Below are 144179 nucleotides of genomic sequence, written 5' to 3' on the forward strand. Positions count from 1 at the left end.
CTCTTATTTATGACCACAATCTGGCTGATAAAATGGACACTATATGGAATTTTGTTAATAAAGAAATCAGATTGATGATACATTGTTTTTTTTAAGTTATCAAGGCCATACCAAAAAGTTTGACTAAAGGTACAGATAAGTTATAGTTTCACCTGTGTTCTGACTTAAGGAGCAAAGGAACATTTAACATTTGTTTTACATTAACTGAATTTAAAGGAGAGGGGATCATGAAGTCTCAACAAAACAAAACAATTACACACAGTCAAGACCAGAATAATCTGGACATTTAAACATCTTTTGTTCAGGCTCTGTGCTTCAGCACATTCAATGTGAAATAAAATGATGAATAGGCCCCACTACATTAAAGTGCCAAGTCTCAGCTTTAATTTGAGTAAGTCAATATTGAAAGAACTGTGTGGGAGATATATTCCTTTTAATACATAGTGTCCAAATTGCAATCTTGGCAGCTGTGTTGTGCTTCAGCATTAGTTCATGCAGAGAAAAGCTCAGATGTGGCTCTGAGTTGACTAAGAGTCAGGATCAGGTTAAAAAAAATCGATCAGAGACATATCAGAGTTGTTTGGTTTGCTAAAATCAACAGTTGGGTACTTTCTGAAAAAGCAGGTGTTCACAGGAACACTAGAAAATGTCAAACAAGCTGGTAGAACGAGGAGCTTATCTTGTGGATAAGCAAAAAAGCATTTGCATGGTGAAGAAAAAAACCCCTTTATGATTGCACAAGTCAAGACTGCTGTCCAGGATGTAGGCGCACACGTTTCCTTGTCAGCGATTAAGGACGCCTGGTAAGACCCAAAAATACAAAGGTCAGGTTACAGTTCACAAAAACACACAAAGAGAAACTTTCTAAGTTCTATGGACTGATGAAACAAAAATCTACTTCAATCAAAATGATAGAAAGAGCAAAGTGTGGAGGAAAACGGGAATAGCTCATAACGCAACCCCGCCCACTCAGGTCTGGAACATGGTTCTGCTGTGGCTCAGGCATAGTGGAATTATTTTATTGATGAGAGCTGAGGGTGTCTGCAGTGAAGGCCTGGGAGAGCAGTCACAGACTTCAGGCAGTCATTGACTACAAAGGATTTTATAGTAGGCTAAATATTAATTATGATCATTGTGTTTGACTTCATGTATATCACCTCGTGTCCAATTACTTTTGAACTACTTTTGAAGTAATACTTTTTACTTTTGAACAGTCTTTCTATGTTGATGCAAACCTAGTCCAATTTAAACTGAGATTCGGGGATATATGTTGTATCCATTATTTTATTTCAGAATAAATGTGCTGATTTTTTTTTTCTCAAAAACTGACAATGTCGAACTTCCGGTATAAAAATGAAACCAAAAAAATACCGATAACATGATAAGATAACGGGGGGGGGGGGTCGAAACAGAATTAACAAAATCATGTCACATAATAAAAAAAATAACAAAAAAACATAATATAAGCAAATACATAAATTAAAATAAATAATACGTGACGTAACCCATATTACGTCATGGTCAGCTGTTCGACGAGGAAGTAAACAAACCTCAAGTGAATGGACGACACGGCGGAGAAAGGTATAAAACACTGCTGTAGTGGGATAAAGGTAACATTACAAGTAGATTTCCCTTTGTTTACCGCGGGAGTTTTCTTGCTGGACTGTTTCGCCGCAGTTTGTTTCCGCGCTGGTGAATAATATTCGACACAACAGCATGAAGCAGAAAGCTGCCTCTCGGCTCTGATGCACTTAGCTACAGGATCTCCAGCCACAGGATCCCTGTGGCGTTATAGCTGTTTGTCTGCTGCTTTTCTAAGTCTGTTAGTGAGGAGATGTGACAGCTCAGCAAATGTTTTTTTTCTTTCCAGATTAAAAAAAAAAAAATCCATAGGATAGAAAAACAAGTAAAACTACATGGATTTTCCTCCTTTTTGTTCTGCTTTTTAACATGAATGAGTTATTTATTAACTTTGAACGGCTGTTCAGATTCTTAGACACAGGCCTACTCTAAACTGCTTTTGTCTTCAGGGCTGCAACTGATTATTTTCATTATCTTTTAATCTACAGGTTATTTTCTTGATTAATCAATTATTAATTTTTTGCCTATTGTGAAAAATGCCCGTTGCACTAATCTGACAGCCCAGTGTAACGTCAATTATCTGGTTTTGTCCAAAGCTTAAAGCAAATGTTTTGGCATTTTGCTTAATAAATTGCAAAACGATTAATCAATTATCAAAACAGTTGCAAATTGATTTTGTGTTGATCGACTAATCATTGCAGCTGTAACTGTAGAGACCTCAATATTGAGGTCTGAAGATTTGACAAATGAAAGCAAAAAGATTTAAGTTTATCAACATTTAACATGGTAAAATCCCTGAAGATGTAAAACAGACAGACCTAACTTAGTTTCTAATGTTTTAGTACTAGGCCTGTGCATTCCATGTAGTCACCATTTAGTCATTTAAAATGCCAGACATTAGTGAAAAGTGATCATCACTGTTTTCAAAATCCCAAATTATTTTCAACCAACTGTCTTATGATGCAAGTGTTTGTAAAATAACTTAAAAATTCTATTGTATTGGAAAGTTTTTTACTGCTTTAATTTTATTTCATTGAACTAATCGATTAATCGACTAGTTGCTTCAGCTCTTCAGTTGTGTAAGGTTAATTGTGGCCTGATCCAACAAATATTGGTCATTTTGAACAAAACTGACGGTCAGGCCTGACTATTATTCAGTTTATCCTGTGCGATGTTTCATAGTGGAAAACAATTAATTCTCCATCTAGGATGCTTCACGAGGCCCAGGCAGAAAGACTAAGTAAGATTTGCATCTTAACTTGCAATTTGTCTTTCAGGACTTGGGATTTAATTTAAGATGTATTAACAGCTCTGGCTGAGACCAGAGTGTGAATTAATCAAGGATAAATGCAATACAATACAAGAGTTATTGAAGAGTGAATTGGCCATAAGAGAATATTGCTATATTATGTCTCAGTGAACGTGCTGCTGGGTTCAGCAGGTTTTGGGATTCAAGGGAATGACTTTTCCTGTGTATAATGATGTTAATTTTCTCATTCCCTTTATTTGAACTATAGGACCGGCTCTCCAAATGACGTCACTGCTTTGCACTTTACATGACCATCTAGATGATGTCAACTGGTGTGCCTTCTCCGCCAAACTGTTTGCCACCTGTTCTGGGGACAAAACCCTCAGGATATACAACACCAGTGACTTCTCAGAGCTGTCGTTCTCACCGCTGTCAGGACATGGCTACAGCGTCCACTGCTGCTGCTTCAGCCCCTGTGGGCAGTTTCTCGTTTCGTGTTCGACTGATGCAACCACGGTGGTCTGGTCCATGGTCACAGGTGAGATCGAGGCCGTCATGGAACATCCTGGTCGCAGCCCTGTGAGGATCTGTGCACTCTCTCCTGACTCTATTCACATGGTTTCTGGTGCATCTGATGGCACTTTGGCTCTGTGGGATTTCCCCTCCAAACAGCTGCGCAGGTAAATTTGAAAAATTGCGTTTCTATAGAGCTGGCATAATTAATTGGTTGGTTGCTCAACTGAAAATTTTGATTGTCAATTAATTGTTTCAAATGCTAAACATTCACTATTTGTTTCTCAAATCCGAGTAATTGTTGACTGAATGTGATGGGTATTTTCACTATTTTATAGACATTTTATAGAGAGAAAATCTGCAGGCCTACTATTTACACAGACATACAGTACAGTCGACAAAACGAGCTTGAAGCTAAATGCAAACATCTCTCCTCGCACCACTGTTTTGCATTTACACAACATAATATTTATCCAGTTCCATACATTATTGGACTTGAATGATGATAATGAAGCTGAATTGAATTGAAAACTGGGCTGTTAATGCAGCTGCTGTTGGTTGTGTTTGTGAAGGACCGGGGCAGTGAATGACACAACAATGGTAGCCTGCTCCTTTAGCCCCTGCAGTCAGGTCTTCATGACCGGCTCCACCTATGGAGACCTGCGTCTGTGGGACCTGAACATGAACCAGCTCCATGCAGAGAAGAATGCCCACGACCTGGGGGTCACCTGTTGCACCTTTGCTCCCAGCATCCTCAGTGGTGAGAACCATTGTGTGAGTGAGGGGATCAGAAGAGTGACATCTGAGAATATTAAAATCTTAAAACTTGGAATTAAGTACTTTTGGTAAAACTACCTCAAATCTCATTAATAAAAAGACATGCAAAGAGGCACAATGATGCAAGAAATATTCCAATCCTTTATTCAATTAAAAGTACCAGTTCACCAATGTGAAAACCCCCATTACAAATATGTTGCAATCATAATCCTACATAATTAAAAGTACAATAGATGTATTGTCAGCAAAATGTGCTCAAAGCATGGAAAGTCACTCCCTGTCAATGATATATTACTTTACATGTCATATTAGATTGTTAATACTGATGCATCAATTAAACATGCAGTGTTGTAGCTGCTCGAGGTGGAGACCCCCACAAGATAAATCTAAGGGGTCATGAGATGATTAATGAGAGCTAGAAAAAAAAGAAAAAACTTCTTTTTGTGAAACATTTTGATAATTTTGCCTCAAACAGTTCAAACATTTAAATGAAGCCATCTTAGACATTTAAAGGGGAAATCACTTTGGTGAAAGTGCTAAAAAAACTCATAGACATCTCAAGGGATCACAAGCCAAAACTAAGCATTGTATTTTGTTAGATTATTATATCTGAAGTCTTAATCTGAAAGGCAACTATATCTGCCTGTGAAATGTAGTGAGGTAAAATTATGAAGTGGCATAAAATGAAAAAAAAAAACTCAAGTGAAGTACAAGTACCTCAAAATTGCACATATGAACAGCACTTGAGTAAATGTACTTGTAATGTACATTGAAATGTATTCTCAAATATAAAGGCAACAGGAAATATAAGGTAATATAAGGTACATTAACAATAAATTGTCACCAATAACCTTCACTGAAAATTAAGTATGAATAACTATATGCATAAATGTAAATATTAAATTATGATAGAATAAAATAAGAGTGAACTATACAAGAAACTGCAGTGTGCAAAGTGCACAGTGTGTGCTGCAGTTCCCATTTGCATATCTGTCAGCATATTTACTGATAATACTCAACCCACTGGCGCGATCAGTTGGCTTTTACATAAAGCATGCTAGTCACCTAGTTATAGGACATACTGTCGAATTATTATTAAAACTAATGCTGCACACACATTAGCCCTTATAGAAGATGAAGATGGTTGTAGAGTTAAAATAATTAGACGGTTAATTGATTAATTGAACAACAGATGATTAATCGGTTTGACAAAATCACATCAGTGTCATCAGTGATGTTGCATGTGATTAACAGATACAGTAAGTGGAGCACAGCTGATCTGTTTGGTCTAATTTCACTGCAGGGAACAATAACGTCTAAATAATAGTTGCCATACATCAAGGCTAATTGTTGTTTGACAGAGCACAGTTTGTGCTTTGTTTGGTATCAAGCAATTTTTTTGTTTTTGTTTGTGTTTGTCCTTTAGGTGGTCAAGTCGTGCAGTTTCGTCTGGCATCCTGTGGCCAAGACAGTCTCCTGAAGATCTGGGCCATTAATAAGTTCAGCTCTGGAGGTACAGTGACATTACTGATCTTTACATGATGGAGGATTGTTCTCTCTGTTTCATATGATCCTCTCTGTCTTTATTACAACCTCCTGTGGATGTCAGCTGAGATTATAAACCTGTGTTATGTAGTTAGCAAGCGCTGTAGAAAGCAGAATATGACCATTATTTCATTATGTATGAGTTGTTGTTAGAGTCTGTTATAACTTCAGTTGTTTGTCTCTCTTGTAGCCTATAAGATGCAGCGCCTGCACACATTAACTGGCCAGTCGGCTCCAGTCCTCTCCTGTGCGTACTCCTCAGATGGGCAGCTGCTCGTGTCTGGGTAAGATTTGAAATTTAAGAAGGCGTACTAGGGGTTTCGCATTTTTTAGCCTCCATACAATTTGCCTGTCGAATTCTGTCATCTTCTTTCCAAACATTACCTAAAGCCTACAGCTTTTAGATTCAGTCTAAAATCTACATGTAGAGACTTGTTTGAAGTAGGTAAACCATCACAGTGAATTAAAGTCAGAGTCAATTACTTATCCTGGTGGTAATGTTGATTTGAAGAGTAAAGTTGTGACTGATGCAGTTGGACAAATGCACCACTCCCAGAGCTGACATTGTTTAATCAAAGTCCTGGTGGCTCTTCAGTAAATAGTGCAAAGGTTTTGCAGAGTTTTCAAAACCACTCAGAATTGAATTATCAAACAAATATGACAAATACAGGCAAAATGATGAACATCCCTTTATCTTTTTCAAGTAAGTTTAAAAAAAAATAAAATCTAAAAACTGCAGTAAGTAAATTATATACGAATTTTACTTGATTGGAGAAGAGAAAGAAGAAGAAGAAGAAGATCGAAACTCACCTGTATGTCCCTTTTAAGAGACACATTTAAAGGATTTCTAACCATCCTGATTCCCTCAAGGAAATTCACAAGACATTGCTATAGTTGCAAGCCATATGCCAGATATATATTTTACATCACTTTCTTGATATTAAATAGATCAGTATCCATCTCTTGATCTATTTAGGATCAAGAGATTGATGTAAAATATAGATTGTTTGCCTGGACATAGTAAGTAGGCCACCCTCAACACACATATAAGAGTGCAGTACTTCCCTGGAATCACTGGAGGGAGACATAGATTGCTTTATTCCTCACTGAGCGAATGTGGATATGTGTGAACATATTGTGCCATATACTTAGTTTATTAAAACATTGCTGACACAGCTGCAATTTTATCTTTTTATTTCCTTCAGCTCTGTGGACAAAACTGTTGCAGTCTATGATGCAGTACGTATCTCTCCTTTTTTGATTTACGTAGTAGATATAAGTTCTACCATAGACTTAAATTATATACTGCTCCATTCATAATGTTCATATTGTGTTTTGTCCGACACTTTGTCTATTTGCAGAAAAATGCAGTTTTGCTTTACACACTGAAACAGCATGAGAGGTAAATATTCACTTATATTTCTGTAGTTTTGTTTACTGGATTTTCTCATTGAATGTATGTATGAATTTATCCCAAAGTAAATATATACATTTTCCTACTCATCTTGCCAGACAGAGTATTGACTGTATTGTTAGTACTGTGCTATCATTTGTATCTTAACAAATTTCTTCACACTTACACTTCACATTTCTAAATATTGAGATATTGTAGTGTTCATGTCTAAAAGAAACAGATACATTTTAATAAAATCACAATGCGAGATCTTGAATATTTTAAAAACATATTCACTCAAAATTAGTTTTTCTGAAAAAACACTAAAAGGACATTTGAAATCAATTGGATGAGCAACAGTTTAAATGACCTCTATGTGATTTGAAAGCTAAGAAATATTATAACATTCTCTTAATGGGATAAATCTATTCAGATTCAGACAACTTTATTAATCCTAACAAGGGCAATTCCTTTGCAGCTCACCCAGTCCATATGCACAACTTCAAAGGATGAAAAAAAATTCTGTGATCATTCTGGCAATTTTAATTTTGTCCATTTTGCCTTGTTTACACTCCACCACTTGCACACTTAATGTTGTTTGTGCAGAATTCATAAAAGAGGCCTTTCATACAGTTTCTCTGGCATCTTCTGTTTAGAAACACACACAAGCTCAGTCTCTCTTTAATCATATTTTTTGGGGAAAATCCACTGCAGGATGCTTTGCAATGGTAATACTTAAAAAACTAAGGTATTGGTTGTATATTCTGCACCAGGATCTGGACCTATTTTGATTGGTATTTTTCTTAATTCCATAGATAACTGGACATGATTTGATGGAAATTCACATCGAGACATTTTGAGACTAGTTTTAGTAAGCCTCCACGCCAGAGACAGCCAGGGCCGGAGACATTGTGTTTTCAGGTTGTCAGTCCATCCGTCCATCCGCCTGGTTCTCGTGAACATGATATCTTAGTAACACCTTGAAGGGATTCCTTCAAATTTGGCACAAACATTCACTTGGACTCAAAGATGAAATGATTTGAATTTGGTGGCCAAAGGTCAAAGGTCAAAGGTCAAGATCACTGTGACCTCAAAAAACATGTTTTTGGCCATAACTCACCAATTCATACGTTAGTTACGACGCAATTTAACACAAATGTCTAGTAGGATAAAATGATGATGTGTTGACAATTTATATTCAAATGGTAAAAGGTAAACTTCACTGTGACATCATAATGTTCTGCAAAAACACTCTTGGCCATTATTCAGTGCTGTAACTCAAGAAGGAGAGATTGTGACCATATTTCCTGCAACTTGGCAGGTTGGGAGAGGCATACAACCACAAGGCGATAATTCAAGTTAGTTTTGATATAAAACATTATTACAGTATATAAAACATGCAGTAAACATAAATGAACTTTACATTTACAACAGGATATCAGTTGTAGAGAGGGCAGAGACACCGAGCACAGTTCTATCAATAGACTGTGATCCAGTGTGGTCACAAAACTTTCATTTAGCATCTTTAGAAAAAGTAAGGACTGCTCTAACTGCATCTCTTCCCCTACACATACACGTACACATAAGCCACAGCTGAACGATCACACTCACAAGCTATTTATACGTCCATCCAGCCACCTGTGATGGAAAGGCAATAAACTCACATCCTTTCAGCGGGGCAAATGAAAGTCATTTTGGAGAATCACGAACTGAAGTGGAAGTAGGCGAGGCAAGTTGGGAGAAAGTGGATAAATGCAGAAAAAGTGAATCAGAAGCACTTGACAAAATGCCTCTAGGAAACTCATTTGACTTGAGACAAGCTGATAATATAACGATATGAGAGAATCTTGAGGTTAGGTCAGCGCATGCCCTTCTGTCGGTTCCTATTGGAGGTTTTGGAAACATTGTTTGAAGCCAACTAGCTTTTGTGGATCAACATTTCTGAGCAATCCAGCTTAGGCTTTAGAGAGATGTCCTCATTAACGTTGCCTTGACTTTCTTGAATCCACTGAAAATTCGATTTTAATCCTTATTTAGATCTCAGTGCAGCCTTGTGCCATGGTAAGCCATCTGTGAATTGAACCTCTGATGGAGAGCATTTCCATCACTGCTTCATATTTAGGTCTGGTATCGAGCCGTAGTGCTCACCTTTTAACCCTGTAACAGCTGAACTGCGGCCTCACATCTTCATGCGGGGCTCTTTAAGCTGCTGTAAAGCTCAGGACTTAGACTTTGGGTCTGCATTTGGGGACCTGCATGCTCATGTTACTTCTTACAACTTACTTTTTCATTTTTTTATTTTATGTGGTGTTTTACATTTTTCTCCCCGTCAGCCCTCTTGCCTTTTTTGATTCATATATTTGTACTAAGCCATTTGCCTTTGATTGACACATCTCTTTTTAGTCTTGTACAGAAAAAGCTACACCCAATCATTAACAGAACCAACATTCAGGTTTTTACTGTCATCTGCTTTAGGTACGTGACAGCATGTTCCTTCTCTCCAACTTCACCGCTAATTGCTACAGGATCAATGGATAAGACTGTAAACATCTGGAGGCTGGAGGACGGATGCAGTGGCCATGGTGGGAAAAACAAAAACACGCACTCACACACGTCACTCAAATAGACTAACGTCTATACACTGACGATTAATTACTTCTGTTGTGTCGTGTAATCTGTTTTTGTGTCTGCCTCCTTTGCTGCACCTTGTGTCCAACGAAAAGGCGGGAAGTCAATGTCTGGTTAGTTTTCTTTTTAACTTAAAAACTGTTTTTTTGGCACTTGAATGAAAAGGAAAGAGTTGCTTTTACAACATCAGCAATCACACCAGGTTATATCTTCATTTCCAGGTGGCGTTCTGTTTGCCAACTCTGAAAATCTGCAAAAAATCTACACACACACACACACACATTTCTGTATACATACATGTATATATATAGATATATATTGATATATCTATATATATATATATATATATATATATATATATATATATATAAAAAACATATTCTGGTAAACATGGCTATTCTAAGACAGACCAATGTCATTTGCAGTCAGTTAAATCTTCAGCAGTCCTATTGAAAGAGTGACACCTCAGCTCAGTGCAAGTAGCTTTTATCTTGTGACATGCAAAATTTGTTTCATCTTGTGGCTAAGGACGCAGGTGTTGTGTACAAGAGTGCTCTCTTTTCCTTACTCACTTTCTATCCTCAAGTGCTGCAGGTTTGCTCAAAGATTGCATTGCATTGCTCATGTTACAGTTACTCCTTTTTTGTGTTTCAGGGGAGTCTGCTCTGACATCAGGTGAAGGTAGGAAAAAAGGAAATAGGCTGTACTGTGTAGTATAGTAAAAATCTGTAGATGAGACACCACTGCTCATACACTATCTGCACAAAAAATAATTTTGGCATAATTAGGAATGGCCATGTGATTTCAAGCAGGTGCCAAGTCCAAGTTTGGTCTTGCAAGAGCTGACCACCTCCCTTTTTAGTTTCATCTTGTGTCAATGAAAACGTCACTGAAATCTGCAGACATTTATTTATATCATTACACAAGCCATGCTTGCCCTAATCAATAATTAGTCAGCGGGACTGCACCTGTCAAGGACTGACCGTCTTTATTTGACTCAACCTCTCAGGGAGAAACTCAGCAGGCCGATTGAAGCTGCTGGTCACCGATTGGTCGGAGGAGGATGTGTCAGAGTGGCTGGTGGAGGAGGGCCTCGAGCGATTGGTTGACAAATTCAGGGCCAACAACATAGATGGGACAGAGCTGCTCAGTCTCACCAAGGAAACACTGGCGTCAGAGCTGCTCATAGGTGAGGAAGACAAGCATCACACACGGCTCAGCAAGTGCAATGCCACTTCTTCAGTCCCTCATTCTCTCATAGTCCTAATGCCTCCTCCTTTTGTCCAAAATGTAAGAATATAAAGTCAGTCTTATGGGTATTACACGGCTGCACTCTTGTGAGAATGAACATGGACGTGTGGATTAGGATTTTTCTACCTATTTACATGGATAAAACGTGGCCCATTAAATTAAAGTAAGTGTGAAGGAATATATGAATGGTGATGGGGGTTTTACTGAGCAAGATTACATAATATTAGGCTGCACTGGAAAAGCACTCAACTTTGGGGCTTCAGCAGTTCTGACTTAAATCTGGAGCACTTCATCAGTTACATAACCCAATCTCCAAAACATTTCTCATAAGGTATAAAGTGTATTTACACCTAATATCATTTGGCCTTCTTGGTTATTTCCAAGTCTTGTCGTAAATTTTTTTTTTTCCTGTTTTATCAGACTTGGATGTATTTCTGTCTTTTCTCCTGTAAGAAGTTCAACCACAAGGCTAAAGTAGGAGTGTTGTTGATATCAGTCTACCAGCCAGGCCGGCATTCGTCATGTAGTTTTCAGCAAATGTTAGTTGCAAGGTTTTTTTTTTTTTTTCTTTTTAAAGTATATTTTTTTGGGCTTTTTATGCCTTTCTTTGATAGTATAGTGGAGAGAGACAGGAAACAGGGAGGCAGAGAGGGGGAATGACATGCAGCGAAAGACCGTCCGATGCGGGATTCGAACCGGGGCCAACTGCAGCGAGGACTGTAGCCTCTACACATGGGGCGCCTGCTTAGGCCACTACACTACACGACGCCCCGTTTGTTGCAAGGTTTGGCCTGAAAATTGGTTGGGACACAACAACCCCGTCACCCCTCCAGAATGGTTGAAGTGCAATGGATAATGATTAAATTGTGAGGGCAAATAATGAGGGGCTTTAAGGGCAGCCTTGATGGGTAACTCTGTATAACACTATGACGTTTTTATGCTTCACTATAATGTGAATTTTTTTTTTTGTGTTACTATACTATGATGTTTTTATACCTTACTATACTATGACTTCTTTACCAGATTTTATGCCTTACTATACTATGATGTTTTTATGACATTTTATACCTTACTATTCTATGGCGTTTTTATAACTTACTATACTATCACATTTTTATGACATTTTATGCCTTACTATACTATGACGTTTTTATGACATTTTTGTAACTTATTATAATATGTCGTTCTTATGAGATTTCTTACCTTACTATACTATGACATTTTATTAATTATTACACTATTACGTTCTTATGACATTTTCTTGCCTTACTATACTATGACGTTCTTATGACATTTTATGTCTTACTATTCTATGACGTTTTTATGGCATTTTTTAACTTACTATACTATGACGTTTTAATGGCATTTTTTAACTTACTATACTATGACATTTTTATGACATTTCATGCCATACTATACTATGACGTTTTTATGACATTTTATGCCTTACTATACTATGATGTTCTTATGACATTTTATGCCTTACTATACTATGAGGTTTTTATGACATTTTATGCCTTACTAATCTATGACGTTTTTATGACATTTTATGCCTTACTAATCTATGACGTTTTTATATCTTATTATACTATGACGTTTTTATGACATTTTATGCCTTACTATACTATGATGTTCTTATGACATTTTATGCCTTACTATACTATGACGTTTTTATGACATTTTATGCCTTACTAATCTATTACATTTTTATATCTTATTATACTATGACGTTTTTATGACATTTTATGCCTTACTATACTATGATGTTTTTATGACATTTTATGCCTTACTATTCTATGACGTTTTTATATCTTATCATACTATGATGTTATTATGACATTTTATGCCTTACTTTACCATGACGTTTTTATGGCATTTTTTCACTTACTATACTATGACACTTTTATAACTTAAAATAGTATGACGTTCTTATGAGATTTCTTGCCTTACTATACAATGACATTTTATTACTTATGACAATATGATGTTCATATGACATTTTATGCCTCGCTATACTATGACGTTTTTATGGCATTTTTTAACTTACTATACTATGTCATTTTTATGACATTTCATGCCTTACTATTTTTTGAGGTTTTTACATCTTATTATACTATGACGTTTTTATGACATTTTATGCCTTACTATACTATGACGTTCTTATGACATTTTATGCCTTACTATACTATGACGTTTTTATGGCATTTCATGCCTTACTATTTTTTGACGTTTTTACATCTTATTATACTATGACATTTTCATGAAATTTTATGCCTTACTATACTATGACGTTCTTATGACATTTTATGCCTTACTATTTTATGACGTTTTAAATCTTATTATACTATGACATTTTAATGAAATTTATGCCTTACTATACTATGACGTTCTTATGACATTTTTTGCCTTAATATAGTATGACGTTTTTATGACATTTTATGCCTTACTATACTATGACGTTTTTATGGCATTTTTTCACTTACTATACTATGACATTTTTTAACATACAATAGTATGATGTTCTTATGAGATTTCTTGCCTTACTATACAATGACATTTTATTACTTATTACACTATGATGTTCTTATGACATTTTATGCCTTACTATACTATGACGTTTTCTTGCCTTACTATACTATGACATTTTTATGACATTTTATGCCTTAATATACCATGATGTTTTTATGACATTTTATGCCTTACTATACTATGACGTTTTTATGACATTTTTTGCCTTAATATAGTATGACGTTTTTATGACATTTTATGCCTTACTTTACCATGACGTTTTTATGGCATTTTTTCACTTACTATACTATGACACTTTTATCACTTAAAATAGTATGACGTTCTTATGAGATTTCTTGCCTTACTATACAATGACATTTTATTACTTATGACAATATGATGTTCTTATGACATTTTATGCCTTACTATACTATGACGTTTTTATGACATTTTATGCCTTACTAATCTATTACATTTTTATATCTTATTATACTATGACGTTTTTATGACATTTTATGCCTTACTATACTATGATGTTTTATGACATTTTATGCCTTACTATTCTATGACGTTTTTATATCTTATCATACTATGATGTTATTATGACATTTTATGCCTTACTTTACCATGACGTTTTTATGACATTTTATGCCTTACTATACTATGACACTTTTATAACTTAAAATAGTATGACGTTCTTATGAGATTTCTTGCCTTACTATACAATGACATTTTATTACTTATGACAATATGATGTTCATATGACATTTTATGCCTTACTATACTATGACGTTTTTATGGCATTTTTTAACTTACTATACTATGTCATTTTTATGACATTTCATGCCTTACTATTTTTTGAGGTTTTTACATCTTATTATACTATGACATTTTCATGAAATTTTATATCTTACTGTACTATGACATTCTTATGACATTTTATGCCTTACTATACTATGACGTTTTTATGGCATTTCATGCCTTACTATTTTTTGACGTTTTTACATCTTATTATACTATGACATTTTCATGAAATTTTATGCCTTACTATACTATGACGTTTTTATGACATTTTATGCCTTACTATTTTATGACGTTTTAAATCTTATTATACTATGACATTTTAATGAAATTTTATGCCTTACTATACTATGACGTTCTTATGACATTTTTTGCCTTAATATCGTATGACGTTTTTATGACATTTTATGCCTTATTATACTATGACGTTTTTATGGCATTTTTTCACTTACTATACTATGACATTTTTTAACATACAATAGTATGATGTTCTTATGAGATTTCTTGCCTTACTATACAATGACATTTTATTCCTATTTACACTATGATGTTCTTATGACATTTTATGCCTTACTATACTATGACGTTTTTATGACATTTTATACCTTACTATTTTTTGACGTTTTTACATCTTATTATACTATGACATTTTTATGACATTTTATGCCCTAATATACCATGATGTTTTTATGACATTTTATGCCTTACTATACTATGACGTTTTTATGACATTTTATACCTTACTATTTTTTGACGTTTTTACATCTTATTATACTATGACATTTTCATGAAATTTTATGCCTTACTATACTATGACGTTCTTATGACATTTTATGCCTGACTATACTATGACGTTTTTATGACATTTTATGCCTTACTAATCTATGACATTTTTATATCTTATTATACTATGACATTATTATGACATTTTATACCTTACTATACTATGACATTTTTATGACATTTCATGCCTTAATATTTTATAATATTTTTATATCTTATTTTACTATGACATTTTCATGAATTTTTATGCCTTACTATACTATGACGTTTTTATGACATTTCATGCATTACTATTTTATGATATTTTTATATCTTATTTAACTATGACATTTTCATGAAATTTTATGCCTTACTATACTATGACGTTTTTATGACATTTTATGCCTTACTATAATATGACGTTTTTATGGCATTTTTTCACTTACTATACTATGACATTTTTTAACATACAATAGTATGATGCTCTTATGAGATTTCTTGCCTTACTATACAATGACATTTTATTACTTATTACACTACGATGTTCTTATGACATTTTATGCCTTACTAATCTATGACGTTTTTATATCTTATTATACTATGACGTTTTTATGACATTTTATGCCTTACTATACTATGATGTTCTTATGACATTTTATGCCTTACTATACTATGACGTTTTTATGACATTTTATGCCTTACTAATCTATTACATTTTTATATCTTATTATACTATGACGTTTTTATGACATTTTATGCCTTACTATACTATGATGTTTTATGACATTTTATGCCTTACTATTCTATGACGTTTTTATATCTTATCATACTATGATGTTATTATGACATTTTATGCCTTACTTTACCATGACGTTTTTATGGCATTTTTTCACTTACTATACTATGACACTTTTATAACTTAAAATAGTATGACGTTCTTATGAGATTTCTTGCCTTACTATACAATGACATTTTATTACTTATGACAATATGATGTTCATATGACATTTTATGCCTTACTATACTATGACGTTTTTATGGCATTTTTTAACTTACTATACTATGTCATTTTTATGACATTTCATGCCTTACTATTTTTTGAGGTTTTTACATCTTATTATACTATGACATTTTCATGAAATTTTATGTCTTACTATACTATGACATTCTTATGACATTTTATGCCTTACTATACTATGACGTTTTTATGGCATTTCATGCCTTACTATTTTTTGACGTTTTTACATCTTATTATACTATGACATTTTCATGAAATTTTATGCCTTACTATACTATGACGTTTTTATGACATTTTATGCCTTACTATTTTATGACGTTTTAAATCTTATTATACTATGACATTTTAATGAAATTTTATGCCTTACTATACTATGACGTTCTTATGACATTTTTTGCCTTAATATCGTATGACGTTTTTATGACATTTTATGCCTTACTATACTATGACGTTTTTATGGCATTTTTTCACTTACTATACTATGACATTTTTTAACATACAATAGTATGATGTTCTTATGAGATTTCTTGCCTTACTGTACAATGACATTTTATTACTTATTACACTATGATGTTCTTATGACATTTTATGCCTTACTATACTATGACGTTTTCTTGCCTTACTATACTATGACATTTTTATGACATTTTATGCCTTAATATACCATGATGTTTTTATGACATTTTATGCCTTACTATACTATGACGTTTTTATGACATTTTATGCCTTACTATTTTTTGACGTTTTTACATCTTATTATACTATGACATTTTCATGAAATTTTATGCCTTACTATACTATGACGTTCTTATGACATTTTATGCCTGACTATACTATGACGTTTTTATGACATTTTATGCCTTACTAATCTATGACATTTTTATATCTTATTATACTATGACATTATTATGACATTTTATACCTTACTATACTATGACATTTTTATGACATTTCATGCCTTAATATTTTATGATATTTTTATATCCTATTTTACTGTGACATTTTCATGAATTTTTATGCCTTACTATACTATGACGTTTTTATGACATTTCATGCATTACTATTTTATGATATTTTTATATCTTATTTAACTATGACAGTTTCATGAAATTTTATGCCTTACTATACTATGACGTTTTTATGACATTTTATGCCTTACTATAATATGACGTTTTTATGGCATTTTTTCACTTACTATACTATGACATTTTTTAACATACAATAGTATGATGCTCTTATGAGATTTCTTACCTTACTATACAATGACATTTTATTACTTATTACACTATGATGTTCTTATGACATTTTATGCCATACTATACTATGACGTTTTTATGGCATTTTTTAACTTACTATACTATGACGTTTTTATGGCATTTTTTAACTTACTATACTATCTTATGATGTTTTACACCTTATATCTTATTATACTATGACATTTTCATGAAATGTTACGCCTTACTATACTATGATGTTCTTATGACGTTTTACGCCTTATTATTCTATGACATCCTTATAACTTACTTTTCATGATTTTTTTATGACATTTTATACCTTACTATACTATGACATTTTATGCCTTAGTATACTATGACATTATTATGACATTTTATACCTTACTATACTATGACATTTTTATGACATTTCATGCCTTAATATTTTAGGATATTTTTATATCTTATTTTACTATGACATTTTCATGAATTTTTATGCCTTACTATACTATGACGTTCTTATGACATTTTATGCCTTACTATACTATGACGTTTTTATGGCATTTTTTTAACTTACTATACTATGACGTTTTAATGGCATTTTTTAACTTACTGTACTATGACATTTTTATGACATTTCATGCCTTGCTATTTTTTGATATTTTTATATCTTATTTAACTATGACATTTTTATGACATTTTATGCCTTACTATACTATGACGCTTTTATGACATTTTTTGCCTTACTATAATATGCAGTTTTTATGGCATTTTTTCACTTACTATACTATGACATTTTTATAACTTACAATAGTATGATGCTCTTATGAGATTTCTTGCCTTACTATACAATGACATTTTATTACTTATTACACTATGATGTTCTTATGACATTTTATGCCTTACTATACTATGACGTTCTTATGACATTTTATGCCTTACTATACTATGACATTTTTATGACATTTTATGCCATACTATACTATGACGTTCTTATGACATTTTATGCCTTACTATACTATGATGTTTTTATGGCATTTTTTTAACTTACTATACTATGATGTTTTTATGACATTTTCTTGCCTTACTATACTATGACGTTTTTATGGCATTTTTCTTATGACGTTTTACGCCTTATTATTCTATGACATCCGTATAACTTTCTTTTCATGATTTTTTTATGACATTTTATACCTTACTATGCTATGACATTTTATGCCTTAGTATACTATGACATCATTATGACATTTTATACCTTACTATACTATGATGTTTTTATGACATTTTCTTGCCCTACTATAGTAGGCTATGACATTTTTATGACATTTTATGCATTACTGTACTATAACATTTTTATGACATTTTATGCCTTACTATACTATGACGTTTTTATATCTTATTATACTATGATGTTTTTACGACATTTTATGCCTTACTATACTATGACATTTTTATATCTTATTATACTATGACATTTTCATGAAATTTTATGCCTTACTATACTATGACTTTTTTATGAAATTTCATGCCATACTATTCTATGACGTTTTTATATCTTATCATACTATGATGTTATTATGACATTTTATGCCTTACTATACAATGACATTTTTATGGCATTTTTTAACTTACTATACTTTGACAGTTTTTTAACTTATTACATTATGACTTTCTTATGACATTTTAGGCCTTACTATACTATGACGTTTTCTTGCCTTACTGTCCTATGACATTTTTATGACATTTTATGCCTTACTATACTATGACGTTTTCTTGCCTTACTATACTATGACATTTGTATGACATTTTATGCCATACTATACTATGACGTTTTTATGGCATTTTTTAACTTACTATACTATGACGTTTTAATGGCATTTTTTAACTTACTTTACTATGACATTTTTATGACATTTCATGCCTTGCTATTTTTTGACATTTTTATATCTTATTATACTATGACGTTTTTATGAAATTTTATGCCTTACTATACTATGACATTTTATGGCATTTTTTTAAATTTACTATGACGTATTTATGATATTTCTTGCCTTACTATACTTTTACATTTTATTACTTATTACACTATGATGTTCTTATGACATTTTATGCCTTACTATTTTATGACATTTTATGCCTTACTATACTATGACATTACTATGACATTTAATGCCTTCCTATACTATGATGTTATTATGACATTTTATGCCTTACTATATACTATGACGTTTTTTATGACTTTTTATGTCTTACTATACTATGACCTTTCATACCTTACTATACTATAACTTTTTATTCCTTTCTATTATATGATGTTTTTAAAACTTACTTTTCATGAAGTTTTCATGACATTTTATACCTTACTATTTATTCTATGACATTTTGATAATTTACTATACTATGACCTATCATACCTTACTATGACATTTTATTACTTATTACACTATGACGTTCTTATGACATTTTTTCCTTACTATACTATAATTTTATAACTTATTATACTTTGACGTTCTTGTGGGATTTAATGCCTTACTATACTACGATGTTTTTGTCACATTTAATGCCTTACAATACTATGATGCTTTTATGAAATTTTATACCTTAGTATCCTATGACATTTTTAAACCTTACTATATGATGTTTTTATGGTATTTTATGCCTTACTATATACTATGACGTTCTTATGAGGTTTTATGCCTTTATTTTATATATTATTAGTTTGAAAAAAAATAACGATACTCTGCCAATGCCTAGAGCCAGCCTGCATCGTAGTGATCTAATATGATTTCACTCACTCAAATATTGGTGGGGACAATTCTGTCTTCCCAAAATATTGGTAGGGACATGTCCCTACTGTCCATATGCAAACCTACGCCCTTGGTTGGTTGCATTGCCATGTCGTCAATTCCATCCGACAACTGCTGTCAGTCACTCCTCAGTTTACACAGTTTCAGTGCTGTGAAGGATGGTGTCCACATTGTTCTGTTTTTTGTTATGTAGCATGATTACCACATTTTAAACAGAACTAACTTAGAAAACAGCATTTGAGTAGCAACATGTTTTATCTACTGCAATGAAAGACAGACAAACAGGCATATTTTTCTCAAAGGTAGGAATGAAATCAATAAATGTGCTTTCCTCCTAAAGAAGCAGCATAATAAAATGAAACAGAATGTATCAGTAAGATTATCAAGGGGGGTCTACAAAATGTTTTATGCTCAGCTGCAGTTTACTTTTATTCGTTTTGGTCAGTTATTTTTACATTTCAATAAATCCCACTAATTTCTCTGGCAGTCACTTTCTGCAAAACAGTGTTACAGTATTCAAACTAAATTGCAGTTCAGTGCCTGCTTAGTATTTAACTTTGAAATGGACAGACAGTCAGCAAACGGGCTGCTCCCCACCATGTTCACGCTCACCCACGCTCACATTTGCCATCCAAGAGTGAAAAGTGCTAAATGCAAGAATAACAAATGCTCAGAACCTTGATATTGATATTATTTATGTTGATGTTTAGCCTGTTCCGCTTGATACCCACTGGTTTTTTATTACAAAGTCTTAATTGGTCTATTTTTTTCTGTTCCGGCACATCTCCTTATTCTCTTGCTTTTTTGTATGTTTGTGTTTGTAGAGTCCGTAGGCCTGCGCAATAAACTCCTGAGGAAAGTGGAGGAGCTGAAGAGTGAGTCAGCCTGTTCAGGCATTCCTGATGAGTTCCTGTGTCCAATCACCAGAGAGCTGATGAAGGAACCAGTCATTGCTGCTGGTAAGTGAAGATCAGACCATTTCCACCCAGCACAATTTACATATAATGACATATTAGTTAGTGTCATTGAGTATACCGTGTACTTTTCCCAACAGATGGCTACTCATATGAAAGAGAGGCCATTGAGAGTTGGATCAACACCAAGAACCGATCCAGCCCTATGACCAACCTCCCTTTACTGACGACTCTACTCACCCCTAACCACACCCTGAAGATGGCTATTGGCCGCTGGAAAACTAGCCACTAGCCTCTGAAACACCTCTGACCTGGTGTGCCCCAAATGTTTCACCTAAATCAGACAGAAAGCTGAATACACTGCTCACAGGGATCCCACACCATTACAGGGACAGGTGTGTCTGATTGTTTTCCATATGAGACGTCTGCACGCTGTGGGGCTTTCTTTGGTGGCACTCATTTATAAAGCTGCATTAAGCAATTTTTGAAAGTGGGGTTACTAAGTGCTGATTTAGTAGGGTCCCAAAACCTATGCACATGCCATAGTTACTGTTCAACTTTTTACAGTTTTTTAAGTTCATTCTTTTATTATGTATGCCACTTTATTGACTGAATAACCAAAAAACCCATAGCCTGTGTCTGAAACCTACAGACTGTTCTGATCGGCAGTACTAACAACCCATTCACATTACCATGTGTAAGGTTAGAAACATTGCTTAATGCAGCTTTAATTGAAAATTAGCCTTGCTGGTTGTCTTAATGAACACTATTTGCACTGTCAGCAGTGTAACAAGTAAGCATTACATGTGTGTGTTCTTTAGATTGTCTCAACGTTACAGGACTTTGCTTATTACAATCCTAAAGGGAATAGTGCTTGGCCAAAGTAGTTTAGCGTTTACTTCCCTGTGCAAGCTGAACATCCAGCATTTCATGAGATTAATGACAGTGAAGGCATTTTCGCAATATTCAGAAATTGCAAACTTCATATTATTATACAAGCAGTTTATTTTGATGGCTTGGTTAAATGTCAGTTTTGATAAGTAAAGTTATAATGTCAAAGGACAAGACCTTTTATCCATCCATACACACTCTGAAGCTTAGGCAACATTTCATTGATTATACTGTGAAAGAAGTAGATGTAGAAATGTATTCTTCCATTCATGTTTTATTATACCACAATAATAATGTGGTAACATTCTGTAATCCATAGTATGACTCAAAAGGATATATGACAACTATGGACATACAGCAGTGTAAGAAGTCTCTTAAGTTTTTTTATCCTTGACTGTGTAAATGCTCTCTCTCTCTGTCCCAATAAACACTTCATATGAATATGTCCTCTGCTATGCAAAAATAAATAACATATACTGTGAATATTTAAGCAATCAAGTCAATATTAGATTATGACAAGAAGTTTCCAACAATGTCATTTACAGTGCTTTTTTTATCAAATGTACCAAGAAAAAGAATCTAAAGTACAGAAAGTATTTTTTGAAGCCTGTAATGCTGACAGATAACCACTTACAGGGAAATATATAATCTGCAAATATAGTGTACACCGTACAAATATAAATGTTTTTTAAAAGACACTTGACAATAGAAATGGTCATATCCTGCAACTAACAGCATGAGGTTTCGTATATTCGTGCACAAAGCTTTCTCTGACTTCTATGTTTGATATAATAAATTAAAACTTGAGACAATATACTACCTAATTTTTTTAAATCCCTACTTAAGGTATGTCTGGTTTTCTTGAATACACTAGTGTAGCTGTAGACATGTAAGCAAAAGCGTAGTAGCCTGAGTTGAACACTGGTTCTAGATTGTAAATGCAGTGCAGCAGCATAACTCTACAAAACAGGCTCAGGGAAGGGAGCTGTTCTCAAACCAGTCTCCCTTGCTACCTTATGTGGGACAGAGTTTGTTGAAAACGGCCTGTATCTGTGCTTTGATAAACTATATTCAGACGTTAGACTCTATAAACGAACGTTTGGGCTTGATGGGAGCCATATGCAGAGCTGGGTTGTCCCTCGTTAGGCTCGCCTGTCTGTGCCTCCCGTCAGGAAAGCGCAACTGGGAGGATGTGGTGCCTCTGGCCTCTCGCTGGTGAAGCCGCTCTCCAAACTCCCGGCAGTGCTGCTGGCTGTTGGCCTGACTTACAGAGAGCTGCTCCTGGAAGGAGGCACGCTTGAACTCATTGTTCAACCCTTGGAACTCCATGACTGACATACTGAAACTCTCCACCCCTCCTCCTCCTCCTCCTCCTCCTCCTCCTCCTCCCTGCCCCTGTCGGCCCAGGCCAGGGGTCTGCTGGCCCTGGACTCGCACTGCTTTGTCCATTACTCCCATGAAGGGCCGGGGCTTTAGCTCAGGTTTTGTTTTGAAGCTACCACTGCTCTTGATGGGGCACGGGGCATCCAGCACCTGCTGCCTGCCACCGTCCGACAGATTCCCACTGGAGGCTTGGCTGGAGCTAGAGCCCCTTGAGCCTGCTGTGCCCCCTCCTCCACTCTCCCTCCTAACCTCCATACTAGACCCCAGAGCAAGAGACAGGCCATCCAGAGCCACAGAGTGGGTGGAGAGTCTGTCAGATCCTCTGGAGAAGCTGGAGGAACGGGGCTGGTACATCTGAAGAGGTCCCGGTGGGGAGGAGCTGTTGGGGGACATGGGGTGATAGAGCTCAGTGGGGCTGTGTCCAGAGTGTTCGTTGGCTGATCCAGGGCCGATGTCAATACCCAGCACCGGTGCAGGCCTCAGTGAGGTGGAGATGTGTCTGCCTGGCAGAGGACTGGAAGGGCCGCACAGAGAAAGAGGCCTGCCCCCGACTCTGTTCCCTGACTGGAGGGAGTGGCAGTGGTGATGAGTCCTGCTGCCTTGGCTTTGGGTCTGCCTGTTGATAGCAGGAACAGGCTCAGGCATGTCCACAAACAGTTGGTTCTGTACATACTCCTCTTGAGGGAAACATGGCGCCTGATCTGGTAAACCAAAGGCCACGCCTCCAGGGAGAGTCCTGTTTGGAGCGTACGGATTCAGAGGCCAAAATTCTGGGCTTTTCCCACATTGCAGGCTCACCTCCTCACCTTCCTCCTTCTCTTCCTCCTTCTCTGCATCAGTCTGCTCCGTGGGGATTTGCCTCTCCAGACTTCCCTGTGAATAGACGTCTGTCTCCTCCTCTGTGCCGTGGTGGTGGTGGGCGTGAGGGTCCCTGTTGTAGCCCTGTGTTGAGTTGTTGCTTGATGCCTTCTGGTGATGTTTGCATTCCTCCTCTACCCGTGCAAGCAGGCGCCGTATCTCCCTGTTGGACGGAGAGAGTCGTGCTGCTTCGTGGAGGTCTGCCAGCGCTGCAGCAAACTGCCTGGGGAGCAGAGAGAAGATGAACAAAGGAACTTTAAAAATACTTCATTTACAGCGCCACGGAGACATTGCTGATTCTCGCAACAACAACTTTCCATTGAGCAAATTGATTCTGCTTTGAATTAATATACTCCATTTAATATTTTTGTACCTGCTGCTCCTCTTGGCCCGTGCTCTGGCATAATACGCTTCATAAGACCTGGGTTTGAGTTCCAGGGCTTTTGTTGCAAACTCCTCAGCTATGCCAAAATCCTGTTCAGATAGAAAAGTCTATTTAGCATTTAAGTTTCAATTTTCAGCATTAGACAGAGTACATAGTGTTAAAAGAAACAAAACAAGCCCTCCTTATTGCTGTGACTAGATTGGAAAATGTTTGCTTTGCAGAAATAATGCGAGGCCATTCCAATAAAAAATTGTGTTTGCGTCTTCATTATATGGATCTGAAGATAGAAGCTTGTATAATGAAAGAGAACTCATGCTGCAATCATTTTTATAGACCAGGAACAGAAAGAGAGGAAGAGAAACAGAGAGCTGCTTGTTTTCCTGCAGGTTTTCACTGCTCTCATCATCACACATCTCAGGTGAATATTTAATGACACAAACACATGGCGATTCTGTCCTTGAGAGTACGGTCAAAATGGCAGCCTCGAATGTGAGATTGTGAACATTGCCGTTGAATCTTTAATGATGGTATCATGTAGTCTCTCCGCTGGCCCTTACTGCCTGCGTTCTGATATAATATGTGGATTTAGCCAGCCCACTTGCACGTCCACTGTAAATAAGCCCCTGTAGAGACACAGAGAAAGTGAGTGCGCTTGGTCTGCCAGAGAGAGTGACCTTATCACATCACATTATCTGCTCCATTATTCATCAGCCACAGTGACCCTAAGGATGGCATTTTTACACAGTCTGTTAGGACGTCTGTCATCACCAGGGTGGGTTCCAAACCTGGCTGCAGGCCACACACATCTATCTCCACACTAACAGCACACAGTTATTCATTATGTCACCACCTGCTTCCAGGTCTTGCATGTACGTTCTGTTTACCAGGGAGACATGCAACTAGATCTGAAAAGCAGGGATATTTTTGCAGCGAGCTATATTGGTGCTCATGTCAGCTTTTTTATGTTGATTCAGATAAATTATATATCTACCATCTACCTCTCCTTGCCAGCCCTCTTGCCATCCCCTCGGCGTCTAATAAACCGGCCAGTGTTAAATAGTGCATGAGCAGTTTGATACTGCTGTGGACCTTACATTGGTTTTCCTGCGGCAGCGGGAAAGGTTTAGATAGAGGGAGACCCGCAGGTCTTTGAGCCCTTTCAGCTCCTCTCCTTGCCCCTCACGAGGCAGCTTCCTCAGGGCATACTGGTAACGCTGGCCTGCCTCTTTCATACGTCCCTTCTGAGAAACACACAAGAAGAAGGAGAGAAAGAAACGGACAGGAAGGGTAAGGGAAGACTAATCCATTAAAACATCTTGTTTGAAGTTTATTCAACTTAAAGGCTGCAAGGTTTGCCATGCCCTCACAACACACAGTGTACATCATCCACCGTAACATACCTTGTAAAGCATGTTCCCTTCCTCCATCAGCTTCTGCAGCAGGATGAGCAGAATGTCTGGTTTGGAGGAAGCCATAGCCCATGTAGCATGACCTGATGAGATGGTAAAAATATTTATCTTTCTATTATCTGCCTCGCCTTGTCTCTTTTACTTTGCGCCATACATAAATCATGTACCTGATCGATCATGCTGAGCCGTTCTGTAGCCTTTCGGTTGATGAAGGAGAAGGAGAGAGAGGCGAAGAGAGAGTTAGAGAGGTGGATGTAAAACTGCAGGTGTTGCAGAATAACAAGAGGTAAGTAACAAGATACTGTATGGAAGTAAACTAGGCAAGTGTAAAGTAATATTAATGCAGAGCGAGCAGGTGCAAAAGTGTGGCACATAATACAAATCAATGCAAGCGAGCTGAGTCTTCATTGATTGGTTTAAGTCAGATACAAATGTGATTACACTTAGTAGTGAATTTGGCCAGAGAGGTGTCGATTCAACTTAATGCTAATTTTAGAAGCCGTGCTGCAGTTTGTGGAGCTGTTACACTGTGTGGTAGGATGTTAAATGGTTTTTGTTTTGAATGTTAAACTCCTAGAGGTGTAATTGACTGCAGAGCTGTTATGGTTAGTGTTTATACCCGTCTTGGATCCTTTCTTCAGCAGCGACGCCACAAGTGCCGGGTTCTGGCAGCCTGTCGTCCGGTCTGAACTTCTGGTACTGTTGTTGTCGGCTCTCTCCAGCACCGCTCCATGTTCCACCAGGCAATGTACCTGGCCACACATCGAATAACAACAACATTATATACTTATAGTTAATATTGTGGCAATGAACAAGTTCTTAGATATTTAAATCATTAGTTGATTACACACTACATGCAAATTTATGATCATCAGATAATTTTAATTACCCTCCTGCTGATCAACAGATTACATTAGTGAGAGTCTAAAAATAATCAGGACATGTTTTTTTACTCCACATGAGCTGGGATTGCAAGTTGACGTCCAGTCTTGCAGGGAAAATTATTATCATCATTATCTCGGTAATTATGATTCATTTCATTTCATTTCTTAAACTGCCAAAAATGCATTGTTGTGAGACAGTTATTATATGTTGTACTTTGCTTATCATCTTTCAACAATTGTAATGTTTTACAACTTACTGTCACGTAGTGACTTAACTACATAAACTTCATCCCAACAAGGGAATGTAAGGAACATTTGCAGTATGTAAGTAAGAGTATTTTAAATAAACACAGGCATCTGGAGTCTTAATTTTCCATTGTCAATATTATCTAAATATCTAAACAGCAGCATGAAACCCACTGTGTCTGCATCCCCGTTAAGAGCAGCCAGATCAAGAGGAGTCCGTCCCTGTCTGTCTGGGTGGTTCAGGTCTGCGCTGGCCTCCACAAGAACCTGCACTGCACCTTTCTGGCCCTTCAGACAGGCCCAGCTAAGTGCAGTCAGCCCCTCCTGATCAGCAGAGGACAGAGAGGCACCTGGGACCACAAAACAATACAAATGTTGCTCTACAGTTCAGGTACATTCATCAAACATACTTGGGATATCACTGGGGAAGGTGGGGACTCTCACCCTTTGACAGCAGGAGTTCAACAGTACTGGTGTGGCCCTCGGACGCAGCCAGCATCAGTGCAGTGCGACCCTGCTTGTCGCTGACGTTGATGTCTGCGCCTTGCTTCAGCAGCAACTCTACAATCTGGGAAGTGGCGGAAAATTATCCAGAAAAAATGAAAACAAAACAAAAAACACAGAACCAGTAAAGTGAAGACAATCCTGTGCCATTGACTCAGAATAATATAATTTGGCATAAAAATGCCAAAAAACATCAAAGTATACTATGGCAGAAAAATGCCAAAAAACGTCATAGTATAGTATGGCATAAAATGTCAAAAAAAAATCATAGTATATTATGGTATGAAAGGTTGTATAAACATCATAGTAAGGCAAGGCATGAGACAGAATAATATAATTTGGCATAAAAATGCCAAAAAAACATCATAGTATAGTATGGCATAAAACATCAAAAAAACATGATAGTATATTAAGGCATTAAAGGTCATATAAACGTCATAGCATGGCAAGCCATGAGAAGAAATAATATTATTAGACATAAAAATGCCAATAAACGTCAAAGTATTCTATGACAGAAAAATGCCAGAAAACTCACCTGTGTGTGTCCGTGTTTGGTGGCACTAAGCAGCGGGACCATCCCTCTGCGGTTTGGTAATTCCAGCCCTGCCCCCCTCTCCAGGAGGAACACACACATCTCCATCCTGCCTCTCCCTGCTGCCGCGCTCAGCACTGACAGCGGGTCGGCATAGAGATGAGACCACGAGGCGGAGAAGAATATGTAATTGACATGTTTAAGAGAGAAGTAGAAGCAGGAGTGAGAAACTGAGAGAAAAACAAGACCGGCTATTTCCATAATCTATTTGATCTTAACACAGGTGGTGTAGCTCTTTATAGTATATCTGTGTTGAAATTTAACATTTTGCTGATGCAATGTTTTGATATTTACCATTTTAATACAAATCTAGATATCTGACAAGTACTACAGGTCATAGTTGCTAAAAAAAACACCTGCACTTCCTCCTTCTTCTTCATCCTCTACAACAACAAAATCAAACAAAATACAATTATTTACAACCATAACTCTACCCGCTAGATACATTGAACCCTCCCTAACCAGCCAGTGTTGTTTTGATAAACAATGGGCATTCGGTCCTTTTGTTAGTTTGCGAGTCCTTCAGCTAATGGGGCGGCTGAGGATGGCGGCAGGGTATTGATGCCGTTCTCTAACCTCTAAGTACCCTTGATAAATAACATCATGTTTCATGTGACCACATGTCTCAGCTAACAAATCCATTGTGTAATAATGCCTTTAAAGAGAAGTTATCAGCATATTTGAGACACAGAAAAAAACAAAAATACTGTCTAGTTGTCTTTGTTTAAGTCGACTTTTGTGCAGCTTCTGTCGTGCTCACACTTTTTCTATCTCAGCACTGAAGGGGGACTGTGTAATAGAATTACAGTCTAATGGTGCTGTAGGCAGAGATACAGGCTTCATCCGACATGCTTTCAGGAAATGGACCTAACAGAATTCTGCAAGCTGCACATCTGTGTCTGTGATAGAGGTAAAACTATTACAATTGAATAACAGATGCTTTTTAGATGCTACAAATGTGGCTGGACAAGATATTCTGTGTGATAAATGTGATGCTCCCTTTCTGCCAAAACCCCAAAAAAAACTTTACAATCGAATCAACTATTTGACATCAACCAGAGCACCCTAAAAATCATAATGTAAATGTGTCTCTGCTGCTCTGTACGCCTCTGAGCTCCTCATATGTTGTATCTATTGTAGCGTACTCCCATTCACTGAGGCTCCACATACAAGTAACTTGGCTGTTTAATGTTTATTCATTGTACGGAGCTAGAATGTGCCTGAGATACAACCCTGACGACCTTGAGCATGACTGTAGACCCACAGTGATGGACAGAAAGAGGTGAGAAAGCTAAATTTATCTGACTGATAGGAGAAATGCACCCGTTTCTCCCCAGAGAGAGTCGTGACCATCCATCTGCACTGCCAGCTGTTCATCTTTCAAGTCCAGCAAGCTCTTCACCACCTGCAGAAAAACACAATTTTACAGTCCTCTGTATTGTTGGCTTGCTGTGCAAAAAGAAAACCAAAGCACCCACGGACCTTGACCACAGCAGACAGCAAACTGCATTTAATAAATCCTCCACATCAAGCAAGGAAAGGCACTGTGCTCTACATTAAAAAATTCATTTCAGCAGAGTGTCAGGAACGTTTTTGTCATTAGGACCTTCATCTGATACGTACCTGTAAGTGTCCCACACTAGCTGCAGCTGTAACCGTCTGTTGTGCTGCCTGTGTTTTCCCAGTCACAGTCTCATTGCTGTGGTGCTGCTGTGGGTCAGCGGGGATCTCTGCTCCCCAGTCCTGGCCCAGCAAGATGTTGATGATCTCTGCATGGCCCTTCAGCCCGGCATGGACCAGCGCACACTGGCCATTCTTATCAGCATGGCCCACCTGGCACAGAGGGGTACACAGAAGGACTTACAACACTGCCTGTAATACTCTGGCCTAGATCGGGCCTGTTTATGTCATCTGTCTCCCAGAATAGACCCTGAAAGTGTGGTGAGTGTAAAACCAGGGTTGTTCAGGATATCATCCGGTGTAAAGGTACTGAGAGACACAGTGTTCTGCCATGGTAATTATGCTGGTCACGCCCTCCACACCCAAATTTGTCCCTCTTCCTCTTTGCACAGAAATGACACTGACCTTGGCCCCTTTCTTGCAGAGCAGACTGACGATGTCGGCATGTCCTGCAGCGGCGGCCAGACAGAGGGGCGTCATGCCGCTGTCGGTGGTCCCATCTACAGGAGCCCACATTTCAAGCAGCAGAGCGACCATCTCCACATGTCCCAGGTGGGCATGGACTGCCAGGATGGGGGCATGTCCTATCACCTCTGTGCACCAGGTCACACTAGCGCCGCCTAGCATCAACAGACGACTTACCTGCAGGATAAATATAATGAATAGTATATATATGTATATGTGTATATAAATGCATATAAGACCATATATTTGGGGGGTTTGTATGTTGTTTTTTTTTAATGTAGAGCATGTGTATGTCACCTTGATGTTAGGTGTATATAGGTTCCTCAGGGAAGCCAGCGCAGCGGACAGACTGTCTGTGCTGCAGTTCACCCACATGGCCTGAAGAACGCTGGAGGACACACCTGTCTTCTTACTCAGACCCTGTTAGTGTGTGTGTGAGAGAGAGAGAGAGAGAGAGAGAGGCACAGATGAATAGAGAGAGATTAAGGTTGCTCAGATGAGATCTGTGGTGCAGAATTTGAATTGTGTCCCAGGAGAAAAGCAGTACGTACAGATTCCGAGCCATGCATGCAAACAGTACAACATTCACTGTACCGTGGGCGTTTATGTTTATGAGTAGTGCTAATGTGTGTGGGTGATGATAGGAACAGGGGTTCACTATTATTTGTGTGTGTGTTTTTATGCAGTTATATTCAGTAAAGTGTAGGATCTTGTTTATGTGAAGCCTTTGGGAATCGAGGAGAATCAAAAGGGCTTAGGTACAACCAGTTCCAGTCATAAACCTACATAAGAAGTTATATACAGTACACAGTGTCACAGTTCATGTTACCTTGAATATGTGAGCCTTGAGGATGTGGTGTCCCAGTTCCATAGTTTGCTGCCGGTTCAGCTTGCCCTCCTGTCTGGAGAACATGAAGGCCAGGAGAGCGTGCCCACTCCTGTAGACATGCAGATAGTCATCAGAAATGGCATTCATGCATCAACCGAATTTCTAATCTTGACAAACCTCCTCGACAACAATTTACACACCATGTCTTATGTCACAACTGACTTAAAGTACACGCATCTTAACACTCTTCTGCTGTGTCACCTTTGACCTACAGTCTCACCTCGGGTCACAGAGAAAGTCTGTGCTCTCTCCATCTGCTCTCCAAACCAGCCACTCTCTGAAGGAGGGATGACACAGCATCCGTGTGCCATCCCGGCGTCTAACCTACAAACATAAAGGATGCAGATCATTTCTTAAATGTAAAGGTACAATTACTTCATGCGACCCCCCCCCCCCCCCCCGCTCATCTCCCACCCCCAGACAGCCTGTCCCTTATTGTCCATCTAGATACTGTAATTCTTTTAGATAAAAACTACTTCTAAATTTGTACATGTAAATTTATGAATTTACTTCATAGCAAAACAAACACGACATTCAAACAAAAGCTTGAGTCATTATGTACCCTTCCACACAGTCATATCAAGAGTCTTACCATGAATCCAGCCAGGCTGTCTAATCTCTGCTGGAAGTCCTTCCACTCCAGCTCCCCCCTCACACTGCCTGCATTCAGTGCCCTGAACATTTGTTCATCAGTCAGTGGGTGCAGAGACGCCAGCGCCACATTTAGCACCGGAAGTATCCGTTCAAAGACCTCTTTATCCGGAAAGCTCACACGGCACATCAGCAGGTACACCTAACAGATATTCATAAATTAGGTTAGTACATGTTGCTAATGATGTTGACTGTAATGGATCTACAACTTAACAGAAAAGATTATTTTTCTATAGTTAGTTAAAGTTTAATAAAATATGCAATTTTAATTTTAACTACATATAAATCATTTCTAAATAGTCTGTTTGTGACTGTGCGTACACACTTAACCTCTTTGCCGAATCTAAGTTTGTCAGTGATGTTTTGGGATGTATATCATTTCCTGTGGATGTGGCCAGCGTTGAGCTGGGTTGTGCAAATCAACTGCGGGTAATGCTGTATTTGGTTGGTCCTTATTGACTTTTAAATTATCACATGATCTGGTCCTACATATTAGATGTTTCTGTTTGGCTAGTCGTGGCTATAAAAATAGAAGCTAGCCAGCAGTGGCTTCCAATTTCCCACCATGATTTTAGTTGATAAGTCACATCTCGTAGACTTTAGGTATCATTGAACCTGGATCTTTACTGTGTTAACAACTTTGTTGGAAGTTCACCTGTAAGTCAAAACAATAGCAACAATAGGGGAAAAAAACAAAAGTATTATCTTTGAAAAGGTTAATCCTACTAAATGATACTTTCACACAAGTTCTCATTTCTAACTGCCACCGTCCACTTCTTGGGCCTCCACATTTTTAGCACACCTTTATGCCACATCCATTAAAACATTTTTAGATCATGACTGGCCAGATTGTTGATGTTGTTGATATCCTTAGAAAAAAGGTGGATGAAAATAAATGTTTGGTTGATGGTGAGAAACTTTTGATGAATGGTGCAAGTTCATGAATTGCATATCCATTTTTTTTTGCGAACATGTAGTTTTTAATATGCTACTAGATGGTAAACGTTAGTTGCTGTCCTTATAAAAATTATTTATTAGCAGTAATCCTAATTATAAGTAACGCGAATACTGGAAACAGCTATCAGCATGTTGTTTTAATGCTCTGAGCAATGAAATACTGCACATCTTCTTTGTAGCCTCCATGTTGTTTCCACTTTCTGACTTAAAAGCACATGAACACAGCTAACTCGGAAAATGGGACAATCCGAGCAGCACGTGAATGCAGCACAACACTTGCTCATCTGTTGTCCTATTTTACACTGATGATTATGTAACATTAAAATACATCTGTCATTTACTTTAGTCACTGTGGACTACTTTTGGCACTTTATATTAAAAGCCTTAGATCCTGACATTTTTTTCTATCTTTTATTGATGTGAGCAGGATGTGAGAACATCTTTTCCCTTTTTTGAGGAACAACATGCCTGAACAATGGCTGCCGCCTTTGTACCTTGTGGCGGGAGTTTATGGGCACTGATAGCTTCAGCCTTCAGTGAGATGCCATTTCACGGCAGACAGCTCACCAGGAAGACTGACAAGTGTTAAGTGTTAGACTGTGAACTTGACCAGATGATGAGGAGGAGGAGGAGGAGGAGGAGGAGGAGGAGGAGGATGGGTCCAAAAATACACTCAAGGTAAAATGTGTCCTTTAAGAGGGGATTTCACTATAGTTTACATAGTAAGTGAACTGATAAGTTAAAGAAAACACACATTACTCCACATTTGTGGTTCCCACACCTTTTTTGTCAGATTTATCCTAAAATGCTCGACTTATAGGGGCATTACATCTAGCTATTTCAACAGTTTGTCCATTACCTTTAACTATCATTTACCATCTCAACTATCAAACTATTTTGAAATAGCTTTGAAAAAGTGATGGATAATAATAATCATTCTTGATGGGCATCAAAGCCCTAAATGTCTGACCTCTGACAGGGAGACAGGCACCACCAGGTAGTTTCCTCCTTTCAGAGCCAGGTGACCTTTGTGGAACAAATCCAGGGTCAGCTGAAGGTAAAGGATGGAGCCGTGGCTCCGTGTTGACAGGTGGCTGCTGAACTTGCTGAGAAGCAATGGATCAGGGGCAGAGCCCGTCGGTGTGGTGACGTTAGTGGCGACCTGAGTGCTGCTGCTGACCCGGTGATGGATGTAGTCACTCAGGTCAGCTCCCAGATCACTGCTGTCTGGCAGGATGTCCAGAGAGATGCCAGAGAAGGGAAGGAGGGTGGTGATTTCCTGCAGAAAAAGAAAACAGATAAGCTATTAGTGAAATACTGTTAAAACGGTTACCACGCACAGGCACAAACACAAACACAAACACAAACACAAACACAAACACAAACACAAACACAGTATTTAAAGAATTGAAGGTAGCATGTCTTTGATGCATTAGCAAAGGACAAATTAAAAGCACCAAAATCAGGACCCGTTCCTCAGATGCTGTTGCCTCTGACTCACGCAGAGCCATGGGATACAGTACAGTAAATGGTGTGACAATGACTCAAGCTCCAACATTGCTCACAGGCATCTCTCAGATTCACATTTCATCTCCTCTCTTGCCATCCTCAACTGCTCAACACCGGCCAAAACCAGCTATGACTGATCAAAGAAAAAGAATCCATGTTGTTGCAGCTCAGTTCCTCTTTAACAAAGACTGACATTCTGGTTCAGCTGGTTTGTGGTCGTGAACTGTGCTCCACTTTGATGGTGCACCCTTTCACAACAGTTTGTGAAATATCCAGGTTGTTATATAAGAGTAAGCACCTGCTGTGACATGGGTGAAAGATGATCCAATCAGGAAGCGGGGATACTGAGAAGGTGGGATAATAAATGTACTCTTCATCTTTAAATTTTGGTGATTAATGTTTGCTGACTTAAAATGCATCATGAAGAAAAAATGACCCCAAATGTGTTTTGCGTATTCCCAAACACAAATCCAATTATGTAACTGGCTGGCTGGCTGTCAAGCGCCAGACTCCCAGTAGTATTACCATCCATTCAGTGCGTAATCCATGCAGCATTTGGAGACTTGGCTTTGGCATTGGACAGATGCGTCTGCTGTTTGGTGGGATTACCAACCAGATTGAGAAAATACATCAGACTAGAGAGCTCAACAGTGCCAAAAGCCACAATGTCTATACCATGGCAGCAAAAGCACAACATCAAACTACACAGCGAGCGCTGGGAGCAAAGACCAAAGATGCAACTGTTGAGAATAACTCTGTGATCTGGGTAATGAGAGGGAAGGTGAAACTTAAAAAGGTCAGTTCATCCAAATTACAAAATCTTTTTTTTTTTTTTTTTTTAACTCAACTACAGTGCTAGCTGGCCAAGTTTTGCCCAGGTTTTGGGATATCTGCCTACATCTAATTAAGTGTGCACTGCTCTTCTGGCATAAAAGTTTTGCTAGGCACTAGTGCAAAAAAGAAAGAAGAACTTCAGCACACAAGAGTCTACATCCCAATACAATTGAGATGAGAAGAATTTCATTTGAAGCACTAAAAGCATCTAAAAATCACATTTAAATAATTCAAAGGCAACATCTTTTTTAGAGACACAGCATCCTTGTTACTTCTAATAATCAAAGACCTCATTGTCAACAGCTTTCACAAACAGTCTTTTTTTTTTTTTTTCTTTTGGGTAGAATGTACTTCCAATAAAATTGTTCACAGTGAGATCTGTGGATTATCCACAGTAACTGGGCCATTATGTCTGGAAATGCACATCTGTCCATCCAAGCTATTATCTAAACTTACTTATTCTTTCAGGGTCACAGGAGTCTTGGACCTGTCCCAGCTTACACTGAGTGAGAGGTGGGGTACACCCATTTATATATTAATAAAGTCTGACACAGTGCCACCAGTCAGTCTTGCTGCCAGGGGTCAACTATGGTACCGCAGCAAAAAAAATCATTGTGCCCCCAAAAAGCATTCTCCCCATACATCACCATTATAAAAGAGATATCTCTAAAATAATTAACAGTACACCTCAATCTGCAAACAAGGTCAATTATTAGTCTTCCAGTAATTCATTTTTTAAACCAGGAAGGATTTACATCCGCATAATTTTATGGGACTGAAGAAAAGCTATTTTATGAGTATGACACACATCCCAACCTCCTTTACTCCAATTTGCTGGTTTGTCACAGGGCTAACATATATAGATAGGCAACCGTTCTCACACATACAGTCACACACAGTTTTGGAGTCACCAATTAACCTAACCTGCATAGGTCTGGACAGTGGGATGAGACCAATCAATAATGTGAGGACCACAAATGAAATTCCATTCACTTCCATTGTATTGGACTGGAGGCTAAATGTGTGGCTAGATACCCCCAGAGTAAATGAGAAAATGTGTTACTTAAATCTCACTCACCACCAGGCCTGTCCTAACTGTGACCACCAATTTAAGCCAAGGTGGGAATTTTGGGATTATCTTGGTGATGAAAGTGGCAATGGTGTCCCCATAGTCTGGTTTATGGAATTCTGCCTCATTAAGGCTGTCAACCAAAATGATGTAGTCTTCTTCAGGTAGTCTCCGCTCTGAGCAGATGAAAAGAGAGAGAAAACAGGATAGGAGGTTGAAGCATATCTAAACACCAGATATATTATATTAGCCATGCAATTAGCATGTATTAAGGAAAAACGTATCACAGTTTTATTGTGGCTTTCATGGCTGAATCTGGGATCATCTTTGATTTCCAGCACAGGATATGTTGAGAAAACAACCAACTGCTGATATTGATTATATTCTGCTGAAAGAGGCTAGAGGCCATTGCTGTTTATTAGCTGGAAACAGGACATATCCATCATGTTTCACATCATCTAAGCTGTCACTGCATCCCTGCAAGCTTGTGAGGTCTCATACACTCAGGCACAAGGGCTCTCCATTTTTTACTAACCTGCTTAATAGAGATGGAGTAGACAAAACACTCCTCTGCTCAGACTGTGGAGGGCCTGGCCATAATAACACATCAATCTGGCTGACTAACTGTATCATGAGAAACTGAGCTGGCTAATATGCCCATAACATTCGCAGCCTCTCCAGAGTATTTTGTGACCTTGAAATCCTGTGGGATGCTGATGATTCACCGGGGCAAAAATAACACTCATCATTTCCTATGTAAATGACCTAACATCTGTTTCACACTCTACAGTGTTTCAAATCGCTGACCTTAACTAGGGAAAATAATCTATGGGCCCATCACAGAGTCATTAATGCGCTATTTCACACAGGAGATGGCAGCAAGCTCCCTAATTGCAGTGTGAGGGAAGCAGACAGTTTTCCACCTTAAAACTGATACTATTTTAAACTTTAAAGGGTCTTTAAATTTGAATATCACATTATCACATTTATCTCTAAGTGTGTGTGTGTGTGTGTGTGTGTGTGTGTGTGTGTGTGAAAACTTCATTACCCTTGCGCAGGCTGGCTATAGGCTCTAAGACACCCTTTCTGAAGGCAGCGATGGGGTCTTGAACGCAGGATCGCAGGCTGAGTGTGTTTTGTAGATGAGGCTCTTGTACCAGTAGCTCCCTGTACGGGCCGAGTTGTGGAGCTCTGGCCAGCAGGGCGGCAACGCTGTGCACAAATTCCGGTACAAGGCAGGTGTAGGTGTTGTCGGCCTGACAGAAATGGTATGCTACCACCTGGTAGGAGAAAGAGGCGGGTGAAAAACGAAAGAAAATAGGGACACAATGTAAAGCTGCTATCTGTATCTGTTCATTTCACAAAAATGTAACAGTTAATGGTCAGGGTGGAAATGCATTGAAATAGACCAGCAAGTTTTAGCAGTGGAAAAATACAAATCACAGTTGCTAAGGCCATAATGCATGAATTTTCTTTAAAAACTGGAGGTTGTGAATCTAATGGGAGGAACACCGGATGAATGTGAAATTGGTCTGAGGTGTCTATGAAAAAAAAAAGACTCAGCTATTTAGAAACATTTGAAAAGCTCTCTTCGCACTTTTGACACTTCAGGTCATCAGTTTCCATTGACTGTAGTCACACATGGTGCCACACAGACTTCAATATCAGTCATGTCATTCTTTCTGTTCCTGTTCACACTGAACAGACAACAACCACCTGAATTACTTTGATATTGAAGTCTGAAAAGTCTGAATCTGATGAATAGGAGCGACTGCTGAGGCTCTAAGGAGTGAAGTTTTTACAATGATTTCAAAATATTTTATGGACATTTATCCTCAATGGATATCTTGCCATCACTGTAAACAGTGAGGTCAGCTGATTGTAGCATTGTGTGTATGTTTGTGTGTTTCACTGTGTGTAATGTAGTGCTTGTGTAAATTGTGGAGGAATTCAGATGCTGTTTGTATCTGTTCAGAAGGCATTATCTTTTCATACCTCCAGACGACAGACATAAAAAAGGAGACAAACAATCTCGAAGACTAATATCACAGAATATAAAAACAATAATAATAATAATAATAAAAAAAACTGTAAACAAAGAAATCTTAGAGATAGCTGAAGCATAACTTTGTTTCCACTCATTCAACATATTACTATCTCTTAAATCTAATCTATTTATCTCTAAAACACATGCAGTAAATACATGTTGGTTTATTCAGGCAGCAAGCTGAAGAGAGAAAACATACCACTACTGATAAAGGGGATTTTTGCAACTAAGGAGCCAAACTGAACAACCGACTGTCTTGCTGGAAGATTAATAGTAGTTATCTGTAAACTGTAAGGACATTTTTGTAGATAAATGTACAAAAAAAACATAATGGTATTCATTCATGGGTTTATAGTGCTTAGATAGGTCCAAGTCTGAGCCATGAGTGGTCCACATATGCAGTAGCATTATCAATTATTTTACTTGGGCGAACATCCTCACCATCACAAGTATTCTGACTAGTTCCCATGGAAACTCTTATTGAGGCCAAGATAGTAAATTTAGAAGCTTCCATGTCATCTATGTGATGCAATCAGCAGCATGTTCTACATGTGCTCATAAAAGAGAGAAGAACAAAAACCTCATGTCACAAATGCGCAGCCCCCTATAAAAGTGAACAATGCTGAGGTGTGTTTATCACTTTGAACTGATCCCTCTTCAGTGTTTTGTGAAGACTTGTAACAGTCATAGCTCCCTACAGCACTGCTTGTGATGCTGCATTATATTACCGTACTTACAAATCTGGTGAGAGAATTGCAGGGAAACTAAATTCCAGGGCTATCAAAACAGACACAACAAATAACTAAATCTAGGGCCATTTCTCTAATGTAAGTAGAATTTCTTCCTTATGTCTGTTATAACTGCAGGTGAGTCAGCAGTCTGAATAACAAGAACTATACAGAATTTGGCTGTGTGGTTATGTGTGTGTGTGTGTGTGTGTGTGTGTGTGTGTGTGTGTTCTCTTATATCTTTATGAGAACCAATTCGATTATTATTTATTTATTTATATCTATTATATTTCAAAAGTGTGGATGTTTCTTTAAAGGTCTGTCTGGTGGCTAAGAGTTGATTTTGGGCTTCATATTAAAGTCAGATTGAGGTTTAAGAGTCAGGGGTCGGGTGAGGCTTGTAGTTCTGATGGTTAAAGGAATAGTGTCGCATTTTGTTAAATATGCTTCACATTCTTCATAGAGAGTTAAATGATGTCATCTATTCATTAAATATGAGGCGGCAGCCAGCACTTGGTTAACTTAGCTTAGCATAAAGACTGGAAACCTGGTGAAACCGCTAGCCTGTCTCTGTCTGAAGGTAACATGATCCGTCTATCAGCACCTTTAGAGCTCAGTAGCTCACTAACATGCTATGTCTCATATAAAGACCTGTCATATTTACACTTCGGTTTTTGTGCAGTATAGAAAGTATAGAAACACAAAAATGTGTGTTTTGAGGTACCTTGGCAGCGAGGCATCTGACAGCCTCCTTCCTCTGTGCTGTACTATTGCTTGTTCCTGCAGCAGCACTCTGGTTGGGCTGGGAGTCGGCTGGCTGTTTGGAGGCTGCTTTACCCTGCCTATCCCCACCTGCACAGCGCACAAAGCAACAACAACAAACCCAAAGCTGCCATTTACACTCGCTAGATGAAGTCTCTGGTGTAAGCACAGGGATGTCAGGAGTGAAGTCAATGAAGAAACACAATTAAACTGCTGCAATTAATTAGTACATCTGTAAGCAAGACTGGAAACTATGACATTAAGCGCAACCACATTAGACGGCAGCAAGAGTGTTTGTTTCAAAGAGTGCAGAGAGATGATTCTGGGTCCCTCACACCCCATGCTATACCCTCTGTTAAATTTAAATCAAAATGACAACACAGTACAGATATCAATGAATAATACAATGATGCTGAAAAATGAATGGCACTGTATTCTTTGCAAAAACTATAGTTTTGCTTTTTCTGTACTGCTTTGCCCTCAGAATGTAATCTTAAAAATACTGCAGTACTACAGTAGTACAATAGAACAGGAAAAGGCTGAATGGTGATATAACAATCTGCATTTGTGGCCATTTTTATTTTTATTCCTTCAGGTGTTTCATGTTTTATTACGAAAACAAAAATCACCAGTACGTCACAGCGGGCAACGTGCATTTACTGTGTAATGTGCTAAAACTGGTTGTATGAGAGATTGTTATCTCTCTTTTTTTTCCCGGACAAAAGAACAGTTCCAGTGCCACTCATGGAAAGAAAAAAACAACAATCTCAGTCCCCTTACACAACTGCAATCAGCAGAGAGACCTCAGGGGGGAACTTGAAAGGAGAGTGCGTGACCCAGTTACTAACTCCTTCCCAAAAAGTGGTATTTCTTCCACTATGTTACAATAATCTGACTTTACTGGAGCATACTGGAGAATGTATGAATTCTACTTCTGGCATTCAACTGTTTCCTTACGCTAATTATTTGAGATACACACAAAAACAAATTACACTGCTGAGAATAAAGGTAGGAGTCTTACATTTAGGGGAGGAGCTGGGGCTGTGAGGGATGCTGGGACCTCCCTGTGGTGTGCGCATGCCATGACAGCTGAGCGTCACCAGCCGCCAGATGATAGCGGTCTTGCCGGATCCTGCGTTACCCACAATGACAGCACCGCGTCCCTCACAGCTGCTCGTTTTCCTCAGGACCTCCTCCAGACGTGCAAAGAGCCAATCCCGGCCGACAAAGGGTGTTTCCGCAGTGATGCCGGGGACTTCGAACAGCAGCGGTTTTAGCATGATGTCAGCTTGTCTGAAAGCCACCAATCTCCCTGGATGAGAGGAGAGATTTAACGCTAAATACAAATGGATAACTATATGTTATTTAAGCAGTGACATTGGGGGAAGTGTTGTTTCTGCAGATGTCTCTGCATATTTAGACACTGATTTCCCCCACCCCGAGGTTAAGCCACAAAATACCTTTGGAGTCATCATTTGTGCGTCCAGCTGTGTTGTGTTTGCGGACGGAGCCCCTGTGTCCAGCAGCCCTTTGGTTGTCCAGATAACTCAAATCCTCCAGTCGAGTAGAGCTGGTTGCTGTAAAGAGAGAACGGATGGGGAATGGATCACAAGTGTGAGAGAGATGCAGGAAATGTGCAAAGATACACATGCATACCACACAAGTGTCAAATTCACTGCTCGAGTCAATTATTGTATCCATGGAGACGTGAGACATACACAGTTGTTGCACTGAATGATATACGCTCATTGACCTTGAGGGGAGAAGAGAGATGGAAAAAGAAAAGAAAACAATTCATCTCACGCCCGTAATCTCCATCTAACATGAGTGTGAAATGACCAAATGTTTCATACTGTCTCACACGTCTGGACACCAAATTTGTGATAATCAGCTCAAACACATCACCGGCAGTAATGCAAAAAATGTATCAGCTGTCAATAACACGACTGCACACCCTCTTGTAATAACCAAATACACTACATAAAAGCCAACACAATAAATAAAATAAAGAACATGTCGTACAGAAGAGCAAGAAACAACAGTAAAGAGTTTTTTTACTCCCACATTCGCCTATCTATCCACCCACTCACACTACAGAGTTTACAGGTCAGCCAGGCTTACTTTCTGCAGTTCTCAAGACATTTTGCAGAGTCTTTAGTCCAGGCTATTTTTAAAAATAAAGAAATAGGCTTTGGATAATCATTTGGTTCCTAAACGTGGTCTTCTGCAAAATTAATCATCTATTTCTGCTGTTACAGCATGACATTATGCAGCAAATCACAGACAAAAAATAGAAAGCCCTGTGCAATGAAACATAATCCAGGACAACAGTCCTGTAATAAGGACAATTTAATCTTTGTGAAACATTACAAATTTGTGATGTTGCTGACACTGTGTCAGAGACGTGTTGATTCGTTTTTGAGCCCGTGGTCTGGTGTTTTCGTGTTTGATTGTACTAATATTTAGTGGAAGAAATATTTTGTGAATATCTTTTGGACAAAATAAGCTGTAGTAAAAATTACAAAACATACATAACATTCTATATATTATAGTTAAATACTACATCACTACAACAAAGTCTAAAATCGGTCCACAGACAATTCAACACATAACAATTAAAGGAACTTTTTGCAGTAAGTGAGAATTTGCTTCAGGGTTATTCAATTGCATTGAATTACATCTTACTTGTATCGTTTTTTGTTGTTTGTTATTTTGGCAGTGTATGCCTTTATTTAATCATTGCCAGGATTTACCTGGGAGACAGAACAGGGATAGATAAAGTAGAGTATGATCCAAACCCCAGAAACTAACATGCCAGCATGACTTAGAAAGTTTTTTTTTCTGTACTATATGCATTTTAACTCAAAAGCATACCTCCTCAGATGGAGGCTGCTACAGTTAAAAGTCATTCTTGGTCAACTGCTCATCTGTCTTTGGAGCAGTTGGCAAGAAAAAAGGGTTGAGAACCTCTGTTCTAGTGTTTTACGACTCGAGGCATTTGGGAGAACCAACTAACTACATTACAGTCACTGCAACCGGAAGAGTCTGTGCTTACTGAGACTTCTAGGGTTGTAATGATAGAGGGTTTCTGAATATTTAGCTCTGCTCTGATTAATATTTTTGTGTTGGACGGATATATCTGCATTTAAGTGATGGAATAGTAAATGGCATTAGTATTAAAATATTTAGTATTACTACTAAAAAAAAAAAAAAAACTCAAACTGCATGGAAAAATTAGTCTGACAGGAAAACTATTAAGTTTGTTTTCACTGGCGAGTCACAGATCAGCCCATTTCATCCATTCAGTGCTTTAATATAAAAGAAATCCTCTGTAAAATCTGAAAATCTGGCATCACTGCCGCCTCTAATCCCTTCAGAGTGGGATAAAAAAAAAAAGGCCTGAGTCACATTGCACTCATAAAATATTGTAGATGGACCAGTAAAACAGACAGTAGACAAGGAAGTGCAGCCCCCTCAACAGATGATGACATCACACTACTATAATCATGTGCTGTACATGTTAAATGCAGTCCCTGGTAATCTCAGAGCATCTGAGGAAGCTGCAGTTCATCTCTGAGCCGTTATGGGATTAAAGCATTAAAGCAGCAATTATAGCCACAGCCTGAAGATGCTGGCCAGCAACGTCCTTAAGAATCCTTCGTCATGACAAATTATCAAATCACACTACAGTCAGATGTGCACCACACAACATGAAATGAGTAACTGACAATATGTTTACTATATAGTGTAATACTGCACCAGAACTCAGAACAACAAGGCTTTTTGAAAATACTATGGCACATAAAGTTCCACCACTCTTTCAGCACAGATCATAATCTGACATATTTTAGCATCTCTGCAGGCGTCCATCATCCTACGGCAGCAGAGTCACAGAGAGAGAGTGGGTGAAAACCATTGAGGCCATATGATAATTCACAGGCTGTTGAGAGCACATGAAACCTGCTCTATGAGGTAAACAGTGAGCAATGAGGGGCTCCCCAATGCAAAACAAATCGATTGCAGTGTGAAATACATAATTATGATTAGAAAAAAAATAGATTGGGGACAAGCAAATAAAACCCTGGAATATTGAAAACATGAAATCCCTTTCAACAGGTAGAAGAGGGCTGTTCGGTCGTAACAAGCAAGAGCTGAAGTGGAGAACTGAGGATTGAAAGAACCTCCACAGTGAGAGGATGGAGAACAGTCTGCAGCAAAACTGTGTGAAGGAGGTGTGGAGTGGGATGAGAAAGATTGCTGGATAAAGACAGCCAGGCCAAATGCATGAGTGGAGCAAACATACAGTGAAAGAGTTAAAACATGTTTTCAGATGGTTTGTCACAGGGACACCGGGACAGCTCATCCCTCCACCTTTGACGGTGCAGCCTGATGGGACCCTGTTCGCTACCACCTACCCCACACTCACGGCCTACCTTTATGTTCCTGGCTGATGACAGTGTGGTTGATTACCCCACAAGCCCTGTTGATTCTTCATCTCTTTAAAAGGTCAACTTTGCAGCCATGGCCCAAGCCTCCAGCATCCCTTACAGCGTCAGCCCCAGAACGATGAAATGATGAGAAACCTATCTAGCACCTTTTTCAACCTTAAAGGAACAGTTTGACATTTTGGAAAATACCCTTATTCACTCTCTGACTGAGAGTTAGATGAGAATCAATACCATTCTTATATTGGTCTGTTATATATAAGTGAGCTATAGAGATGGTGGAAAGTGGATTCTCTTAGCCTTAGACAGAGCCAGGATTGCTGTTCCCCCTGTTTCCAGTCTTTTTAAGTTAAGAAGTTAAGGTAGCCATCTGCTGACTGTGGCCGTACATTTAATGGACAGATGTAAGAGTGGTATTAGTGTTCTCATCTAACTCCCCTGGAAAGTCTTTACTTTAACTTGAAGACTTTAACTTGAATTTTAAATCCTCCATTGTGTGCTTGCAATGCCCCATTGTTGAAAATGGGATGCTCCAGTGCCCTTATAATCCAGTGGAACTGGCCTCTCACATAATAAAGTCCTTCTCCCTATAAGAGAAGTCTCCCTAAGAGGTTGCTACTGCATAGACCATAGACCATAGACCATAGTGAGAGACTCCTTGGACTATACTATAGTATAGTATATACCATAGAAAACATGAAACATCATATCTGTAGTTGATGCAGTTACTATGCAGCTTAAGCCTCTGATTTGTTCACAAAGAAAAAAACAATGTTTAAGTTGCTCTTTCTACTGACAGTCATCATACTGCACATTTGCTTCTTGCCAAAATGGCCCCAGTCTCAGCCCACTCAGGGGTTGATGAAACACAAAAGGTAGTCAACAGTTACCTGTCTAAACCTGCAATCGCCGCATTCTGAATTATCTCAGGGAACGTTGAGAACTACAGGCCACATTTTCATTATATCAATACATTTTCTAAGACAGCGATTGTGTTAAATTTTTTAGTACTGGAGCATATGTTTATAAAACCTCCAGTCATTATACTCTCATCTGTAATCTGTTTTTCTGTGTTGTAGCCTGACAATATTGCTGGTATAACAGTTTTCCATCTGGGAATAGTTAAAGTTTAATATTATCTCTTGTTGCCTAATGTATGCCATAATGTATATGTGTTTTGATCTTGCATTAATGTGGAGTAAAATTCTAACGGCTACAGTACTATGTGGCTCGCTTCATCTGTATTCTGAATTTCATCAAGAGTCTCTAAATGAAAGCACCAGATGACAGAAGAAACTGGCAGGCGTTACTGTGAATCCACTCCTTTGGGAATCTCTTCTTTTGCTCCCACCACAAATGAACTGACATCTAAGGGAAGAAAAAGAGCCTTGTGTACTAGCAAAGATCGTGACTGGAGGGGGGGTGGGGTATTTTTTATGACAACTGGAGTCCTCCCAGGACATTTAACTGGTGCTGCTCACTGTGTGTATCCAGCTTCAGTGGTAAGTAGAGCACCGGCACATGGTGCAATGAAGTGTAGTTAGCATTCTCTGCATCAGATGAATAGCTGGAAAATGTCAAGTCAATAATCAATTCAATCAATTTGTCATTCAGTCAATATTTATCAGTTTGTTAATTATTCACCCAGGTCACAGCTGTCACATTCATATGCTCATTAACCTGCTTCATCTACAGTATGATGGGAGCTCACTATATAGCTCACTAATTAACACATTAGGCCTCATTTGTATAATTCGAATGAAAATGGAAGTGTAAAAACGACACGTTGTGGTTTAAGGGGGGGGGGGGGTTATGCGTGGGACTATTTCTTGGTTGGGAGCAGTGACTTCCTGCTGGTTGACTCCAGGAAATATAAGATGTTAATTAGTGAGCTGTAGAAGTGCTGGTAGGTGGATTTTGTTCCATTTAGACAGAGCCAGATTAGCTGTTTCCCCTTGTTTCCAATCTTTATGCTATGCTAATGGGCTGCTGACCCCAGCTTCATATTAAATGGACAGTTATGAGAGTGGTTACAGTCTTTTCATAAAACTCTCTGCAAGAAAGAGATTATGCAAATAACTCAAAATCTAAAATGTCAAACTATTCCTTTAATCGCAGCATAACAAATGAACACATAAGAAAAGGTAAACGTACCTGCCACAGAATTTGGACGAGGCATCACAAGTGAAGAAGTGCTGTGAAGGTGGTGCGGTGGGAGGGGTCTCTTCGGTGCTGGTGGAGTCCTGGGCTCCATGATGTCAGTTCTAGGTAAGGCCTCATCTGGTTGGGCAGTCAGATTGTTCCTGCTTGGCCCAGTATGGCGGTCCTCGCTTACATGGCCCATTACAGCAGCACCGCCCCCCGAGCCTTCATCCTTAGTCAGAACCTCACTGGAGGCGCTGCGCTCCTCATTCTCAGAGGAACTTGTGATGGTTGCTGAGCCGCACAAAAAAAAATATGAGTTAGCTAATTCTGCTAAAAGAAGAAAACTAAATTGTACTTCTACAGAAGAACGTATGGCATGCAATGGCTTCCTTGGATTTTCTTCAAAGCATTGCTTTTCATTTGACTTTAATGAATCCCATTTACTCAATCAACAATATAATACACCTAGCTGTTTTATCAGCCACACACTCATCAAAGTCATCAATCAACGGGTTGTATTGTACTTGATATGCCCTTTGCCCTTTTGTATTTAACTATAAATACAAACTCTATTTAGGGAGAAAAAAGTGTCCTATTTTAGGAGAATCAGACCCATAAGCAACAAAGACAGCAGTGTCCCAGTTTTGACAGGAGGGAGCTGAAGCCTTGAGGCTGAAGTGGCACAGGCGATGTAGAGAAACTAGCTGTGGGGTAGGAGTACACATTTGACAAGGACTTAAAACTAAGCAACGCTGCATCTAACTTCACCATGCAGGAAGGTGTGGCACTTCAGAGACATCAGTCATATTTGGGATTTCTGATAAGGTAAGTGGTTCCACATTGAATTAAATAGGCCACTGATTTTTTTTTATTTTAGCTCAATTTTTTTTTAACCTCTAGTGATGCATGGCTAAGCTTTTCTATTGGACATGCTTCACCTAGTGTGTAATAACCAATGTGAACCCATACAATATGGATAGACCTCATTTGAAAACCACAGCCAGAAAATACACAGCAGCAACTCTCACCTATGATTCCACTGTCCTTGCTCTCCAGGGTGGAGGTGGGGCTTTGAGAAGGAGGCCCAGGGCTGCTCCCGGTGATGGGTCCAGGAGCAGGACCAGGGGCAGGGCTGGGTACAGGACAGGAGAGGGTTCCACTAGGGCTGGTGCTGGAGCTGCAGTGCGGTGAGGGTAAGGGTAAAGGCTGTGGCAAAGGCTGGCCTCCAGCACTGGTGCTCAGGGTGGAAGAGGGGCTCTCTGAACAGGGGGAGGCAGTGCTGCAGGTGAGAGTGGAGCTAGGACTCCCCCCCTGGGCAGAGGTGTCACACTGAAAAAGGGAGGGCAGTAAAATATGGATAAATGACCAAAGAGCATAAAGTGACGAGAAGTTAAGATGTATATATTATGACTGAAGAAAGGACTGATAAACTGTGCAATAGAAAGAGGAGAGGAATAAGAGAAATACAACTACAGTAAGTGGTATTCTTCTGTTTTAAATATGTAGCAAATTGACGTGTCATGTGTGACCCTTTCAAACAGCACTTTGCCTTTATGCGTACTAGTTTGTGTGATTGTGATCGTCTGAGTGTGCACAAAGATCGAGAAGAATAATAATTCCAGCTATTTTTATTTTGATTGTCTTTTTCCCAGTTTGGCATAATGATGGCTGGTTGTGTTGAAAACAAAATCCCTCGCAGTAGACATTTACATTTAACTGTAAAAGTCACTGTACACTCATTCTGCTGATTTCACAAAGACGAAACAAAAACACTTTCCACAGGTGTCAGGATGTATTTTTAAGTATAGAAAAATTGGATGAAAGTACCATCCGTCCGTGTGTTACTGTCTAAAGACATTAGCACTGTTTGTGTTTTGGATAGCAACTTGGAGCAACTGCGTGTAAAGCTCCACAGTAAAGCAAAATACAAAATGATGTTGAACACAATATGGTGGAAAAAACTACAAACAAAGGAGCGAGGTTGAAAAAATATGAGATTCTTTTTCAAGCTGTTATAATAACTCCATCTTAATAGTATCATATTTATTGATAAAGGGCTTTGTAATTCCACTTTTTAAGAATAGAGACATGGTCAATACAAGATACTGCAACGTACTACAGTAGCCCTGCAATCAATCATATTTTAGTTAGATTATTATATTAGACGTTCTCTTTGGTATCTGTAGTTTGTGTTTGTCTTGTTCTTAGAGAGGGATTTTAAACAATATTTGAAATTACTGCAGCCATTTGTAATTATCAATATCAAGATATGTAATTTTAACATTGAAAGGGAAAGAGATCAGAAGAGAAGAAATTATTGTTAATAAATATATATATCTTTTTTTTTTTTTTTTTAAACATTCCTTATCCTTGTAGTTTGATCACGTGCGTTTCAGGTCTCTTCATTACTGATGCAACATTTCTGCAACACAGAGACTGTAGGGAGACGAGGCAGCAGAGTCGAAACAGCTCACTGTTATTCCCTTTATACCAGAGCCTCATCTATCTTAGCCAGGACAACCCACATTCCTCATATGAACCTCGCTATCTCTGTGAAACTGACTGAATCTGGAGCTCAGGTGGTGGAATGAGGCTGAGAAAATGGGCCAAGGCTGAGCAATGCAAAGGCATAGAGATGGAGAGACATAAGCACATACAATCACTCTCATACAGAGGAGGTTCTAACAGGGCACTGAGTGTAGAAATGGAGCCCCGTGGAAGCATAGCAACACAATTAATAATGCTTAAAAATATATATCGATCCATTTTTCCAAAAGGGATTTGAGTGGCCAAATCATTTACACAGTATTTAATGCAATGTGTCCTTGCTCGCAGCTAAATTTTAAATAACAGTGAACAAATCTATGTTAAGTAGTATGGAAATGTTTAAAGAAGAAATCAATATCCTGGTGGCCATGAGGGCATAAAAAAATAAGGTTGTTTCATAAACCATCCATTGCCTTTTTATATGACATGACACCCAAGGTCCAGTAAATCAATGTGCTGCCCTACCTTCTTTTCCCTCCGGTCCTCCATAGGAGAGCTAGCAGTGCCAGGCGTTGCTTCTCCCAATAAGAAGCATAGTCTGGTCATCAGTTCCTGGGTTGAAAGGGAGGAGCCCAGCTGGGGCTCCACGTGGAGGTCTGGAAGACATACACATTCAGGGCACACGGATTAAGAAGCAAATGGAAACATGGCAGGCCATTATGAAATTGCCATCTAACCGATGCTCTCGTTTCAGTTCGAAAGGTTCCCACTAAGCAGCATCGCAAGTGGACTGTGAGAAATGTATGCATCCACAGGTCAGCGAAGCCCCAGCTGTTCTGTTTATGAATGCATAGACAGTGGCTTTCCAGTTCCTGGTTGAGGCAGCAGCAAGAGGTTGTGTGAGGTTGTGAGTTTGCCTATGTGCACACGCCTGCCAGGTGCTCTCGGTTAAGAGACGGGTTGTGAATTTCAATGAGCTTGGTGTCGACTCTGGAGCAAAAAGAAGGAGCGCCTTGGCTCTGCCTTAGCTGTTGCTCCTGGAGAGATTGGCTGACACAGGCCATGTGCTGCATTCATTTATCACTGTTTAAGGCTCCCTGATGCTTTGACCTCCAACCCCAGCTCCTCCAAGGTCCACGCCCACCTCTGCAGAGTAAGGCTTTAGCAGTTTTCAAATGTCTGTGCTTTAACCAGCTCAGCAATAGATTCCTCCATTCTCACGCCTCATCTATGTACTGTTATCAGCTGAGTAATATGCATATTGAGCAGGCATATAAACAGGATGACAGGACATCATGGATTACAGGAACAGCTCACTCCTCCTCACAAACATCTTTGCATTTCGACATCACTATCATTTCGCACTCTCTCTGCTGATTCCTTCTCAGTCTGTCTTCCTGGCTATATCTCTTTTCAAAAATAATACATCACATCGCTCTTGATTTCAACCCAGTTCTGTGGCAAATATGAGCCTTGCTTTGAGATGATCAAATGGTCAATTTGGAGGGGATAGCTTGGGCACTTTTGTTCCATAAGGTGCTTCAGTTATAGCCTTTGTCAATACTCTTTTCACTCCACAGCTTGAAAAGCTGCCGAAGACTTGGGTAGGAAGGGTGGGTGTGTGTGTGTTTTCAGAGAGGGGGAGGAGAGAAAACTTTGCATTTAGTCAGCAGAGCACTGAGATCCAATCTGGAGTAACATGAGGACACACTGAATGTCCAGTACTATTCATCAAACCACCTAGCAGTTGCCATTGGAAACGGGAAGCTGAGAGGTGCCTGGCAACCGCGATGGAAGATGCTTCATAAAATCTGTTTAGCCTAAGGATAACCCTCTGGTCAAAAAACACAAAGACGGCTGGCTGAGACGGGGCTATTTACATCATTATTGCTTTAATATAACCACAACTGGACACTAATATGCAGAGAAGTCAGGACAAAGACTCAAGAGAAACTATGATAAAACAAATCCACTCTCAGAAATACAAAGACATACACAGACAACACTGTCATGACATACATTTTACAAAAAAAAAACTTAATACAAAGCATTTTAGATGTAATTAAAATAAACACAAACAGTCACTTTCTCGTGTATCTCATCATTCATTCTCCTCTCACCTCAGCCTCATTCATTCTCAATTCAGCCTCCCTGATCAATACCTGGAAAAACAGATATGATGCTAAATACACGCCCACACACTCCTGTTCTCACCTCTGTGGTCTGTCTTGCCACGGCACGAGGCAAAGACAAGAGGTTCTCTCGCACTGGAAGAGCCATCCACATACTCCAGCTTCTTTACCCGTCCTTCGGCCACAGCAAAGAGGGAGAAGGGAGAGGGAGGGAGGGAGGGAGAGCAGGCAGGGTGGGAGGGAGGGAGGGAGGGATTGAGGGTGGAGAAAGGGAGGGATGTGAAAGAAAGTGTGTGAGAGAGAGAGAGAGAGAGAGAGAGAGAGAGAGAGAGAGAGAGAGAGAGAGAGAGAGAGAGAGAGATTAAGCCTCCCCAGATGAGATCTGTGGTGCAGAATTTGAATTGTGTCCCAGGAGTATAAAGCAGTATGTACAGAGTGCGAGGCATGCATGCAAACAGTACAATATTCACTGTACCGTGGGTGTTTATCTATAATGTATTAACACTGCTAATGTGTGTGTGTGTGTGTGTGTGTGTGTGTGAAGATGGCAGGGACAGCGGTTCACTCACATTGATGTGTGTGGGTGTGTCTCAATTTATGCAAGAACATCTGAGGGTTCTTGGAAGCGCAAATTCTTTAAGACTGGAGATCATTCACAAGGATGAGATGTTTGCGAACACTGTATTTTATAGTCAAGGTTATTCTGTGTTTGAACCATGCCTGTGGATAGGCTCGGAAACACTCTGTGCGACAGCTTAATGTTTATAATTTTACATGACCAACAATGAAATGAAATTCATGACACTTTTTGTTTTTACTTGCTGTAGTTTTCCTTGTAATGTTGCTTCAGTGTACTGGGGAAAAAACAAGGCAGTGCTGCATGCAGTGAAATGTAATAGCACCTTTTTTCTGAATGGCTGCAGGACACTGCCACCTAGTGCTTCTTTTAAGGTGAGGCACCTCAGGTAAACATGGAGTTTGTTTTCTTTTCTTTCACCAATTACAAGACTTTATGTGATTAAAAATATCACTAAACCTTAATAACACCTTTGTGATTTTTACTGTTTTAACTTGATGAATAATGAAATAGTAATCTGCACAGGGATATTTTAGGGTTATTTTAGTGAAATAATGAAATATTCATGAAGCAGTAAGTACGTCGAAGAAACATCTAAATTTGATCCTTTTTTTTTTTTTTTTTTTTTTTTTTTTTTTTTAAACGTAGTCCAAACAGATTTTAGGCTATTTAGGTCCCCCTCTTCTCAAAAACATGTTTTACTAATTGTTGCTTCATTTGGATTTTTAAGTGTATGTGCAGGGTTTGACACACAGAAGCCTGGTTTCACATTCATCTGCTGAAATTTGTGGTCCAGTATGAAACCTCCTGTGCACATACACTGAGAATGGACTTAAACTTTTGGAAAATATAAATGAAAACAATAAAATATCTATATATTATATATATATATATATATATATACATTTTGTGAAGCCCTTTTTTGTCATGATTATTCCACAGTTGACTTCAGAGATCATCATAGAAGTGGAAATGTCATGTGACACTGGCTTCCTGCAGGAATCAAATGAGGAATGCATGGCATACATTTCAGACTGTTGACGTCCCAATTCAAAGCTATTTGTGTAGGTAAAAGTAGCATAACGCTCTTAATTGGCTACATCTAATACCTAAAGTGCATGTGATGCTTATTAAAGCAGTTTATTTTAGCACAAATGGTTTGATCCCGACTTTATGGAATATTTTTATTTATTTTTTTACTAATATAACATCTCTAAATTGACCTACCTAATTGGGGTTCCTTGCCTTAAGGTATCATGTTCAATCATTTACTCTGACAATCTGTCACATGTTTTTGGGCCCTGAGGGCACAGTCTGTATGCTCTTGTATTTGCTGTCACATGTATGGAACAGCTGAACGCACAGAAGCTCTCTGCTAATCAAGGCAAACCCATGAAAGCATTTCTCCTATTTTTGCCGCTATTCCCTTATGCACAGCTTGTTATCGTTCTCAGCTGTTCACATTGAGACCATGCTCTGTTTGGTTTTTTTTGTTTGTTTTTTCAATCATTCTTACTATTTCAGGTTTAACCCACCTGGAAACTTGATGCACGACTGAGAAGGAACTATGTTGGCCTGGCGAGGGAGAAGAGGGGAGGATGGTAAAGAAATGGACACGCCCTTGGTCAGTCTCCTGAGTTTTTCAGTGTAGCTGCTGTCATGTTCCTTGAAGTGTCTGGCACGTCCACCGCCTCCTCTCTGCAAGGTGCTGTGAGTGTACACCTCACCACCTACATGGAAAAGATGGGTAGAGAAAAGTTAGAGAATGGGCAGGTGTTAGGATTAAAGAAGCATTATTTAGAAAGCTTCAGTGTAGTTAAAAAGGTAGAGTTGATTCAACAGAGCTGTGGCTGTGCAGCAGCTTTAACATATCACACAGAGAGAGCAGTATAAAATATGTCTCACATAAGGCTGCGACAGAGCGAACATATCTTGTCTTGGAGGCATATCGCTGAATGAGGTAATGGAAAGTTGGCAATGCTAGAACATCTATTTAAAGGAATGGGATCACACTCAATAATGAGGCTACACTTATAATTTTTCAATTCAATACTTCAATCATTTTCATGTCCAGACATTAAGCCTGATCTTGCGTCCTCAGATAAACATTATGCATGAGAACTCCCAAAGCCAGGTGGTTACAGAGACCTCACTGGCACCTACAGCATATTGGTTAAACCAGATTGCAGTAGTTTTCCCCGTGGTATAATTCAGTCATTCACTTTCTTCTGCCTAAACAGAGTCTGTTTTTGCTGTTACTACCATGAGCAAAACAAGGACTCAGAGGTCCACTGCATAATATTACAAATTCACATGATATGCTGTTGCATAATTCTTAAAGGATTGCTACTACCCCAAGTGTTACAGGAACCATGGGGGTATCGCCTCTGTTGGAGTGGTAGCACTTCTTTGCTTCAAAACTTTTAATGATCATCTTTCAAGAGGAAGTGATGTCTCTCTGCATATGATCAGAGCCATACCAATGTACTGTAAACATACCATACCATCTTAATGAGACTCACACAGTTATCTATCTTCCTCTATGTTCTTGCTACCCAGAGCAGCATATTATGAAATATTAATGAGCAACATGGTTGCTCTAATACTGAGCTCTGCTTATGTTCATCTATTTCCACTGCGCAATCTGAAATCTCCTCTATACTGCAGCAAGTTGACAAGTTCATCCTGTGAAAAATACAAACAACTGAATTTCAACAGGAAAATCTTCCAGGTGTTCAGTACAACTTTCAATTCACACTACAGTGACAGCACTACGAAACATTCAGATTGTTTACAGCAGATATCAAGTTCACAGATTAATCTCATTCAGTTATAAACCATTCACAAAATCTTCTGAAATTCAGTATGCTTTTAGTAGGTCGGCATGTTTGCCTAACCCACTCTAACTTCGCCTGACACACTTTAAATGCAAGCAGCGGGACACTGTGTGAAGGACAGAACACACTGATGAATTAGGCTAATTGAAATGGCTCTACTTATATCACCCAAGAGAAGAGAAGCTGAATGAAATAATGCAAGAGCTTGTGTGTACATCATAAGATAAAGCTGCTCCTATACATGTTTGTGATCAGGGACAAGAAAGTACATTCCATTATGATGATAAAAACAGTGATAAGATGTAATTAAGGCAACCAAGATACATGATACATGCCCAAGGGTGCAGTATTGACTTATTATTGAGCGGACATGCCACAGTTTTGTTACACAGGTAGTTTCAGTGGTGTTGTTCTTACCTGGATGCCTCTGGCTCTTCTTTTCTCCACGTTTTCCACCTCCCTCCTTCTTGTTTCCAAACACTGCTCTGAACATAGCTGGGCTGTTGCGTCACTGTCTACCGCCTGTGGAAGACTAAGCAAATTGTCAATTTAAATTAGGAACACATTATTTCAGGCACCATTACACCAACTGTTAGTTCTTAATTCAACTGTTGGAGAAGCAGTTTTAATTGGTGCTTTCTGAGACCATAATGACAAGTCAGTCTTTGTCGGTAATTTCTTTACACAATCATTAGTGCACATAAAGGTGTTCACACATAAAAATTATGTCATCTCAAAATTAAGCCCAGATTTACCTGTTCTTAAGTCTTCTTTGATGATCGCATTCCTTCACATAAATCCACGGGACGCCGATGGTGGACCATTTAAACTCGCGGAGTCCAATTAAGAAGTGCTGCGTCTCCTCAGTCAATTCACAGAGTGAGAGAGGGAGACGCGGTTGCGCGCGTCGTGCACATGCGCGTGTGTCTTATATTCCTCATTTGATGTAGGCCTATCCTGTATTAGCATATCATATTAATAATTACTAAAAATAGTGTATTTCATTTGGACGTAATGATGTTTTCTTATGTATGTCAGGCCTGTGTAACGTTTTACAAAGTCATACATTAGATAAAGGTAAGATTAATATTTTGCCCTTATATGGCATCTCGAGTGGAATTATGGGTATTTATGTAAACAAGATTATTTTACATAATGGATCATGAGGAAACTGGTCAGATAGAACTTATTACAGCGCACTTTGTAAATTAGGGTAAAAAGGAGTCCTCTCCATCTCCAACAGGGGGCGACAGTGTGAACTAAAATTTCCTCTTCGTCCTCAAGGGGGCGACCACGAGCCAAAGCTGATAACCTATTTAATCTGGAAACTCCAGCTTCATCGGTCCTTTCACTGACTGTCCACACCCGAAGTGGAAGAGCTAGAAATCCGTCTTCAATATATAATGCAAAACAACCTCAGTGGTTCAATCATGCCCACCGACATGATCTGTTGTAAGTATATTACGTCGCTATGTTAAGAGAAACAAGTTAACGTTAACGGTTAACGACGCAGAGTTTTAGTGTTAAACCTCAATCTGAACACGTGTACTAGGGCGTACTAGCTTGACTAGGGCCATTTTGTATCACTATCGGAATCCCTTTCAAATAACCAGCTTTGGGAATTGCCAGCTTCGCAATATTAATGATTAAGTTAGCTACATGGGTACCCACATAAAGGGTCGTAAAGTGGTGTTCGGTAGGACAAACACGGGGTACAAACTTTAGCATACCACCGGGTATGCTACATTGCTACCATGCCCTCCTCCAGCTAATGTTAATGCTGACTTGAATTTTGAAGCCAACAGTGAAGTTCCAATCTCTCCATTTCAGGAGGTGAACTGAAGTATTTCAGTGTTTGTTAGTAAATTATTTTATCAATGAATTGTTTGATTTAATCAGCAGATTAGTGGCTGATAGGAAATTATTGGGCCAGCCCATGGCAGATATGCTTATTAATTCTCCACTTTAAGATTCATACATAAGTCACTTTATCTTTCAGCTGTGGATAATTTAGATTTTAAATTATTCCCTGTTTTAACCCCTTATCCTCGATGTAATCTTATGTGATTTACTTGCTGTTGTGTTAGAAACAGCTTTACACCACTAGAAACCTACTTTGTGAAGTGCAGTGATGACAGATTGAGTTTGAGAAAGTATTTTCTCAATATAGGGAGTACTGAACAATAATCCCTCTTCTCCTGCATTTTTTTTTCCCTAGCGGATCATATGCCATTTGTCGGACACGTGGTGGAGCCAGATGGAGGATGATGATGGTTGTGGTGTTTGAACTTCTGCAGAATTTCTCAGTAAACACCACAGTCTGTGAGGACTGTAATTACTTGCGAAAAACTGGGTGTGAGAAAGCAGCTCCAACAAGAGGAGTTCTACCATCCACATCAAGTCTGTTGGAAAATGTATGTAAAGATATGTCTAATTTTGTGGTGATGTATGTTTTAGGTCTTACTGTTGGTCACAAGCTGCATCTTTGACAGCCTGGGCTCTCTGGTGTGAGAGATCCTGGGTTTTAATATTTCAGATGCAACATTAAATGTCCCTGCGCTTTCTGCCCGCCTATTTCTATGGTGTCTCGGATTGAAGAGGGGAGGATAAATTAAAAGAAATGTAACAAACTTATATTAAATTTAGCTGTGCACATACTACAGACATTATTCTGTAAAGAGCCTGAATGGTAATGGCTGCTTCTCCCTTTTCCAGTCTCGTGGTTTAAGATTGGGGATGTGAAACCAGAGAGAACATATCGCAGCAGCTACAACACACTGTAGAGCAGTCTTTGCAAGAATTCATACTTTACAGGTGAGTACATTACTTTTACTCATTTGGCAGGTGCTTTTATCCAAAGGTAGGAAACCTTAGTGTAATTACTAAGTATTACAGCTATTCAGTAAGTGAAAGGAGATGAGGTGAAGAAGTGTATAGTAAATGCTAGTTAGGTATGTTGGAGTGTTGTCTTCAGCTGGGGTAGAATTTGCATCCACTGATAGACCTGAAGCAAGCTACATTGGCTTCTGGGTTTGCATAGAGATGCTAAATTGAGCTTTCCTCGCGCTTTCTGACTGCTACATTCTACAGCAGAACAGATTGAATTGAGGAATACATGCAAGGTTATTGGACATGGTCCAGATTCACAGGTGAATTATATTTAGTGAGTATAGATTAGTGGATTGTTTTTTTTTTTTTTTTTTCCCCCCACTGAATCTTTGTTGATTCCAGCACACTGCTCTTGCTTTCAAGACAGACATACATGTACATCGTACAACATACAATGTTTTAGTCCCTGAAACTGTCTAGTGAAAACGTCTAGGTGCATCATGAATTCATTCAATGTGTTTATCAGGCAGCTTATAAAAGCATTTTACCGTTTTTTTTTTTTTTAATACTGTTTACCCAGTCATGTTAAGCTCTCGAGGCACAACTATTCAATGCAGTATGACTTTGAGACATTGATGCTTTTGATTTTGATTTTCTTATGGGACTGGTGTCTGCAAAAAGTGCTATATAAATAAACTTTACTTAGTTTACTGTGTTGGATGTTAATGTTCTTAATTTTCTTGCAGGTAACAAGCAAGACGCTGATGGAGAATGGAACAGTGGAACATTTTTCTCTTCCATCTGATGCCAAACTAAGTTAATAGTAAATGTTTTTCTATTTGTCATACTTTGTTTGCCATATCTGATCACTGGCAGGTCTTCATCTGCCAGGAGCACTGCCTGTCATGTAATAGACTGAAGGAGTATGAATCTGCATACATGTACATCTGATGTGTCAAACTGGCATCATTTTGTTTGTAATAAATGCTCTTGAACTCCCATCTCATTTAGCATTTGTGAATTTAAGTTTGAACTGGCTACATAGTTTTAAACTGTAATCACTGTATGGTAGTGTTAAAGTTACAATCAGTAGTTTTAGGGAACTATCAAGTTATCGACAGCTGTGGAAGCAAATTTCATTTTAAGCTACTCTACAGTCAGTATGGCTACTGCCATCAGACTTAAGAACCACAGACATAAATATTGTACAGATCAGTGTAACATTAAAAAGGTAAGCCATTTAAACATTATGTCAGTAGTAAAAGAATAAGCCAACAATGGGCTCAAACTCAGAATTAAGCCAAATGAAACAAAACAGATTAGCTGTAAGAAAGCTGTTATGGCTGTTTGGTGGTACTGCTTTGTCTGTGGAGTCATTAGGCTTGATGCCAGTCTACTACAAAGTCAAGATTTTTAAAAACGTACTATTGAAACATTTATTGCATAAGTCAATCAAATGTAAAACACTTTAAAATTAACAGTTAACATAACACACAACAGCACTGGTGTAGATTTTTAAATTTTGCCAATGCAAGTTCAGGCAGAATTTGTCTTTGCAAGTCATGGTGGGGAAACCAGTTAATTTGTATTTCTAAAAAACATTACACATGTAGAAAAAGAAACCTCAACACATCAGTTCAGTGGTGAGGGGCCATTACCAGTGTCACATCTTTCCTTTGTTAACATTTATCCATTAAACATTAAGCTCCTTCCCTCTGGATATACTTGTCAAAACATTAGAAAAATAATTCAATGCCAAGAACGAGAGTTCATAAACACATCTTTTGCTTCATTAAATACTACAACCTATGCCTCTGACAGACAAAACAACTAAGTCAAATACCAGTGGGCTTTTACCTTGAGGCCTTACAGGAGCTATGATGGTGTGCACTTGAGCATAAACCTCAAGTTGTTTCCCACTGTCCCTCCTTTTTGTCTCCTACAAAATAACAAGAAGATACAACAACCTCTCCTTGTAAAATTCAATCTTTGCTTGACCTCATCATCTGGTGTGTTTTGTGACCTGATTGTAAGGAAATCAGGAGTGAGCTCCAAGGCCCGACCTGGGGGTGACCTCTGTCAAATGAAGAGGTGGTGCATCGACCTTTCAAAGGGTCAGAAACTACTCGTCAGTCTTTTCCTCGCCTTGGTAATGTCGGTACTCTGGCTTGAGCTCCCAGGTATTTTTGTGTGTTCCCTTCACATTGTAGATGCCAATATCTCGCAAGATTTCCTTCAAGTAACTCTGGGAGAAGGAAAAGACCAAACATTAGAAAAGATTAATATAATTCACTCAGTGTATGGGGATCAGGGGTATAATAAGTTCATGCCCTGCATATAGTAAACATTCCTCAAAATAAGAGGCTTCAACACCTACTTCAGATACAAGATGTAACAAGCAGTATCAGTCACATTTTATGCACTTAAGTCACACTAAATCTCATATTCATCATGAATATAATTTCCAGGGCTAACAGTGTTGTTTGAAATCAGACAGTATTAATAGTGTTATAACCACAGCCCCCATGTTGCCCGCTAGTCTTACCACAGGCTGTTTCGTGATATCCACCAGGTCTTTGATGTTGTAGTACTGGTGCTTCTCAAAAGCAGAAAACAGCATGTCCAACACCTGCTGTTTGTCAGCTCTTGCTCTCTTGCCCTCCTCCTTCTTTTTCCGCTCATACTCAAGCTGCAGCAAAAAGTAACAAACAGTGGTCAGGTATTACATATCATGTTCTAAAGAAAGCATATGTCTTTCCTCCGATTAATTTCCATTTCTGTCCATATTGATAAGACTAGAAATTTGCTTGAGATAGAAAATTCATCATCCTTAGGGTCAGCAACAAACAATATGCTTAGCAGCAGTATAACATATTCATGATTTGTAGTAATTTGAAACAGTATTTCTATGGACGTTTAAATTTATGGTAAATACTTGCCCAAGCTCATCAACAAACAGTTTGATGAAAATAACTGAGCAGATTACTAAATCCTGTATCCTGTATTTATTTCTTACATTGTAAGCATGGTTGGCCACAGGTTTGTAGTTGCTGGTGACAGCTTTATCCAACTGTTGTGACAGCCTGGCTGGCTTAGAGGACTCTTCTATTTGTAACCTGTAAGACAATGAAAATTATTTTTAATTGGCAAGTACAATACATTACAAACTGTGTGCACCAAGTGACCTGAAATAAGAATAATAACAGGAACACTTCTATTATGTAATTAAATGTAATACAATAGCTCTGCAATTAGTACTAAATTAAAAAAGATTGTGCCTTTAAATCTTGAATTATTCAAATTATAAAAAGGGGTTATGCTGTATATTTAGATGTATACAAGTTACTCAGTTTACCTTTATTTATAGATGTAATTAAGATTTAACATGCAACAGAGATGAAACAATGACATTAAGATGTCTACATACAGTACAGTCTCGCTGATGAATTTTTTTATCCAGACTTATAGGTGTGACACAAATGTTGGACTATGAGGTAAACAAAACTGGGCTAAAAAGACTATAACATGGCAGACATTTATGGGAGTTAATGTAACTGGCTGGGCGCAATGCCCAAACTTTTGCATACTACTGTACATGATAATGTAGATGTAGCATAGTACATGATCTACATTCATGCAGCTAAAATAGCAAATGGGACGCAGGTTCAGTTTCTTAACCCTAGCTTGTGTTTGCACACCATTTTAAAAATACTCACCTCTTTAGTCTCATATAGCTTTCACTAACAGCAGGTCTGCACTCTGCTCTCTGTACCACCACTCCCTCCAAGGCTATTTTATCTGAAAAAGAGCACAGTTAATTAAAACCTCAATAATTACTTAAAGTCTCAATGAAGGAAAGGTGACTGGTTGCATGTGTGTAAGAAAGAAAGAAAGGATGAAAGCCGAAACTATTAGTTAACAATGGTGCAATGTGTAAAAAATAAAAATAAAAATAAAAAAACACCCCAGAAACAAGGGTTTACAAGTTTATGAATCTACACTGAACAAAATATAAACGCAACACTTTTGTTTTTGCTCCCATTTTTCATGAGATGAACTCAAAGATCTAAAACATTTTCTATATCCACAAAATAATAATTTCTCTCAAATATTGTTCACAAATCTGTCTAAATCTGTGATAGTGAGCACTTCTCCTTTGCAGAGATAATCCATCCCACCTCACAGGTGTGGCATATCAAGATGCTGATTAGACAGCATGATTATTGCACAGGTGTGCCTTAGGCTGGCCACAATAAAAGGCCACTCTAAAATGTTCAGTTTTATCACACAGCACAATGCCACAGATGTCGCAAGTTTTGAGGGAGGGTGCAATTGGCATGCTGACAGCAGGAATGTCCACCAGAGCTGTTGCACGTGAACTGAATGTTCATTTCTCTACCATAAGCCGTCTCCAAAGGCGTTTCAGAGAATTTGGCAGTACATCCAACCGGCCTCACAACCGCAGACCACGTGTAACCACACCAGCCCAGGACCTCCACATCCAGCATGTTCACCTCCAAGATCGTCTGAGACCAGCCACTCGGACAGCTGCTGTAACAATCGGTTTGCATAACCAAAGAATTTCTGCACAAACTGTCAGAAAATTGTCTCAGGGATGCTCATCTGCATGCTCGTCGTCCTCATCGGGGTCTCGACCTGACTCCAGTTCGTCGTCGTAACCGACTTGAGTGGGCAAATGCTCACATTCGATGGCGTCTCGCACGTTGGAGAGGTGTTCTCTTCACGGATGAATCCCGGTTTTCACTGTTCAGGGCATCGTGTGGGTGAGTGGTTTTTTGATGTCAATGTTGTGGATCGAGTGGCCCATGGTGGCGGTGGGGTTATGGTATGGGCAGGCGTATGGTATGGGCAGGCGTATGTTATGGTCAACGAACACAGGTGCATTTTATTGATGGCATTGTGAATGCACAGAGATACCGTGACGAGATCCTGAGGCCCATTGTTGTGCCATTCATCCACGACCATCAACTCATGTTGCAGCATGATAATGCACGGCCCCATGTTGCAAGGATCTGTACACAATTCCTGGAAGCTGAAAACATCCCAGTTCTTGCATGGCCAGCATACTCAACGGACATGTCACCCATTGAGCATGTTTGGGATGCTCTGGATCGGCGTATACGACAGCATGTTCCAGTTCCTGCCAATATCCAGCAACTTCGTACGGCCATTGAAGAGGAGTGGACCAACATTCCACAGGCCACAATCAACAACCTGATCAACTCTATGCGAAGGAGATGTGTTGCACTGCGTGAGGCAAATGGTCACACCAGATACTGACTGGTTTTCTGACTCCCCCAGATCCCCCTAATAAAGCAAAATTGCACGTTTCAGAGTGGCTTTTTATTGTGGCCAGCCTAAGGCACACCTGTGCAATAATCATGCTGTCTAATCAGCATCTTGATATGCCACACCTGTGAGGTGGGATGGATTATCTCTGCAAAGAAGTGCTCACTATCACAAATTTAGACAGATTTGTGAACAATATTTGAGATAAATGGTTATTTTGTGGATATAGAAAATGTTTTAGATCTTTGAGTTCATCTCATGAAAAATGGGAGCAAAAACAAAAGTGTTGCATTTATATTTTTGTTCAGTGTAGTTTGGTCCAGGCTCTGTCCTAAAGTTGAAAGAAATATGTCAGGGCAATCAAGGGTGTTTCTGTTACTCATCACAATCTGATTATAATAACACAAGTCAAATGTGAAAAGTTCATCTATTATTCAATGGTATTACTATTATTATGTCCACAGTTAATTATAATTCAGTCAGTGAATTTCTTTTTTCTACAAAAACAAAACAAACAACAACAACAACAACAAAAAGTCACACAACCACTTTTTCCAAGACAGTTTCCAAATCAGCCACAATGGCCGGCTACTGGCTCAGAATGGAGATCATAACTAACCTTAACTAAGCAACATTTTCAAAACTGATTACTGTGGTTTCTTTGATACTGCTTCTTTACATGCATGTTAATACACTACTGTTGATTTTCACACTTGCTTAGAGTGCAAATGAACTATTCAAAAGTCAGTAGTTGCTTTGGCCTTCTAAGGATAAGCAAGAGTCCGCTGGCTGTAGGAGTTGAGGACCTAGACAGTTTGTCTTAAATACAACAGCTTTACTAATTTTCACCAATCAAAAAGAAAATTAAGTGAATGAATGATTTAAATACACTGAGCAGGTAAAAGACAAAAAAGCCCAATTCTTTAACAACACATCACCGAAGATGCCACTTGATCACATCACAGAGTCTTAGCTTAGTTATATGTAGTTTTGAAGGACGTTTTGCTGATGCACATTGAGTAGATCTAAACTACCATTTATGAGAGTCAGATATCAATCTGCGAACACGTCATAAATCACATTACAGCCATTACACCGAGCAGGTAGCACTGTGCTCAAGCGCAGTCTTAACCCAGTCTGACCACATTTCAATCACTCCAGTCAAGACAGTGCAAACTAAGTGCAGACGCTTGATATGAATGGTACAATTTTGCTAATAAAGAGAAGAGGACACATGGCAAAAGTGGGCGCTACATGGTGTCAAGGTGTCTAGAGTTTTGGTACCAATACATGCATCTTCCAAAGCATGTATGTGGGTTACTACTGTGATACTACAAACGCCATTTATTAAAAAAAACAAACAAAAAAACAAACTGACACTGACAGTGCGTCTGATTCCCAATGGTGGAACTATGTCACTCGCTGGCAACGCGGAGGACTCACCTGGACCTGCCCCCGCCCCCGAACCTGAGCTGCTGCCATCAGATCTCTCTTCTGACTGGCCTACAGGGAGGGAGGGAGGGAGGGATGGTAAACATGAAAATACAGGGGATGGAAGACGGAGGGAGGAGGGGATCGAACAGTAAGAACCACACCCAGGGTTTAGTCGCACACGAAAACGTTTAATCACACAGAGTTCCTCTGTGTAATCTCTGATGAGTACACGCGCGTGCGCATGAGCAAAGCAAGCATGCCCTTACAAAAAGCGAGCACAGATACCCTGTCCCAGCAAAAATACACACCCATGACAGGGCTGCACAAATACTTATTATTTAATAAAATAACATATTTTACATAAAAAACACTTTGGTACCAAAGCATTTCTACAGTTTTAAGTTAAATAGTGAAGACTTTACTGGATTTCCATTCAGGTTTCCATTGGAAAAGAAAATTTCATATCAAGACATATCAGACTTCTGAAATGCCTGTGGCTAAAAAAAATAAACACTTTCAACTGTGCAGCCCTAACACACACACACACACACACACAAATTGGTGTCCCAAAATAAGCACAGTAGCACAAGCTCACCAGCACCCATAGCCACAAAATGCCTTCATTACATTCAGAGGGCAGACAAGGCTGGTGAAATTAAAACCAAACCAAAGAAACCCATGCACAAATTCAATCAACTCCAAATTCAGGAATGATTTGCGTCGATATTGATCTACTCTATGTTAAATTAATTCCAAATGGGGCCATTGTGCCTGATCATATACCCAATCTGCTGAGGTGATTGGTAGCAGACTGAAAAGGTCAAACCACGACAAATGAGTGACAGGTGATCACACGCTTAAGCTGAAATTCCCTTATAGAGACAGAAACACAGATCAGACTGGATGAAGACAAATTTTCAACAGACCAGCTCTCTTCTATTTTCCATTGAGTGTTTACTTGTCCATTATGTACAGTACATTTCTCATTTGTGCACTGTTAGAACTGTGGACAACTTCACACTCTAGGAAAAATGTGCTGAAAATTCACAAAACACGAGATGAGCAGGGACAGGCAAGGGAAGAACTGTGCATGACAACAGCAAGCTGTACAAAGAGTAGCATGGGATGGGCGCCTCCGCCACCTGACAGAACTTACCTCTGGGCTCTAGTACAAACAGATCATTTATATCACAGAAAACTAATAAAGCAGACACTTAGCATCCTCTTGCTAAGCTGAAAGATGAAAACAGAAACTCACCTGATGAACTTTCTGTGAAGACTGCCAACATCTGACCTCCCACTGACTGCATGGTGAACGGGTGGTCTCGGGGCGCAGACACCGTTTTGTCTTCTATACCCTGAATCACAGTCAGCTCTTCATTCAAAGTGAAACTGACCTGTAAAGAAGCGACATCATCGGTTATTAATAAAATTCAGAATGAAGAATGCATCTGCACTACACCATAATGATGGCAGTCATAAATTACTGCGTATGTATTACATGTGTACATCATCTCGAGAGAGAGCAAAGTCATAACAACCCCACAACGTGAGTACAAATTCAGATATTGCACTGTACATGGCATGGTCTGTGGGAGATGTGATGTCCATCACCAGGATGAATTGCACTTCTTTTAAACATCGCTTACCTCTGGTTTTCCTTGGTTCCCTTTCCTTGGAGATAAAAATAATGAACAAAATTAGGATAAATTGATTGGTAACAATAACAGGCCATTCAAATTCATCTGAAATGCATTGGTAAAACTATAACAACAAACCACTGCTTGTAGTTCACCACTAGTTTATCCTTCATCAGCACACACTGAATTTCAATTTTCTCTCTTCCCTTTCCAAATGTACAACATGTTGTGTACTGACTACATCCCTTGCCTTAAACAAAGAGACACTCATAAATAACTTAAACTTGGCAGGCTGACTACTACTATTTTACTGATGCTCAGTTGTTTCACATACTTGCAGATTCGGAGTTTCCCGACCTCTCCTCTGCCAGTTGCTTTTGCCCATTGCTGAGAGAGATATTTGGGCACCTGCATGGAGAAAGACGGGTATATTTTATGAGGGCTGTTTTCATAAAGGACATTAACAAAGGATAACTTTGACTGGGCTGATATCTTTAACATTATGAGCTGAATCACATTACTGACAGTATTTCCCTAAACTAAAAAAACACACAGTCGTCTCATATATTGTCATTTTCTGCATGAACAGATTTTGCACTAAAGAATCCTCCAGGCAGGTTTCATACAGTTTGGCCAACTTCAGTTTCTAGAAGCAAATGATCACTTCAGATAAGTCAGTCTAAGTCAGTGTTTGTTTACTGTTAAGCAGCTATGTTTGGTCAGGCGATTAAACTCAGTTGCCTTGCCATTCAGGCTAAAGGTTTTCCGAGGAAAGTCGTAAAATACTACCTCATCTATAAATATGTCACAATAAAGACTCTACTGTAATTGATACTAATATTTATATTGTAATTGATATTACAGTAGTGTCAATTTTTCCATTTAAGTACCATGACTAACTGCTTATGACCCTCACATACCAATTCATACTGACCTGTGGTGGTTCAATAACTGAAATTAAATCAAAAGACCTAAGTCTCCCACTTTTCCATGACAAAAACCTTTCGCTGTGGCATTATCGTAAATGTAGGAGCTATGTTTGCCATCTTCATGCAAACACATTACTTTACTTGTGTTAGCCTGTGTTATCGGTTCTCTACTAACAGTTGCAACACACTTTTCCATCGAAGGTGCAACTTTCTTCAGACCTCAGCTGCTGCCAAACGCTGTGCTCTAGATAAATCAAGTTACATAGCGTGTTGATAATTAAAACGTAATTGTATGTTGAGTAGTTGTGATGTGGCTAGCTAAGTTAGCCAGCGTTAGCTACAACGCATTCGCTCGTTCCGGGGGACGCTAAGCTACATGTCTCTTAGCCTTTGCTGCTGTTTAAAATGGTAACTAATTTAAATATCCCAATAAACTAGCGCTATTAAAAGGGCTATGTACGCACCTTTACAAGCCACACACCCGTGTTCTGCTTGGCACCAGTTAAATCAACTTCTCCTTTCTCTGACATGTTTTAAGACGATGCTTTTCAGAGGTACTCAATGCAACCGCCAAACGCATGCGCAAAACAAAGTATGGCAACCCTGAAGGCCCACAACAGTTTCACGTTCCTCGAGACGCACAAAATTAAATATGCTTTGATAAGAAAAGGCTTCTGCAGGGTTCATCTTTTATGAAACTGATTTTTTTAAAGACTTTTCAAAACCTTTAGATACTCGGAAAAAATAACACATGGGTTTAAAAAAAACAAAGTTTAATCATCTTGAGATAAAATAATTAGGAAGAGCAGTTTTCTGGACACTGGAAAGACTGCAAAGCTACAAGGGGTGTATGCAGCATAACAATGCATTTTACAGCAATCTGTACAAAAGGTTTTACATAAAGGCAAATAAAGGTTTAAGAAAAGGATTGTTTTACTCATACATAATATACTCACTCCTAGAAAAATGCTAGCGCCATTGGCTTCTGCTTTATAACAGCTTGAAATATTTGTTGTAGCAATTTAGTTTTTTTTTCTTCACAAAATTAAATTCTCCATTTGTGTAACACATCAGTATCTGTAGAAACAGTCCATGTCGTGAAAACGCTTTATGAAAATTTCACTAGCTGAACTGTAGCTGGAGGTCTGCACATTTGGACACATTATCTTTTGACAGTTTGTTAGAGGAACATTTTGTCCTTGCTGTGGGAGAACCGTGTGTTGAGTTCCTGAGATTTCTTCAGTAGCCGCTGCTTCTGTGCTTCATCAAAGCGATTCACCTGCAGATCTTCATCCCGATCAAACGGTCTCCTCTCCACTGGTTTGTCAGCCTTTTCCTTTGCTTTCTCCTTCATCTTCTTTGTGTGCAAACTAACCAGAGACTCCGCACGTTTAGACTCCTGATAACAGGGAGTGGGTAGAGAAATTTGAGTTTAATGTGAACTTTTAAAATGTGCATTACATCTGACATTAACTGTATCTGGGGACATTCAGGAAAAAAAGAATGATGAGGTAATATCACTTACATTATACTTAGACACTTTCTCTGCCATTTCCAAGTCCTTGTGGGAGACATGAGGGACACTGTCTTTCTCTGACTCACCCTTCTTCTTCCCCTCAAGGCGTTCCTATTAGTCAAGAATAGACCCATGAAATACAGGGGTGTAATATATAGGCAAGAAGATGAATAAGAATAAGAATAAAGATAAGTTGTTTTTCATTAACTACCCTGGCCTTGCGCTCCCTGTCTGCTGGTGTGTCTGTCCAAATGGAGCGGTCTTTGTTCTCTGGACCCGATCTCTTCTTGAAAGTTCGAGCCCCTAAGCCAATGTGCTGCAGTTCTGGTGGGAGCTCTGTCATCCATGTTTCTCTGGTCAGCTCCTCAGGAGTGTTCTGTTTACACATTAACACACACAGGATCGAATTCAGACAGCAGAGGAAGAAAACTTTAAAAGGCAAAAAAAAAAGAACAGGAGTAGGAGGAGAACTAGCCCCAAATATGTCACGTAAATATTGCTACTGTGCTTTTATGCTCATTTTATGCTTTTGTGTTGAGAGGTGAATCCATACATGTTTACCTGAAGAGTTTGTACAGAGACTATGCAGATACAACTGGGGGAAACAAATGAGGACTCACATCTCCTGTCAGCTTCTCTTTCATCTTTCGTGCTCTGCGCTCAAAGTCCTGAGCCACAGAGTCCTTTATAGGCCCCTTGGCTGGCATGGGTCCAATTGTATCCTCATCCTCTCCTTCACTGCTGGAGGGCTCAGGCTGGTACCCTGGAGGTAGGGCAGGCCCTGGGAAACCCTCTCCATCTTCACCATCATTATTATCATCATTATCGTATGCTGCTCTGCGAAACCCAGGAGGTAAAGCTGGTCCCAGCACAGGTGGCCTGCGGGAACACAAGGAAGTTACAGCTTCCATAATTGACTGTTTATCCACACTGTTATCCTCAACTAATTATATTCACTTCTTCTACTTCACTGGAATAAACTATAAAACGTAATTGCTCACCTTTCTGGTGAGCTCTGTTGTTTCTTAAATCCTGGTGGGAGAGCTGGTCCAAAGAAACCATCATCTTCTTCTTCTTGTTTCCTTGATTTCTCCACCCTGTTCAAAAGACATATGTTGCTAATTCATTAGCATTTTCTGAGAAGACATAATTTATAAAGTGGTTTTAAGTTGTAATTAATGGCATTATCAATGGCTAGTTTTTCACAACCTGGCAACCCAAAAGTTGTTATTATTAATGGTTTATAACAGATCTATAAAGCATTAGTTAATTATATAGTAATCATCAACAGATCGATTACAACTTGTAAAACCTTTTAAAAAAATGCCTTATCAGAAAGTGGTAATTTATAATTCACTAGTGAACCTACTCCGCAGGTCTGTCTCCAGGTGTGTGTTTTGTCTTGGCTCTTTTGACCGACACCTCCTGCTCACTCTCATCTGAGGAGCTCGGCGGTTCTCCCCGTTTATAGCCCGGAGGCAGAGCCGGGCCAGCGACTACAGAGTTCAGGAAGAAAAATAATAAACAACTAAAACTGTTGGTGATTAATACAACGTTGGATTTAATGTACGAATGTCTAAGGGTCTCTGGCAAAATATATTAGGTTTCATACTTACATCCTTCTTCATTGTCAGAGTCTTCGTCGCTCTCTTTTCTGAACATCGGGGGCAAGGCAGGTCCGACTGGTTTATCAGACGACATATTTGACACTGATGAAGTCTTTCCTCAGTCACGTAGTTTCAGTAATTTCTAATAAAGTTAGAAAGCTGCCCAATTCGCCAAAGGAATACAGTGTGCGAGGGAACTTCGCAGGGGGAATTTCACCTTTCACACAGGAAGTAAACACTGACGCTCCAGTAGCGTCTGTCAAGTTACCTGAGGTTAGTCACCCTAAAACAGAAACTCAGCAATTGTGCTGCAAGAATAAAAAACAGAATAAATTACATGTTTTATCTGATACATTATATTACCATGAATTTTTAAAAAGACAGGTCGTGTTATTTTCTTATTTTTTATTTTTTTCTTATTTTTTTAATGAACATATTTCATTCAGATTTTGGTTGGCAACTAAACCCTCTGTTTCCTTTCATTTCATTAAATTAATTGGTAACTACTCTGATTGTAGGAGCCATACATGTAAGTTTGCATATTCACAGGCGTGGTTTGTGTGGGCACACTGCATTGGCACTTTGGTGGAGGGTGTGTCACTGTGGGTTGTACTCCAAGATTATTTCTAACTCCACTCACCTGTTCACCTGCTCGTTTGGCTTAGGACCATGGTGTGGGGTGAATGTCGGAAGTGAAACTCTCTGTTGACCGCTTCGCTTTGAAACATTACATGATGAAATCTGTGTGCTTTGTTTTGTTATCTTTAATATTACGTCTGTAAGTTATCGGAGCTGCATCGCTATGATGAAGTAATAAATGTGACAGAGCCTCGGAAAACAAGAATGGATGTTTATTGTGCGCGTCAACAATTATCTTCCATATTTAGCCCACTGCGGCTCATTGAACTATTAAGTGATCGCCAGTTTAGCCGCAATACTGATAATTGTTTAAGTTATTTTTCATGTAAAAATGTTCAACTTCAGCTTCTCTCTCTGCTGCTATTCCTTTTAATAGTCTTAATTATTTTTTAATAATTTTGAGTTTTGGACTATTGGTAGGACAAAACAGGTATTGTGGAGGTGTCACTTTGGATTACTCTGAGTAACTGTGTAACAAATAATCAATTGATAAATTCAGAAAATAATCAATGAATTTTACTTGTAATGGATTATTTTTACAGTGTTGTATACGTTCTTTTACTCAAGTAAACTTAAGTCTGTTTTTCAAAGTACTTCTCAAATTAATCTTCCTCAATTGTCTTTTATTATGAAGGTTACCGGAAGTCATTTTCTGTAATACTTTAACTTGTTTAACAATAGTACTGGTTTCTCGTAACTAGAGCATCACGCACCTCAGTCCATCTTTGTAGACGTTCTGGAGGCCATATGGATGGTTATGAAGATAAATCTGACATGTTTTGAAAGAATTTGCTTATTTAAAAGTCTGTAAGATGGGTAAAAGGGATAAAGGAGACCGTGGTGAGTTGTTGATGTTGCGTTTTTAACCTACCAAGCTAGCCATTAGCTAACGTTAACTTCGTGGCCATTTGAAAGATGAAAATTCGAGTGCCTGGAGGAAAAGTTTTACTGAAACTCACAGATATGGGTGTAACTGATGAGATAGACACCACGTAAAATGGCAAAAATGATACTTCAAAGACTTTCTGGCCGCATTTTAACACACAAACACAGATGGACATGAACCTGTGTAATGTTAAAATGCCATACATAGTATCAAAAGGGAAAAATTGTTACTAAGCAGAGCAGTTGTAGTAAAGGGACGGATATACTGATTTATAAAGAGTCATTGATTTTATCAGTGGTGTTTAAATCCTAAAACAAGGGAATTTATACTAATATATTATTATCTTATTACTGAGAATGGTTTCCAACTCTTATGGTCGGCTACAGAGAAGAGGCCCAAAAAGCGTTTCTATGAGGAGGAAGATGATGAAGAAGAGGTGGTGGGAGGCGAGTCTCAGGAGGCCATACCTGCTGCTGCAGGGAAACAAGTGGATGAGTCCAGTACAAAACTGGATGAGTATGGAGCCAAAGACTACCGTGTTCAGATGTTGTTAAAGAATGATCACTCTTCACGGCCCCTCTGGGTGGTAAGACATGTTTGGACTCACTTGAGACAGTTTAAAAAATTAAAACAATATTCCAATGGATGTTTTCTTGTATTTTGTTGTCATGTTCTTTTCTTTTATTTCATTCTTCTCTCCTCCAGGCTCCAGATGGACACATTTTTCTGGAAGCCTTCTCACCAGTGTATAAGTACGCCCAGGATTTCTTGGTGGCCATTGCAGAGCCAGTGTGCAGGCCTAACCACATCCATGAGTACAAGCTGACGGCTTACTCCCTGTATGCAGCTGTCAGTGTGGGGCTGCAGACCTCTGATATTGTGGAGTACCTGCAGAAACTCAGCAAGACATCTGTACCTGATGGAATTGTGCAGTTCATTAAGGTCAGACTGAGCACTGAGGCAGGGAAGGGTTATTGGAAATGTCTTCCAAATGTATTATTTTTAATGTTGTGTGCACGGTTTGGTTGTTTCATCACTGCATTTAATCCCTCTCTATCTCTCAGCTCTGCACAGTGAGCTATGGCAAAGTCAAGCTGGTGCTCAAGCACAATAGGTAAAGTAATTTCATCAAGCATTCCTTCTATCTTTGCATCATTAATCATCACTTCAGTGCTCTTTTTTAAACTGTGCTGCCTGTCTACCCTTAGGTATTTTGTTGAGAGTGCCTTCCCTGATGTGATCCAGCGCCTTCTGCAGGACAACGTGATCCGTGAATGTCGTCTCCGTACTGCAGATGGAGCAGACACTGAGCTTATTACTGAAGTCATCCACAGCAAGTCAGCGGTATATCATGCAGCGTCTATTTTTACTCGCACACACACATATAAAATGATTTATTATCTGAGTGTAATGTGCTGTAGTTCACATGCTGGGGACAGATGATGCAGCTACTGCTAGGTAGCAGCACAACCAGGATTTTCAACCTGCGTATAGTCACTCTTAGATATAAGATTATTTACGTATTTTAACAAAACAAGACTGACGGCACAAGGGAAATTATAGAATTATACTACCATCTAATTGAATAGCAATAATGAGACAAAATAACTCTGAATTTCCTGCTGGCCATGCTGTCCCGGTCATTCATGCAACATATGTCCCTCTGTGTGTCTGTCTGACAGATCTCCAAGTCTGGTCAGGAAAAGGGAGGCACTTCCACCTCACAGCAGCCCAGCGAGGGACAAACCTCAACCCAGCAGGTCCCCGAGGACATTTTCAGCTACTATGAGCAAATGGATAAAGAAGAGGAGGAGGAGGAGGAGACTCAGACTGTGTCCTTTGAGATTCGCCAGGTACACTACTACATACTTAACAATACTGCTGACCATTTTTTTAATCAGACTTTAAACAGATTTTCTGTTTTAATTGAGATTTTTTTACAGGAGTATCATCATCAATCATCATTTAGTTCTGAACGTTATTGTCTTGGGCTGCAACTAACAGTTATTGTCATTATTGATTTATATTGTTTCTTATTTGTGATTGCTTAAATTGTCAGAATATATTGAAAAAATGGCAGTTGCATTTCATGGTGGTTCCTCATGCTGGTTTTTATATTGCACAGATAAACCTGGCTGCCTAATGCTTTATAAAATGGTCAACTGTAAAATGAGTGTGCGTGATTTGCAGTTAAACTAAACCATATGGTAAACCAGTGCAATAGACGGTATATTTTATAACTAGTGTCTTAAAGCCACAGTTTGTGTGTTCTTATTTTATTTTAAATGAAATACCTTGCTTAACAAATTCAGTCATATTTTTATTCACTATTCTTCTCTAATCTGGTGTAGGAGATGATTGAAGAACTACAGAAGCGCTGTATTCAGCTGGAGTACCCCCTCCTAGCAGAGTACGACTTTCGCAATGATACTGTCAACCCAGACATCAACATAGACCTGAAGCCCACTGCTGTGTTGCGGCCCTACCAGGAAAAGAGTCTGCGCAAGATGTTTGGGAATGGACGCGCTCGTTCCGGGGTCATCGTGCTGCCCTGCGGTGAGACAGCTGGTTTACTGCAGACAGAACACTGAGTGAAAAAACACAAAGGAAACCACGTGTTTGTAACATAAATCTCGTGTAGAAAGCTTGTATGTCTCAATTATTTTATTACCCCATTGCTTTTCTAGGAGCTGGCAAATCGCTGGTGGGCGTGACAGCGGCGTGCACGGTGCGTAAACGCTGCCTGGTGTTGGGTAACTCCTCTGTGTCAGTGGAGCAATGGAAGGCCCAATTCAAAATGTGGTCCACTATTGATGACTCTCTGATCTGCCGCTTCACCTCCGACGCCAAGGACAAACCCATCGGCTGCTCGGTGGCCATCAGCACCTATTCTATGCTGGGTCACACCACCAAGCGCTCCTGGGAGGCTGAGAGGGTCATGGAGTGGATGCGGAGCCAGGAGTGGGGACTCATTATCCTGGATGAGGTGCACACTATCCCTGGTGAGCTGTTGCACTATATTAGTTTTCCAGGAAATATTACCCTCCAGTGTTGCTACGAATATTTTTGATGTAATGATACAATGGGATATAGACACATATCTGGCAGATCAATCAACACGCTCACATAATGATTCTGTGTTTTCCCTGTAGCCAAGATGTTTCGTCGTGTTCTGACCATTGTCCAGGCTCACTGCAAACTGGGGCTCACTGCCACGCTGGTCAGGGAAGATGACAAGATTGTGGACCTCAACTTCCTAATTGGGCCTAAGCTGTTCGAGGCCAACTGGATGGAACTGCAGAACAATGGCTACATTGCCAAAGTCCAGTGCGCAGAGGTGAGTCTTGTAGTATTCTACTAGAAAATAAGGGACATAAACATCAGTTTTGATGCAAACCATGGCTTATTTATTTTGAGGGTGTTAAATGTCGAAGGTGATTAGTGTGCACTGTCTGAACCATGTATTGCCTGTGCTCCAGGTGTGGTGCCCGATGTCTCCCGAGTTTTACAGAGAATATGTGGCCATTAAGACGAAGAAGCGCATCCTTCTCTATACTATGAACCCCAATAAGTTCCGTGCTTGCCAGTTTCTCATTCGTTTTCATGAGCGGCGCAATGACAAGATCATTGTCTTTGCTGACAACGTGTTTGCCTTGAAGGAATACGCCATTCGCCTCAACAAGTAGGTTATCTACAGTGGGAACAACTGAATTGTTTCTGTAAATTGTCTTTTTACATTAGATTTCTTAATGTTTTCAATTTTCCTCTCTTTGTCGACTTTAGGCCTTACATCTATGGTCCAACCTCTCAGGGGGAACGTATGCAGATTTTACAGAACTTTAAACACAACCCCAAGATCAACACCATTTTCATCTCCAAGGTAAACCAGTCAATCTGTGGAGGATTTACTACATGTAAAGTGGACTGGGCTCCTTGAGCCACCATGTGCCCCCTGGTGGGCAGTAAGAGGGACACTAGTATTTGTAGACAACTAACATTTGCCTCCTCTCTGTAGAAGGGCTCTTTCTGTCTATCAGTGTGTTTACATGCACGGTTATAACTGGATAAAAATCAGATTCAGTCAATATTCATGTTATGGCACATGCAATTTTTTTAATGTTTTTTTTTTTTTGATCCTTTTAGTAATCTGCACAGACTGTGTGCTACTTATTTATTAGTTCAGTAGTCTGATTGACATTTTATTGCTTGATAAGAGTGAGATGAAAGATTAACCCCTATTTGCACATTGTCAAAGATTCTTGGTGTAAGAGAAAATCAGAAGCATGTAAATGCATGCTGTCCTGCACAGTAATACAGTGTTGTTATTTCATGACTGTGAATTTGTACTACATCTCTGCTACCAAACAGGTTGGAGACACCTCATTTGACTTGCCAGAAGCCAATGTTTTGATCCAGATCTCTTCCCACGGTGGATCACGCAGACAGGAGGCCCAGAGGCTTGGGAGAGTCTTACGAGCCAAGAAAGGTCCAAACAAAACAAAAAAAAAATTGGGATTGTTTGCTCATACATGACAAATGCTGACATTAATCTCTCTCCATCCATGGACAAATACAGTTATTCTCACCCCACCTGTCTGCCCGTTTAGGAATGGTAGCAGAGGAGTACAATGCGTACTTCTATTCACTGGTGTCCCAGGACACACAGGAGATGGCTTACTCCACCAAGAGGCAGAGGTTCCTGGTGGACCAAGGATACAGCTTTAAGGTGGTTTCTCTTACAAGTCACATTTAGACATATAACCTAAATGGGCTAAAAGTTCATTTCACTTAGGTTTGGGCAACCTGATTTAATTATGGTATCAATTTTGAAAAAGCTTAGTTTATTTAAATAAAGAAATAGGATTTTCCTTTTTCTTTTGCTGTTGTCAATACACTTCCCCCAGGCTAACCAGAACCTGATATTATGTATTCCGAAGTGTTTGGTTTCATCAGATCAAGTCTGGCTGAGATTATAGGGTGAAGTGATCCAAGATTCACAAACAGTGAAATCTGAGAGTGATTCTGGCAACAGCCAATAGGAAGGACAAAACTAAGAGTGAACCAGAAAAGTCACTGGTTTCAGAAAAAGCATCTTTCACTCACAGAGATATTTTACATCAGAAGAAGGCTCCACCTGTTCTTCTGTAGATAAAGATCTACGCAAATTTATTAGGTGTTCACATGGAATGACAAAGTGAAATAGGAAGTAATTTAAAAAAGTTTTAGCAACATTCAAAAATGCATTAATTGCATAATTGCAAACATAAATAAACAAATACTGTTTTTAAGTTGGCATGTTCCTCTTCTTTCTCAGGTCATCACAAAGTTGGCAGGTATGGAGGAAGAGGACTTAATGTTCTCCAGCAGAGATGATCAACAGCAGCTGCTTCAGAAGGTCCTTGCTGCTTCAGACCTGGATGCTGAGGAGGAAGTGGTGGCAGGGGAGGTGGGCACACGACCACAGGTGAGGACCATTGCCAAACTTAGAACACGTATGTGTAATTGCCTTTTGCATGCTTGCAACTGTGCTCTTGTATATTACAATATTCTCAGCTTTTTTTATTTTCATTTTATTTTTTATCCCTACCTGCTTCTTCATCAGTTCTCAAGGCGAGCAGGCACCATGAGCTCCATGTCAGGTGCAGATGACACTGTCTACATGGAATATCAAAGCCGAAGCAGCAGAGCCTCTGCGTTGGCCAAGAGCGTTCATCCACTGTTCAAGCGCTTCAGAAAGTAGATGCACTGACTCAGACCCTGACACCTAAAGACTTCTTCAGTTGCAATAGGGCAATAGGACGAAGTTGGGGCACAATAGTGTATACTGAGGCTAAGCATCAGACTACTAGCAGCAGGTTCAGGTAGTCCAGCTGGTCTGGAGAAGAAAGCAATGACCTGAAACTGAATATTTTCTTAAGTTAATGAAGATATACTGAATATTGCTTCCTCCTGGTAGCCGCTGGTGATGTTGGTTGAAATGACCTTTATAACTGGTATATCTGATAAGGATACAGGGAACGGTGCCCGTAGGTGCGGGATGAACCTCAAACGCCTACATGCACAACATTTGCAGGTGAAACATCTGACAAACATTGCAAATGCTGTCCAAGTGTCAACTACTGTTGGAAAAAAAAAAGTTTGCTTTTGTGTAATTTTTTATATCTGTGTTGCATTGCAGAGATGCAGCTCGCCAATCATGGCCTGCTCTGAAACAAAATTAGGCGTTGTTTATGATATTCAAGCTAAATTACACAACACTTAAGGGCTGTTTGCAGTAAATTTCAGCCACAGATGTCTGCATGTAAGATGAGAGTAAATGGCTACTGTAGTATGGATCAGATACAGGTACAGAAGCTAATACAAATTAGCGCTTGAAGTAACTAAAGATCAGCTCTCAGTCATTTAACAGTGAATGGAATAACCTGTGTTGTATCTGCTGCTGGTGGTTGATTCACTGAGAAAAATATTTGAGGAGGAAAATGATTTTTTAGTGGACTTCTGTCAGTACAGCTTTTGGTAAATGTGGCTACATTTTACACATTAAAACATCACAAATCTGTTAATGGTTCTCTGTGTTAGTGTTCACTAATAAGTTTTGGTCTGGAATTTTCTTCTCTATAATGTTGCAAAATGTGTTTTTGTAAAAAAAAATGTCTTTGGAATTTCCTTTTTTACATTTGAAATTGGTTAAACTTTGCAACAATCAAAAGGTGTCATACTAAGAAAATATAAAATTTCACAAGAAGAGATGATGAAAGAATGAAAGCTCTATGTTTTATACATGAGTAACTGCAGGAGGCTGAAATTGAACTGAACTGAAGATTATTAAAACCAGTCTTTTATCCACAGTGGTACAAAAGAATGTCAAACTCCTAAATAAACAAAATAACAGTTCCTGTCAGCAGTTAATAGTGGCAACAGTCAACACTGGCTACACATCACATCTTCTTTCCCAGTACACCAATTTATTTGAATTTGGCTGAGTAAAGAAAACATAGCATTATGCCTGAAGACTGAATGGAGGGAATACTTGGAGCCTTTTTTTTTTTTCTTGGACTTGGAATGAGTATAAGCTGGGGATAGAGAGGGGTGACGGTTTGGGGGGTCTACTTCCTCTGCTTGTTGATGACTTGAAGATATTCCAAAAAAAAAAAACCAAAAACACATCTAGAGCCTGGTGCCTTGTGCAAGCTGCCAAAATGGTGAGTGTGGGAAAATACCCACCTCTGCCCAGCCACCCTTCACCAGACCACAGGTCCTGATTCCCCCTGAATGGCCCTTTCTCTGGCCTGGTAGTCCAGTCTGTGTTTTGTGTCCTCTCAAGTGTTGAGCCTTAACCTTTTGGCTTGGAAGAAGCTACAAGAAAATAGGTAGATTCAAATTCTCGTGTTGGTTGAGATAAGGACGTGAAGTTTAAAGGATGGACAATGACTAAATGTTTCACAAGTTAAAATGTAAAAATGATTAATAAAAGGATATGAAGCACACAGATTCATATCCTTACGTGTTTTTTTTTTTTTTTTCAAAATATGATTGTATTTAATAACTAGATGGTAAAAATGGCTATCTTAGCTCAAGTACTTTAATTTCTCAGAATGGTAATAAAGTTCAAAAGTAGCGATGCATTTAGAGTTTAAAGGTCCATTGCAAGATATGGTCAAGTCAAGAGGGTCAACACCAAAAGTTAACCCAAGTTCTGAAACAGAGACATGAATACTGTGCAAATATTTTACATTTTCTGAACTATCATCTAGCACTGGCTGACCATTTATCTTTTGGAGAGGCTGAATTGCCTATCAGGTTCAAGAGAAATGTTACATAAGATATATCATGCCCATATGATCTCCAGGCCTACATAGCTTTTTTTTGTAATCCGCCTGCAAGGACTGTATACAGTCCACCAGGATTACTTTAAATGTGGCTGCTAAACATTAACAAAACACTGAGCCCTTACATATGAAGGTGTAAGCAGCTGATGATTTGTGTGCTTACATGAGCTGGACTGTGGGCTGGACTTTCGTTTAATGCAAACACGTGAAGGTAATCACGTTAATGTTCATTCAATGTGTGTATGTGTGTGTGTGTGCTTGTGTGTGTGTGCACGCAGGCTGATTAATTAGTGTGATATAACTGTGGCACTTGCACGTTGTAATGTACTCCTTTTCCGATGAAAGAATGAACCCAACAGCTTTTTTGGGGAAACGCCCACACCCGAATACAGAGTTATCCCTCCCTTCTGTTTCAGCGAACATCCAATCCTCTTCCACTTCTGAGGTTGTACAAGCATCCGTTTAAAAGCGTTCCTCAATAAAAACCCCATCCAACATTTCAGTATCACAGAAGGAGGACTGCGTTTACACGTGCAGGGAGCATGCATTTGTAATTTTTAACTCTGCGCTTTTAGAATTTTAAAAGACCCCACCATATATCGTTTGTTTTGTTGACGGAAACACTGAAAATTATCCAGATAATGGCATTCCTGAATCATTTTACGACTGCATACTTGAAAAGTTTTCAAGGCGACCGGCTAAATAAGCAGCTGTTCTTCATTTTACGCGCCTTACACAAGTCAGCATCCAGCGAAGCTTTGGGAATCTCCGCGGCTGGAGAAGAGGCCATACCTCAAAAACTGATCACACCGGCGGATGTCGGCGAGAAACCCAGTTTCAAGACCCTGAAGGAGATGCCCGGACCCAGCACTCTATCCAACTTGATCGAGTTCTTCTGGAGAGACGGGTTTAGCAGAATTCATGAAATTCAGGTAATGGTATCCATATGTGCTTCTCATTTTGTTTGACAGATGAAATATTGCTTTTTGTGTTTTCCACCACTGGCAAAGAGCCTGTGTATTCTCGGCGTCTGTCAAATTCGCCACCTATGCGTAAAATGGCACAGACCGTTGCGTAAAAGCGCACCAGAGGTTTGATCGCTGGTTAATTTTCCACTCCAAGGTATGTTATTTTAGTAATTGCCCTTAAGTGAGTTACAAAAAACACTGAAAGTGTTTTTTCCATTGCAAGATGCAGCGGATAATCTTGTTAGAAAGCGCTTTGGTCTCAATCTGTGGAAAATGTTTGAAGCTGAAAAGTGTGAAATGTGCTAATTAGTCAATCAAAGGTGTCAATCAATACGACAGAACAAGACTTGTGTCATTGATTTACTCGTGCGAAAGAGTGTTAAAGTTCCTGTTTTGTTACTTACCCTATGCAGTCTGCTCTTTTGTTTTATAAAAAAAAAAAAAAAAAAAAAAAAAAAGTCAGATGAATGTCATGTGTTTTATACTGTCCATGATGTGATCCATTAGTGTGGAAATTAGTCCTAGTGACAGAGATTGCGTAGTTGCTCATGAACACATTTTTATACTGTGTATCTAAAGATGCTTCACTTAAAACAGTATGTGAAAAGTCATGACTGAGGCAAAGAACAACAACAACAACAACTGAGAACATAAGTCAAACAAATAAAGGTAGTCGGGTAAATTAAGATATAAATAATGCCATTGTTACAGACCGGTTCTACTGGAGATACAATGTCACAGTTGGCGTTGGCTGGCATACAACAATATTCTGCTGAAATGCATTTCATTAACATAATTAGTCAGTCTACATTTGTCTGCTCAAATTGGATTATGTACTATCAGCAATTATTTGTAATTGCATTTCGAATTTAGAAAAGCGTTGGTGTCTTAAAGTGAAATTACTGCTGGATTTTCTCCATTTACCAGAAACCATTTCTATCAAAGTGACTTCAATCAAGAAAAATGTCCACTAAATAGTTGTCAATATTGCATTATAGATGGAGCATAGACAGAAGTATGGAAAAATCTTCAAGTCCCGCTTCGGCCCCCAGCTGGTGGTCTCGATCGCAGACCGTGACCTGGTGGCTCAGGTGCTGAGGGCCGAGCGCATGGCCCCTCAGAGAGCCAACATGGAGTCCTGGAAGGAGTACAGAGACATGAGAGGCCGTTCCACTGGCCTCATTTCAGCGTGAGTCCTCCTGCAACCTTTTGATCTTTGAGTCGGAATGCAATAAATGACTTTGAGGAAGACAGGATAATCACTCTAGCTTCCATAAGTGTGGAAAGGAACTGCACAAAACTTTTGTATCTGTAAACTCTGAGATATTGTACTTTCAGCACAACACTTTTACAACAGCTACTATCATTCTTCATCAAATCTAGGATATTATATTTATATGTCTACATCCACTTTGTCTCCTCTATCCTGTTTCGCAGTGAGGGAGAAGAGTGGCTGAAGATGCGGAGCGTGCTCAGACAGCTCGTCATGCGACCCCGTGATGTAGCCGTCTTCTCTGATGACGTGAACAAAGTGGTAGACGACTTGATCAAGAGAGTTTGTATTCTGCGCACCCAGGCGTCTGATGGTGCAACTGTCCTGAACATGAATGACCTCTTCTTCAAATATGCCATGGAAGGTTGGTAGAGATCCTGTGAACGTTTGGGTGTGAAGTGAGCTGAAAGTGGTGCATTGGATGGATTTGAAAATGATAGTGCAGTAGGAGATTGATCTAGGCCATCAGAGAGAATAGAGGGCAGGCAGGAAGAGGTAATAGCGAACAGAAAAGAGATAGAGAAACGACAATACACACCCCATGTTATTCAATGGCACATGGTGATGCTTGTCAAGTAGAAACAATCCATTGACAACTGCCGAAGTTCCCACTATACCAAAATGTACAAACCACTGATGTACAAGAAACAAATGATGAGTAAGGAATCATTGCTGTAGCTTTCCGACTTAAAATGTTACGGAAACTCCTTCTTCCTTTGTCCTTACAGGTGTGGCAGCCATTTTGTACGAGTGCCGACTTGGCTGTTTGGAAAATAATATTCCCCAGGAAACCCAAGACTACATCAGTGCGCTGCACCTCATGTTCAGCTCCTTCAAGACAACCATGTATGCCGGGGCGATCCCCAAGTGGCTCCGGCCTGTCATTCCCAAACCGTGGGAGGAATTCTGTCACTCCTGGGATGGCCTCTTCAAATTCAGTAAGTAGTGTATGGCTAGTAATTTTATCACCACAGGGCCCACATAAATAGTTTTTAGTATACTTGCATGTTGTCTTTCAGTATACTTTTGTGTTCAAGTGAACTGTGTGCCTGCAGTAACTACAGTAAGTTCATATCAAATAGGTGTTTCAGCACTTCAGCACCACACTTCCAAGTTGGGAGACTCACAAGAGATGGATTAAAAAAAGAAAACTAAAGCAGAGGAGGAAGAGTTATCTTTGCTTATAGTCCCTAATAAGGGTCAATCTCCAAAAACACTGGAAGCCACGGAGGCTTTGTAATGAATTTGTAGTTCCCAAGCCAAGATGTCCCTAAAGCCATCACCAGGAGTTTTTTTTTTTTTTCTCAGACTTGAAGTTTCTCCAGAGCCACAGAAGTCATTATGCAACTGTTTTCACAGACATAGTACTCTCAATGACAAATAAACTGACCTTCATGTGTAAATTTGGTGTAACACCCCTTTTAGATTTCCTGTCCTTTTTTTTTCTTTTTTTTTTTTTTTTTTTTCTTTTTTTTTCTCTGAGTGAGGAGAAAGGCCTTTCTTTCTTCTGTTTAAAACCATTATAATAGTTTTCAATGTAAACATGTTTGATCATGCTTTCTGTGTGGTAGTTCTGGTTAAGTATTTGCAAGCTTTTTATTTTTTATAAATAGCCTGGCATCAATAGAAAGGAATGTTGATTTGCATATAAATCTCTACTGCTGTACCATGGGACTGTGCGAGTATGGGGTCCCTCTGTTATATAACCTGTTCTCTCCTCTCTTTCCTTTCCTTCACTATCCTCCCTCACGTCCCCTTCCCTCCTCACTTGCCCCTAACCTCCTCCCCTCTCCATTCATCCCTCCCTCTTTGTCTCTGTCTGATCTCAGGCCTTATTCACGTTGATAAGAGGCTCGCAGAGATCAAGGCCCAGCTTGAGCAGGGAAAGGAGGTGAAGGGGGGGCTACTCACACACATGCTCATTACCAAGGAGATGAGTCTGGAGGAGATCTACGCCAACGTAACGGAGATGCTACTGGCCGGGGTCGACACGGTGTGTGTTTGTGTGTGTGGAGGTGCAGTGAATGCGGCTTTAGCAGGAGGTGGAGCAGTTGGGAGTCGTGTGTGTGTGTGTGTGTGTGTCTGAGTCAGTGTTGAGTTTCAAGGGTTGGGTTTCTGGCACCACATCCGTGCATGTGTAGCTGTGCCAGCGTCAGGTCAAGGCAGTGAATCGTGGGGTTACACAGTATCCCACTGACAAACTTGTTCTCACTCATATTTAGTTTCTCATCATTTGTCTCTGTCTGTTAGATCTACACAGGGGGGCTTTTGTCCTTTTTTTTTTTTTCCTCTACGAGACATCTGTGTTATGTGTTGGTATGTTTCCACATTAGAACTCAATTGGATAACACTTTGAAATAATTAAGACTGTTGGTTTAATGCCACTGAAGAACCATTTTTTGTGGAAGCTGTTTACCTTTTTTAATTGGCAGATTAAAGAATACAGAAATAAGAAACACTAGAAGGGAGCAGGAACATGACATGGCATACAACAAACATCCTGGATCAGATTTGGACCCAGGATGTTACTTTTTCATATTTGGTGCCTCAGCCCATTGGACCATCAGAGACATGCACACACAGCACAGTTCAACAAGAAAGAGGAAAATCAAAGAATATTTGCTCACCAAGAATGTTTTTTCCAACTGTTTCACATTTGGTATGTGCGTGTTTACACTTGCATCGGAGTCCTTACTGTGTGCACATGTGCGCAGTTACTGCCTAATTTGTTTGGGGTACTGTCAGATTAATAAGAATTATGATTGTAGAGTGTTTTGTGCTGAGCTAGGGGCTACGGGATAAAAGGGTGTGTGTTTTTTTGTTGAACGGCCACGTCCCGGTAGGGGGTCGGGCTTAGCTGAGCCATTACCTGACCCCTCAGTGCATTTGCCTTTACTCAGCGCACACAAGAGCTGTCAAGACACGTTAGCCACAGCCAGAGTTATAGCACAGACTGGGCAGAGGTGAGATGAGGGGGAGAGTAAGGGGGTGGGCCTGAGGTAGAGGGACGCTGTTCGGAAAAAAGCATGTCATGAGGAGGAGGACAAAAACAGTTGGGTGTACGATGGATGTTAGAAAAGACAAGATGTGGGGAGGCGGGGTTTGAGGGGAGAGGCCTAAGCACTTTAGAGCTGTGTTCGGATGGGCTTTTATCATATGATTCCTCTCTTGCTTTGTCTGAGGTGTTGCCAGCATCTGTGCCAGCTGGGGCTGATTAGGAGCAAGTCGGGTTACATGGGGAGAGGGTGATGACAGAGCGGGAGGGAGAATCTGAGGCAGGGTATGGGAAGAGGGAGGTGGAAGACACAAGTGAAAAGGATGGTGGGGCATATACAAGGGTAGATAATTCTTTTGATCATTAGTTAGTCCACTGGGATACACTGACATTAGACTGAGCTCTGGGGTCTTTTTTGTGATGCTAGCAAAAAATAAGGCTGCCCCTCTGATATCCATATATGTCATGACGTACGGGTAGAAAAGGATGCCAGGAAAAGAAGTAAGATGTGGGCTGGTGTAATGAGGCGTACAGTACAGCCAGTGAAAGATAATATAGAAAAGATGACACCCATTTCCATATCATTTGCTCATCTTCCCACGTCATTGAAATTTGAATGTTAGTGACATGTGAGTCAGAATTGGGACAATGGAGAACAGTGAGATAACTGAAACTGAGTAGGTAGAGTGGTTGCAAAGGAGGAAAGAGGAAATGAAAATAATCAGGGTGTGTCTAACGGGAAAGAGGAAAGCTCAAGATGTGTGGGAAGCGTTAGGAGAGGGAGCCCATTGTGTGGGGAGAGAAACAGTGAGATCAGCAAGGGCATATAGGAAATTAGAAAAGGGAGAGAATGAGGTAGAAGTGATAATAATTAATTAGCATTATTTTAAACTCTGTATCCTCGTTACATGTGATGTGAACCGCACTTATAATGCTGTTAAGTGTGGTACAGCTGAGTGCATTTAATCATGAGAATGGATGCCTGGGGGTGATGTAAGATGAGGGATATAGGCCTGAGGTTGCAGCTGGTGGAGAGGTTCAGTGTCAGCTCATCACGTGGAATTAGCCCCCCTCTCCCTCAAAGCCCCTCACTGTTTCCCAACACTTACGCAACATTGTAGAAACTCCTTATATCAGCTTGAATTGAGGACAGACCTGTTGCAAAAGAGAAATGGCAACATCTCCACAGAGATTTAATGGAAAAGCAAAAGAATGACACTAATCTGCTACACATTCAAAGAGGAATATATACAACAAATGTGTCAAAATGCCCTTTTCTGTCCTCATAGACATCCTTCACCTTGTCATGGGCCAGCTACCTGTTAGCGCGGCATCCTCATATACAGCAGAAAATCTTTACGGAAGTGACAAGGACTCTGGGACCTGGGACAGTCGCCACAGCTGACGATGTCCCCCGTCTGCCTCTCATCAGAGGACTGGTCAAAGAGACTCTCAGGTGCAAACTGAGCTGATTTTTCTATTCAGTCTTCTCTGTTTTCTGTCCCTGACTAACTGCTTTGTTCAGTATCTTCACATGAGTATGTTTAATTTGTTAATTTTCTATCTCTGTGTGTGGCTTTCACATTCTGTTAGAATTGAACTTTGTGAGAAGATCAATGTATAGTGCTGCTGAATAACAGTCTTTGTGTACCCCTCCCTGGGAGCAGGCTTTTTCCAGTTCTCCCAGGCAACGGAAGGATTACCCAGGATGACTTGGTGGTGGGCGGATACTTCATCCCCAAAGGGGTAAGACTGTGAGAGACATAATAGATGCGAGTCTTCTGGAGTGTGCATGTGCCTAAGAAAAAGTGTAACCATAAGAGTCGGCCAAAAACATTACAGTGGAACCAGATGTAACATGATCTCTCATTACTCATACTTCTCTCTCTCTCTCTCTCTCTCTCTCTCTCTCTCGCTCTCTCTTGTGTGTACAGATGCATGTACAATAGCACAGCTGTTTTCATTACACAACTGACATTTTTCTGTTTTCTGACTTTGTTAGACTCAGCTGGCTCTGTGCCACTACTCCACATCTTTGGAAGAAGAGACCTTTGCTGATGCCTTAGACTTCCAACCAGATCGCTGGATACGGAAAGATTCCACAGATCGCGTCGACAACTTTGGCTCGATTCCCTTTGGCTACGGCATCAGGAGCTGCATTGGCAGGAGAATAGCAGAGTTAGAGATGCATCTCGCTCTCATAAGGGTAGGGAATTTATCAACTCTCCACACACTCGCTAGACACACACATTCAGAATTTGTCTTCAGACATGTCTATAAATATATCCACTTACACGAATAAATAAAGTTTTTCATTATAGTGTCAATGCAAACAACTACGCCCAACCCTACAAGGTGCCATAAAGGCATGCAGAATGCTGCTTATACATTTTCAACAATAAGAAAAAATAAAGAAAACCATCTCAACAAACATTTACTATGTAATATTGGAGAAATCGTAGGAAATACTAATTAAATGGTCCATATTGTCGTCTTTTCCGGCCTTTTTAGTCACATTTAGCAAGCCTAAACACTAAATTAAACAAGTCCAGTTGTTGATCATCTGTATGTCAGGGTATTTCAGGGTTTCGTTGAGCCATTTCCTGGAAAATTTACATTATTGAATCATCAGTATGAACAGTACAAACAAATGGGTCCAACTGTCCACATCCCAAATCACACAGTCCCTGAATATTTTTGAATCAGGAAGTATACCTGTTCCCAGCTGTGGTACTAAAGATGTCTGGGTTCTTGATAACCACACGTACAAATGAACTCACAGACAATGCCTCACTATTAAAACAGGTCATACAATCTGATTGACATCTGTGTTTTTGCTCCTTGTGCAGCTCATTCAAAGGTTCCACATTGGCGTGTCTCCTCTCTCTACTGATGTTAAAGCCAAAACTCATGGCCTACTCTGCCCTGCTGCCCCTATCCACCTGCAGTTCATCGAGAGGGAAAACTAGACTCTGAGTCCTCTCCATAAGGTCTACTGTACTGTATGTTTTTAAAGTTTTGATTTGTTGTTGGGTTTTTGAAAAGATGATTTCTTGTGACCGCGAGATGGAAAAGTGTACAAATCAGACCAACAACTTAACGCTTCAGTTTGGCTGGTTTATTTGTGCGCAAAGGACAGATCTGGTGCTGGGGACACCAAGTCTCTCACTGAATGACTGACAGAACTTGAGCTGCTTATATCCTAACTTGATCAGGGCATGGTCATTATCATCTGTTTAACCTCAAAACCTTTCTCTCAATGTTTCACTTTTATTGCCTATATTTTCCTGGAAATGCATGCATCACTAAATCTCTGCAAGATAATCTTCTAAACACCAATATAACCATAACATAGACTCTGTGATCTCCTGCTTCCCCAAAGGTCAGCATTCTTAACAACCTTAGACCAAAGTTACCAATATGTAACGCAAATACAACCTTACAATCCTTCCTTTTTATATCCCCTTTTTTTCTGTAGGGGCTGAGGTTACATGTTGATGAACATCTATTCAATAACTCAAACATAATCATAAGAAATAACATTTGACATCACATGCATAACATATCAAATTCCTCAATGCAAATAGGGGCGAAAAACCCTTTGAAAAGGGAAAATTCCCCTATGACTCCAGCCATCTTTAGGCGGTCGCCTTTTCAAGCTTGCATTGGGCACATATTCTTTTCTATTCACTTAATTCTTCCTTTGATGTTTTCCTTTCCATACAATAACATGAATAAATGAATATACCTGCTAACGTAAAGTCTAAATACACTGATTGTTTCATCTACAGTTTCTACTTCATGCACAACAATCATACTAAACAAAGTCCACACTTATCTTCTGTCTCCCCCCCCTTTTTTTTTTTTTCAGGCCAATTGCTGCAAAAAGACTTAAAGTCCACACTTCACACTTATCTTCTAGCTCCCCCCCCTTTTTTTTTTTTTTTTTTTTTTTTTTTTTTTTCTTCCCCCAGTCCAATTGCTGCAAAAAGACTTAAAGTCCACACTTATCTACTCATCTTCCTCAGATGATGATGATGATGTGGCTAAACTAGAGGTGCTAACAATCCTCCTTTGCTTCTCTTTCAGATTTTACGTACAGGATGCTGAACCATTGTAATATTAGTCATCAAATTAATAGATTTCATGATCAATGCACGAAGAATCGGGAAGCCTAACACAAGAATCACCATTAAGAAAATCAATAAAATAGGACCACAAATGCTCACGAACCATGCAAGAATTGAGTTGTCTCTAAATATCGTTGTTATCCATCCCAATCCTTTAAAGCTTCCATAGTTGCCAACCAACTTATGAACTTCTCTATTAATTCGAACAATATTTTCTTGAATCTTTTAGATTTTTTTTTATTTTTTTTTTTATTTATTTTTTTTTAAGAGCTGTCGACAAATTCCCCTTTCCTTCTTCTGACAGAAGATACGAACAGCAATAGTATAATCATCTCCCATGTCATAACATTTCTCTGCCAAACCCTGAGGATCTTTTGAAGATGTGTATATATCCTGAAATTTCTGGAATGTCTCTTTTTGCCTTCCCTGATACATTATGACTTTTCAAAAAATCTACAGGTCGCACAATATACAATAATTGATTCAGTGTACATATACCACACTGTCCGTTAAAATACGGTGGTAATGAAGTCCACACATGCTCTCCACAACACCAATAAAAACCCGGAGTCACCACTACTCCTAAATTTACCAGTCTCATATAATCTCCTAAATTATCCACAATCACTGTACACTGTTCACTAGGGACTTCTCCTACTTCTGTCGCTCTTCCTGCTGTCCTGTCTCCCTGTCTTCCTTCAATACAAACATCAAAGATTGCTGATTGATTATATCTTGCTGGAGTCTGAGACGATACTTGAGCCAGATCCATCGGTACATTATATATGTGTTTCCTATAGAATATTTGACAACCTTGTAAAGGTGGACTCCTATTTCCATGAGATGCTGTAATATTAGAATGAATGATATACTTCATCATTCTGTGAAACTCTCCCTAAGCCTTTTGTACACCTATAATACCTCCATCTACTGTAGATTCAACGACTGTACAACTACAATAGGTCTATTAGCTGTAAAAGAAAACCCTGAAAGCGCACCAACACTAGGATGCGTCTGTAAAACAACTTGAAATGCCATTACACAAAAGGATGGTATTCCACGAAGGCCTTTTAATCGGACTGCCACATTATTAAATAATTGATTAATTGATTGTGGAATTACTGAACATGCATAACAAGAATTAGAAGGGATCCTTATCACTTTCCTAGTCATGAACTGATACCATAAATTAGAAGCAACTGGATTTTCTGACTGAAATGATAAATCAAATTCTCACAGACTAAATCCTTATCATTTTCCTGAAACATACTTAGTCCTGCTGATAGTCCCTTAGAAAGGTCATCGTTATCCTCTGTAAACACAATAGAATTGAATGAATCTATTTTGGATGTCCAATATGGTGCACAACTGCCATGCCATCTATCAGGGATATATGTTTATACATTTAAACTGCATATCCAATTAATACACTCATTTGCTGGAATGATCAAACTAGGATCAGCATACACTGTTTTAGGGCAGCCCATCGTCATCCCTTAGTTATGTATTCTCTGACCCCCTAAAGGTTGAATGCAAATCAAAGGAGGACTCTTCTCCACCATTCTCACACGTAGTTGATCATAACCCATTAATAGTTCAGCATCTCTGCGGACAAGGAAATTAGGTGTCATATTTTTCCACAATTCATTGCAAAAGCCTGTTGTTGGAACTTCTGCTACTATCAAAGTTCTAGGAATTAACTTTAATTCCTCTCCTTCTGGAGATGCATAGTTTAACAGCTTTATCATGCCTAATTCAAACGTGATATACTTGACCTGATTTAATATAAAAATGTTTGTCACCTATTGTCATTAGGGGAACTAGCATGCATTGAATTTCAAACTCTGTTAAAGGAACATGTTCAACTCTCCCTAAATCAAACGTAGGGACTTTACTCCTAATCATGCGATAATCGACTGTCTTTTTAATTTACCTCATGAAGTGACAAACCAGTAGTCCGATTTGGAATTGCTCTAATTGACGTGAACAATTGGTAAGGCTTCAAGCCAATTCATTTTTCTTGATTGATGTAACTTAATCAATTTATCTTTAATTGTTCTATTTGTGCGTTCCACTTGTCCAGAACTTTGTGGGTGATAAGGAATATGAAAAGTCCACTTAATTCCTATTGCACTAGCTAATAGCTTTGTAACCTTAGATGTAAAAGGTGTGCCATTATCTGAATCAATTCCCACAGGCACACCAAACCTTGGAATTATGTGTTCCATTAAACACTTAACCACTGTCTGTGCATTTTATTTCCTAGCCAGAAAGGCTTCTGGCCACTTAGAAAAACCTATCCACAACTACCAAAAGATATGAATAACCCCTGAACTAAGGCATATGTGTAAAATCAATTTGTAATTGTTGAAAGGGTCCACTTGGTGGGGGCAAATGGTCGTGTTTTGGTGCTTTAATATTTGGGTTACATCGAGCACAACTTAAACACCTGTTAACAAAATCTTTTGCCTGTTGTTCCAATCCAATTGTAAAGAAGAGTTTTGAAATATACTCTGATATTCCCTTATAATTGAGAGTGTCCCCATGCACATGGGCAATTAATGGGCCATATGCTATTTTTGGTAAAGCTATCCTTCAATCACTAAACTTCCATAACTCATCAATGTCTTTATAACATCCTTTTCCACAATTTCAATTCGACATCAGAAACTTGTTGAAATAACAGGAGATCATTAATTGTGAACGTGGGTTCAGAAGTTTGTGTCAGAGTTAGTGTAACATTCATCCATGACAGAAAGTCATCATGCAACGCAGCATATTTTGCACATGCATCAGCTAAATTATTGCCTCGTGCAATAGGTGAATCTTCCTTAGCATGTCCTGCACATTTCGCTATGGCAATCTGTGATGGTAACATCATTGCAGCTAATAATTCCTCAATAAGAGCCGCATGTTGAATCGGCTTTTCCTGCTGTTGTCACAAAGTTTTCCCAAATTTGACTAAAATCATGCAGCTGAAAAGGTGTATTTAGAGTCCGTGTAAATTGTTACTGCTTTATTTTCTGCTAACAAACACGCTCTTGTCAATGCAATTATGATTCTATGCATTTCCCTGCGTCATTCACAACTGAATAACCTGCCAAAATTGTCTTATCATTTGGACGCATTGATGACCCATCACAATACAAGACCATGTCATTCTTTTCCAACGGCGTTTATTGCAAATCTGCTCTAGTGCTGGATGTTGAATTAATTAAGTCCATACAATCATGATCAATATCAACATCCTCTTCCTTTTTACCCTGAAGTAATGCCTTCAAATGCACAACTGCATGAGAAGCGTGAAGAATCATGGGATGTCCCAGTACAACAGTCTGCGCCTTTTCTATCATTATTGCCGCTGCTGCCACTGCACGCAAACAAGAGACCATGCCTTTAACAATTAATGGCAGCATTTTAGAATAATAGGCTATTGGTCTTGGTCTCTCCCTGTGCATCTGCGCCAACACAGCTGCAGCCACATTTCCTACCTCTGCCACATAGAGGTGAAAAGTCAACTTGTAGTCTGGCAGGCCCAGAGCTGGAGCAGAACACAGCATATATTTCACATGACGAAAAGCATGTTTCATTTCCTCATTCCACTGAATAGTTGTAGGAGTCTCTTTTAGTGTAGCAGCACGTAACACAGCATGTCGCATATTCCGGTAACCATGCTCTGCAATAGTTCACAAGTCCAAGGAAGGAAAGCATTTCCTTCTTTGTTTTTGGTCTTCGAATCTCCTTTTATTGCATTGATTGGTTGTTGGTATTTGTCACCTGAACGATCTTTCAGAACATATCCCAGATAATGGACAGAGTCCTGACAAAACTGGAGCTTCGCAAGTGATGCTCTATGTCCGCCTGTAGCCAGATGAGTCAGCAAGGCAAGAGACTCTTTGATGCAATTCTCTTGTGTCGGTGATGCAACCAAAATATCATCCACATACTGTAATAACGCAGATGAACCAGGCAAGACCAATTTAGATAAATGTGCTTGTACTGCAGCTGCATAAACTGTTGGACTATCAACATACCCCATGCTCAATCGTGTAAATCGATATTGACAGTCACAATACGCAAATGCGAATAAATCCTGTGTATTTTAATGCACTGGGATGGAATAATACGCTGAACACAAATCCACAACCGTATACCACTTAGAACTGGCAGGTATTGCATCCAAAATTGCATTAACATCAGGCACCACTGGAGCTAAGGGAAATACTGACTCATTAATTTTGCGCAAATCTTTGTAAATCTGTACTTCTTAGTCCCTGGTTTCAATATTGGGTTTATAGGAGTATTATTTCGTGATTGACATTTCACAATAACTCCTTGTTTCAATAAACTTTCAATAACCGGTCGAATTCCTTCCTCTTTTCCTTTAGAGAGGGGATATTGTTTAACATACACCGGATATTTGGCATAATTAATTTTGGCTTGATATGGTTCCACATCTAACAATCCCACATGATTTTCATGTTGGGCCCACAATATTGATAGGACAGAGGCCAAAACTGAAGGTTGCTTCAATAAGACCTCTGTATTGTCACTTGTCTGTATTTGTGGCTTGACATGATTCTGTAACGCTTTAATAAAAAAATATGTAGAGTCTTCATACACCCAAACGATATCATTTTTATTTTGTTCCTGTTCAACTGGAACCTTGTTCAACAATTGATAACAAGACTCAAGCATCATGTCAATTTCAGACATGTCTTGTTTCACCGCACAGACAAAAGGTTCTATTTCATCATCAACATCTTTCCACAGTAACAAAAGTCTGTGTGGTGACACAAACAAAATCTGAGGAATTTCCTGCAACCATTCACTATGCAGAAACCTATCCAAAAATGGTTTATCAGTAGGCTTCATAGTCAATATTCTACAAGCTACAGCAGTGTGACAAGCAGCCAACTCCTGAATTCCTTCAACAGTAAACAATTTAGATACAAAATCAGAATTTAGCAAAACAGATGCAGCTTCGCGACACCTCGAATCGTTCTTTAAAAGTAATTGATAGGCTTTCATTGCAGGAATGTTAATCTCTATTCCATCACATCCACATGAAGGAAGCGGGTCTGTATCCGGCCTGTACTGGGGCTTGCATTGGAGGGGGTGAAGTTATATGATACTGCAACTGGTTTTCTCTCTCTCCCTCTTCTTGTCTTTCTCTCTCTTGATCTAAGATCCTCCGTTCACAATCTTTAGACCAATGTCCAAATCTCTGACAATAATTACATATGTTCATAGAACTTCTTTGTGTTCTCCAATTTTGTCTATTACCATAATCACATCCTCTTTGAAAAGGACGTCCAAAACCAGGTCTATAATCTGATAAATCCCGTTGCTGTCGCTCATATCCACGACCACGGTCTCTTATCATGTTATCCTGTACTGGCATCACATTCATCTGTTCCACTATCAGATTCCACTGCACAGCTTGCATTTTTGTCTTAGAGTTTGTAAATAATCCAATTACAGCTAACTCCCTTGTTTTCTTTAACAAGTCTACAGGGCTTATTGAAAACACACCTGGAGCAGACAATTTTAAGGTGTATGCCTCTTGTGGTCCTAAACCATTAATCATCATTCAATCTGTCTGCATATTCAGAAACCTGCTCATCAGACCGCTTTTTGCAATTAATCACGCGTGTCACATCTTGACTCGCTGTTGCATTTTCAATCAAAAATTTCTTAAGTTCTTCCAAATGAGCCTTCTTATGTGTTATTGTTAACCATGGAAATTTCTCATCCAAAGTGGCTGCTCCTGCTACCGGACCATCATTATCAAAATCCAAAGATTCACATTTGTCGTTCAGAGTATCAATTGTTATATTGGTCATTAAAGTTGTTAAAATATATTGCACATCTTTGCCTGACATAGATCCATGCATTAACGCTGAAGTCCACCAATTCATAAATCCCAGAGGATTAGTTAATGGTTGTGGTGCATCCTGCGTGATGCGTGAAATTTCAGCCAATGTGAGAGGTTTATCCATTACTTAATCATCAATCACCAAAAGTGGGGCAACCACTTGTTCTGTTTTCTGGATATCCCTATCTCTATTATAGTCAAACACAGCTTGAATCTCCAGACAAAGTTCCGCCACATCTCCACATAAGATATGACACAGAATAGCTCCTGTTTGCTTTTTAGTAAGTTCAGTCCAAACAATAGTAACACCTTCATTACTTTGATATTGCCTTATTGCATTATCTAGATATTTCAATTACCTTATCGCAATCGGAGAGTCCTTTATGTCTACTATCTGACCTGCTTTCTTAATTGCCATTATCTTTTTAAATTCAACTTCCATACATTGACGCACAAATTGTTTCTTTCGTTCATTAATGCTTGTCTCATTCCCAGCATACTTTCTCTCTGCTGTTTCAAATACTCTCTCACAATTTCCAAACCACAGCCGCACACACTGTCCTCTCCATACAGCAAGTCTCTCACTGAATGACTGACAGAACTTGAGCTGCTTATGTCCTAACTTGATCAGGGCATGGTTATTATCATCTGTTTAACCTCAAAACCTTTCTCTCAATGTTTCACTTTTATTGCCTATATTTTCCTGAAAATGCATGCATCACTAAATCTCTGCAAGAATATAGATAATCTTCTAAACACCAATATAACCATGAAACCCTTGACGTGACAGACTCTGTGATCTCCTGCTCCCCCAAAGGTCAGCCTCAACAGTTTTTTGTTTTTATATATATATATATGTATGTGTATATATATATATATATATGTATGTGTATATATATATGTATGTGTATATATATATATATGTATGTGTATATATATATATATATATATATATATATATATATATATAAATAAATACAAATACATTGCTTTTAGTAAATCTTCCACTGTTAGATTTTACAATGAACATGAATAAATGAATATACCTGCTAACGTAAAGTCTAAATACACTTAATGTTTCATCTACAGTTTCTACTTCATGCACAACAATCATACTAAACAAAGTCCACACTTACCTTCTATCTCCCCCGTTTTTTTTTTTTTGTTTTTTTTTCAGGCCTAAAGATGGTAATTACAACATAGTAATTATCACCTGTTTAACCTCAAAACCTTTCTCTCAATGTTTCGCTTTTATTGCCTATATCCTACTGGAAGTACATGCATCACTAAATCTCTTCACATTCTTGACATCCTTTAAACCAAAGTTACCAACGTGCAACACAAATGCAACCTTACAGTTTGTTTTTTTTTTTTTTTTTTTTCTATATCTATATATATATATATATATATATAAATACATTGCTTTTAGTAACTCTTCCACGGTTAGATTTTACACCTGGCGCTATACAAATGAAACAAAATTGAATTGAATAGATACCAAGCTCAGACTGAGGTTTTACTCGGGCAAGAAATGTCTCAACTCTTTTATGTTAATAAGGAAACAAAAATAGTACTGGACCAGTAATGTAAATGTTTGTATATTGTTTGTACTAAGTAAAAAGCACTGCAGTGTGTTTGGACTGTAAGTCCTTCCATTCATCCTATTCAAAATAGTGAGTGGAATAATGAGTTATAATCTATGTATCCTTTTATGTTAACGTGCATGCATGTACGTATTAATGTGTGTGCAAACACCTTGAGGAAGCAATTCACTGAGAATGTTGAAGGGCAAGCATGAATGCACTGAAAATCATCTGTTTTTAGAAGCATGTATATAATGAGCTTTATTTGATGCTTATGTTTTTTGTGTTGCAGGCCAAGATATTTTAGCGAGATGCTTTTCTCTGGCACCACAATTTGTTTTTGTTCAAACTGTGGAAGAACACTTATTCACTTGAGTGGCATTACATGATTTTATTCCATGTACTGTATATCCATGAAACATTAAATACACAGTTACTGTGAGGGGGGGAAAAACTTATGTATGTAAACATGGTATATATTTGAAAGAAAAATGCTTTTAAGTTTTTAAAATAAAGTAATTTGATCTTCCTTTCAGTTGAAACTAATCTTTTAAAAAACAAAAAAAAAAAACAAAAAAAAAAAACAAATTCATCCAAACCTTGATGCTCAGCCAGTGAAAATGTATATCTGTTTGTTCACACAATATATTTGTATCAAATAATGTAATGAGTGTTTTTGATTTATATGCTGTTTGAGTGAAATACAAGTATTTTACCAGAACATTGGTTATATTATGATTTTATTGAGAGGGACAATGTATGTTACAGAACAGTTTGTTGCAAGAGGAAGAGACAAGTTGTTGTTGGTTTTTACCATTTTGAAGGATCACAGTGACTCAAAATATTGTGCATGCAGGCATTGGTCAAATTTTAGGTCAGAAATTTTAAATTACTTGTGAAGATCTTTAAATATCCAACAAAAACCACACATAATGTCATGTAAATAGCATGGTCACTGTATAAAATGATAGACAATACATCTAAATAAATAATGTATCTATACCATGTAATATTTTGATAAAATTCATGTGACTTTTGTAACCTGATTGAATCTTTGATAGAAAATTAACTTTGATTAAAGCTTTGTACATGTCTTCTTATTACTGGTGGATGTTTATCTTTGCATTTTTATATGACCCCTGCTCTCTAGCCTTGGTTCCACAGAATATATGGCCCTGTCCTAAGTGAGTCAGTCAGTCAAATGTCTTGCATCTGTCCAGGCGCATTGCACCTGTCGATGTTGTGGGTGTTGTGACACCCACACTTTCACAGAAACATAATTCCCACACCAATTTTCACTACTGCCACGTAAAAAGAAAAAAAAATTGTCTGATTTTATAATTTACATGACATAGTAGGGAAATTAATTTTGTTTAACAGCATTACTAATCTTGAAACCTATTTTTGTTTCACTATGCTAGAGTAGAGTTCACAGATGACAAATCTACATTTCAATCTAGACCATAATATGTGCTGCTCTAACTGAGCAGACATGGATCCACAACAAGGCAAAGTAAATGTCTTCACAACTCTGAACTGAATATTAGGCTGAAAGAAGAAGAAGAATGATATTAAATATCTTTAAAAATAGGATCATTTGATAAACAACATGGACATGTACTGTAATATTATCAGACAGTATTTTATTTGATGTACTCCGGATCACTCTGTTCACATTCCCTCCTCTTCATCTTTCCCTCTATCAGCTCCACTCTCAATCTATCCCTGGAAATGTCCCGCTGACTGCTTCTGCTGCTTTGCTAATATTCATCACGTAAAGTCCAGTATAATCCTAGAACACGTCTGAAAAATTACATTGGTATTAGTTTACAGCAGGTCTGGGCCAGACAGGTGACAGATGTGTTTACAGTGTCTGTGCTCTGAAAGACGTTACAGCAGGAAACGGGTGAAAATTAAAAGGTTTCCCCCCGGTGTTGGGTTTACATCAATGCAGATCAGAGCTGGAGCCGCAAGTACATGCAAAACTTTACATATGTATATGCATGGTGGTATGCATGTATGTGCAAGTGGTTAGTACCAATGTATATGTATGTGAAGTATTCAGTTTTGGCTTAGGTGCCTTCTCATACATGATTGCATTTTATATTCTGAGCATAGTAATTACTCTAAAAGCAATTTTGAAAGAAATTTTGATTCACATAGTCTCTTTTAACAAATACAAATCTCTTTACCACAAATACAATTTTTTCACATGCAGAAACTTGAATTTTTTATGCAGATTTATTTTACAAGTTTACAGAGGTCAGTTTACAACTACAAACATTGAAATTATTTGTAAACATTACTTTACAAGCTCAAAATCCTTTTGATCCTAATTTTAGCCTATGTAGTTGTCGGGGGGACTAAGTTGGGGACTAAGTCGGGGACTAATTCGTTTAGGCATGGACCACTGTGAGCAAGCTAGCCGCCTCCCCCGCGCATTAGCATTAGCAAGCTGCTAGCTGGCATTGTACATTGATGAATAAACTAATCAATTTCAAAATAAGAATAATAAAGATTGATCTGTCAAACAGACATCTCTCAGTATTCTTTCCTAACAGGTGCTTTCTATTGGGGAGTTTCTCTAGGATGATGTATATGTATGCTATGTACACTTGTATTCATGCATGATAACTTGTTTTGGTAGAAAAATTGTAAAATGACATTAAATGGACATTTGCATGAACTCTTTTGTATAGTGTATGTTTGCATGATGATCTTTTCTAAAATATGACACTGAGTCTAATGTCTCAACATTAACTATGTTATTAATTTTTATCTTTATTTATTCATCGCTGACTGGATATTTACTTCAACATTGTATACAGAGAAGTGCTAGTTGTTGTTCCCTCTATGCTACTCACCAAAACAAAAATTATATACAGTAAATGAGTGAATAAATAAGATGTCAAAAAAATAAAACAATTTTACATGGTGGAGTCTCATCTTGTTATAAAACCCTGTATCAAATTATAGATAAAGGAACCTAGTAACCTTTCACTTATTTAGTATATATTGTGCATTATGACATATTTCGTACTAAGACCACCTGTAAGAGATGAGTTGGCTGTTCCAGTGATAAAGTATCTATCTATCTATCTATCTATCTATCTATCTATCTATCTATCTATCTATCTATAAACTCAATGAAAAAAAAAATTCAGGCCATTATCTTGTCAGAATCAGAAATACTTTATTGGTTCAAGACGGAAAAGATTGTTCATTAAAGTTGCTCCAGCATAGGGAAATTATAAGAAAAAGAGAAAAAGAGAATAAGAAATATAATAATATTATTGAAAGCACTGGGTTGTGGTGCTCATGTCCCACCCTTAGAACCCCCACACTTTTAAAATCGCTGCTTCACCCCTGCATCTGTGTTTAATTAATAGGAACTTCGATATATAGTTCTTGTTGTGTACTTAGTAGGTTTCTGATAACACATTAGTACTATATGGCTTGGACTGATGTGGAACCATTATATATTAAATTGCACTTGAGTACAATTTTCATGTTCTTGTACTTAATTATCATAACTATTTATAACTGATTATTTCCATTTTCTGCTTCTATATGCATATACTCCACAAATTTCAGAGGCAAATACACTACATTTATTTAATAGCAATTAGTTACTAATTGCTTTACAGTAATTTAGAGCAATAACAAAATGTAATACAAACAAATGACAATGTGTTATTATAGATTAAGATTTTATTGATCCCTATAAAGCTCTATATAGAATAAATGAAATTAATTTATAATCCAGTAACATGACATATTGTATTCTAAATGGTCCATTCTGCATAACAAGTACCTTCACTTTTAGCATTATTTGATGATAATACTTTTATTTAATTTTACTCAATGAAATTATTTTTAGGAAATTGTTGATTCACCTGTATGATCATTTTGGAGTATCTAGTTTGGGGTGCTGTTGAACTGTATTGCATTTTACAGAGAAGTATTTCTGTTATTTACCTTACTCTCATTGATGTGAATTGCGCGGGTGATAGAAACATCAGTACTGTACTGCACTGTCTCCCTCTCGCGATATTTTGCCAACGAGAACACAAGCGGAAGTAAATAGTCGCCATGGCATGTTAGCTAGTGAGGAGGGATAAAGTAGCAAGTAAAGCGTGGATGCTCCTGAAGTTTAACGGATAAAAATAATTTACAACTTCCAGAGTTAGTTGGTTGAACGTTGATAAATAATAGACTCGTTCCTTGTGCACTTCCATGACAAATGCATTACGAGAGCTGAGGAATCGTGCAGCACGTTAGGGGCCTGGAAAAGACGTTTGCTAACTAGCTAGCTAACCTAGCTAACGTTAACGCGGATGAAGTTCAGCTAACGTCGCTTTTAGCACCACAGCCTAGCCAAAGATCACTCAAGTGTCTGCTATCGTTTTAAACAAGCAAGTAATATCGCCCCAAGAGGGGTTAACTCTGGCCGCGGTGGAGGGAAAGTTCGGCTGGATAAAATGATCATTGAAAACCTTGATGCCTTGAAAACATGGCTGTCTGAAACCCTTGAGCCCATGTAAGTAACGTTAGCTATTAGCCGCACAGCTGTTGTCTTTCTAAGTAACTTATCCACGCCTTTTTATATATTTATTTCCATATTCGTGTGTCTTACGATTTTCTTTCCTCACAATTCCAGCTGTGATGCAGACCCTTCTGCCCTCGCAAAGTATGTTGTTGCTTTGGTGAAGAAGGATAAAAGTGAAAAGGAACTCAAAGCCCTGTGTATAGACCAGTTGGATGTATTTCTTCAGAAAGGTAATTAATCATTAGCCCCAGTCTGTTCCTCTCATGTGTAATCTGCCTACATTCGGATCAGATTGGTTTCTCATAAATCATAATTAACCGGTGATGTTTGGAAAACAAGAAAGTCATTTAAACACTTGCCGCTGTTCAAGTGGTATGTATAAATACTGAAAGAGTCCTCTAACAATCTGGATAAGAAAAATATTCCAGTGTGCTGCATGATAAAAAAAAAAACATGTGGGAACATCAATCATCGCTGATTAATTGTTTCTCCGAGAAATAAATGGTTAGGTCTATGACCTGAATACATGAGAGGCATAAACTGAGGCAAATTAATCCTCTGCTTCATGAAAGCTTTACTTTGCAAGCCCCGTTTTATTTATCATCTGTTCCAGTGTATGTTATTGATAATCAATGCATTAAATATTATCTTTGATTTACATAATTAAATTCTTTCAGAAACCCAGCCATTTGTGGATAAGCTGTTTGAAGCTGTTAACAACAAAAGCTACCTCCCACAGCCTGAGCAACCATCCTCTCTGGGCAAAGTAGAGAAAGATGAGCAGAAGAAAGATGAGGTAATTCTCTACTTAAGTACCATCACATGTGAATATTAAACGATGTGGAGGACCTCTTATGTCATTGGCTCTCTTAGATAAACAGTATTTATTTGAGTTTGTTTTTTTTTTCATTTTTTCAGACAAATCGGGAGGAAGAACGAGAGAAGAAGTTTTCTCGACGAGTGAATCACAGCCCTCCACAATCAAGCTCTCGTTACAGTCGAGATAGCAGGTATGTGCACCTGCCTGTTTGCATTTGTCTTACATTTTGTCCTCAGCTTGTATTTACTTTTCACTAATTTATACCCTTGGTTTTTAGGAGAGGAGATGACCGGAAGAGAGATGATCGTTCCAGGAAGAGAGATTATGACCGCAACCCGCCAAGGAGAGACTCGTACCGCGATCGCTACAATCGCAGGAGAGGCCGCAGTCGCAGTTACAGTCGTAGTCGCAGCAGGAGTTGGAGCAAAGATCGCATCCGAGACCGCGACAGAGAGAGGGACAGGGATAGAGACAGAGACAGGGACAGAGATAGGGATCGAGATCGCAGCAGGAGCCGCTCCCACAGCAGAACTCGGTCCAGAAGCAGGAGTAGAGGTAAGAACCTGATTGATAGATCTAAAATGATGTCTACACATAATCACCAGTGGGATCACCCTGTAACAGTTTGAACCATTGTTTTTCTGTTTGAGAGAACAATGACACCAAAACCCTGGTTTGGAAACACAGCTTTCTTACATAGTGCTGTGTGGTCAAAGTTCACTTTATTTGAACTATGACCCTGTTAATTGCTGACTTGTCAATGTGAGTCCAGTCAAATTACAACTGACCAGGAAGCCCATTAAACACAAAGATTACTTCATTGTTTCCAGAGATGTAGTTGTCTAATAGGTGTGTACTGTGTTTTCTTCAGCATGGATTGAACTGTTTTTCTTTATGAATTATATAAAATCATATGAAGTAGTTGCTTCATATAATGGTGTATCAGAATTGAGCTGAGCATTTGGAACTGATACACACCAACAGCTCAGGCAGCTGCATCATAAGTAGACAAAAGACAAGCAATGACTGGATGTTGATGAAATATGGATATGGATTTTGTAACGTGCAATCAGTTTAATTTATCACAAGTATACGTGCCATAATTACAGTTAGTTTACTATTATACTTGACTTATGCCTATTCACAGAACGAGATCCTGGAAAATTGAAGTACGATCACGATCGAGTGGACAGGTCAGAGAGTGGTGACGGCTACTCCGCAGCAGCTCTGGTCTCCACTGCAACCACTTCGCACTTCCCAGTGCCAACACTGAGCAGCACCATTACAGTCATCGCCCCCACACATCATCATAGCAACAACACCACTGAGAGTTGGTCAGACTTCCGTCCTGAGCACCCTGTGGATCGTGGCCCTTTTATTAGGGGACCACCCCCCCAGCAGAGGAAGCGATGCCGTGACTACGATGGTAAGGAAAGCCAATTGAACTTTTTTCCATCAAGTCTGCAGACTCACTTTTTTTTTTGAGTTGTAGTTCTGTGTGTTTCATGTTCAACATTAGTTTGCTGTCTTTTCCAGAAAAGGGCTTCTGCATGCGAGGCGATATGTGTCCTTTTGACCATGGAAGTGACCCAGTTGTAGTGGAAGATGTCAATTTGCCCAGTATGTTGCCCTTCCAACCTCCGCCAATCCCAGGTGTGGACGCACCGCCACCACCAGGGCTCCCACCGCCACCACCTCTCATGAACCCCCCACCTGTGAACCTGCGGCCCCCTGTGCCCCCACCAGGCGCCCTCCCACCCAGCCTTCCACCTGTTGCAGGTATGAATTTAGAGTTTATTTTTTTTAATTTTCCTATGACACATTGGTTCAGGATGAAGAAAACTTCAAATATATGCACTTTGCAGAATATGAGTGCTTTACAGTAAAAGCATTTAACACATGTTTTTCACAAATGTCAATTAAACTGGATAATCTAATGGCAACCAACATGAAATTAAGTTTCGTGGAGATGGCACACAGGGCTGCGGCTAACTTTTATTTTCATTCTTGATCAATCATCTGCTTATTTTCTCAATTGATTTAATAATTTACCCTCTAAAATGTCAGGAAGTGAAAGATGTCAATCACAATTTCCTAAAGCCCACTGTGACATTTTCAGATTTCCTCAGTGTCAGGTTTACACCACCTAAGACATTTAATACTGACACAAAGAAGAGAAAGACAAGGGCGTTATTTCTTACTCGCGAGGAGAACGGACAGAGATATGCTCAGTTACAATCTCCAACCCGCTCTGAGCATATTCCACCGTCTCCTCTCTTTTTATTATCACATAAGGCATTCCAAGCATTCTTTAGTTACAAGTCATTGCTTATCTTAAAGAACTGAGAATCACACAAAAGTAATATGATGGGTGTCTGATGATACATAGTACAAATGTTCATCCCATGATATAGAAGTAGAACAGACTGGTTTCAGTCTGCTCTATGCATCGCGACAGCTTGTGATCTCCTCCAGCAGCTACTACTTGCAAAACAACTCATCACAAGACAAACTATATACATGGTTATTATCATAAGACAAACTGTATGCATGATTATAGGGCTGTAAAGCAAGATACATGGTTAGTTAATAAATATGAGATAACTCCATATATACAATTATTCCAACACTCAGAAATTTCTCAAAAATGAGGATCTGACCCTTTTTGACATTTTGCCTTAAAAATGGCGTAAACTATGACTTGATCATCAAAAAAGTTTAAGATAGATTAAATTTCTGTCAGCTTACTAGTCATTTCAGCACTAAACACATGACGCCCTGGGAATATCATATTTTAGCATTAAATGTTAAACTTTATATGGTTTTTATGGAATGAAAAAATGATACCAACACATGGGATTAAATATGAGCACAGGACATGTATAGAATCTTTAATAATAGCATTGCTAGGCAACAGCTTGGATCTAAGCTTGGATCCTGTCAGCTGTTGCTAGGAGTGAACAGGAAATAAACCCACATAAAATGTTTATGTTTGAAACAGTGGAGTTGATTTAACTTAAAAGTATCTTTAAAACACAAGGCAAGAGGAGTAGTTACCTTGCTACCTGGTGAACAGTTAGATCAATGACCTGTTTAGCACAGGTTAAACAAAAATGATTACAAAATTGATTTGACCAGTTTTTATTTAGCTTGAACTTCTCATTCTGTATGATTTTTTTTTTTTTATTATGTTTTATTCTGTCTGACACAGGTCCCCCTCCTCCGCTTCCTCCACTACAACCATCGGGCATGGATGCACCTCCCAATTCCATTACCAGCTCTGTTCCCACTATCGTCACCTCTGGGATGCGCTCCTCACTACCCCAGGCCTCAGCGCCACTTTTCACCTCCGGTATTTGCTGTGTGTCTTTTGAAATTACAAATTAAACTTTGTATTTACAAATCACGCTTACTGTACCTTGCTTTGCTGTTTTCTGAGTTAAAGTGTCCTTTCTCTGCTGATCAGACAACTATGAGTCAGATGTGTACAATCCTGAGGCTCCCAGCATCACTAATACCTCCAGGCCTATCTACCGCCACCGCGTCAATGCCCAGAGACCCAACCTGATTGGACTCACAATGGGGGAGGTGGACCAGCCACAGAGAGGTATTGTTCACATGAACTGAACCGTCTGATCTTTGAATAGATTGTCTTAAAACATGCATGTACTTTCCTACTGTTAGCATGCTTTGCACTTTAGCCGGTGTGTCAGTGTGTTGCTGCTTCACAAACAGCGAGAACAAGGAGAATACCGGTATTCAGGATAAGCTAATGTATTTGGGTTTCGGTTGTATATTTTAATGTCTTACCTTAGGGTTGTGATTTCCCTTTTGAGCGGTAGTCTCAAAGCTGACCTGTCTGTGTTTGTCCCTCACCAGAAAAGATTCCTAACAACAGTATGCGGATCGTTATGGAATCTGATTCAAGGAAGAGACCAGCTGTCTCCCATGATGGAGGCCTCCCCTCCAAGAAACCTTGGTTTGACAAGTAAGGCACCCTTTTCCTTTTAATATAAAAATAAATTATATGCTCCCTTTAAACCCATTGGTTGAATAGATGTGAGGTCTGTTTAATAGCATTGTCTTTTGAATTGTTTAATAATTTCTCTTCTCTGCTCAGACCCAACTTTAACAAACCCAACCACCAGGGCTACCACAAAAGAGCCCCATTCTTTCCTAACACCAAGCTGCTGGTTCGGCAAATTCCACCTGAGCTCAACAACATCAGCAAACTCAATGAACATTTCAGCAAGTTTGGCACCATCGTCAACCTGCAGGTCAGTCCCAATGTGGTGCTATAGACATGAAACCAGCTTTGATGGATAGTTGTCAATGAGATATGTAGTTACTGTGTAGTGCACTGTAAACAGTGAAGCAGTACAATAGGTAGCCAATATGTGAACAGTATGTATGTGTGAATGTTACGGAGCTTTAAAAGGATTTTAGTATTGAGTTTGACACATAGGATTTTTAAAAATCAAGTTTTGGTTTGTGTCATGGTTTAGATTTAAACTTACTGACTTTTAAGACTTTGCTTATTTGGTTGAAATTAGGCCATTTAAGCCAATAAGTGTGAAGTTGACTGAGATCCCCTGCTGTAGACAGATCACATGCTATTGCACTGGGACGCTCAAAAAACATATAGATGGAACCATGGCCACTGGTAACGACAGCGTTCACCATAAGCACAGAGAATAGGACAGAAGCAAACAGATGGTTGAAACCAGCTGACACTAGACAGAATGCAAATAGCCTACGACGTGGTCCAGCCATATACAAGGTTTTGACCTAGTCTTGTTATTCTTACAGGTGGCCTTCCAAAATGACCTAGAAGGGGCATTGATCCAGTTTGCCTCTCCAGACGAGGCCAAGCGGGCTATGCAAAGCACAGAGGCTGTTCTCAACAACCGCTTCATCAGAGTGCACTGGTTCCGTGATGATGGGAGCGATGGACAGGGCCAGTCCCACTCACACTCACAGCAGCAACCGCAGCCACAGCCAGCCATGGTAAAAGTTGTTTTTAAAACTGTCTTTTATTGCATGTTGTGAAATGTTTTGTCATACCACAAGCAAAAAATGTTGCATGGATAGAATTTCGAGTAGATATCTTTCAGTAAGAAGCACAATGAAGAAATTGATTATGTGATTCTTGAAACAAGTCAAATTGCATTAGATTTTTTTTTTTTTTAACAAGAAAAATAGAATTTTGAGACTGAATTAGGTTTGTGAACAAAAGTTTTTGCAGTGAACCTTGCATTTCTCAGAACATTTTGCTAATGCATAATTGGCCAAATAAAATAACATAGTAAAATATCATGTTAATATTTGTAGTGCAGCACCAGTGAATATCCATAGACTTGTTTTAAAATTGTTAAAACAACTGATCTTAATTGGTGAGAATTAAGAGGCTTTTTGTCAGGGTGACTGTTATGTGGTCACATATAGCAGTCTTTTCCTAAATAGAGATATCAGTCACAGAACAGTCAGAGATACCAGTTCCACTACTATTCTCAGCTTAATTAGAGCATAAATTACATGCATCCACAGCTTGCTTTGTTGTTGATCTGTCAGTGTCCCTGTGTGAAAAATAACACCCCCCTCGAGGGTGTTTTTGATCATTTGTAAAGCTGGGCATAGCTCACCAAAGCATTGTTCTCCCTTGGCTCTTGCAATTTGTCACATGGAAAAACCTGTTGCATTAATGGCAGTGCTGCCCCCACTTACAGTTACAGAACAAAGAGCTTCTCTCTGAGTGTTGTTGTTAGTCATTCTATGAGATGAAGGAAGTCAGTAAATAAATTAGAGGATACAGATACAAAAATGTTCAGTGTGCCGAAAAACCTAGAAAATTAAACAACAAACATCATTGTTGTCTGACAGTGGCCATGTTAAAATGAACTCCATTAATCTTGACATAATGTGATTTACATATTTTCAGCAGCCCTCAACCACGTCTCTGAAGCAGTCTGTCAAAGATCGCCTTGGACCAATGCTCCCTGCAAACTCTGAGCCCTCCCAAGACTCCAGCTTAGTCTCTCAGGTGTGTTGGTGTTGAGGGTTTTTTTTCGCATATACTTGTAAGAATCTGCAGAAGGTGTCTATAAACATAATGTATTTTCCCTGTTGGTGCAGAATCCTTCTAAAGTGTCAGTGAAAGACCGTTTGGGATTTTCTTCCAAACCTGCAGCTCCTGTCGAAAAAGTAAGCGTTTGTTCTCTGTTCAGAACGACAGATGTTCTTTTGGAATTTATGTCCTTTTTTATTTCAAATAGAGTAAACGTTTTGTCCTATCACTCTCCTTTTTCAGGTGTTTTCAACATCTGTGGGCCTCACAAAGACTGTATACAATCCTGCTGCCCTGAAGGCAGCCCAAAAAACCTCAGAGGAAGCACTGAAGAAGAAACAGGTGAGAGGAGGAATGGAGGAATGGAGGGAGGCATGGGAAAGGGGGAGAGGAGAGATTCGGAAGTATGGCCTCAATGGGATAATGAAATGGGAAGCAAGTAATTAGTATTCTCATTCTAAGAACGTAATTCCTTTCACAGGAAGCCCTAAAACTACAGCAGGATGTCCGGAAGAAGAAGCAGGAAATATTGGAGAAACACATTGAGACACAGAAGGTAAGATAATCTGGAATGGAGATTATAATTCATTATATATACTTATATACTCAAGTGTCCCATCACCTGTCAGTGTTTGTATTCTGTAAGCTCTATATACAAAAGTTAAATGTGTGCGCTGTGAAAGAGGTCTAACTCACCACTTAAGCAACATAAGGCAACAAAGTCACTCAGACAATCAATTCTCAGTTCTCAGACTCTGCTTTGATCTGTTTGTGTAGCTATACTAGCAGTGTTTGAAAGCTGTGTGTGGGAACTGTGACTCACGAACTATGTCATCATTCAACATTGTAAAATGGATTAAGGATCGTGTGTCAACACGCTTTGTTTTGTTCACTTTTAAAGTGACTTATTCAGAGTGAAATTATCCATATTTTCACCACAAATTTAAATCTTACCATGTGACCTGTGGGCAGTCGGTGATCTGCTTCAAGTACTCTTTTGGAAGCAGTTCATACAAAACTTAAACCTGGGATTATCTTGTTTTTCTATTCCTTTCCTCCGCAGCTTCTGATATCCAAACTTGAGAAGAACAAAGCAATGAAAGCAGAGGATAAAGCCAAGATCATGGAAACTTTGGGAATGTTAACCAAGAGCATCACCAAGCTTCAAGAAGAGATAAAGGGAATCTCAAGCAGCAACAACTTGCTACGCACCGGCAAGAGCAAGGCTCAGGTAGTGTCTCAGCCCAGCTACCACCATTCAGACACCCACACAGAAAAAAATCCTGTTTTGCTTTTCAGTAGGCTTTGGATAGAAAACAGGTTGTACCTCCAATAAACATAGCATTTGCTTCCTTGCTTTGTAGTGTTAGTTAGTGGTTAGTTAAATTATGCTCTATTTTATTCCTTTGTTAATCTAAAGGTCCAAAGGTAAATGCATTTTTGTTTTTCAGCTTGTCCAGGTACCTTTGACTTATTTATTTCTGTTTTGCAATGTTGACTTTCCTGATGTGAATGAATAATATGTCCAGGCACAAAAGGAACTGCTGGATGCAGAACTGGACCTTTACAAGAAGACCCAGGCCGGAGAGGACACTGCTTTGTTGAAGATTAAGTACACCCAGCTGCAAATTGAGGTATTGACCTGATCCTGAAAAACAAAACTGTCCCTCAAGCTTGAAAACAAATGCCAAAATGCTACTTACACAGCTGCCACTTGAGGGCACTTGTGCTCTTGTAACTTCAAATGATCTGTTGGAGTTTCATCTCCACAACTCTGTTTCAGAATATCAGATATCAGACATTTGTGCTCTGTTTGACTTCCTTCCCATGCCTGTTTTTTGTTTTAATCCAGGCAGCTAAAAGGGGACTTCTGTCTTCAGGACGAGGCCGGGGGGTTCCGGCTCGGGGTCGTGGTGCGCTCAGGGCCCGGGGAAGGGGCTCCAGAGGACGGGGAAGAGGTGTGCCACTGCATGCAGTCGTGGACCATCGACCACGAGCCTTGGAGATTTCTGGGTTCACTGAGACGGACAGAGTAGACTTGCTACCACACTTTGCTGTAAGTCAGCCTGAAACTACTAAGAAAAGGAAATTTGATATCCAGAATTGAACCAGTGCAACCTATTAATGGAAGTAACTACAGAGGCATCTGTGTTAAAAGACACTATCAGATTAACCATTTAATGGTAATTATAACTAATAATGATAACTAAATAATAACAACTTTCAGCTGTTCTCTTATTTTACTTTGGATTAAGGCTGTTTGTGGTGTGGTACTACAGAAAAAAGAAAAATACTGCTGCATACTACTGCAGCAGCAGTTTTAAATGCAACTTGTAGAAAAAAATCTGCATTTATACACAGACTCACTTAGGATTTGTTTAGTAAGACCTCACTAGGTACTTGCAATAACAGAAGATAATTTCTTTTCAATAGTTGCACAGGATAAGGTGTGTTTGTAAAGTGACCACAATGTTGTGTGTTGACGATTTTGAAGCAATTTGGAGAGATTGAAGACTGCCAGATTGATGAGAGCAACCTGTCTGCAGTCATCACTTATAAGACAAGAGCGGAGGCTGAACAGGTGATGCATTTCTTGATTTTCCTGACATTTAAACTGTAAAATATACTTGCAACTCTGGTTCTGTACAGTATTATCATGGCCGGAGCACAGAGAACTCCGGTTAAGTATGTTATTGTCACGACAACTGACTCACCTGTTTTCCCGTTCTGCTCTCTGTATCATCCACCTGTAGGCAGCTCTCCATGGAGTGAGATTCAACAATCAGACTTTACGCCTGGCGTGGCATAAGCCTGTCACAACTCTCAGTACTGTGGATGCTGATGAGGCAGAACCAGAAGAGGATGAGGTTTGTGGGATTTTCTCTCTTTGTTAAACGGATATTTTTCTCTTTATAGTGTCTTTAAGGTCAGGTCAGGCAGGATTGCTTATGTCTTCCAGTGCTACCTTTCATGCTGGTATAAAGGTTCACTAGGTAGTGTTTACTTGCTAGTGGGGATATTTGGCCCCTAACCCATATCTTATCAGTAGAGCTTATTAAACATGTTTCTTGTTGTTGTTGCATTTAGAGAACACAAGAGGGAGCCATTATACATCATGGCAAGGATTGTCCTAATATGGCTTTTGTATGGCCACTTGTACTTTTCATTAGGCAGTTGGTCTGCAGCATGATACTCTCAAGCTGAGAAGTTAGTTCCTCTTGAGACCTTTTAAATACACGGTGCACGTTGAATGCTGATGGTGCTCAAAGTAAAAGGTCTTTCCACTCGAAATTGCCTTTTGTTCACTGTAGAGAGCACTAATCTTTTTTTTTTTTTTCTTTTTTTTTCTCTCTCTTTCCCCTCATCAGTACCCGGAAGAGTCCCTGAGTGACGATGCACTGCTGCAGGATGATGATGAGGAAGAGGATGACAACGAGCCTCGCTCCTGGCGCAGATGAAGATCGGTCAGATGCTGCTCCCTGGGTGCCCTGGTGTGGAAGACGAGCAACAATCCAGCAACTTCATAAGATATCAATGCCTGTTTATAAATCAACAAGGCACATTTCACTTTGGCAAGAGTTTTTTTTCCCTCACAAATATGTAACTGGCAAAAGAACCATCTGTGAGTTTAATTAATTTTAATGTGTGTACCAGAGGCAACAATGGTGAATTTTTTTAATGCTCTTAATGTAGAAATAGTTCTGTTTTTTTTTTTCCATTTTTCTTTTTCTTTTTTGGGTTCACGAAACACAAATAGTTTGTCTGCACATGTGACAGGCGATCACTTAAAGACACATTTGTTGAACTCTCAGTTTAAGAAAACAAAACCTGTGTTGTAATTTAACAGAAGACAGACTGTAGCTTTTGCAGAATAGTATTAGGTTGAACTGGTTTAAATGCTCCTGTGTAAATATTTTATGTCTGGGTTTAAAGGATTTGTATGAAAGCTTGGCTTCTCAGTTCTTGGCTTTACTTTGGATTGTACAAAAAATAAAGAATTGAAATGGTCTGAAAATATCCTGCCAAAAAGAAAAAAAAAGAAAAAAAAGACCAAAAAAATGTGGCAGTGAAAAAGAAGACTCCTAAAAGAGCTGAAAAAAGACCATTTCAAAAAACAAAAAAAAAACCTTCCTCTTCCCCTAAAGAGCAAATATTCCTTCAAAATTCCTAATTCTATCAACTTTTTTTTGTTTTAATTTTTGGATGGGTAAGGTAACCAAACACTGATTTCCATGCCAAGGTAAGAACATGACATCATCTCATAGTATATTTTTTTCAAAGAAGTAAAAATTAGTTTCAATTATTGCCTAACCCATCAAAAATATTTATCTGCATGCCACAGCATAAATATATATGATCTAATATAAAATACCATTACAACAATAACTAACACAATTTGTGTTCTTTTTGTTGCAGGAGCTGTCTGCAGCATCCAACTACAAGTCGTCTTTCTCCAAGAGGCTACAACATGTTAGAATGTAATCTTGTATTGATTGTAACAGGCTAAATGCTGCTGTGTTAAAAATACAGTATTTTTATGGTTAATTGTAAATTCAAGTTTTTTTTTTTTAATCATTTTGATTGTTGTGTATGACACTTAAGTTCTTGAGCCATATTTTAAGCCAACACAAACTAGTGTACATCACATGCTGCACTGTGCCACAATGGATAAAATGGAGCTACATTGATATATATGGACAAATAGATACATTAAAGTACCTGTGTTTCTCTTAAACATTAAATACTGGCAAGAGTTTAATGTTTAAAAACTCAACTGGTCTGCTTCATCCGAACTGTTTCAGTGTGGATTCACAGTATGCATCACATTTGATTGACAGTGGTGTTCATGCATTTGGCTTCAATACACTAGCAGTGTCAATTCATATGATGTACTTTTGTAGAGATATGTTAACATTTCTAAAATCTTTAATTTATCTTACTTGGCACTGAATACTACAGAAGTGCCTCAAAACAAAACCAATATAGATGTCAAACATCAGCCAAAGATCAGCACTCCCACTAATTAAACCCAAATTAAATGATAATACATTGTCAGTGCACACACAACCAACTTTATCACAACATCAGTGCCCAGAAACTGCAGCAGCTAAATGGAATTCAGCCATCATTCATTTTATTATTAAAAGGCCTATCTCTTAATTTTTTGAGTTGTCACTACCTGCCCACCGAACATGGGTTAATACTTAACAGCTGGTCATCCTTTGCTGTCTTCAAACCATAAGTGAATATGAGTCTTGTTGTGAGTCCTGCAGAGAGGCTCTCCACAGTACAGGTCCCACAATCTCTCAGCTTCGAGTGAGAGAGGACAAATAACCCAATCAGTGTCCACCACTTCAGTGTTGCTGGGCCACCCCTGGTGCCTGTCAGGCTCGCAGAGATAATTGTGAGAAATCAGATTTGCTATTGTAGAATATCTGCTGTTTTTCATTTAAGCTCTTTCCCCCTGCACCACCACCAAAAATACCTTCCCTCATCTCTCTGTCTCTCAGTCTGGGAGTGTTAAATGCCCCCTCCTGCCATCTCATTTACCTACTGTGGTGCCACCAAACTCACACGAGCATTATTTGTGCTCAAACAAGCTGTTGCTGTTTTACTTGCATGCTCCTGTATTTGTGTCATGAACCCGTAGCTTTTATTTGACACTGGTTTGATTGACACAAGTACCCACATTTCCTGATAATTGTTTAGTTGCACTTTGTAGAGCGGCTACACAAATAAATGTGTTACAGAAAATTTAGTACTGTGTCCCTGCTGTACAGCCACTTCAGTGGTGATGTGACCAGCATGCAGGAATGTCTGAGAGCTCTGCCTGCCCCCCCTTTGTGCCTCAATGGCCAGAGGACATTTATATGCTCTGTGTGAGCTAAGAAAATACAGGCTAACAAGTTTACAGCATCTGTGTCATCCATTATATAAATCTTTACTTTCTGATTTATGTCAAGGAGACAAATGGCATGAAATTTTGGAATGAGCTGTGACTGTGGATTTTTTTATTCCTCCTTTTGTGTGTGGACAAGGCAGATGTCTGTACGTGTGCTCACATTCTCACATTTTTGTTTGCTGTCTGTTAGTGAAAATGATTATAGTTTCTTTTTGAAGCCCTTGGGGGCTCAAGAAGTCGGTCATATGGATATGCAGAAACTAGGAAATGCATAACATTATGCACTTCTGATGTATTTATTCAGATTCATTTGAATATTATTGCTGCATTTTCACAACACCAAAACAGTGCATGCATGCCAATTAATACCAATTACCACTTAAACAATTTTGCAGAATAATACATACAAAATTCATCCTAATAGATGGATAAAGTGCTAACATAATGATTTGGTCACTTGTGTCACTTATCCATTTAAGGTGAAAATATAAGGCATTTCTGATCTCAAATCAACAGTGGACCCCCCCCTCCCAACACGCTGCTCTATGCTTTCACACGCCTTGCCCCCATCGCTACAATGCCAGTTCTTTGTAAAGCCATTAATATTTTATGTGATCATGGGCCCTCATAAGCAAATTTCAGTCCCCAGCAAGTTGAGCAAAAGCATGATTAATTTAGTATTTATAACCCGACAACCCTTTAAACAACACAGGGCCCCCGGCCACAAAGCAAGGCACAGTTTGAAACAAAACTAGCAGCCTCTAAATCATAATCAGCATAGTCATTCAGGATCATTTGAGTATGGGGACACATTTTTTTTCCTGTAACACCAGCTGCAGTTTTGGTGTGCAATCAATGCCTGTGTGAGGAAGGCAGCCTCGGTTTTTAAGCTTCACTACTAAAATTTAATATTACATAAAAGAGATCTTTGTTATTACTCAGCTGCAAGACAAAAACACTTGTTTCTTGTAAAAAAAAAAAAAACCAACAGTTTGTTGGGAATTACTGCTGTGTAAGATTTAACAAAGCCCTTTAACCTTGTCTGCTGACCACAGATCCCAGGCAAGGGCGTAGGTTTACATATGGATGGTAGGGACATGTCCCCTCCAATATTTTGGGAGGACATAATTGTCCCTACCAATATTTGAATGAACTCGTTCGCACTATGTTTGGAGTGAAGTCATATTAGATCATTACAATGCGGGCCCAGCTCTAGGCATGGGCACAGTATAGTTATTTTTTTTAAACCGATAATCGATTAAATAAATAAATTATAAAATGCACTACTTTGGCTGCCTGTTTCTGATCTGGAGTTTCCACTCTGTGATCTGGAGCAAGAGTGTAGGTTTGGTCTCAATGTTGGTAGGGACGCAACAACCCCACCACCTCTCCAAAATAAAGAGATTGACTTTTTAATACCGTCAACCAAATTGTTTATTAACATACAAGATCTGAATTTAAATTCAGAAATGCCCATACGCAAATGTAATATATAAATGTGTTGAATTTCCATATATGAAATATATGTAGGCTATATATGAAGTAAAAACATATGTATGCACAGTATAGTCTATATATGTAAAAAAAAAAAAAAAAAAATATGAAACTGTTTCAGAACATTGGAACAATATCATATATCCACAGATATGGCAAACTACATATAATTTAGTATGTCTGTTTATAGGTTTATACTATAGATTACATGAATATACATTCATCCCAAAGCCTGTCAGTATATGTTCATTGTAAGTATAAAAGATAGACATGTATGTTTAGATTTAACAAGAATTATTAAGAAATATGTTATATAGGCCTATATATATATCATAGGTCATAGTATCGTAAGGCTTACTTACACTGGCTGCCTGTTACATTCCGGATTATTCTACTCATCACCTTTAAAGCATTAAACAGCCTTGCTACAAATTATATTTAGGGTTTATTAACCCCATATGTGCCCAGGCGTCTACTTAGATCAATGGAGGGAGCTCAGCTAGTTAGCCGAAAGACCTGGCTGGTGACAAAAGGTGACAGGGTCTTTGCTGCTAGAGCCCCCAAACTGTGGAACAGTCTACCCACTGAGATCAGACAGGCTACATCTTCTTAAAACATTACTTTATCAGAAAGCTTTTATGAATGTATGATATGTTTTTGTGTTTTATTATAATCAATCAATGTTTTCATGTAACTTACTTCTATTTTATTTTTGTTTTTCCCTTGTTTTTAATTGCTGTTCTAATTCTGCTTTTTTGTTTCTGTAAAGCACATTATGACTTTGTTAAGAAAAGTGCTGTATGAATAAAGTTTATTGTTAGTTTGTTGTTAGTGTTTGGACTGCAGGAGGGAGGAAAAGTACCCATGCAGTCACAAAAATGTCATAGTTTAGTAAGGCATAAAAAGGTCATAATAAAGTAAGGCATAAAATATCATAGTATAGTAATGGTATAAAATGTCATAAAAATGTCATAGTATAATAAGGAATAAAATGTTGTAGAAACGTCATTGAATAGTAAGGTATAACATGTCAGAAACATCATAGTATAGTAAGGTATAACGTCATAAAAACATCATACTGTAGTAATGCATAAAATATCTTTAAAACGTCATAATATAGTAGGGTATAAAATGTCATAAAAACATCGTACTATAATAAGGCATAAAACGTCATAGTACAGTAAGGCATAAAATGTCATAAAAAAGTAATAGTATAGAAAGGCATAAAATGTCATAATAATGGCATATTATAGTAAGGCATGAAAAGTAGAAAAAATGTCATAGTATAGTAAGGCATAAAAAGTATAAAAAAGTCATAATATAGTAAGGCATAAAATGTCATAAAAACATCATAATATAATAAGGCATAAAATGTCATAGTATAGAAATGTATGAAATGTCATAAAAACATTGTACTATAGTAAGGCATAAAATGTCATAGTATAGTAAGGTATAAAATGTCATAAAAACGTCATAGTATAGTAAGGCATAAAATGTCATAGTATAATAAGGCATGAAATGTCATAAAAACGTCATATTATAGTAAGGCATAAAATGACAAAAAAGTAATATTATAGTAAGGCATAAAATGTCATAGTGAAATTAGGAATAAAATTTCTTAAAAATGTCATATTATAGTAAGGGATAAAATGTCATAAAAACGTCATATTATAGTAAGACATGAAAAGTAAAAAAAAACGTCATATTATAGTAAGGCATAAAAAGTAAAAAAAAAATTCATATTATAGTAAGACATAAAATGTCAAAAAAACGTCATAGTATAGTAAGGCATAAAAAGTAAAAAAAATGTCATAATGTAGTAAGGCATAAAATGTCATAGTATAATAAGGCAAGAAATGTCATAAAAACGTCCTATTATAGTAAGGAATAAAATGTCATAGTATAATGAGGCATAAAATGTCAAAAAAACGTCATATTATAGTAAGGCATAAAATGTCATAGTATAGAAAGGCATAAAATGTAGTGTAATTAGGAATAAAATTTCTTAAAAATGTCATATTATAGTAAGGGATAAAATGTCATAAAAACGTCATATTATAGTAAGGAATAAAAAGTAAAAAAAATGTCATATTATAGTTAGCCATAAAATGTCACAAAAACATCATACTATAATAAGGCATAAAATGTCATAGTATAATGAGGCATAAAATGGCATGAAAATGGCATATTATATTAAAGCATGAATAGTCAAAAAACGTCATAGTATAGTAAGGCATAAAATGTAATAAAATCATTATGCTATAGTGAGGCATAAAATGTCAAAAAAAACGTCATAGTATAGTAAGGCTTAAAGTGTCATAAAAACATCATACTATAATAAGGTATAAAATGTCATAGCATAATAAGGCATAAAATGTAATAAAATCATTATGCTATAGTAAGGCATAAAATGTCAAAAAAACGTCATAGTATAGTAAGGCATAAAATGTCATAAAAAAGTGAAAGTATTATAAGGCATAAAATGTCATAGTATAATGAGGTATAAAATGTCATAATAATGGCATATTATAGTAAGGCATGAAAAGTCAAAAAAATGTCATAGTATAGTAAGGCATAAAAAGTATAAAAAAGTCATAATATAGTAAGGCATAAAATGTCATAAAAACACCATAATATAATAAGGCATAAAATGTCATAGTATAATAAGGCATAAAATGTAATAAAATCATTATGCTATAGTAAGGCATAAAATGTAAAAAAAAACGTCATAGTATAGTAAGGCATAAAATGTCATAAAAACATCATACTATAATAAGGCATAGAATGTCATAGTATAGTAAGGTATAAAATGTCATAAAAATGTAATATTATAGTTAGGCATAAAATGTCACAAAACATCATACTATAATAAGGCATAAAATGTCATAGTATAATGAGGCATAAAATGGCATGAAAATGGCATATTATATTAAAGCATGAATAGTCAAAAAAACGTCATAGTATAGTAAGGCATAAAATGTAATAAAATCATTATGCTACAGTAAGGCTTAAAATGTCATAAAAACATCATACTATAATAAGGCATAAAATGTAATAAAATCATTATGCTATAGTAAGGCATAAAATGTCAAAAAAACGTCATAGATTAGTAAGGCATAAAATGTCATAAAAAAGTGAAAGTATTATAAGGCATAAAATGTCATAGTATAATGAGGCATAAAATGGCATAATAATGGCATATTATAGTAAGGCATGAAAAGTCGAAAAAATGTCATAGTATAGTAAGGCATAAAAAGTATAAAAAAGTCATAATATAGTAAGGCATAAAATGTCATAAAAACATCATAATATAATAAGGCATAAAATGTCAAAGTATAGTAAGGCATAAAATGTCATAAAAACATCATACTATAATAAGGCATAAAAAGTCATATTATAATAAGGCATAAAATGTAATAAAATCATTATGCTATAGTAAGGCATAAAATGTCATAGTATAGAAAGGCATAAAATGTCATAGTGTAATTAGGAATAAAATTTCTTAAAAATGTCATATTATAGTAAGGGATAAAATGTCATAAAAACGTCATATTATAGTAAGGTATAAAAAGTAAAAAAAAACGTCATAGTATAGTAAGGCATAAAATGTCCAAAAAACGTCATAGTATAGTAAGGCATAAAATGTCATAAAAAAGTGAAAGTAGAGTAAGGCATAAAATGTCATAGTATAATGAGGCATAAAATGGCATAATAATGGCATAATATAGTAAGGCATGAAAAGTCAAAAAAATGTCATAGTATAGTAAGGCATAAAAAGTCAAAAAAACGTCATAATATAGTAAGGCATAAAATGTCATTAAACATCATAATATAATAAGGCATAGAATGTCATATTATAGTAAGGTATAAAATGTCATAAAAATGTCATATTATAGTTAGGCATAAAATGTCACAAAAACATCATACTATAATAAGGCATAAAATGTCATAGTATAATGAGGCATAAAATGGCATGAAAATGGCATATTATATTAAAGCATGAATAGTCAAAAAACGTCATAGTATAGTAAGGCATAAAATGTAATAAAATCATTATGCTATAGTGAGGCATAAAATGTCAAAAAAAACTTCATAGTATAGTAAGGCTTAAAGTGTCATAAAAACATAATACTATAATAAGGTATAAAATGTCATAGCATAATAAGGCATAAAATGTAATAAAATCATTATGCTATAGTAAGGCATAAAATGTAAAAAAAAACGTCATAGTATAGTAAGGCATAAAATGTCATAAAAAAGTGAAAGTATTATAAGGCATAAAATGTCATAGTATAATGAGGTATAAAATGTCATAATAATGGCATATTATAGTAAGGCATGAAAAGTCAAAAAAATGTCATAGTATAGTAAGGCATAAAAAGTATAAAAAAGTCATAATATAGTAAGGCATAAAATGTCATAAAAACACCATAATATAATAAGGCATAAAATGTCATAGTATAATAAGGCATAAAACGTAATAAAATCATTATGCTATAGTAAGGCATAAAATGTAAAAAAAAACGTCATAGTATAGTAAGGCATAAAATGTCATAAAAACATCATACTATAATAAGGCATAGAATGTCATAGTATAGTAAGGTATAAAATGTCATAAAAATGTAATATTATAGTTAGGCATAAAATGTCACAAAACATCATACTATAATAAGGCATAAAATGTCATAGTATAATGAGGCATAAAATGGCATGAAAATGACATATTATATTAAAGCATGAATAGTCAAAAAAACGTCATAGTATAGTAAGGCATAAAATGTAATAAAATCATTATGCTATAGTAAGGCATAAAATGTCATAAAAACATCATACTATAATAAGGCATAAAGTGTAATAAAATCATTATGCTATAGTAAGGCATAAAATGTCAAAAAAACGTCATAGTATAGTAAGGCATAAAATGTCAAAAAAACGTCATAGATTAGTAAGGCATAAAATGTCATAAAAAAGTGAAAGTATTATAAGGCATAAAATGTCATAGTATAATGAGGCATAAAATGGCATAATAATGGCATATTATAGTAAGGCATGAAAAGTCGAAAAAATGTCATAGTATAGTAAGGCATAAAAAGTATAAAAAAGTCATAATATAGTAAGGCATAAAATGTCATAAAAACATCATAATATAATAAGGCATAAAATGTCAAAGTATAGTAAGGCATAAAATGTCATAAAAACATCATAATATAATAAGGCATAAAATGTCAAAGTATAGTAAGGCATAAAATGTCATAAAAACATCATACTATAATAAGGCATAAAAAGTCATATTATAATAAGGCATAAAATGTAATAAAATCATTATGCTATAGTAAGGCATAAAATGTCATAGTATAGAAAGGCATAAAATGTCATAGTGTAATTAGGAATAAAATTTCTTAAAAATGTCATATTATAGTAAGGGATAAAATGTCATAAAAACGTCATATTATAGTAAGGTATAAAAAGTAAAAAAAAACGTCATAGTATAGTAAGGCATAAAATGTCCAAAAAACGTCATAGTATAGTAAGGCATAAAATGTCATAAAAAAGTGAAAGTAGAGTAAGGCATAAAATGTCATAGTATAATGAGGCATAAAATGGCATAATAATGGCATAATATAGTAAGGCATGAAAAGTCAAAAAAATGTCATAGTATAGTAAGGCATAAAAAGTCAAAAAAACGTCATAATATAGTAAGGCATAAAATGTCATTAAACATCATAATATAATAAGGCATAGAATGTCATATTATAGTAAGGTATAAAATGTCATAAAAATGTCATATTATAGTTAGGCATAAAATGTCACAAAAACATCATACTATAATAAGGCATAAAATGTCATAGTATAATGAGGCATAAAATGGCATGAAAATGGCATATTATATTAAAGCATGAATAGTCAAAAAACGTCATAGTATAGTAAGGCATAAAATGTAATAAAATCATTATGCTATAGTGAGGCATAAAATGTCAAAAAAAACTTCATAGTATAGTAAGGCATAAAATGTCACAAAAACATCATACTATAATAAGGCATAAAATGTAATAAAATCATTATGCTATAGTAAGGCATAAAATGTCAAAAAAACTTCATAGTATAGTAAGGCATAAAATGTCAAAAAAACGTCATAGTATAGTAAGGCATAAAATGTCACAAAAACATCATACTATAATAAGGTATAAAATGCCATAGCATAATAAGGCACAAAAAGTTAAAAAAAACGTCATATTATAGTAAGGCATAAAATGTAAAAAAAACGTCATAGTATAGTAAGGCTTAAAGTGTCATAAAAACATCATACTATAATAAGGTATAAAATGTCATAGTATAATAAGGCATAAAATGTAATAAAATCATTATGCTATAGTAAGGCATAAAATGTAAAAAAAAAACCGTCATAGTATAATAAGGCATAAAATGTCATAAAAAAGTGAAAGTATAGTAAGGCATAAAATGTCATAGTTTAATGAGGCATAAAATGGCATAATAATGGCATAATATAGTAAGGCATGAAAAGTCAAAAAAATATCATAGTATAGTAAGGCATAAAAAGTAAAAAAAAACGTCATAATATAGTAAGGCATAAAATGTCATAAAAACATCATAATATAATAAGGCATAGAATGTCATAGTATAGTAAGGTATAAAATGTCATAAAAATGTCATATTATAGTTAGGCATAAAATGTCACAAAAACGTCATAGTATAGTAAGGCTTAAAGTGTCATAAAAACATCATACTATAATAAGGTATAAAATGTCATAGTATAATAAGGCATAAAATGTAATAAAATCATTATGCTATAGTAAGGCATAAAATGTCAAAAAAACGTCATAGTATAGTAAGGCTAAAAATGTCATAAAAACATCATACTATAATAAGGCATAAAATGTCATATTATAATAAGGCATAAAATGTAATAAAATCATTATGCTATAGTAAGGCATAAAATGTCATAGTGTAATTAGGATTTAAATTTCTTAAAAATGTCATATTATAGTAAGGGATAAAATGTCATAAAAACGTCATATTATAGTAAGGCACAAAAAGTAAAAAAAAACGTCATATTATAGTAAGGCATAAAATGTCAAAAAAACGTCATAGTATAGTAAGGCTTAAAGTGTCATAAAAACATCATACTATAATAAGGTATAAAATGTCATAGTATAATAAGGCATAAAATGTAATAAAATCATTATGCTATAGTAAGGCATAAAATGTAAAAAAAAAAAACCGTCATAGTATAATAAGGCATAAAATGTCATAAAAAAGTGAAAGTATAGTAAGGCATAAAATGTCATAGTTTAATGAGGCATAAAATGGCATAATAATGGCATAATATAGTAAGGCATGAAAAGTCAAAAAAATATCATAGTATAGTAAGGCATAAAAAGTAAAAAAAAACGTCATAATATAGTAAGGCATAAAATGTCATAAAAACATCATATTATAGTAAGTCATAAAACGTCATAGTATAGTAAGGCATAAAATGTCACAAAAACGTCATAGTATAGTAAGGCATAAAATGTCACAAAAACGTCATAGTATAGTAAGGCTTAAAATGTCATAAAAACATCATACTATAATAAGGTATAAAATGTCATAGTATAATAAGGCATAAAATGTCATAAAAACATCATACTATAGTAAGGCATAAAATGTCAAAAAAACGTCATAGTATAGTAAGGCTAAAAATGTCATAAAAACATCATACTATAATAAGGCATAAAATGTCATATTATAATAAGGCATAAAATGTAATAAAATCATTATGCTATAGTAAGGCATAAAATGTCATAGTTTAATGAGGCATAAAATGGCATAATAATGGCATAATATAGTAAGGCATGAAAAGTCAAAAAAATATCATAGTATAGTAAGGCATAAAAAGTAAAAAAAAACGTCATAATATAGTAAGGCATAAAATGTCATAAAAACATCATAATATAATAAGGCATAGAATGTCATAGTATAGTAAGGTATAAAATGTCATAAAAATGTCATATTATAGTTAGGCATAAAATGTCACAAAAACGTCATAGTATAGTAAGGCTTAAAGTGTCATAAAAACATCATACTATAATAAGGTATAAAATGTCATAGTATAATAAGGCATAAAATGTAATAAAATCATTATGCTATAGTAAGGCATAAAATGTAAAAAAAAAAAAGTCATAATATAGTAAGGCATAAAATGTCATAAAAACATCATAATATAATAAGGCATAGAATGTCATAGTATAGTAAGGTATAAAATGTCATAAAAATGTCATATTATAGTTAGGCATAAAATGTCACAAAAACATCATACTATAATAAGGCATAAAATGTCATAGTATAATGAGGCATAAAATGGCATGAAAATGGCATATTATATTAAAGCATGAATAGTCAAAAAAACGTCATAGTATAGTAAGGCGTAAAATGTCATAAAAAAGTAATAGTATAGTAAGGCATAAAAAAGTAAGAGTATAGTAAGGCATAAAATGTCATAGTATTGTAAGGCATAAAATGTCATAATATAATTAGGAATAAATGTTTTTAAAAATGTCATATTATAGTAAGGCATAAAATGTCATAAAAATGTCATAGTATGGTAAGGCATAAAATGTTATGAAAACATCGTACTATAGTAAGGCATTAAACGTCATAGTATAGTCAGGCATAAAATGTCATAAAAAATCATGGTATAGTAAGGCATAAAATGTCATAAAAACATCATACTATAATAAGGTATAAAAAGTCATAGTATAGAAAGGTATGAAATGTCATAAAAACATCGTAGTATAGTAAGGCATAAAATGTCATAGTATAGTAAGGTATAATATGTCAAAAAAATATCATATCATAGTGAGGTATAAAATGTCAAAAAATCATCATAGTATAGTCAGGCATAATATGTCATAATAACATCATAATATAATAAAGCATAAAATGTCATATTATAGTAAGACATAAAATGTAAAAAAAAAAAGTCATCGTATATTAAGGCATAAAATGTCATAATATAGTAAGGCATAAAATGTCATATTGTAATTATGAATAAAGTTTCTTAAAAATGTCATTATAATAAGGCATAAAATGTCATAGTATAGAAAGTTATGAAATGTCATAAAAACATCATAATATAGTAAGACATAGTATAGTAAGGTATAAAATGTCATAAAAATGTCATATTATAGTAAGGCATAAAATGTAAAAAAAAACCCGTCATATTATAGTAAGGCATAAAATGTAAAAAAAATGGCATATTATAGTAAGGCATGAAAAGTCAAAAAGCATCATAGTATAGTAAGGCATGAAAAGTCAAAAAATCATAAAAACATCATACTGTAATAAGGTATAAAATGTCATAGTATAGAAAGGTATGCAATGTCATAAAAACATCGTACTATAGTAAGGCATAAAATGTCATGTCATATTATAGTGAGGTGTAAAATGTCAAAAAATTATCATTGTAAAGTCAGGCATAATATGTCATAAAAACATCATACTATAATAAGGCATAAAATGTAAAAAAAAAAAGTCATAGTATAACAAGGCATAAAATGTCATAAAAACGCCATACTATAATAAGGCATAAAATGTCATGAAAATGTGATATTATAGTAAGGCATAAAATGTCAAAAAAACGTCATAGAATAGTAAGGCATAAAATGTTATGAAAACATCGTACTATAGTCAGGCATTAAATGTCATAGTACAGTAAGGCATAAAACGTCATAGTATAGTTAGGCATAAAATGTCATAAAAAAAATCCTGGTATAGTAAGGCATAAAATGTCATAAAAACACCATACTATAATAAGGTATAAAATGTCATACTATAGTAAGGTATAAAATGTCATAGTATAATAAGGCATAAAATGTCATGAAAATGTCATATTATAGTAAGGCATAAAATGTCAAAAAAAAACATCATATTATAGTAAGGCGTAAAATGTCATAGTATAATAAGGCATAAAATGTCATTAAAAAAATCATGGTATAGTAAGGCATAAAATGTCATAAAAACATCATACTATAATAAGGTATAAAATATCATACTATAATAAGGCATAAAACGTCCAAAAAATATTATAGTGTAGTAAGGTATAAAATGTCATAAAAACATCATACTTTAATAAGGCATTAAATGTAAAAAACAAAAGTCACAGTATACTAAGGCATAAAACCGTCATATTATAATAAGGCATAAAATGTCATAGTATAGTAAGGTATAAAATGTCATAGTATAATAAGTCATAAAATATCATGAAAATGTGATATTATAGTAAGGCATAAATTGTCAAAAAAGTCATAGTATAGTAAGGTATAAAATGACATATTATAATAAGTCATAAAATATCATGAAAATGTGATATTATAGTAAGGCATAAAATGTCAAAAAACGGCCATATTATAGTAAGGCATAAAATGTCAAAAAAACGTCATAGAATAGTAAGGCATAAAATGTCATAAAAAAGTAATAGTATAGTAAGGCATAAAATGACAAAGTGAAATTAGGAATAAATTTTCTTGAAAATGTCATAAAAACGCCATACTATAATAAGGTATAAAATGTCATAGTATAGTAAGGTATAAAACATCACAGTATATAAGGCATAAAAAGTCGTATTTTAGAAAGGCATAAAAAGCTATAGTATAGAAAGGCATAAAAAGCCATAGTATAGTAAGGCATAAAAAGTCATATAATCATCATCGTATAATAAGACACAAAAAGTCATGAAAACATCAAACTTTAATAAGGCATAAAAATGCATAAAAAGATCATAATAATATAAGACATAAAAAGTCCCAAAAATATCATACTATAATAAGGCTTAAAAAGTTATAAAAACATCATAGTATAATAAGGCATAAAAAGTCATAGTATAGAAAGGTATAAAAAATCATAGTATAGTAAGGCATAAAATGTCATAGTATAGTACGGTATAAAATTACATAAAAAATTAATAGTATAGTAAAACATAAAATGTCATAGTGTAATTAGGAATGAAATTTCTTAAAAATGTCATATTACAGTAAGGCATAAAATGTCATAAAAACGTCATATTACAGTAAGACATAAAAAGTAAAAAAAAACGTCATATCATAGTAAGGAATAAAAAGTCATAGTTTAGTAAGGCATAAAAAATCATAAAAAGATCATAGTATAGTAAGGCATAAAAAGTCATAATATAGTAAGGCATAAAATGTCCCAAAAACATCATACTATAATAAGGAATACAAAAGTCATAGTATCATACGGCATAAAATGTCATAAAAACGTCATAGTATAATAAGACACAAAAAGTCATGAAAACATCATACTTTAATAAGGCATAAAAATGCATAAAAAGATCATAATATCATAAGACATAAAAAGTCCCAAAAATATCATACTATAATAAGGCTTAAAAAGTTATAAAAACATCATAGTATAATAAGGCATAAAAATTCATGGTATAGAAAGGCATAAAAAGCCATAGTTTAGTAAGGCATAAAAAGTCACAGTATAGTAATGCATAAAAAGTCATAAAAATATCATAGTATAATAACGCATAATAAATCATAAAAACATCATAGTATGGTAAGGCATAAAAAATCATAAAAAGATCAAAGTATAGTAAGGCACAAAAAGTCATAGTATAGTAAGGCATAAAAAGTCATAATATAGTAAGGCATAAAATGTCCCAAAAACATCATACTATAATAAGGAATACAAAAGTCACAGTATCGTACGGCATAAAAAGTCATAAAAACATCATAGTATAATAAGACATAAAAAGTCATAAAAACATCATACTTGAATAAGGCATAAAAAATCATAAAAAGATCATAGTATAGTAAGGCATAAAAAGTCATAATATAGTAAGGCATAAAATTTCCCAAAAACATCATACTATAATAAGGCATACAAAAGTCACAGTATAGTACGGCATAAAAAGTCATAAAAACATCATAGTATAATAAGACATAAAAAGTCATAAAAACATCATACTTGAATAAGGCATAAATATCATAAAAAGATCATAGTATAGTAAGGCATAAAATGTCATAGTATAGTACGGTATAAAATTACATAAAAAATTAATAGTATAGTAAGACATAAAATGTCATAGTGTAATTAGGAATGAAATTTCTTAAAACTATCATATTACAGTAAGGCATAAAATGTCATAAAAACATCATAGTATAATAAGACACAAAAAGTCATGAAAACATCATACTTTAATAAGGCATAAAAATGCATAAAAAGATCATAATATAATAAGGCTTAAAAAGTTATAAAAACATCATAGTATAATAAGGCATAAAAATTCATAGTATAGAAAGGCATAAAAAGCCATAGTTTAGTAAGGCATAAAAAGTCACAGTATAGTAATGCATAAAAAGTCATAAAAATATCATAGTATAATAACGCATAATAAATCATAAAAACATCATAGTATGGTAAGGCATAAAAAATCATAAAAAGATCAAAGTATAGTAAGGCACAAAAAGTCATAGTATAGTAAGGCATAAAATGTCCCCAAAACATCATTCTATAATAAGGAATACAAAAGTCATAGTATCGTACGGCATAAAAAGTCATAAAAACATCATAGTATAATAAGACATAAAAAGTCATAAAAACATCATACTTGAATAAGGCATAAAATATCATAAAAAGATCATAGTATAGTAAGGCATAAAAAGTCATAGTATAGTAAGGGATAAAATGCCCCAAAAACATCATACTGTAATAAGCCATAAAAAGTCATAAAATCATCATGGTATAATAAGGCATAAAAATTCATAGTATAATAAGATATTAAAAGTCATGAAAACATCATACTCTAATAAGGCATAAAAAAAATCATAAAAAGATCATAGTATTTTAAGGCATAAAAAGTCATAATATAGTAAGGCATAAAAAGTCCCAAAAATATCATACTATAATAAGGCATAAAAAGTCATGAAAACATCATAGTATAGTAAGGCATAAAAAATTATAAAAAGATTATAGTATAATAAGGCCTAAAAAGTCATAGTATAGTAAGGCATAAAAAGTTTTAAAAACATCATACTATAATAAGGCATAAAAATTCATAGTACAGAAAGGCATAAAAAGCCATAGTATAGTAAGGCATAAAAAGTCATAAAAACATCATAGTATAATAACGCAGAAAAAGTCATAAAAACATCATAGTATAGTAAGGCATAAAAAGTCATAAAACGATCATAGTATAATAAGGAATAAAAAGCCATAGTATAGTAAGGCATAAAAAGTCATAAAAACATCATAGTATAATAAGACACAAAAAGTCATGAAAACATCATACTTTAATAAGGCATAAAAATGCATAAAAAGATCATAATATTATAAGACATAAAAAGTCCCAAAAATATCATACTATAATAAGGCTTAAAAAGTCATAGTATAGAAAGGCATAAAAAGCCATAGTTTAGTAAGGCATAAAAGTCATAAAAACGCCATACTATAATAAGGTATAAAATGTCATAGTATAATAAGGCATAAAAAGTCATAAAACGATCATAGTATAATAAGGCATAAAAGGTCATAAAAACATCACAGTATATAAGGCATAAAAAGTCATATTTTAGAAAGGCATAAAAAGCTATAGTATAGAAAGGCATAAAAAGCCATTGTATAGTAAGGCTTAAAAATTTATAAAAACATCATAGTATAATAAGACACAAAAAGTCATGAAAACATCATACTTTAATAAGGAAAAAAATGTCATAGTATGGAAAGGTATGAAATGTCATAAAAAAAAGTGAAAATATGGTAAGGTATAAAATGTCATAGTACAGTAAGGTATAAAATGTCATAAAAATGTCATACTGTAGTAAGGCATAAAAAGTCAAAAAAACATCATACTATGATAAGGTATAAAATGTCATAGTATAGTAAGGCATAAAATGTCATAAAAATATTGTACTATAATAAGGTATAAAATGTCATAGTATAATGAGGCATACAATGCCTTAGAAATGTCATATTATAGTAAGGACTATAATGTCAAAGTACAGAAATGTATGAAATGTCATAGTATAATAAGGCATAAAATGTCATAGTATAGTAAGGCATAAAAAGTAAAAAAAAAATATCATAGTATAGTAAGGCATAAAATGTAAAAAAAACATCATAGTACAGTAAGGCATAAAATGTCATAAAATGTAATATTGTAGTAAGGCATAAAATTTCAAAAAAACATCATAGTATAGAAAGGTATAAAATATCATAAAAATGTCATACTAAAATAAGGCATAAAATGCTATAATATAGTTAGGTATAAAATGTCATAGTATAATAATGCATAAAATATCATAAAGACGTCATACTATAGTGAGAAAAATGCAACTGTTTGCTAACAAGTCAATTTAAAAGAACATAATAAGTCAATGATGTGTTCACAGCTTGTTTCTGATGCCCCCAAGTGGACAAATAAAAAGAAAATCAGTCGTTGTAGGTTTAAGTACAAAAGTCATACATGTTTGTTTTATGAAGTACACAACAGGAGGCCATTTCTTCTGTCCAGTCAGGATACCCAGTGGTAGCTTTCATTTGACAGAAGTTTGGACTGGCTTCTCTGACATAAAAATTTGCATGACAGCTGAAGTGGAAACAAGTCACATGATTAGACTCTGTAAGTGGCTCTGTAATACTTTATCTGCAGTCAGTATGTCATTCAATATCGAATTAGGCTATCACTGTACAGTTCGACTTCATTAAAGATAATCTCTGTGCTGGCACTGCTTGACACAGCAGGCCCATCCCTCTGCCCTCTCTCCTGTCATTGATTGGCGCAGTGATTTGCAGCATATAATCCAATGCTCTGTGACAGGTTGTAACTGAGGTTAAAGATGGCAATTTAATTATGTGTCAGAGGTCACATTAAAGGCTGACCCTTGACCCATTGCCACAAGACTCTGCTGATTAGTGACAACCTTATGTTATTGATCTAACTGAGCACCATAACAGGCAAATAAGAGTTAAGAATAACAGTTAATTGCTGCAGGATCAGTATTTTTCTGAGGTCTCTGACATGGGAATTCAGGCATTCCTAGCACCCTGTCATGTCTACCTTTTGCCAATTGATTTCCTAGTAATATATAGTATAGTATACAGTCTTTGCAATTTTGTATATTATTTATAAAGGTGTGTATTTGCAAAATGTTTGGTAATTTGAATGTTTATTCTTTATGTATGTCATGTAATAATCCATGAAACAACTCTTTACTCAAGAAAGAAAGAAACAAGACTTGTCATAAAACACTATCCTGAAATCTCAAAGCAAATGGAACCGCATTTTCAAAAAAAAAAAAAAACATGTTTCAATGAAAGGACCCCATTCAATAGTTTGATTCAAATTTACCATAGAGTCACACATTCAGAAAGTTGAAGATGATACAACCTCTTTATTAGGGTCTTAATGACAACACGCACACAAAAAGCAAAACCACACTTATACTCTAAACTAAAAATGTGTAAGCAACATGGCCAACTGTTTGCCAAACTTCCATGACTTTTAATTTAACACCTGAACTGAACTTCTCTGTTTTAGTTCATCCTGAATCATGTTAAAATCATGTTGTTCATTTGAATTTAGATGCCATAGAAGTAATAAGAAACAAGCTACATTAAAGGACTTTTGGGAAATATGCTTATTTGCTCTCTGGGAGGAGAATTAAAGGAGAAGATCAATACTGGCAAAAAAAAAGGCAAAATGCATACAAATTTGATCAAAACAGAGTTATAAGTATCTGACTTTCTGACATCTATTTTACTACATAAATATGTTATCATGTTGAATATTACACCACTGAAATGTTTAATTTCCCTGAAAACAGCTTTTCAAATTAGCAGCAACTACAGAATGCACAAGCAGTATCTGCACTTCTGCTATGTACTTAATTTACTGTAGCTTTTTAAACTGAGTTTTAGGACTCACCACTGTACTTACTGCACTGTGTCATAGACAGACAGCTAACTGCACAGCTGAAGCAAGAGGGCTATGTCAAGTGAAAGCTAGCTTGTCAAGTAGATAACTAAAAGCTAAGTTTACTCACTGATTTTCCCCTAGTTGTTTGGTGGTTTGTCTGAGCATTCCCTGAAGATTATCCAAAGGCATAGTAGTGGGGGATAATTAAAAATTAAACCATTACAACCTTTACATATAGTTTGTTGTCCCTCCTGAAAACTATAAACCCTTTTTCTCAGCGTCACTGATTTTGTAGTTTCTGTACTCTTGCCTTTGTAGGGCAGAATACTATTCTCACATATATCCATTTAATTTAGGTCTACAGCTGGCACCTGGTTGGCTTATTTTAGCACAAACACTGGTTGTTAATCTGTACAAAATGGTGAATGTCAAAACAACAAATTCACAGTTTTACAGGGGTTTTGATGCTGAACTAATTCTTGGCCAGGAGTAGGAATAGTCAGGGACGCAAAACTATGACTTATTGCTTTTACGTATCAGGTTCTTCATGGATTTAACAAAAAACATGTAATGTGTTAAAAAGTGAGCTGTAGAGGACATAGTCAAGCCTCCAATTCCTAGTCCTTCAAGTTTACATTTCCTCAGATGTTTTCACACCAGTGGATAAATGATGTAGGCCTACAGTGAAGCTCATAGCATATCTCTAAGATGTGACAACTTCTTGTCACTATGTCTAAAAAATGTCAGTTTAAAGATTTGTAATATTGCTGAGTGGTTTGTTTTATCTGAGGATGCGCAATTTCATGCAGACTGAGAATACTAGAAAACTAGAGGTCACTCAGGTCATTATGTTTGATCGGTAGCCTACATAAAACAAAAATGACTCATTGAATCATGCCTTCATACATTGACATTCATAGCATGTCAATGTAGCAGACAGCCGCTTTGTTTTCAAAATAACCTAAATGATTCCTCATTTGTATCAGGTTTTGTTTTCTTGGGTAAAATGAATGTGGCTCTGACTTGTTTATGATGCTATGAATGAGTACAGAGTTGTTGTTTTGTGTCATTATGCTCCTGGGTACAAGCACGGCTAACATGTCTACAGTCAGCCACATATGCAAATGATAGGGCAATTGTAGATATACAAATATGTACCCATGGTCCATGCGGCCTAATGGCCTCCCTCCCTCCAGCCAGCTCAATGGCTCATTTAGATATCTGCTTGGTTTATTATGTGAATAAGTTACGCCTGGCTTGTTACGACCCTCTAGGTTCCTGTTTCTGCTGTGTAGCTGAGATGTGTGGTGCTCAATTAGGCTGCCTGGCTGGCAGAGTTAACCCTTTGTGCCAGACAAAACTGTTTTTTCCCAGCCAAATGGTTCTGGTACAGTATGGGGGGTTCCAGGCAGGGATCAAAAGATCAATCCTAATACAGTGCTACCAAGCTGACCTCTCAGATGTAATAAAGGCGCCATCTTTCACCCTTGGGGCCTATTCAGAGCCTCCCACCCCATGAACAAACCTGGTATCTTTAAATTAGCTGACTTGCTTGCCCTGCAGGTAATTGCATTAGTTTATCAATGTTCAACACAATTTATTACTTACTCCAGCACCAGCAAGATCCTGGTGTTAATGTCCTCTGTGAGGAGACAGGAAAGTAAGGTCTTTGTGTTTGAGAGTGTGTGTGTATGTTTATGTGTGTCTCTTTGCAAATAAAGAAGAGTAAACACAATGACACCAAGAAGTGAAATTATAGTTTTATTGCCAGTGGTAGGTTTTATACAGGTCTGTTGCCAAGGTCTTATATGTGCATAATTGAACCAAATTATAACCTTACATTTCACTATACTAGAATGTACATCCATATTGCAATATTCAAATAATTTATTGGTGACCTTACTGTTGCCTTTGAGCTGTCAGATTAACACTTCCTTCTACTCTTTGTATGTCTTTCTCAGCCTTTCTCCACTCTCTGTCAGCGATCATTATAGCTCTAGCACTTGTTTTAAAACTTTATGTGACAGCAGACTTATTTGCCTTAATAGGTGCTTAAATCAGATTGTCTTTCATTACACTAAAAACAATATTACTGTCTGTACTTTTCAATGGAGTTCTCTGGCCAGAGGCTGCGTGCCTCTCTCACATCTGTATGCATTATGGATCTGTCTGAGGTAATAAACAGACCCTGCTCTTATTCCTGCTTCCTGGTATCATTATTCCTTGCCCCTCAGATGGATTATAGCCCACTGTGCAACATGTAGATGAGTGGCGCTCCTCTGATTGCCTTATGGCCATCAGGCTTTGCATATTTACTGCCCATGAATCACGGTGCGCAGAAAACCCACAGCAACATATTCTGATCCTCCTCCCTCCTCCACTTTTTACCCTCTCCTCTGTTTTACAGTTTCTCTCTGATTCAGTCTCTCATTGTCACTTCTTTTCCTTCAGCTGCCTTTCTCTCACTACTTCCCCGTTCTCTACCAGTCTTCTTTCATTGTCTGTCTTTCCCTATGCGTTGATCCTGCTCTATGCATTCCCAGCTGCTTAATTAAAGCATGTATTATTAATACTGCTATATCTTTGTCCATCCTTCTTCCCTGTTCATATGACTGCTACATTAAGTGTAAATTGTTTCGCTGTAATTCCCTTTTAATGTCCCTGTTATAATCAGTGTTTCTGGTATGTGGAGGCAAGGGAGGAGAGAAAAAAAAAGAAGGCGTGCGACTGAGATCATAGGCTTTCACTGTAACTTACTGTTTGATGTGTGGCTCGCATACTACAGGCCCCTTAATTAGGCCTGTTTTACAAGTCAAATGTATATGGCACCAATCTGCAAAATATGAGATTAATAAAAGAAAGTTGTCAGATGTGGCTTGGAATGGTGTGTTGGCTGTCTCTGCTAAGCCCCAGGGAAAGAGCAGCACACTTCAGTGCTTACAGCTTTTTTTTTAATAACAGCTACCCATTGTCCTGTGAAATCTGAGCGTAACCGCGACTTAAAGACCTGCATGATTTCTAACAATGTGAGATCCAATTTGACATTTGGCAGGTAAGATTTGGTGATATCGTTCTTTGGATTCAACAAGACAAATCTGTTATACACTGCCTTTTTTGAAGGGTTACTTCACCAAATTAAAAAAACCACAAGACAGAAAAATTACAATTACTGGATGGACAGCCATTATATTTCATAGAAACACTCATGGTACCCAGAGGATGAATCCTATGGGGTCTGGCAATCCTCTTTTCCTCTTGCGCCATCATGGCGTTGACATTTGTGGTTTTGAGTGAAATGTCTCAACTAGTGCTGATTGGATTACCATGACATTTGGTACACACATTTGTGCATCATCATGAGGTCAAAATTTCATCTTAGCATGTTAACACGCTAAACTAGGATGGTGAACGTGGTAAACATTATACCCTTTAAACATTAGCATATTAGCATTCTGACATTACCTTTTAGCTCAAGGTCCCACTGTGCTTATAAGTACAGCTTCACAGAGCTGATAGCATGACTGTGGGCTCTTTTTGTTGTTCAAATATATATATATATATATTTTTAAATCCACTTCTATTGTATTGGAGCCGTGACAGAAATCTCAGAGGCATATCTCCAAACTTGAACCGTAAACAGAACCGTAAGCTAGAATGGCTAAAGTCAGCGCAAATGGATACTTTTTTAGTAAATTGGGTGAACTGATTCATCTGAGGTGTCATCAAACCCTATAGAGAGTCTTGCCAATGAAGCGCTGAACAATATGTATTATTAGCACATGAGATTTCTGTCCCCTGTCAAAGGCACTTTGCTCGACCCTCCTCTAGCTATCATGTCTAATGAAATGGTGTTGATGCTTTACCATTTACCATCAGTCACAGAGTGCTTGGTCCAACATTATTGATTCAAGAAGGCCAATTGGCTGGGAGGGTGCTGTAAACTGGGCGATTTAAAACCTACATTCTTCATTGTCACATGATGGGTGCAGAATGAGATCGTAAGAGGCTGAATGAGTGCAGCGGCAATAAATAAAGAGAAGGAAATATAATCTGGCAGACAGACAGACAGAGGCTGTCGATAGGACTGGCATCTCTGATGTCCTCAAAGTGATTATCAGGGCGGGCAGGATTGGCTGTGGTGCTGTAAAAGTGCGGTAAGAGGACATTTCCTCCTCATGTCATGGGTTCTGTCTTTGCTGAGACAGATGTTGTGCATGAATAATGGCACAACTATTGTGTCACATAGAGGCCTGTCTGCTCCATGTAGCAAGTAGGTAACAGGAAAGAGTGTGAGGGACCGTTAATATCGTAAAACAGTGTTTAAATATTTTAATTTCATTTGTCAGAGGGGCCCCTCCCCTGCACTCCATTACCCTGACAACCATCCTTCATCAGCTGAATGATTGCATTATTCATTAGCACTAATTATTTTCACATAACGTCTGCCCCGATATATTTAACCTCCACATTACACCCGAGATAATGGCCTTGTAAAATTGAATTGCGAGAAAGAAGTGGAGTTGGAAAGCTCATTTAAAGAACATAAGAGGGAGGAAAAAAGTGAGGGAGGTGCAGGAGGGGGTTTTTGAAGCAGCTGGAGTGGGGGGGAGTTGACAGGAAGAGTGTTAAGCACTTTGGGACATGGAGCCCCAGAAGTGATGGGACATTTGTTCCTGTCTCATTTGCATGCTAAGAGAAGAGCCCGGTGGTTCTCTGTTGGGTTGAAGAGATACCTAAATGCCCCGAGGGGTAGAAGTGCCCTCCAGCCTCGGAGTTAAGATTAGCTCTCCCTGACCTGACACATGACCTCAACCATTTATATAAAAACACATGACCTGGGACGGCAGGAGCAGAGAGCAGACAGGCGAGTCTTTGTCTCTTTCACCTTGCTTTCCCTGACTCCATCTCCCTTTATTTTTTACCTGTTCTCTTCCTCTGTCTTCATCTCTGCTTGACCTCAGTTATCTCCTTCCTCTAATTCTTCCTTTTGCTTTTTACTCAGCCACTTACCTGCAGATGCCCCACTGATGATTGAAATGGGGTTGAATCACCCACTAAGGCCTCTGCTCATATTCCCCACTGAGAAGTACGGGCATTTTCCACACGGAAAAACTTCAAAACAAATTGAGGAGCAAGGGAGGCTTTATTCCTACTTTGCTTATTCATGAGATTGACATTCACCAGCATGCAAAATTTAGACCCACAGAGGGCTTGCTGCTCCACTTGCTTTATCTCTGCTCTCTTCTGGGAAAGAGTTGTGAGTGACCCCATGCCAAAAGCTAAGCCAAACTCTCATCCATGCACAAATATACAGACACACACACACACACACACACACACACACACACACACACACACACACACACACACACACATGCAATGCTGAAATAAACACTTGCACACACAAGTCAAGTACAAGTCAAGAACTGCATATGTTATGTTGTTATGTTGAGCTTTGATGAATCAATTAGTTTTGATAAATACATTTGGTAACGCTTTACTTTAAAACGCCACCATTTTGCATTTATCACCACTATTTGATACATGGTTGATAACACACTATAGTGTAACACCGTAGTGTAGGCACCAGTAAATGGAGGCTGGTGTATTAACAGATAATGAATGACGATATAGTTAAACACAGTTGTAATACCATAAAATATGTCTTACTAGGAGAAGTTAAAACGTTTGGCCAATACTGTACATCAATAAACACTTAAAAAAACATTAATTAAATTGGAGGTTAAAATAAAGTGTCACCATATATTTTTTTCTGCAAATGCATGAGACTGATCACAGTTGCACAGAGGCCACTGCACTTGTTGACTCGAATATATGTAATGTATGTACTGTAATCTTCTGAAAAGGACTGCAACTGAAACTTATGACAATTTCCTAGAGTGCACGTCTTCAGATCGCTTCGTTTCTCTGACCTACACCCAAAAACTCAGATGTTTACTATTATACAACACAAGAAAAGAAAGGCCTCACATTTGGAAAGCTGGAAGCATCAAACATTTGGTATTTATCAATTGTCATATAGAGCAGAGACCAATTAATTTTCTATCAGCTAAGTCGATTAATTGACTCGTCATATGATTCTAAATTCATTATATTTCATAACATCTCAGTAGCACACTGTATATTGTAACATAGTAAAGTGTCAATTTTTCCTGTGCTTTTGTTGTGCTCTCGTTCTCTGATTTCCTGAGTAATGTTGCAAACAGTGACCACGCTCCTCTTCAGGCTATGTGAGTGTGAATGTGAGCGCGCTGCTTTGTATGCTTGATGTCGAGTAATTGCAGTTCATTTCAACTGGGAAAAAATATTATTCTCACGCCTTTCTGTGTTACGCCCAGAAGGCAGTGCTCTCTATGTGTAAAGTATCTGTCTCCCTGACATTTAGATTTGCCTTTTAAAGATGACATTTTTCAAAACTGGCATTTCTTCATATGTTTTCTAGAGGCGACAAAATTATTCTTTTACATCCCAGTCGTGAGTGTTCATGTAAGTGTGTAATTTGTCCAAGCTTAAGTTGTTTTGTTTTCCTTGGTAATGTTGATATTATTTCATGATATGTTCTAAAATTGTTATCACTGTCTGGCACTGACATCAGTGTACCTGTCAGAACATTATTTTTAGTAAAGTTGCCTAAAGAATCCATGCTTGTTTAAAGAAATGCTTCAGTTGTGTGCTTCAAATCTAAATCACAGGTAAGAAGGTGCATGAGTTACCGTTTCTTGGCTGTGTTGTCGGTGGCTGAGGTTGGGAAGATCTGCAGAAAGAAAAAGGGCACATTTGTTACATTTGTCGTACGAATGTGATTTTTATATACGAATAAGCTACATGGCAACAGCTTGATAGGTGTGAATGGCAGTTGATAGTTTTTGGATGTCTGACTGAGGATTAATGGTGTACTGAGTGCACAGTTATCGAGCAGACATGCTCATCCTTGAATGACTGCTTTGGATCACTGGAGATTTCCAATTACTGCACTCTGGTGCCTCACAATGAACCTTTACCCATTCCGCAAATGAGCATGCTATCCCTAAATAATTTCCTCAACAAAGATGGTGCTATGCATTATGAAATATTCAGAGCTCAATTTTCCTGCTCTATCAGACTTTGGAAAGATCCATAATTACATGATAATCCACAATGTAATTCATTTTGGGTACTTTGGGAATCTGAGTTCTCCTCATAGTGAAATATTAAATATGTTGGTGAAATGGCATGAAGCCTGCTTTGTGGCAGTTGTGATTATTTTTAGGGGATTATTATGACAATCTTGTTTAGTTTTTTGTTTTTTATCACAAAGCTGATATCTTCAGGGTCATTCAAAAAGTCAGGACTAATGAGATCCTGTAAGACAGACAGTTGATACATTGCTGGTTATTGTCAGGCAGACTTACAATCATACAGTACATAAAGGAACAGAGAGACAAGATTGAGGACAGTTATTACCAAAGTGCAGAACAACCTAGACACATAAACCTTCCTCATAAGTGGCTGTAATATTCTGAGAATGGCAGGTTTATGTTAAAAAGGCTAACAGCAGCCCATTACACTGTAATCTGAGTTATGGCATGGCAATAGAAGAGTATTAGAAACCAAAAGGTGTGGGGAGGCGTTGGATTATGGCTTGTTGGCCAGAGATGTGAGGTTAAAGTTCAGTTAATATGCAGCACAACTCTACGCTTAGCAAAGGCATGTGTCACATATATTGGCCTTTTAAAGGTAAATAGAAAGGGGCTGCTGTATATGTGATAGAGGGACATTTGGCCAACATTTCCCATCTGAGTGAACATACAGTAGTGGTCCGCAAATGAGGACAAGTATATTATCTGCATAAGAATTTACACTGAATTGTGTGCCATAAAGAGTGAGTGTGTGTTTCACTTTCCCTGTGTAACCACTGCAATGTACTTGTAGAAGTTTATAATGTTTAATACAGTTTAGACAGCACTATCTCACTGTAAGATATTTAAAGAAGTTGGCCATAAAAAAAAAAAAAAAAATCTTTAGCCACTGGCTTTAAAACCAATAAAGTTAAATGGAGCTGGTGACATTTTTAGAACTGCATTATTGCAAGTCAGCCCTCCAACTGCATGTGTGTGTGTAGTTGATGAGGCAGAGTGTGTCAAAACAGCTGTCAGTCACTGCGACAGAACGCTCAGCCAGGCGACGTTAATGACGCTCTTGTTAAAATGTGAAGCCCGAGTGGTAACAGTGCCGAGCTTAAAGGCCAAAGCTGTGACAGCAGAGGAGAACAGAAGGCAGAGCGGAGCAGCCGGGTGGAGATACGAGTGGGAGGCTGCTGCAGTTCACAGATACACAACCTGACACCAGCTGAACAGGTGAGCCATGTTACACTGACATGGGTCTCTCTCTGTCTGTAGTGCCTATAAAAGGTATTCATCCCTCATAAGTGTTTTCATGTTTTATGATGTTATAACACAGAATCAAAGTGAATTAAATGTGTCTTTTATTTAAAAAAAAAAAATGAAAGCAAATCTCTCAAAAGTAATCTAAATTAATTACAAGAAGGTTCTATGGTCTGAAGAGACGAGCTTTCTGGTCCTCAGACTGAACATATTACACTGCGCATCATCATGATGAAGCATGGTGGTGGATAGGATGTTTATGATGAAGCATGGTGGTGGATAGCAGACGCTTCTCTGCAGCAGGTTGAGGGTAGAGCAAGATGCAGGGAAATCATGGAGGAAAACCTGATGTAGTCTAGTAGAATCCTGCAGCTCGTTTTTCAACAAGACAGTGAGCCCGAGCATAAAACCAAAGCAACACAAGAATGACTTAAATCTGTGATAACTGATTTCTTTTGTCGACTTATGGGCAATAGAAACTAGTTGTAAACACTGACATGTTATTGCTTTATATGTGGACATGGAAAACATGTTAGCAAGCAGTTGCTTATTTATACATCCAGCAGTTACAGAGCAACATTATCATCATTTGGAGACATGTTTGTGTCCACTTTGAGAATGTAAGTCCAATATTCACTCTATTTTAGCTCTGTTTTTTTTATTTTTTATTTTTAGCTCTTTGTGTTCTACTAACTCCTGAGGGAAATATCTGGCTCTTGAGTTACTAAATGCTCCACTGTGTTCACCCGTTTGTCGGTAACTGTGTCTGTCTGCCGTTTGATGCTGAGGAGGAAAAAAAACAGCTGATTGCTGTATCCAAAAACAAAGCTTGTGAGAGAGTGAGAGTGAAGCAAAACAGTAAAGCTGTGGTAAGGTGCTGTCTCTCTGCAGGTTCATCACCGCATGTGACCTCTTTCACATTGTCGTTTGATGCATTGTTATTATAAAAATGTCGATTTCAAAAATAACAGTGTTAGTCTCATTGAGTGGATCAGTGAGTCAGAGCCCAAAAGAATTTGTGGCCGCACTTGAAGAAGGCCGTTCAGTCACATTTTCCCTGCAACTTGTTTTTGCGAAGAAGAATAGGGAAAACTGCAGTATCCAGATGGCTGATTGCTGGCAAGGTTGCATCTACTAAATACTGACTTGGAGGTCGTGAAGCAAGTCTTTTATATTTGTCATTACTTTAGTTCACTTTGTAGAGAGCCCCTTTCACTTTGACATTAAGGGCCTTTTCCTGTTGATCGGTAGCAGAAAAGCCACATTAAATCCACTTTGATTCCACATCAATGCATCCATTATGCATCTATGATTTACAGGAAATGAACAGATTGTGGTGAAATACATCCGGATGGAAGGATATAGGGAGATGCAGCCAGTTTTCAGTGTATTCTACACCTCAGTCTGTTGTTAACAACATTCATCACTTTCCCCTTGGAAAAAAAAAAAAGACATTTTTGTCAGTGTAATCAAACCCTGATGTCCCTCATTTTCTCAGCACCATTTTGTGATGAATTCCCATCTGCAAAGTATTTCCGAATACTTTGCCCAAGGAGGTGTAATTTAAATAATATCAGTCACCGTGCTGCTGCCAGAATAAGAATTATGTCCACACTAATATCTCATCTGACACGCAGCAGAGGAAAGACTTTCCTCCTGAATAACAAAAGTGCAATAATTCACCCAACATTATTATCAACCTAATTATAATGGGAAATATAGTTGAGTTCCTTTTTCCTGCTTGAGTTCAGAACAAATTAGCAAAATGATCAGTTATGTTAATCTTGTTCAAGATGGTTGACTATCATTCACATGAAGATGAAAACAGAGATGTTTAATGGGCAAAAATGAGGCCACAAACTAAAACACACACTCAACAATGCCTTCTCCCTGGTCTCATTTAAAGGTCACACGAACCATATGAGTATTAAACATTCATATCGAATTTACCACAGTATGCCAACTAACCACACACCAAGAGTCATCGCATTTTCCAGACATATTTTTATAATTACATCACTATAACAAATTTAATGAGAGCAATCAGCACTGAACATTTTTGCCTCCAAGGAAGCAGAGGTCCCAGTCAGTCACAGAGCTACTTCTTGGTCATTCTCTATTAATTTGCAGAGCGTGTTCGCTGGGTGTCAGGGTCTTGGCAGTGTCATTCCCCAATGACTCCTACCTCCAAGCCCGCTGCACGAGGGGGGCCCTAATTACACTCTCATGTGTATTTAATGGATTCGCTGCCTTTGGTTCCTGAGAGAGCGCCTGATGCTACAACCTCTGTACAAAGGTCCATCCGCACATGGAGAGGGACCTGGCACGATACGTGTATGTATGTATGTACGTAGGTGTGGTGTGTGTGTGTGTGTGTGTGTGTGTGTGTGTGTGTGTGTGTGTGTGTGTGTGTGTGCTTGCTTAACAGGGCCCAAACCTGACGACAAACTCCAATTTTCAATGTCATACTTCTGGCTTTGTCCATTCTTAGATCCAGGGCCTTTTTTTTTGAATCTGTGAAGTACACACAAGAAAACAAACCTTTCTTTGTCATCCTTCTTTATTCCATGCACACAATTTCACCCTTGTGTTGATATTGGCTTTACTGAGTCATTGTTTGTGTCCCAAAGACCTCACAGCTGTATACATAGCATTAACTACAAAAATCAAACTTTTTTTTATCTTTAATATTTTATCTTATAAATATTTTTGCCAAATACGTATAAACAAAATATGGGAATGACCATAAAAAATTGTTATACCAGCAAATATGAACATATTCAATCATGTTTATGCGAAATAGGCATATGATCAAATATACTCCCTTTGTCAAATACAGAAAAAGAAATGAAAAGAAATCCTATATGGTGAGTTATGGGTCAGTGTGACCCGAGAACCTCTGAACAAACTGCTTTAAATATATATACAATATACTGATAAGTGCTGCATAATCAAAAATAGGGCATATGAAAATACACTGATATTTAACCATGTTTTACAGTTGAGTCCTTTGAGACGTCAACAAGAAGCAGTGCCTCATTTTCTGTAACAGACTTGTGAAACATGTCATTAGTTTAAAATCATGTTTAAAATTAATTCCCCAAAAACATACGAAACGTCATTAAGTATCAAGGTGATGAAACAATGTTAAGTCTGTTTCTGAGATGTCAAAGAGGGCCCAGGTTCTCCAGGACCAAAAACAGAAGATCAGGATTAAAGGGTCACTTCACCATAATTATTAAAACAACATATTCTCTCAGGTAGCCATAGTGGAATTTAGCAATGCTGATAGTTTTGGTTTTATTGTCTCATTTACACCACGTAATTCACGAAACAAGCTGTCAACAGTTTTCATAGGGAACAACTCTTCAGGAGAAAGTAATTCCAATGAAAACTGCTCGCTGTGAGCAAAGAGATGCTGCTGAGATGCTGCTTTTTTTAGCACTTTGAGAAGCAATATTGAAATTTAATTCACTCAAAGACGTACTGTATGTCCCTGAATTTGTACAACTAAAATCAAAACAATCTGCATGGCTAGATACCACCAGTGCTAAGTTTATTTTGTAAATTTAGTGAACTGACTCTTTCAGTGAGACATCCGCTTAAAAATCTTCATTCCACACACCTGGCACTGTGATACTCTGCGACACTGTCACATTTTCGATTTTGTTGTATTTGGGCGAGCGGCTGCTTAACTCTCACCCATTTGAATGTTTTCACTCTCCGAGCGGCCTGTTCTAATGAGGACAGACATCTGGACCAATCTCACAATACGGGGCTGTGATGAATGTGACCCCTGTGGTCAGCCCTTGCCCCCAAACCCACCAGGACACATAAAGCAGTAGCATAGCCCCTGTTAAAGGGATGCATGGGAACATAAATCAGTCCCGGCGCTTCGTAACTGTCCAATTTGCATGGCCCCTACACAAAGAGGCTAACGATGTTTTACAAGACAAACATGCACAATAACGCAAACATGCATGCAGGTAGATGAAAAGGTGGAGCTTATTAAGCGTCATACATGTTTGTATTTTTGTGGACAGTGCACAATTTGCTTTTGTGTGCACATGAATAAAATTTGAGCTTGTCTGATGAGATTGTTTTGATGGGACAAAAGTTTGAAATTACAAACACGACTTGTGGAAGAAAACAGACCGACCGACAGAAGGATGAAATCTTTGAGAGAAAAGCAAAAAGATTTTTTGAAAGTGAGAAACGAAAACACAAAGACAGAGAAAATAGAGAAGGAGTGAGACTGCCGATGGGAAAAGGCAAGATGAAGAGGGTGGTGGAATGGGAGTCTGGGTAGTTTTATCTGGTGGGCAGGGAGAAGGTGGCGGGAGGATCTGTCTCTGTTAGAGAGAACACGGCCATGTTATTAAAGCCATTTATCACTGGCTGAATATTCTCCCTTTAATAGGCTCTGTCGTTAATTACCCAACTTTGTCAAGATAGGGAGTCAGGGGCTCTCTGTTTTCCCGGCCCATACACAGACAGACAGACACACACACGCACGTGCACGTACACACACACTCACACTCTCACACAGACACACACGCGCACACATGTACACACTTGAACACATCATCAAGTGATGGGACACATTTTCACAGATGCAGGGACAGGAATAATTTTTTTTCTTTTTCTGAATGCGTTGTTTCCAAAAAGACAAGAATTCACCTGCAACAACAGCAGCACCAGCGCAATATAATGCAACTCAGTACAACAGCCCTGCAGGAGAAATGTGAAGCTTATAACATTCAGCTTTTGCAAAGGCTGTCAGAGAGGTGTTGATTCAACTCTGTTGTAAGCCTTTATTAGATTGCATTAAATTGCACAGATTCCAAACTGTCCTATTGTGCTTGCTCCCCTCATAAATTGCCATCAGAAGGGCGGAAATAATTAGTTATTATTAATTCATTATTTAATCAAGAGGAAATTAATCTGCAACAATTTTGACAATTGATCATTTTTTAATGCAAAAATGCTAAAACTTAATTGGTTTGAGTGTCAAAAATGTGAGTAATTGCTGGTTTTCTAGTTCTTTTACAATGGTGGGACATACCTAAGTACATTAACTCAAGTGTAGTATATTACCCCACTATATTTACTTGACAGATTTAATTGCTAGTTACCTTTCAGATTAAGAGTTCCCATACAAAACCATCAGTTTATGAAAGTTTATAGATTAAACTGCAAAGCAGGATAAAAAGTAGTTCAAATTAGTTCCATCTCAACAAACAGTAAAATGCTATT

The 144179-nt window shown here is 37.6% G+C and overlaps 7 protein-coding genes, 1 long non-coding RNA gene and 1 other non-coding gene across 18 annotated transcripts; 6 read left to right on the top strand and 3 right to left on the bottom strand.

Moving 5' to 3' along the window:
• The first annotated feature begins 1000 nt into the window (after window positions 1-1000).
• On the top strand, window positions 1001-21542 carry wdsub1 (WD repeat, sterile alpha motif and U-box domain containing 1). 4 transcript variants are annotated; one of them, XM_056396665.1, is made up of 13 exons: window positions 1001-1107; window positions 3099-3510; window positions 3916-4103; window positions 5547-5633; window positions 5856-5949; window positions 6871-6904; window positions 7027-7067; window positions 9534-9640; window positions 9782-9799; window positions 10341-10367; window positions 10696-10875; window positions 20872-21006; window positions 21102-21542. In XM_056396665.1, exons 2-13 carry the CDS (start codon window positions 3113-3115, stop codon window positions 21251-21253), a joined length of 1461 nt encoding a protein of 486 aa, XP_056252640.1. In that variant the 5' UTR covers window positions 1001-1107; window positions 3099-3112; the 3' UTR covers window positions 21254-21542. The 4 variants fall into 4 exon arrangements, with proteins under 4 accessions (XP_056252640.1, XP_056252394.1, XP_056252475.1 ...); XM_056396419.1 differs by lacking the exon at window positions 1001-1107 and adding an exon at window positions 1486-1581; XM_056396579.1 differs by lacking the exon at window positions 1001-1107 and adding an exon at window positions 1531-1610.
• Window positions 21543-22106: 564 nt separating this feature from the next.
• Window positions 22107-55218, bottom strand: LOC130181776 (protein TANC1-like). Of its 2 annotated transcripts, none has more exons than XM_056396312.1 (29): window positions 55083-55218; window positions 54745-54859; window positions 53026-53220; window positions 50996-51088; window positions 49307-49437; window positions 47323-47623; window positions 46304-46585; window positions 41165-41281; window positions 40726-41016; window positions 39667-39794; window positions 37216-37447; window positions 36177-36343; window positions 33726-34034; window positions 31740-31940; window positions 31368-31471; window positions 31088-31196; window positions 30556-30678; window positions 30199-30435; window positions 29737-29946; window positions 29437-29518; window positions 28057-28190; window positions 27462-27585; window positions 27192-27367; window positions 26507-26639; window positions 26055-26084; window positions 25879-25970; window positions 25573-25719; window positions 24467-24567; window positions 22107-24316 (listed from the first exon to the last, which is right to left on the bottom strand). In XM_056396312.1, exons 2-29 carry the CDS (start codon window positions 54818-54820, stop codon window positions 22924-22926), a joined length of 5718 nt encoding a protein of 1905 aa, XP_056252287.1. In that variant the 5' UTR covers window positions 54821-54859; window positions 55083-55218; the 3' UTR covers window positions 22107-22923. The 2 variants fall into 2 exon arrangements, with proteins under 2 accessions (XP_056252287.1, XP_056252202.1); XM_056396227.1 differs by having other exon boundaries at window positions 54745-54849; window positions 55083-55134.
• A 40-nt stretch (window positions 55219-55258) lies between these two features.
• LOC130182288 (uncharacterized) lies at window positions 55259-58157 on the top strand. Its single transcript, XR_008829703.1, has 5 exons — window positions 55259-55273; window positions 55612-55779; window positions 56546-56741; window positions 57043-57141; window positions 57903-58157. It is a non-coding gene; the product is annotated as an uncharacterized LOC130182288 (long non-coding RNA).
• LOC130174813 (small nucleolar RNA SNORA31) lies at window positions 57314-57446 on the top strand. Its single transcript, XR_008828640.1, has one exon. It is a non-coding gene; the product is annotated as a small nucleolar RNA SNORA31 (small nucleolar RNA).
• Window positions 58158-58578: 421 nt separating the features above from the next.
• LOC130182131 (general transcription factor IIF subunit 2-like) lies at window positions 58579-67045 on the bottom strand. 2 transcript variants are annotated; one of them, XM_056396795.1, is made up of 9 exons: window positions 66934-67045; window positions 65875-65948; window positions 65550-65574; window positions 65159-65297; window positions 63910-63969; window positions 60873-60954; window positions 60173-60272; window positions 59702-59845; window positions 58579-59401 (listed from the first exon to the last, which is right to left on the bottom strand). In XM_056396795.1, the coding sequence occupies exons 1-9, from the start codon at window positions 66997-66999 to the stop codon at window positions 59279-59281; spliced, it is 813 nt and encodes a 270-aa protein (XP_056252770.1). In that variant the 5' UTR covers window positions 67000-67045; the 3' UTR covers window positions 58579-59278. The 2 variants fall into 2 exon arrangements, with proteins under 2 accessions (XP_056252770.1, XP_056252851.1); XM_056396876.1 differs by lacking the exon at window positions 63910-63969 and having other exon boundaries at window positions 66934-67025.
• Window positions 67046-67225: 180 nt separating this feature from the next.
• On the bottom strand, window positions 67226-69812 carry gpalpp1 (GPALPP motifs containing 1). Its single transcript, XM_056376181.1, has 7 exons — window positions 69602-69812; window positions 69355-69481; window positions 68987-69082; window positions 68606-68864; window positions 68197-68361; window positions 67995-68096; window positions 67226-67868 (listed from the first exon to the last, which is right to left on the bottom strand). The coding sequence occupies exons 1-7, from the start codon at window positions 69684-69686 to the stop codon at window positions 67650-67652; spliced, it is 1053 nt and encodes a 350-aa protein (XP_056232156.1). The 5' UTR covers window positions 69687-69812; the 3' UTR covers window positions 67226-67649.
• A 1100-nt stretch (window positions 69813-70912) lies between these two features.
• On the top strand, window positions 70913-77965 carry ercc3 (excision repair cross-complementation group 3). The gene is made up of 15 exons (XM_056382286.1): window positions 70913-71071; window positions 71504-71703; window positions 71823-72059; window positions 72182-72231; window positions 72326-72461; window positions 72800-72970; window positions 73469-73673; window positions 73805-74119; window positions 74270-74454; window positions 74597-74799; window positions 74901-74997; window positions 75486-75603; window positions 75725-75843; window positions 76432-76581; window positions 76720-77965. The coding sequence occupies exons 1-15, from the start codon at window positions 71044-71046 to the stop codon at window positions 76855-76857; spliced, it is 2352 nt and encodes a 783-aa protein (XP_056238261.1). The 5' UTR covers window positions 70913-71043; the 3' UTR covers window positions 76858-77965.
• Window positions 77966-79234: 1269 nt separating this feature from the next.
• Window positions 79235-96873, top strand: LOC130171963 (cytochrome P450 27C1). Of its 2 annotated transcripts, none has more exons than XM_056380339.1 (10): window positions 79235-79878; window positions 80913-81103; window positions 81352-81551; window positions 81916-82125; window positions 83017-83180; window positions 85472-85638; window positions 85850-85928; window positions 86185-86388; window positions 87032-87172; window positions 88272-90556. In XM_056380339.1, exons 1-9 carry the CDS (start codon window positions 79588-79590, stop codon window positions 87149-87151), a joined length of 1626 nt encoding a protein of 541 aa, XP_056236314.1. In that variant the 5' UTR covers window positions 79235-79587; the 3' UTR covers window positions 87152-87172; window positions 88272-90556. The 2 variants fall into 2 exon arrangements, with proteins under 2 accessions (XP_056236314.1, XP_056236305.1); XM_056380330.1 differs by lacking the exon at window positions 88272-90556 and adding an exon at window positions 96066-96873 and having other exon boundaries at window positions 79237-79878.
• A 2972-nt stretch (window positions 96874-99845) lies between these two features.
• rbm26 (RNA binding motif protein 26) lies at window positions 99846-111336 on the top strand. 4 transcript variants are annotated; one of them, XM_056379609.1, is made up of 22 exons: window positions 99846-100313; window positions 100434-100552; window positions 101000-101118; window positions 101241-101332; window positions 101420-101697; window positions 102290-102568; window positions 102679-102921; window positions 104354-104503; window positions 104609-104749; window positions 105022-105130; window positions 105263-105419; window positions 105952-106149; window positions 107084-107182; window positions 107275-107343; window positions 107450-107548; window positions 107688-107762; window positions 108270-108437; window positions 108736-108840; window positions 109059-109262; window positions 109701-109787; window positions 109960-110073; window positions 110575-111336. In XM_056379609.1, exons 1-22 carry the CDS (start codon window positions 100255-100257, stop codon window positions 110662-110664), a joined length of 3054 nt encoding a protein of 1017 aa, XP_056235584.1. In that variant the 5' UTR covers window positions 99846-100254; the 3' UTR covers window positions 110665-111336. The 4 variants fall into 4 exon arrangements, with proteins under 4 accessions (XP_056235584.1, XP_056235576.1, XP_056235591.1 ...); XM_056379601.1 differs by having other exon boundaries at window positions 99847-100313; window positions 107081-107182; XM_056379616.1 differs by having other exon boundaries at window positions 99847-100313; window positions 104354-104494; window positions 107081-107182.
• Window positions 111337-144179: the final 32843 nt, after the last annotated feature.

Source organism: Seriola aureovittata, chromosome 1 (genome assembly GCF_021018895.1).
Source record: "Seriola aureovittata isolate HTS-2021-v1 ecotype China chromosome 1, ASM2101889v1, whole genome shotgun sequence".
NCBI lineage: Eukaryota > Metazoa > Chordata > Actinopteri > Carangiformes > Carangidae > Seriola > Seriola aureovittata.

What these genes read in the sequence shown, in the direction of transcription:
- rbm26 (XM_056379601.1), top strand. Translation starts at nt 100,255, where the DNA reads ATGATCATTGAAAACCTTGATGCCTTGAAAACATGGCTGTCTGAAACC. An exon ending in ATGAGCAGAAGAAAGATGAG is followed by an intron (nt 101,119 to 101,240) that starts GTAATTCTCTAC and finishes TCATTTTTTCAG; the next exon opens with ACAAATCGGGAGGAAGAACG. An exon ending in ACTCCAGCTTAGTCTCTCAG is followed by an intron (nt 107,183 to 107,274) that starts GTGTGTTGGTGT and finishes CTGTTGGTGCAG; the next exon opens with AATCCTTCTAAAGTGTCAGT.
- LOC130171963 (XM_056380339.1), top strand. Translation starts at nt 79,588, where the DNA reads ATGGCATTCCTGAATCATTTTACGACTGCATACTTGAAAAGTTTTCAA. An exon ending in GGATGGCCTCTTCAAATTCA is followed by an intron (nt 82,126 to 83,016) that starts GTAAGTAGTGTA and finishes GTCTGATCTCAG; the next exon opens with GCCTTATTCACGTTGATAAG. An exon ending in CTGGTCAAAGAGACTCTCAG is followed by an intron (nt 85,639 to 85,849) that starts GTGCAAACTGAG and finishes CCCTGGGAGCAG; the next exon opens with GCTTTTTCCAGTTCTCCCAG.
- LOC130182131 (XM_056396795.1), bottom strand. Translation starts at nt 66,999, where the DNA reads ATGTCAGAGAAAGGAGAAGTTGATTTAACTGGTGCCAAGCAGAACACG. An exon ending in GGGAAACTCCGAATCTGCAA is followed by an intron (nt 65,575 to 65,874) that starts GTATGTGAAACA and finishes TTTATCTCCAAG; the next exon opens with GAAAGGGAACCAAGGAAAAC. An exon ending in AGCTATATGAGACTAAAGAG is followed by an intron (nt 60,273 to 60,872) that starts GTGAGTATTTTT and finishes ATTGTCTTACAG; the next exon opens with GTTACAAATAGAAGAGTCCT.
- wdsub1 (XM_056396419.1), top strand. Translation starts at nt 1,560, where the DNA reads ATGGACGACACGGCGGAGAAAG. An exon ending in GGACGACACGGCGGAGAAAG is followed by an intron (nt 1,582 to 3,098) that starts GTATAAAACACT and finishes TTTGAACTATAG; the next exon opens with GACCGGCTCTCCAAATGACG. An exon ending in GGGCAGCTGCTCGTGTCTGG is followed by an intron (nt 5,950 to 6,870) that starts GTAAGATTTGAA and finishes TATTTCCTTCAG; the next exon opens with CTCTGTGGACAAAACTGTTG.
- gpalpp1 (XM_056376181.1), bottom strand. Translation starts at nt 69,686, where the DNA reads ATGTCGTCTGATAAACCAGTCGGACCTGCCTTGCCCCCGATGTTCAGA. An exon ending in CCTGGAGACAGACCTGCGGA is followed by an intron (nt 69,083 to 69,354) that starts GTAGGTTCACTA and finishes TCTTTTGAACAG; the next exon opens with GGTGGAGAAATCAAGGAAAC. An exon ending in AGAAAGTGTCTAAGTATAAT is followed by an intron (nt 67,869 to 67,994) that starts GTAAGTGATATT and finishes CCCTGTTATCAG; the next exon opens with GAGTCTAAACGTGCGGAGTC.
- ercc3 (XM_056382286.1), top strand. Translation starts at nt 71,044, where the DNA reads ATGGGTAAAAGGGATAAAGGAGACCGTG. An exon ending in CCAAAGTCCAGTGCGCAGAG is followed by an intron (nt 74,455 to 74,596) that starts GTGAGTCTTGTA and finishes CCTGTGCTCCAG; the next exon opens with GTGTGGTGCCCGATGTCTCC. An exon ending in ACACCATTTTCATCTCCAAG is followed by an intron (nt 74,998 to 75,485) that starts GTAAACCAGTCA and finishes GCTACCAAACAG; the next exon opens with GTTGGAGACACCTCATTTGA.
- LOC130181776 (XM_056396312.1), bottom strand. Translation starts at nt 54,820, where the DNA reads ATGTTCAGAGCAGTGTTTGGAAACAAGAAGGAGGGAGGTGGAAAACGT. An exon ending in GTCGTGCATCAAGTTTCCAG is followed by an intron (nt 51,089 to 53,025) that starts GTGGGTTAAACC and finishes CTGTGGCCGAAG; the next exon opens with GACGGGTAAAGAAGCTGGAG. An exon ending in TGAACTCCTGCTGTCAAAGG is followed by an intron (nt 27,368 to 27,461) that starts GTGAGAGTCCCC and finishes TTGTGGTCCCAG; the next exon opens with GTGCCTCTCTGTCCTCTGCT.